Source organism: Nelumbo lutea, chromosome 4, assembly GCF_056320005.1.
Source record: "Nelumbo lutea isolate HS-2025 chromosome 4, American lotus-T2T, whole genome shotgun sequence".
Taxonomy (NCBI): Eukaryota; Viridiplantae; Streptophyta; class Magnoliopsida; order Proteales; family Nelumbonaceae; genus Nelumbo; species Nelumbo lutea.
Window position 1 is genome coordinate 66,393,895 of NC_142687.1, and position 121,896 is coordinate 66,515,790.

Here is a 121,896-nt window from a genome sequence, read left to right on the forward strand (position 1 = left end):
TTTTGATTCTGCCGTCAAAATGTTTGACTTTGAGCAGAATCCGGATGAGCCCTGTGTTTACAAGAAGTCTAGTGGGGATAAGATTACTTTTTTAGTATTGTACGTGGACGATATCCTAATCATTGGGAATGATGTAGGAATGTTGACTTCGGTCAATGTATGGATGTCACAGCGGTTCTCCATGAAAGATCTTGGAGAATCTTCATACATACTGGGTCTTCGACTCTATAGAGATAGATTGAAGTGGATAATTGGATTATCCCAGGCTGCTTACATTGACAAAATTATCAAAAGGTACAGCAAGGAAAACTCCAAGAAAGGAAATGTTCCTTTCAGACATGGAGTAACTCTCTCCAAGAAGATGTCTCCCAAGACTTCTGAGGAGATTAAGGGCATGAGAGACGTTCCCTATGCCTCAGCCGTAGGGAGCATCATGTATGCCATGCTGTGCACTCGCCCGGACATAGCTCAGGCGGTGAGTGTGGTAAGCAGATTCTTGGCTAACCCAAGGCAGGAGCATTGGACTACTATGAAGAACATACTTAAATACCTTCGAAGGACAAAAGAGTTTTGTCTGGTATTCGATGGTAGTTCACTACAAGTTCTGGGGTATACCGATGCCGATTTCCAATCGGATCCAGATGATAGAAAGTCTACATCTGGGTATGTTTTCAGGATAGGATCATGTGTTGTTTGCTGGAAGAGCAGCAAACAGGGGTCCACTGCAGACTCCATAACCGAGGCCGAGTACATTGCCGCAAATGAAGCTGCCAAGGAAGCCATGTGGATGAAGAAATTCATACACGAATTGGGAGTGATTCCATCCAGCACATCACCCATCCCGTTGTTGTGTGACAACAATGGATCGATCGCCCAGGCTAAAGAGCCTCGGGCCCACTCGAAGTCAAAGCACATCGAGAGGAAGGTAGCATCAGTGGATAATGTGGCAGACCCATTGACTAAGCCACTGACACAGAAGGTGTTTGAGAAACACGTGGAAAGTATGGGACTCCGGCTTGTACCAGATTGGACCTAAGAGCAAGTGGGAGCTGTTAGACAGTCTTGTATGCCCTTAGCTTCAATCGGATTTAATGTACTTTTGTTATTTAGTGGAAATAAATTAAAGTGCATGTTTGATTCATGTTGTTTGGTATAATTCTGTGTAAAACCCTAAAACTAGACACTTATAGAAACTTGTGTTAGTTTTAAATGTTCACAGCCATTGGATAAGTCTGGGAAGATTTATCCTGCCAAGGATGATACTGGTGTGCCACCAAGTGTTGGGATGGCTTGTTTCGGCCATCAGGATAAAACCCAAGGAACATGCAGTATGGGATTGTTTGAACCCTTGAACCGAACCAGATTTCCAGTATTGCCGTAGACCTTGGAGACAGATGGGCAAAACTGGAAAATTACACCTGACCCCTAGAATCGATTATGACACATCACTAGGTGTCGGATCGGGCTGTCTTTCATGTGTCAATCAGTGAGATCCTTAGTGAGGGTCAAAACCTGGACATGTTAGGGCAGCCTGAGAATTCATCTGAGTGAGTGGTCATAGTGACAGGATTAGCCCCTTTGTCGGACAATGGTAATAATCGGGAATGCACTCTCTCTGATGGAAACCAAACTGCCGGCAGTTGATTTCTATCGTTGGAATTTTGTTTTGCAAAATAAGATATATGTATATGTATATGTACGGTTTCAAAAGATTTGCAAAAGGTTTTAATTCCCGAGATCCATGTGAGTAGAGAGTGCGACACTGTTCCTTGCAGCCGAGAGAGAGGTCTTCTCTTGTCGGGCAGTGCTTGATCATTAAGGGCTGAGAGGTTAAGTGTTAGACCATTTAGGATAATACTTGATGGGCTAATCTTGCACCTGCCCACAGTCCCTGGGTTTTTATAAGATGGCTTGGCCCAGGGACCACTTAATGTAAGTGTTGGGCCCATAGGGTCCATGTGATGGGCTCAAGGGGGTCACTGAGTCTTTTAGTGAATTCGGCTGGGCCTTGTAATAAAGCCTGGGCCGAACCCATGTGGCTGGTGTGTAGAACAATGCTTGGGTCCCACGCCATACAAAGAAGCCCAACTGGGCAACAGGTTGGAAGCTAGTTAAACACTGAACACTTAATGGGCCAAAAGCCCATTTCGAACTGGGCTGATATGATCACCAGTTCATAGGGCGAATCTGAGATTAGGGTTAGTAAAATGATTGGGTCTTTGACCTTATCCACTCTAAGAGACCAAATTCAAATTAGATTTGAATCTTGTAACCTCCTGATATGATCAGGAGTTAACTAACTTAATATGCAGATAGGATTGAGATTAACCTCTATCCAAATACTGATTTAGATTGGGATAACTCCCAAAATATTGGGAGGTTTCTTAATCAAGAAGAAAGAGGAGAAAACCCTAGCAGAAATATTAGATTTCGAACTAGGGGGTTTGAGTAAGCAAGAAACACATCCTGCAATCTGAGATTTGATCTCTCACAGACTCCAGAGAGAAGAGACAATTCTGCCCTCTTCATCCCTGGACTTCTCCTCCTTCAGCCGCTGCCACTACCTGTTGGAAGATTGGATCTTTGCAGCAACAGGAAGTCAAAAAAGCAGTTCTTGACAATAGTCTTGAAAGAAAGACACTAGGATTCGGTGTTCAATGTTTCCAGAGGGTTCTTGTGAAGAATCCAGTGTGTAGGATGCACCCTATTGGTTCCGTTCCATCCACAGTTGTGTCATCTTCAGCTGTATCGGATCTTGGTTACTTCTTCGGGTGTGAACACCAACTTTGGGAGATATTATTTCTCCGGATCAGGTATAATCCTTCCTGTTTCCTTTTGGTTCAAATCTGGTTTGTTTATGGTTCAAGTTCTTAGACAGTTTTGTATGCCCTTAGCTTCAATCAAATTGATGTACTTTATGAGTTTATTGTAAATGAATAAAACTACATATTTGATTCATGTTCCCTTGGTATGTTTTTGTGTAATACCCTTAAACTGGACACTTAATGAGACTCGTGTTAGTTTAGAATGTTCACAGCTAGTGGGTCGGTCTGGGGAGACCTATCCTGACAAGGCTGACACTGTGGTGCCACCAAGTCGGTTGGGGTGGCTTGTCTCAGCTACCAGGGTGAGACCCTAGGCACATGCAGTGTGGGATTAATTGAATCTTTGAAATGGACCAGATTTCTAGTATTGCCTTGGACCTTGGAGATTGATGGTAAAAACTGGAAAGCTACACCCAACCCCTAGACTCGATTATGATACTGCACTAGGTGTCGGATTGGGCTATCTTTGATATACCAATCAGTCTGAGAATTCAGCGGGGGTCAAAACCTGGGTATGTTGGGACAGTTGAGAATTCATCTGAGTGGGTGATCATAGTGACAGGATCAGCCCCTTTGTCGGACAAAGGTAACGATCGGGGATGCACTCTCACTGATGGAAACCAAGACTGCCAGCAATTGATTTCAATCGTTGAGATTTGTTTTGCAAAATATATTTTATATGAGATATAAAAAGTATATATATATATATATATATATATATATATTATGGTTTTAAAATGTTTGCAAAAGGTTTTAATTCCCGGGATCCATACTTGAGAGAGTGTAACACTGTTCCTTGCAGCCGAGGGAGAGGTCCTCTCTTGTCGGGCAATGTATGATCATTATGGGCTAAGAGGTTAAGTGTAAGGCCATTGAGGATAATACCTGATGGGCTAATCTTGCATCTGCCCACAGTCCCTGGGTGTTACAAGGTGGCTTGGCCCAGGGACCACTTAGGGTAAGTGTTGGGCTCATAGAGCCCATCTGATGGGTTTCAGGGGGTGCATTGTCCATAACAGTGTATTCGGTCAGGCCTTGTAACAAAGGTTGGGCTAAACCCATGTGGCTGATGTGTAGATCAATGTTTGGGTCCCACGCCATACAAGGAAGCCCAACTGGGCAGCGGTTTGGAAGGTTTAATGAATACATAACCCTAAATGGGCCTTAAGCCCATTTCGAACTGGGCTAATTTGATTAGTCTTTAAAGGGCGAATTTTGAGATAAGATCAGCTGATAGGATTGGGCCCACACCCTATCCACTCAGAGAGTCCAAGATCTAAATGAGATTTAGATTTGGAAACTTCGTAATTAGATTAGGAACTGGTTGATCTAATCTGCAGATAAGATAATGTTTATCCCTTATCTTAAAGGGACTTCTAATCTAGATATGATTTGGGTTAGCAACTCCTAATGGGATTAGGAGCTGATCCCTTTAAGTCTATAAAAGGAAGAGGGGGCGGCAGCCTTTAGACACACAATCACCAGCAACAGTCTTGTCTTCAGAGCTGAGATCACAGAGGAGAGAATTCTGCACCCAACAAATTCTCTCTAGCCACCGCCTATATCTGTTCGATCTCCATTGCTTGGGAGAAATCAAGATCAGATCTTGATTCCAATGTTTTGGAGAAAAGATTGGTAGGAGTTGTATTCATTAGCCGCCCAGATGATTCTTGGGAAGAATCAGGTTCTTAGGAAGGACACTGCTGATTCTGCTCCACCCTGCACTGTGCCATGTTCAGTGGGAGCAGATTTTGGTTTCTATCTTGGGCGTGAACACCTCCGTTGAGAAATATTATTTCTCTGTATCAGGTATTATCTCTCTCTCCTCCTTTTGGTTCAGATTTGGTTCAGTTTATGGTTCAAGAATGATCCTTGAAAATATGATTTTCTAAATAGGGAATTCAATTCCCAGTTGAAGGGAAAGAAAAAATTTTTAAATTCGCCCCCCCCCCCTTTATTCCGCAATCTTGGGCGTCCATATGATGGTTTCCTATCCCTTCACAAGTAGGATCCTTGAATAATGTATTCTAAATTTAGGGAATATGATTCTCAGTTGGAAGAAGGTAGGAAATTTTTTTGAAATTCGCCCCATTCCGCACCTTTCTTGGCGTCCATTAGATGGATCCTACCATTCTTTCAGATTTACCTATCGATCTTCCTTTACAGTTCGAGTTTCAGTTTTTTTGCCCTTTCTTAAATCAAACAGAAAGAGAGAAAGGGCGCAATCGAGAGAGATGACTGAGAGAGAGCGAGAGAGAGAGAGAGAGAGAGAGAGAGAGAGAGAGATGATTGAGGGAGAAAGCGAGGGAGCAAGCTGTTGGTAAAACATTTGAAGTTTTGTTGCAAATAGGAGACTTGTTCCTAAAACATTTGAAGTTTTGAAGCGGTTTTAGAGACTTGCAACATATTAGGAGTTGTCTCCATTTTCCTTCATATCTTCAAGCCTTAATTTAAGGAACCAAAAGATGATTTACCTGCTCCATAGCATTTGAAGATAGCAGCCTACCTTTCCTTTTATTTAATAGTCCTAAATTTATGTGTTTTAGTTGGGACCTTGTGTTTAGGCATTGTGCAATTTAATAAGTCATCTTGTAGAAAAACTTGCTTTAATTCTTAAGTTTTTTTTTACCACTTTCAAGTGAATTTAGTGGTATTTAATTAAAAATAAGTCACTCTATATTGGTTGCTGAATCATAGTATTTGCTAATGCTTTAAACCTGAAAATTGTTGGATGCATATTTGTTGGAATACAAACTTTTTTATTTACATCACTTTTATTGAATAAATGGACTAGTGGATTGAATATTTGTTCTATCCACAACATTTAAATGTTCTTTTGATCACCACAAGTTTCTTTTAATGTTACACATATTTGAAAGATTTGATTCTTGGAAGGGTAATGACTAGTCCACTCATACCTTTTTTTCCCCATTTAGTCTCATTAAAAAAAAAAGGAGGGGAAAAGGGAAGGAGCTTTAAACCCTGGACATTTTTTTGGCGGAATGCCATATAAAAGAGGCCCAATGAATTTTCATCTCTTTCACTATTGTTTGAAATGAAAACTTTCTCATTTGATCACTCTGATAATGTGTATGATTCACATTCTTAGATTTTTTAGAATTATGTAATGATCTTTACATCATTAAATTAATAAATGGTCATGTGTCTTTGTGAACCTTTTTTTTTTATTACTACATGACATTATGATCATTTGTTTAGTGATATTCAATTATGCTAAACTGCAATGCAGTCCCTGAATTGTTCAAACATATTATTGTTTAGTCTTTCTTTTCTTCCTGAAATCACTCTTTACCTTCCTAGATCATATGGAAACATTTTTTCTTTCTCCCTAGAATTGCAAAATCAGGAGTAAAAGTAAAGCTGCTAAAAGCTTAAAACACAAAGCAAAACTAAAAGGGAAACTATTATCCATATAAGTTTAGGATGGACAAGGATAGTGGGAGTAAACCTTTCTTTTTGTCTAGTAATAAAGTAGATGCTCATTGTATTTGTGATATAGATGAGAATACCTATTGGGACTCTTGCATATAAAGATGAAATAGAAAGAATGAGGTCTAATAATTGAATGCCCAAAATAGGGATGCATTATTAATTTTGTGAGCCATGTCTTTGCGAAAATTAATTAAACTCCTTTTTTTGGAAAGGAAAGATATCAAAGAATCATTAGCTATTATCCTTTCAGATAAATGTGGCCATTTGAATGTGAAAACACATAGGGAAAGGGAATGTGCTATGGATTCTAGACTTGGACATGTGTACTTGGTTAAGGAAAATCTAATTAGATAAAATGCCCCCAAAAAAAATCCCTTAAGAGAAATAGGGGAGAGTGTATCTCCAACTTGTTCAATGACTTCTATATCAAATCAATAAAGAAGCAAGTTGGATAACAATGAGCATTGAGTGTACCTTTATATACTATTCATATAGTAAAAATGGCAAAGCTTACATATTTGTTAGTTATAAATCTGATGGAATTATTGTTTTAATGGAGAGTAAAAGATGTATCCCTGGAAAGCAAAATTCAGGGAGGGTGGACCATTTTTTTGAAAGTCCTAGTTATGATCTTTTTTTGTACAAATTCTCATAGTACTTAACCTTACACTTTTGAGCCTAATTACTTTACCTCTTCAAAGAAAAGGGTTCCCTTTATCGAGATTAATGGACTATTACATTTAAATAAGCAATCCCTTATGTTGATTTTATTGGCTTTTTTATAATCCTACTATCTGTGTAGATGTTATGGAAAACACATGTATGGTGTGAAACCACAAATAAAATCAAATTTGGGAATTAACTGTTTTTATCAAAACAAAAACCTATAGTGTGTAAATAAATATTGAGGGATCCATAGAAAATTATAAAGCAAGTTTTGTATATCAAAAAGATATACTCAAATAGAAGCATTGATTATGAGGAGGTTTATTCTTAATTCCTTTCTTGGGCTTGCTCTTTGAATAGTGGGAGTATGTTTATTATTCTTCCCTTATGTGTAGAGCACATCCCAATTATTATTAATGATGTGTCCATAATCAATATAATATTTGTTTGAAATCCAATTTGAAAAATGAAAGATGCTTCTCAAAGAGATAAGGGGGGTCAGAACTTTAGATCTTTTAAGAGCATTATTTAGAAAGATTCTAAGATAGTTTATATCAAAGACTGCAATTGGAATGGCACTCAAATCTGCTATATAATATTAAGATATGGCTTCCATAAATGAAGAAATACTGAAGATGAAAAGCATATATTGTGCTTAAATCTATAGGTGGCTTGATGTATGCAATATATTATATAAGACTCAATATATAATGTGTTGTTGGTTTTGTAAGTAGATACTTAAGGAGCCCATTGGAAAGTTATTAAAAGAGTGCTTGGATTTTTAAAGTTGGTAAAACACTTCAAACTCATATTACTTGGAAGTGTTTGATTAGTGTCATGCTATTTTTTTGCAGGTGACCCAAATGATAGAAAAATCACCATTGGGTGTTGATTCCTCTTAGGAGGATCAATTGTCTCATCGATGAGCAAGAAAGCAAAGCTATGTACCTAAATCTGTCATGCATACTGAGTTCATTACTTGCAGATTTGTAGTGAAAATTCTTGATGTATGAGAACTATGAAGATACTCAGTTATGCCACCACGCATGCCTTGAAGTGAAACATATTGATGTCTGGTACCGGTACTTAAATGATGTCTACCAACGGAATAGATCCTAGTAGAAATACATGCCTACAAAATAAATGATTGCCGACCCATTGACTAAATCCATTGCAATTACAAATTATGTAAGGCACATCAAAGCAATGGGATTGGTTGGCACTTATTCATCTCGAGCCTTATTGGACAAGTGGGAGATGTTGGTAGAGTGGACATAGGCCCTTGTTTTGATCCTCAACATGTTGGAATATCCAGTGGCCATGTGACAGGCCACATGTTGATGGAAGACGATTTTTTATGGTTATCTTCATGCAACACTCTCACACACAATCATTCATTTTAAATTATTACTTATTTATTTATTTTCTATAAAACTAAATTTATTTGATTGTTTATTTGAAAATGTTTTTGTGCATGGAGATACCAATATTGTTGCATTATTCTAGATCCAAATTTCAGCTCTTATTGGGTCAATGGATATTCATTTGATCCAGTCTAGACTGGATGACCATGTGGCTAGATCATTGGTCAGTATGAGACGTTTGTATCAATCTGGAGAGGCCTTAACTTGGTCTTCCCTCCAAAACATTTAAGTTAGTTAAGTTCCCTCCTCAAAACAAGGAAGGGAACATTGGGGAAAGACCTATATATATATATATATATGGCTATCATAAAGATAGTAGAGTGTGCAAATGAAGATAACATGGAAGGTCAAGCAACCTCCAAAATTTTGGCCCCATCCAGATTTGGTAGTGCCCTCTTGCATTTTGTTTGAGAGATAATGTCTCAGATCCTATATTGTGCAGCTCTTCTTATTTTCTCTCAGTATGCAGGTTTTGTGCACCGAAGCATCATCCGTCCATCTCTGCATCTACTTGGTTTATACCTATGATTATAACCCTAGCAAGTGCACTAGTTATCAAGTAGTACAAAAATATCGTTCCCACAAGGATTTAACAAAATAAGTATTTTAACTACAGCCTTCCCTAATTATTTGGACAATCAAATTTTAGATTTAAGAGTAAGAACTACTAAAAATAAAAAAAAATAGAAAATAAAAGCAATGGCAATCAATAACCAAATATGTAGTGATCAAATGAAATCGCTAGGACTATTGGTCCACCTAACCATTCTAATGAATATTAATGGATGCGATTAACCGAGATCATTGTCATTCCCATAAGTTGAAGTTTTTCCCAATTTTATTTAATATTCTTTCCCAAGATATATTAAACCTATTTCTATCAAGTAACCCCTCGATCCCTCGACTAGAGTTCTCAATGATAGAAATGCATTAAGTGCAAGAAATTCATATACTCAGATGAATCATGTGTATATATCCCTATATACCATTCAGTTCATACCATGAATTATGTGGTCGAATATATAAATTTCTCTCCCGATTCATTCATATAAACCTAATCAATTAAGAGATGGCCACTCCTAATCGCATTAAGCAAATAACTCATAGACTATATGAAAATCACGATCTTGGATAAATCATAAGGATAAAAATATATTCATTATCATGGTTAGGCTTTCCACAGCCCTAGTTAAAAACAAATCAGTTCATGATAAAGGAAATAAAGCAAACAAGAGGAAAGAAAGAATTCATGAATTCGCCCATGGAGCTGAGATCTCCTCTTCTTCTTGCCGCCACCTCCTTCTTGAAGCTTTCTTGCTTGATAGATTGGTTGCTCCTCTGCTTCTTGATGCCTCTCTAGTCTGCCCTCTATCCCTTTATATAGCTTAAAGGGGAGGGGGTGGTCTCCAACTCCTTCTTGGAGTTCATCTTTCAAAAATCGAAAGTCCAAGTCAAATCCTACTCTTATCTCCTTATGTAATGAATTCAACCTCTTTATCTTTCTAGGATTACATCACAAATTTAAATCTGGTAGGACTCTTCTCAACTTCTTGCATTCGTATTAGGCTTCCTCTACGAATTGGGTTGCTGTAAGGCTTTTCTGCAAGTTAGGCTTTAGCAGCGAATTGGGCCTTCCTATGAATTTTCCCCGACTTCGGGCCCAGATTTGACTTCGATGCAGGCCAAATCTGTAAAATCCCAAAACATGAAAGTTTTATTTTCTCTCTTGTCATTCCAGTGAGCCTTGAATTAGCCCAATCGGATCTCGGATACGAGAGCTAGGCCCAGATTACTGAATGATGCCGAAACTGTGAAAAATCATGTGATTTGCCTTGCTTTTCTCTTGATGCCTTCTTTCATGCCTTGAACCGAAATACAAGAAATATGAGTCTAAATAAGTACTAATTCAGTATAAAAGACTAAATATTTGGGGATAAAAATATGATAAATTTTATTCTCATCAATCACGAGCAAGCGAGCAAGAGAGAGATGACTGAGAGAGAGCGTGCGAGAAAGAGAGAGAGAATCGGATGGGAGAGGAGATGAAAGGGCGGGAAGAAGACAAATCATGAAGAGGGAGAGGCATGGATTGTGTGATTTATATGGGGGCAGTTGATTGATCTTTAACGAAAATTTTAAATGATTGTCACTAAAGATCAATATTTCTAACAGTAGTCTCCAAACAGCCGATTCAAAAACTACCGCTAGAAACATAATTTTTTGTAGTGCATATGGCTCCCATATATTGCAAATAAATACATTGAGCAATTGAATAGGAAAAAACTGCCCAAAAAGGAATGAAAGGATGGAAACGCACAGTCCTATAGAAACGCTAATAACTTTCTTATTTGTTTCTTTTTTGAGTTTCCTAGTCTTAGTAAAGTTCTTATTTGTTTGTTTCTTTTATATTAGTTAGGAAAGGTGTAGGAGTTGTCTCCTTTCCTATTTGTTTCCTTAGGAATTGGTTTCCTAGTTTGAGTAAGTTTGTAGTTCAAGACCTATAAAATGGACCCTAAGCCTTTGTATACAAGTAGCGAATTTCAAAATCAATTTTTTTTCAGAGGGTTTCTTTTATTTTCTAGTGCATTACCAAAGTTTCAACCTAGTGGATTCTAGGTCTTTTCTTATCAATGTGTAGCCTGCACGATATCAAGTTCAACCAGTGTTTCCGTTCTACGTCAACTAGTACCAGAGCAGGTTATCCTGATGGCTGGTCATAGAGAAGACACTCACTCTAACAACGAATGTGGAGTAGAAGCTTTATGGGATGCATTGGAGGCTCTAGAACATCAAACAAATGAAAGATTGGATCGCACAACTGAATTTCTAGAGAAGATACGTGCTACACTTATAGTTCATGGCCTTGGCAACAAAGAACGTAAAGACAGAGGCAATGCCCATGAGAGAAATCAACCTATAGAGAGACATGCTCCTGTTTGTAGGCAACAGCGAGTCTGGGAGGATGATTCTAATGATGAAGGAGATTTTGAAGAGCCCTATGAAGTGGTCAAGCCATGAAAAGTTGAGGAATACAAGATAAGTCGAGATCCCTACTTTCAATGGGAGTCTAGACATTGATGGTTTCCTTGATTGGTTGTATGTGGTAAAGAAATTCTTCAACATCATGACCAGAGAAAATGATCAGAAAGTTCCTCTTGTTGCTTATAGATTAAGAGGAGGGGCGGGAGCTTGGTGGCAGTGCCATCAAGAGAAAAGGGTGTTGCAAGGGAAGCATCCTGTATGAGAGTGGTGCGTGATGAAGATATTGTTGAGAGGAAAATTTCTACTTGCAGATCATGAACAGATTCTATTCCAAAAATTTCAAAATTATGTACAGGACAAGCAAATGGTGGCAGAACAGAGGAGTTTCTGAGGATATTGTTGAGGAATACAAGATAAGTCGAGATCCCTACTTTCAATGGGAGTCTAGACATTGATGGTTTCCTTGATTGGTTGTATGTGGTAGAGAAATTCTTCAACATCATGACCAGAGAAAATGATCAGAAAGTTCCTCTTGTTGCTTATAGATTAAGAGGAGGGGCGGGAGCTTGGTGGCAGTGCCATCAAGAGAAAAGGGTGTTGCAAGGGAAGCATCCTGTATGAGAGTGGTGCGTGATGAAGATATTGTTGAGAGGAAAATTTCTACTTGCAGATCATGAACAGATTCTATTCCAAAAATTTCAAAATTATGTACAGGACAAGCAAATGGTGGCAGAACAGAGGAGTTTCTGATGATGCAAACCCGCTGCAATCTCAAAGAGACAAAAGATCAACAGAATGTTAGATACATCAACGGATTGAGGTACACCATACAAGATAAATTGGGGGTGCAGACTATATGGTCTATTGATGAAGCCCACAATTTGGCACTTAGAGCCAAGAGGTTGCTAGCGTGTCAATTAACAAGCAAAATCGAGAATTATAAGCACACGCAAATAGAGTCCTAGAAGTCTTCTACTCCCATGGATAAGCAGCCCCAGGTTGCTAATCAGACCCGATCATCTGGAGGAGAACCTAGAAAAACTCAAGCATGATGGCTCGAAACCCCAAGTTGGAGCTTCTACTAGCAAGACCAACAATAACCCTTATGCCAAGCCAGTGCCTAATGGTCCTTGCTATAAGTGCAGTGAGTACGGCCATAGATCTAGTGATTGCCCTCTACAAAAGGGTGTTGTTCACACGGTAAATGAATAGGATTGGGAGGAAGACAACCATGATCATGACACAAACCCAGACGAAGGTAAATTCGATGATGTGGTTGATGGAGAGGATGGTGAACCAGTTACTTTTCTGGTGCAGTGATTCCTCTGCACACGAAAGGAGGAGGCGATCTCACAACAGTCGAAGATCTTCTATTCCAAGTGTCCGGTCAACCAAAAGGTCTGTGTCCTAATTTTAGACAATTTTAGCTACGAGAATTGTGTCCAAGGCGTTAGTAGATATGAATGCATGTCATGTGTTGTTGGGGCATCCATGGCAATGTGATGTTGATTCTACACATAGGGGTAGATAAAATATGTATGTGTTTAGATGGGAGAACAAGAGGATTGCTCCTGTACCAAAGGGAGGCTCACCCAAAGCTTCTAAAGTGGAGGGGCAGTCTTTCCTTTCAATATCTTTGTCGAAACTTTAATTTGTTGTAGATACCAAGGAGGCTAAGGAGACATTTGCTTTGGTGATCAAGGGAGAAATAGAATCTAGTCATGAAGTTCTAGAATAGGTGCAGCCTCTGTTAGACAACTTCAAGGCCCTTACTATGAAATAAAACCATCTACCCCCTATGTGTGAAATCCAGCATTAGATTGATTTGATTCCTAGTAACAACCCTACCAAATCTTTCACATCACCGGATAAGCTCAAAGGAAAGTGAGATCCTAAGAGAGAAAGTGGAGTTTCTAAAAAAGGGGCATATTCAAGAGAGCATCAGCCCATGTGTAGTACATGCATTGTTGACACCAAAGAATGATGGAAGCTGGAGGATGTGTGTTGATAGTCATGCCATCAACAAGATCACCATTCGATATAGATTTCCCATCCCTTAGTTAGATGATATGTTGGACCAGTTGGGAGGATCCAAGATGTTCTCCAAAATTGACTTGAAGAGTCAATATCATCAAATCCGTATCAAGCTTGGTGATGAATGGAAAATGGCATTCAAAACTAAGGAGGGCTTATACGAGTGGTTGGTGATGCCCTTCGGACTATCTAATGCTCCTAGCACGTTCATGCAACTAATGAATCAGGTACTCAGACCCTTTATCAAGAAGTTTATAGTGGTCTATTTTGATGATATTTTGATCCATAGCAAATCTGAAGTAGAGCATATACAACATCTATGGGAAATACTAACGGTATTGTAGGAAAATGAGCTCTATGTCAATCTGAAAAAGTGCCACTTCATGACCGACTAATTGATGTTCCTTAGTTATATAGTTAGTGTTGATGGGATACATGTGGATGATCAAAAGATGTTGGCTATTTGGGATTGGCCATCTCCAATGATTGTGATGGAGATACGCAACTTTCATGGTTTGACCACTTTCTATAGAAGATTCATCCAAAATTTCAAAAGCATTGTGGCCCCCATCACCAATTATTTGAAGAAAGGGAAGTTTGAGTGGACAAAAGAGGTTGAAAGAAGCTTTTCTGAAATCAATGAGATGTTATCTTCTGCATCAGTACTAGCTTTACCAAACTATGACAAAGTCTTCGAGTTAGAGTGTGATGCTAGTGGGGTATGAACCGGTGGTGTTCTATCTCATGAAGGTAAACTAGTAGCCTACTTCAGTGAGAAATTAAACGAGGCACGATAGAGTGGTCAACATATGAACATGAGTTGTACACAGTTATTCGAGCTCTTAAGAATTGGAAGAATTATCTGATTCAATGGGAGTTCATGATCTATTCAGACCACCAATCACATAAGTATCTAAATCAGCGGCACCTTAACAAGATGCATGCCAGGTGGGCAACTTTTTTAGAGCAATTTCATTATGTTATCAAGCATAAATCTGGCGCTTTGAACCATGTAGCTGATGCGTTGAGCAAATGCTCCACTCTACTCATCACTGTAAATAATGAAGTTGTTGGGTTTGAGTGCTTGAAGGAGCTTTATGAAACTATGAGGACTTTGGCAACATATGGGAGAAACATACCACCAGATAGCCTATAAGAGAAACTCTCTAAAGAAATTGTATTTGACATTAATTATCTATATACAAGGGCTTATGGTCCCTTTTATAGGCCATGAATTACAAACTTAGTCAAACTAGGAAACCAATTCCTAAGGAAACAAATAGGAAAGGAGATAACTTCTACACCTTTCCTAACTAATCTAAAAGAAAACAAATAAATAAGAACTCTACTAAGACTAGGAAACTCAAAAAAGAAACAAATAAGAAAGTTATGAGTGTTTCTGTAGGACTGTGTGTTTTCATCCTTTCGTTCCTTTTTGGACAACTTCTTCCTATCCAATTGCTCCAGGTATTTATTTGCAAGTTGATCCACATCGCATTCCAAGAAAGTTAGGTAGTGCTAGGTGTGAAGTAATTTTACAATTTTGTCCATTGTAAGATTGCACAAATCTAGTTTTGAAGGCATCCAAGTTATTCTAAGTAGTGCCCCATCCCTAGGTTATTGCAACATTAGAGGTTAAGTGAAATAAAAAGCTTATGATTTTAACACAATACCTGCTACACAAGCTATCCTTTGGAGCAGGTATTTCCACATTTATTTTGCTAGGGTGTCCAAAAAGAACTTCCATGGACCTATGGCTAATTATTATCGGTTGATAGTAGGTAGGGTGGTTTAGTCACCAATATTTTGTAGGAGCTTCCATAAGTAGGAATTGGATGATATGTTAAATCTAGTTGTTATGAAACCAACCATCATGCCATATCTTCACCAGCTAACTTTATCTCCCTAAATGTATTCAAGCATAGTCAAACCCAAAAAGACCATCTACAATTCTGTTTTACTTAAATCTACATACAAGAAATCTCTTCAAATGTTGTACTTATTTCTATTCAAGCAAATTCAAATTCTGCTCTTATTATAATTAGAACCAACATGCATATAACACTAAAGGTCAAGTGATAACTAAAAGCTTTACCCAATTGCTATAGGTGTCTTTAGCTTCACAAGATTAGTGTGACTATTTAAAGAAGAAAGGCTTGGAAGATGCCTTCTTAGCCACTATTTAAAGAAGAAAGGTTTGGAAGATGCCTTCTACAGGGAGGCAAGAGAAGTCAGATTTTCATTCTGCATATTCAAAATATACCACTAAAAATGCTTATCAATGCAGAGAAATGGACAAATAAGAGATGAATCTTTACTAATAACATAACTTAACTCATCCATCCTCATAGAGATGAATCTTTACTGATGAGTCCAAATACTAATATGTAAATGGAGAAAAAAGGAGGAATTAAATACTCTGTTTTCCATTTTGGTTCACTGATATCAGTTGATAATAACCGGCATCAATGTTTTCATACAAAATTATGTGATTACTTGACCAGAATGTATCAATTTTACTTAGGGTTGTCAATGGACTCCAAAAGTCCGAAACATGTACTGAAATCCAACCTAATCATTTTGGATTTGAATAGTAAATTCTGCATCTTTTAACAATCAAATAAGTTGTGCATTTGACACCAAAATCAATTCCAATTATTTTGGATTTGAATATTAAAATCTGCATCAGTTTAATAATCAAATAAGTTGAGGATTTGACACCTGATTTGATTAATATCTGAGTGTGATTAAAATTCATTATGTCTGTGCATGGGTATTGAAGAAGGTTAAGTATTTTATTCATTAAACAAAACAATACCATACAAACACCTCATGTAGACCAAGGGACTATGAAAGAGAATATACACCTTACATTACAAGATTTATGAAATAGTTCCTTTTATCTAAAAATACATCGTATGATGTCCTATTTACTATGCTATGCACACCCACCAAAGAAAATTGTCTCATATTTGTTATCAAAAAGCCTTAAATTCTTTCTACTCCAAATAATCTAAAAAGCTAAAGAAGAACCATCATCAAAAAGAATTTTTCCTTATGCAAAAGATATTTTTAACCTAGATGCAAATTGTATTTGATATCTTGCAATGGATGAAGCATTGGTTTGCACTCTCTAAAGCTTCATTGTACAAAGGGCACATACATGATCAAGCCCCATTCCCCTCTTAATCAGATTTTCCTTGGTTAGGTAGGTGTTTAGAGATATTATTGGCATTAGGTAACAACCTCTTGAAGTGAATTTATTAAAATCTTCTTACCAAAAAGAATCTTCTTCAACTAAAGGAGTTTGAAACTGAAACCATTGTAAGACCATTGAGATCCAAATTACGAGGATGTGAGTTGTTTAAGTTAAAAGCTCAAATGCTTCAATATTGAGACACATTAGAATAATGTAATATTAAAGAATTGCTAAAATGTACATTTATTTACGGGTTGAAGCTATGGCTATGACTGCAATTATTAAGGAACGAATCCTCATTTATTATCATCAGCCCATGCTAAGAGTTTTCTAGTTAGTGAGTTAAGCGTTTTATATTGTTTAAATCCTTATTAGCCAAACAAAGATCTTTCATCCTCACTTGTGTTTGGATTATTTTAGAATTTTGGCTAGTAATTACTGATAAAAAATCTTCCTCTATATGTTGACAAGGGGTTTCTTATTTTCCAATATAGAATTTGCTTCTTTAGCTTATTCATTATTTAGTTTAGGAGCTTTTCTAGATTCATCCGTCACATTAAGGTTTGCCCTATTGTGTTGACCACTTCTAAAAGGCTCTAATCATTGTTGGTTGAGGGAGATTTTGCAAAAAGTATAATTTTATATTTTTTACACCTTGATCATTAATATAATTATATTTTTATTTTACAATCAACCAAAAAAAGTAGTCCTCAAAGGCCATTATAAAAATGATGGTCTAGTTATATGAGGGGTCAGTGGTGGAGTCGGGAATATTTTCTCTTGAAGAGGGGGGGGGGGGGGCAAGAAAATGAGGTGGGAGTAGAAGAGGTAGGCTGTAATAGGGAAATGGGGTGGGAAGGTTTGGGTCTGTATATAAATGAGCTGCAACCTGGGTTTCTTGGGTTTCAATTTGTTAAATTTTTAATGGCCTAGCCCTGAGCCTGATGTACTTTAAAATCTTCAACTTGGGTGCCCGATATGGACCTAACCTCCAGCATTGTGTATGAAGTGACCTTTCTCAGATTTGAATCCATGTTCTCATACTTGTCGGGCCATGATTATTGACATTAGTTAATAACCTCTTGAAGTGGATTTATTAAAATCTTCTTACCAAAAAGAACCTTCTTCAACTAAGAAAGGAGTCTGAAACTGGAAGCATCCTAAGACCACTATGATCCAAATTACAAGGTTGTGAGTTGTTTAAGTTAAAACCTCAAATGTTTCAATATTGAGACTCGTTAGAATAATAGAATATTAAAGAGTTGCTGAAATTTAATTTTATTTACAAATTGAAACTATGGGCTATGAGTGCATTGTTACTGTTTTAAATAAAAAGTTTGGGTCATGTCTTTTCTCTTTTTACAAGTTACCGAGGAGTTACTGTAGGAGCTGTTTGTCCAAGCAAGCAGGTCCCATTGGTAGGTTCCAGCTTTCCATTATTATAATGTCCACTTGTTTTAGAGATTGTATGTAACATCATGAACACATGGTGATATACTATTGTGTTGACGTTCTCATTAAAAGAATTTTTCCTTCTATACTGAGATCCTGCATTTTCCAACCCCGAATAAATCCTTCCATTGTTCCAGGTTTACAACATACTGCCCCAAAGATATTTTTAACCCAGCTCCAAACGAAACCAGCTACTGATTTTTTTAGTATTTTTATTATATATCTATAATTATGGTTTTCAAAATCGGACTGGATCGGAAAAATCAAGAACCGGTCATTCTGTTTTTCCTCAAACCCATTTTTTCCCTAAAATCATTGATTTTGGTCAGCAAAACGGGCCAACCATTCGAGTTGAATGGTCAGACCACTCGAACTGGTAACCAAATCTCTGACCAATTCGGTCACCGGTTCGGTTTTAAAAATCATGTCTATAATCATATTGGAGGAAAAGAAAAACAATCCAGTGGTTATAATTGCAAACCAAACCACATTAACTCCCCTACTAGTCGAGATTTGGATTTAATATAATCAGATTGGATCTGGTCTGAATTTGACTTGATTATAGCTTTAATTTTACCAAAAACCTTGACATCTAACTTTATCTCCTTAAGTGCATTTTAAATTTGTTTGGGTTTTTAGAGAATTAACATGTTTTATTCATGATAATCTTTTATCTTTCTTTTCCCCAGATAATATATGCATCCTACACAAGCATCAAAGTAAGTTGATAAAATTATTTTGTACTAAATACTTTTTCCCAAATTGTTTTGTATTAAGTGTAGCTATGTAAGCTCACCAAAACACTACCAACCATATATGCTGAAATTGTATACTCTTAGATTTTTTCACCAACCATAAATTAAGACTTTCCCTTCCAATAAATAAATAAACTGCATTTTTTTTCAGACAACAAGAACATGCATGACTAAATAAAAGCTTAAACGTACCAGGTAAGGTAATGTATGAAGCCAATGAGTTTACTTCGTCCTACCCATGAAGGGATGAGAGATCCATCCCATGAACGCCCAAAGATTGCGGAATAAGGGGCAAATTTCAAAAAAATTCTCTCCCTTCAACTGTGAATCACATTCCCTATTTAGAAAATCATATTTTCAATGATCATTTTTTAACCTTAAGGAATGATCCAAAGACTGCTCCCACTGAAGATGGCGCAGTGCAGGATGGAGCAGAATCAGCAGTGTTCTTCCCCAAAAACTCTGTCCTTCGCAAGAATCAGTAGAATGGTACGTGAGCACAGCTTTCTTTCAATCCTTTCTCAATGAACTGATGTCAAGATCCAATCTTGACTTCTCTCACAACTGGAGATTGAACTGGAAAACAGGGCGGCAAGAACAGGGAGGCGGCAAGAGAGTATTCGCAGGGTGCAGAATTCTCTCTTCTTGATTTCAGCACTAAAGAGGATCTGATGTATGTCTCCTAAAGGCTGTCGCCCCCTCCTTCTTTTTGTTAACTTAAAAGATCAGCTCCTAATCCCATTAGGAGCTGCTTATCCAAATCATATTTGGATCAGCCTTCTCTTCTAATGATAAGGATAAACCCTTATCTTATCTGCAGATTAGATTAGCTTTCTCCTAATCCCATTAAGAGGTTTCTAGATCTGAATCACATTCAGATCTGGACTCTCTGAGTGGATAGGATTAAGACCCTATCCTATCTACTAATCCATCTCAGAATTCGCCCCTTTAATTAACTAAATAAATAGCCCAGTTCGAAATGGGCATTAGGCCCATTAAGCTTAGGTGCTCACTTAACCTTCCTAACTACTGCCCAGTTGGGCTTCCTTGTATGGCGTGGGACCCAAGCATTGATCTACACATCAGCCACATGGGTTCGGCCCAGCCTTTGTTACAAGGCCTGGTCGAATACACTGTTAAAGACAGTGCACCCCCTGAAACCCATCGAATGGGCTCTATGGGCCCAACACTTACCCAAAGTGGTCCCTGGGCCAAGCCACCTTGTAACACCCAGGGACTGTGGGCAGATGCAAGATTAGCCCATCAGGTATTATCCTCAATGGTCTTACACTTAACCTCTCAGCCCTTAATGATCATACACTGCCCGACAAGAGAGGACCTCTCCCTCGGCTGCAAGGAACAGTGTTGCACTCTCTACTTATATGGATCCCGGGAATTAAAACCTTTTTGCAAATATTTTAGAAACCATAATATATATACTTTTATATCTCATATAAAATATACTTTGCAAAACAAATCTCAACGGTTGAAATCGGTTGTCGGCAGTCTTGGTTTCCAACAGTGAGAGTGCATCCCCGAGCATTACCTTTGTCCGACAAAGGGGCTGATCCTGTCACTATGATCACCCACTCAGATGAATTCTCGGATTGTCCCAACATACCTAGGTTTTGACCCCCGCTAAGGATCTCATTGATTGGTACATCAAAGACAGCCCAATCCGACACCTAGTGAAGTATCATAATCGAGTCTAGGGGTCGGGTGTAACTTTCCAGTTTTGCCCATCAATCTCCAAGGTCCAAGGCAATACTGGAAATCTGGTCCAGTTCAAAGATTCAATTAATCCCACACTGTATGTGCCTAGGGTCTCACCCCGGTAGCTAAGACAAGCCACCCCAACCGACTTGGTGGCACCACAGTGTCAGCCTTGTCAGGATAGGTCTCCCTAGACCGACCCACTGGCTGTGAACATTCTAAACTAACACGAGTCTCATTAAGTGTCCAGTTTAAGGGTATTACACAGAAACATACCAAGGGAACATGAATCAAATATGCACTTTTATTCATTTACAATAAACTCATAAAGTACATCAATTTGATTGAAGCTAAGGGCATACAAAATTGTCTAACAACCCAACCAATAGTTATTGAATTGTGCTCTATCACCAACCCCAAATTAACACATTCCCTTCCAATAAATAAATAAATAAGTAATATTTCACATTATAGTTGTCGAACAATGAGGTAAATGGATTACATTAAACTAAGGGGAGCAAATGGACCAGATCGTAACCCGAATCTGATCTTATTTGGTCGAATTCGGATCACCCTGTTTGGATTGGATTCGTATCACCCCTATTCGATTTGATATATATTATATGTTTATAAATATAATATAATATATATATATATATATGTTATTTATTTATTTATAAATATATTTTATATTATATTTTTATAAATTTGTTATGTTATTTATTTTTTATAAAAACATGTATATATATTTTATTTAAATTGGTATATTTTATTTTTTAATAATTTATTAATTTGGATCAAATTCGAAGATCTGACTTATCGGTAGAATTTGAATATATCCTGATTCGAATCCAATCCAATCTATTTGCATCTCTAATTATACTGAATTTTTTATTAAAAAGAAAAAGAAAAACATGTGAACTTACCAAGTAATGCATGAAGCCAATAGGTTTGCTTCGTCCTACTCAACCAACAATCGTTGCACTGTATCCTAACAATGTTAATGGCGCTTAATTATTGTTAACCCACCGAGTAATGGTTGAAGCCAAGTCAATGGGTTTGAATTGTCCTTTCCAAGCAACAAATGTTAACTAAGATTTAACAATCTCAATGGTGTTTGATTTGTCTTAATAGACCAGCAATCATTGAAATGTACTCTCCAACGAAGAGGAACATGAAGAAGAAGTGAGAGAGAATAAGGGTTTTTTTATAGAAAACCAAATTTATTTGACTACTCCGGACATTGCTCGTCCTCTTTCTGTCATCAAACCCAAATCAGAGAACACTTTGCACTTCATCTCTCCCAAATGTTGAAAAAATGAAAAGATTTTTCTGTTGGTCCAATTTAGCTCTTCTGCTATACTCGAGTGTTTGGGGGAATAACAAACGGCAACTGATAGGACATGTGAAGGGCGTTTTCAAAAGGGCAATCCTAGAAATATAAAATTAGGATATCTTGACGATTTTAGCCATTTTAAGAGGATAATCCTAGAAATTTGAAATCAGAGTGTTTGAAGATTCATCCATTTCTCATAAATGGATAAGATATTTATAGTGACAAGGAAACTAGGGATGGCAATTTTCCTCATCCTCAATGAGTATTCGACTTCCTGACCCAATGAATCAGGGATGGGGATTTGATGGTGTGTGATCTAGATACTCCTACCTGGAAGATGAGATCCGAACTCCAGTTGTGTGGCGAGTTGGACTAAGCTGCAAAATAATAGATCAGAGAACCCAGGGTGGGTAACCCGGCGAGGTCACTCCGATGCTTAAATCAGTTCTATACTGTGGATACGAGTTGAATACTTGAATGCTTGAATGCTAGTGATTAAATAATCACGTGTACCTTTGCCTTGGGGTTTGATGTCATTATATAGTGGAGTAGTCGTGGGTCTTATGAAAGAGCTACTGGATCTCCGGGCTATGCGGATAAGATCTGTTCCATTTTCAAAGGAGAGCAATGCATTAGTTGATAAGGATTATCGTTTTCCACCGATTCAAGCAAAGCTAGGATGAGTCTCGTCGTGATCCCGAGAAATTCGGAGTCCGTTGGGAAGGCCTTTGGAGTCGATTACATGGTATTTTGGTGTTTTAGCTCCAAACTGGTACTTCAGTTCTTTAGTCCTGAACTGGATTGGGTGTTGAGGTGTCTCTACGCCGAGGTGGTTTTTGGGCCGAGGTGACTGAATACCCGAGCTTCGAATGTTGCGAACTAGGCTTGTTTGGATGAATTGTCACCCCTCGAATAGATTGCGTCTACGTGACCCCTTCTTACTAGGTCGTGCCAAAACGCCCTTCATCAATTGCCCTCACTCCTCGTGTCAAGGGTCCTAACCCGATGCAGGGAGCTCATGATGAGTCCAAGTGGATTTGGCACGAAGTCTAGGCGACTTGGAGGGCGAACTATTGGTCGGACTTGTTCAATCATCTGGCTCAACCATGAAATGACCCAGATTGCGTCTTGGTCACGTGCGGACATCACATTGTTTATAAATTTCGCAGATGCCAAAGGGCGTGGTCAACCGATTTTGTCCTCGGGTAGCGTGTAACCGGTTTTCATGGGAGCTGTTGGATTGCACAGATCTCAACCGCCGATTGCTTGATGTGGAGGACTATAAATGGGGGGGTGAAGGGCCCATTATCCTCACCATAAATCATGTAACTGAGCTTTCTTGAGGTTGCGTCGGAGTCCTTCAACTCGCCATTCTCTCCCTTGTGTCTGAGGTCGTTATCGCCTTCTTTGGTGAGTTTGTCTTCTTTCACTAGTTGTTCCCTTTTCTTTTTCCTGTCCAATATGTCTAGTGCCATCATAGATAGGTTACTTAGTGATTCTAGCGAGCCCGGGGGTGCCGAGGCGCGGTCCTCAACTCCTGTCGGTGAGGCCAGCTCTTTGCTAGAGACCTCCTCTTTAAACCATTTAGGAGAAATACCTTTACTTGACATCGGGCCATCTCAACTTGAGGGACCCAAACCTTAGGTAGAGCGGCCAACCTCCGGAGAGGGGGTCTTGTCTTCTACTCAAGGTCAGGATCCAGACAACTTTGGCCCTTCCACAATGACCCCGAACGGGTTGTTGTCCTTGATAACTCGTTACCATCTCCTTGGCACTCTTGTCTTCATCATTCCTTTGGGTCAGTACCCTTGGGTTCACAACCATTACAAACTCGCAGTTTTTTAGGAGCAGCTCGTAGCTGGGCTACGCTTCCCGCTTCACCCCTTCATCATAGAAATCATTAAGTTTTTTAACGTCACTATTGATTAGCTACACACGAACTCCATTCGTACCATTGTTGGTACGATCTCACTCTTCCACAAGTATAACCGACCTCTTACCCTAGACATCTTTAGCTCAACTTGTTCCATTAAGAAGAATTCTTCTTGCCTGCACGGGGACACCCGGCAGAGCTAGTATATCTTACCTCGCCCCGGGTTCAAGGTCATGTCGGTAACCCGAACAAGGTATTGGCCTAGAAGAGGACGTAGTTCTTTGTTCAAAACCCTAAATGATGGCCATTCCTGACTCACTAGCAAGTGGCCATTAAGGACACCGGGGTGAGGCTAGATGTAGAGACCAGGGTGGTCATCCATTCTTAGAGGGACTTCGGCCTTGAGATGGAAGATTTCCTAGCCAAGGAGAAGCTTGTACGAGCTGGGCTGAGTCCTCTTGGTAGGCATCCACCTTGGCACACACATTACTTCTCTTTTTTCCTTTTTGCACTTACTTCAGTTCGCAGCTAACATTTTATTCTTCTCTTTTGCAAAAGCTATGATGGGTGCCGACGCCGCTAACCTTTTAAAGAGTGTTTAGAAGGGGAAGAAGAGAAAGGCCTCGAAGAGGTCCTGTCGAGAGGAGGCCACCTCTTTGGTTCTTATCGAGGAGGCGATTGAGAGTCATTACGCCTATGCCGAGGAGGCGGCTAGGACTTATCTACCTATGCCGAAGAGGGACTAGGACTTGTCTGCCTATGTCGAAGAGGTGACTAAGACTTATTGTAGTGCCGAGGTCTTTTTGTCAGCTCGGCACTGTAGCCCTTAGGCTTCTGGGAGTGACTCACAGTCCTCTCTTCAGTCGGTTGTCTTTTTTTACTAGTTCGGTGGTCATATAGACTTGGGGAAATTTTGCCTTGGAGTCATAGGCTCATAAGTAGTACCTTCTTAGGTTATCAATGTTCCATGCTCGAGGTACCTACTTTCTTTCCAAAGTCTCGAGCTCATATATGCCTTCCCCGAATACCCGCTTTACACGGTACAGACCTTCCCAATTCGGTCTGAGCTTACCTACACCGGGCTCAGGTACCATAACTTTCGAAGAACAAAGTCACCGACATGGAACTATCATTTTTTGACTTGGGCATTATAGTACCAAGCTACTCTCTACTGGTAGGCCGTGGTCCAAATGTAGGCCAGGTCTCACACCTCCTCTACCAGGTCTAGGTTGGCACGAAGCTCGTCATCATTTGTTTCCTCATCATAAGCCTCCAATCGTAATGTAGGTACATCGATCTCTATAGGGATCACTGCCTTCATGCGATCTAGATTGGCATGGAGCTCGTCATCGTTTGTTTCCTCATCATAAGCCTCAAATCGTAATATGGGTACCTCGATCTCTATCGGGATCATTGCCTCTGTGCCATACATAAGGTTGAAGGGGGTCTCACCCGTCACAGCCTTGATAGTAGTTTGGTAGGCCCAAAGGACACTAGGAAGTGCGTCTACCCACAATCTCTTGATAAGTGAGCTTTCAATCCGTGAAGTATCACCCTATTAGTTACTTCTGCTTGTCTGTTCGCTTAGGGGTGTGCCACTAAGGTAAAGTTTTGTTGAATCCCTATCTCAACACACCAGTTTTGAAACTTAACATCTTCGAACTGCTTCCCATTATCGAATATCAGCACCTGGGGTAGTCCGAAGCGGCATACTATGCTTTTCCAGAAGAAATTCAGTATGTTATGGGTTGTGATCGTTATCAGGGGTTTGACTTCCACCCACTTTGTAAAAGAATCTACTGCTACAACCAAGAACCTCCTCTGCCCTGTTGCTAGCAGGAAAGGACCAAGGATGTCGATTCTCCATTGCGTGAAGGGCCACGAGTTGGTAAGGTATTTCAAACCAGCAGTAGGTTGGTGGTGGATGTTGGCATGCCTCTAACACTTGTCACACTTTTTGACGACCTCAAATGCATCTGCCTTCATTGTGGGCCAATAATAGCCTAGCCTTAACACTTTTTGTGCAAGGGCTCTGCCCCCCAAGTGTCCACCACACAAGCCTTCATGGGTGTCATGAAGTACGAACTTAGCTTCTGAGGGTCGTAGGCAACATAGATAAGGGAGTGTGAAAGATCTTCTATACAACTATCCGTCTATGAGAATATACTTGGCTAATTAACGCTCTACCCTCCGAGGCACATTGTGTTCTGCAGGTAGGGTCCTGTGCAGCAGATAACCAACAAGTGGGTTGATCCAGCTCGATTCCACTTGTGACACGAGAGTGACCTCTTCTCCCCCCCCCCCCCCGAGAATGCTAGGTTGAGGTAAGTCCTCTATGTACACAGTTCGCATAGTGTTTGTGCTTGTGCTCACTAGACATGACAAAGCAACGGCCTCAGCATTCTTGGAACTCAGAATTTGCCTGACAAAGCAAGAGATGAAGCTATGCAGGATCTCTCTGACTTTGGCCAAGTAAGTTGCCATAGTTGGGTCACGGGCTTTGTACTTGTCAGTGACTTGGTTGACCACTAGTTGTGAGTTGTTGCATACGATGAGGAGCTTTGCTTTCATTTCCCTTGCTAACGTTAGACCAGCGATCAACGTTTCATATTATGCTTCGTTGTTCGATGTCTCGAATCTGAACCGAAGAACATACTCCAGCTTCACCTCACTTGGGCCATACAATATCAGTCCTGCACCACTTCCCTACTAGTTGGATGAGCCATCGACGTGGAGGATCCAAGGGTCCTCGTCCCAAGTCGGTTCCACTCTGACTAGGGCTAGTGTCGTACTAGTTGATGCTCCCGTCGTGTGAAAGAGCTCGGTCAACTCGGGGGTTGTTGCGCTGAACGTGCACTCTACTACGAAGTCTGCCAAGACCTGGGCTTTGATTGCTAGTCGTGGCTCATACTGGATATCATATTCTCTCAGCTCGATGGACTACTTCGTTAATCTTCTAGATACCTCAAGCTTGAGTAGAATCTGCCTCAAGGGTTTGTTGGTGAGAACAACGATAATGTGGGACTAGAAGTATGGGCAAAGTTTCTGGGCTGCTATGACCAACGCATATGCTAGTTTCTCGATCTCCGGATATCTAGTCTCTGCATCATTCAAAACTTTACTAACATAGTAGATGAGTCATTGAACCCGATCCACTTCTTTGATTAGTACTGAACTAACCACTTCATCACTCGCAAAGAGGTATAGCTTTAACACATCCCCTTCTTCGAGTTGAGTTAAAACTGGGGTGGAACTTAAGTACCTTTTCAGGTTGTCAAAAGCAAGTTCGCACTCTTCAGTCCATTCGAAGTTCTTGCTCTTTTCTATAGCTTTAAAAAAGGGTAGGCACCGGTCTGCCAATTTAGACATGAAGCAGCTCAGGGCGGCTATCCAGCCAGTCAACCTCTAGACTTTTTTTTATTTTTCGGGGTGGTCTCATATCTAGGATCACCTTTATTTTGTCTATGCTGGCCTCGATGCCACATCGGTTGACTATATAGCCTAAGAATTTATCCAAAGTGACTCCAAAGATGCATTTATCCAGATTTAATTTCATGTTATATCTTCGTAAAATTTGAAAAGCATCTTTTAAATCATCCAATAAAGAATTTGAAAATTGGGTCTTCACGACCATGTCATCAACATAACATTCTACTTTATTGCCGATCAATGGCTCAAAAACTTTGTTTACAAGGCACTAGAATGTTGCCCCAGCATTTTTCAATCTGAAGGGCATGACATTGTAACAATATAACCCGAGCTCAGTTATGAAAGCGGTTTGTCTTCATCAGCGGGATCCATCCTAATCTGGTTGTAACCAAAATAGGCATCCAGAAAGCTCAGCAACTCATGCCCTGAGGTTGCATCCACTAGGCGGTCGATTTTGGACAATGGGAAGTAGTCTTTAGGGCAGGTTCTATTCTGGTCGGTGTAGTCGACGCACATGCGCCACTTGCCATTGGCCTTTTTCACCAGAATTGGGTTGGCCACCCAGCTTGGGTAATGGACTTCCCTAATGAAGTCTACCACGAGGAGCTTCCCGACTTCTTCATCAACTACCCTCCAACGTTCTAGGGCAAGGTTGCATTTTTTTATCTTACTGGCCTGAATAAAGGGTCAGTATTAAGTTTGTGAGTTATAATTTTTGGATCAATCACGAGCATCTCTACCGCAAACCAAGCAAAAATATCTAAATTTTCAAGTAAGAAACTTACTAGCTGAGTTTGAAGTGGTTCACTGATCAAGGCACCGGTCTAAAGAATTTTGGTTGGTTTGATGGTAGAGACTGGTATGTGGATCGTTTCTTCTTTCAAGGAAGCTCGTTCATCGGTATACTCCATTGGTTGCTCAAGCTCGACGTCCTCTACCAGTTTTGCTTTTCCTTTTAAGGTAGCCATATAGCACTTGAGGGATTCCAACTGGTCACCTCGACGACTCCCACCCAGTAATCAGTTGGGAATTTCATTGCTAAGTAGTAAGTGGAAATTATTGCACGTAAAACATGTGTGATAGGCCGACCTACTATCGTGTTGTAGGGGGAGGGAGTTATGACTACCAAGAACGTGTGCTCAAATTGCACAATGTTTGGCCACGTGCCAGCTTCCACAGGTACTGTAATTCGACCAAGAGGTCTGACCTCCTCGCCACTAAACCCTATCAAAGGCGTACCTACCGGTTTTAGGTCGCTCTACTATAGTTGTAATTTGTCAAAGATCTCCTTGAAGAGTATGTCTAGTGAGATGCTTAAGTCTACTAACATGTGTTTCACCTCAAAGTCATTGATCCATAACTTTACTACTAAAGCATCATCATAAGGGTACTGGATCCCGCGTGCATCGTCCTCTGTGAAGTAGATCGGTTCTTTGAGTCGATGTCGCTTTGGCGGGTTTTTGCCTTCGTCCTCCAATTTGCGAACCGAGGTCTTCCTAGCAGCCGATGTACATCCGACAATGATGGACCCACCAGTGATCATATTGATCACCCCGCGGATTGGTCTTTTCTCTGACAGCTATCAAGGTGGTTGCTCATTTTGCTTGATAGCCTTGGGGCTATTCCTTCTTTGGTCCCCCTGTCGATCTACCTTTCGGTCTGCTTGCCCCCTTTCCTCTCGCAATATGTAATTCTTCAAGTACCCATGGCGGATGAGTTCCTTGATCTCGCCGTGGAGATTCCTGAAATTCTCCGTGTTGTGTCCATGATCTCGGGGGAAATGGCAGTAGACATTCGGGTTTCTTGTTGTCGGGTCTCCCCTTAACGTGGAAGGCCATTTGATGAAGGAGGAATCCTTAATAGCCATTAAGATCTCTCCTCGCTTAGCACTCAAAGGCGTGTAGCTTGTTCTCTCCACGAGCGAGGTCCTAGAGCGCCAACATGGCTTGTGCCCGCGCAAAGGGGAGCGACTTCTTGACTTGCTTCTTCCCCTGCTCGGGGACTTGCTCTTCTTTCTTTTCTACCCACCATTGCTCGTCCCTTCATTCTCTCTCTTCCTCTTTTCCGGTGGTGGATTGTCAATCTTTTGTTTGATCTCCTCCTTGGTACCGATGAACTAATCTGCCAACTTAAGGAACTCGGTCATATCTTTCGGTTTGTTAGCTACCACGTGCCACTTGAACTCCTTATAGGTGATTCCTTTCTTTACTGCAATGAGTCACACCGCTGGATCGAGGTCCAGTATCTATAAGCAAGTATTGTTGAAACATTTTATGTAGCTTCTGATTGATTCTCCTTCTCTCTGAACCACATTCAGAAGGCTTTCTTGCGATTTTGGGCACTTCTTGCCGATAATGAAATGCGTAGTAAACATGTTGGCAAATTGGGACCAGCTTTCGAGGGATCCTGGCGTGAGGTTCTGATACCAAGTTCAGACTACCCCCCTAAACGTAGTGGAGAATGCCATACACATGCAAGATTTGTCAACCCCAGCTAGGTGCATCTGAGACTAAAAGGAATCCACATGATCGTGGGGGTCAAACGATCCATCATACTTATCTAATGGGAAAACCTTGAAGTCTTTCAACATCGGAGTTGCTAGGAGCTCAGGAGACAGAGGAGATAACCGACAAAGCAATGGAGGAGCAGTTTTCGTCGCCACCGAGCTCACTTCTTCCTTTTCTTTAGCTTGCTCTACTTGCTCGCTTGACTTCACTGGAAGACTGTTTATTGCCGAGGAGCAACGTGTCTTGCGATGTCGTCACTGCTTCTTCTTCACCGGCTCAACGTTGGTGTTGCTAATTTCGGTCTGATCTGGTATCTCGGCATCACTACGGACATTATCGCGAGGTGGATCCTGGTTCCTTCTTGTCGGGTTCTCTTGGTTGTGGAGTTCACACCGGCTATCACGAGGGACAGAGAGATCCTACCTCAAGTTCGCACCTCGAACTCTGGGCTGGTTGTTATCTCCTCGTGAGCCATTATTTTTCTGCTGGGAGTGTCGTCAAGCTGGATTGGCCTTGTTAAGCCTTTTTCTAAAATTTCCTTACGAGACTAGAGGAGTGTGCTGACCATCTCTCCTCCCATGGGGTGAAACCTGACCCTTGGGAGGAACCAGCACCTACGAGGTCCCCTCACCCCGATGAGGGGATTGGTTGACGTTCTAGCTAGTTTCAGGCCGATTCAGCTTCTAGCCTTGACACAACCCTGGGTGCCAGGGTGGAATTGGCTGTTGGTTCAGCTATAGTGATGGGAACTACTGTTGATACTACTGGTACAGATAGTACTGTTGATATTGTTGGAACTGCTGGACTTGCTGCATCTGGATCTATATTGTCTGGACGCACTGAACGAGGTCATAGAATTGGGAGTGCTTGATTCCATGAGGAACCACAGATGGCTCGGAGAAAGTTACGCCCACTAGGGCAAGCAGGACGCTCACTTGCGTAGTGCCCTGCGGTACGGATAGTAATGGGACTCCTAAAGTTGTAAGAGGAATAGTAAACTAGCCAATGCATACCATAGGACCTTGGGGGAAGGTTGATTGCTGATCTTGCCCCCCGATGACGTTCATATCAATGCTTTTTCCGGTGTTGCCGAAAGAATCCATTGGGATAAATCGAAGCTAAAACTGCAACTAAAATTGGGATCACCTTTCGATCAAATTCCCACAAACGATGCCAATTGATGGTGTGCGATCTAGATACTCCTATTTGGAAGATAATTCGAACTCCAGTTGCGCGGCGAGTTGGACCAAGCTACAAAATAATAGATCAGAGAACCCGGGGTGGCTAACCTGACGAGGTCACTCCAATGCTTGAGTCAGTTTTATACTATGGATGCGAGCTGAATACTTGAATGCTTGAATGCTAGTGAGTTAATAATCACACGTACCTTTGCCTTGGGGTTTGATGTCCTTATATAGTGGAGTAGTCGTGGGCCTTACGAAAGAGCTTCGGGATCTATGCACTGTGCGGATAAGATCTATTCCATTTTTTAAGGAGAGCAGTGTATTAGTTGATAAGGTTTATCGTTTTCTGCCAATTTAGGCGGAGCTAGGATGAGTCTCATCGTGATCCCAAGAAATTTGGGGTCCGTTGGGGAGGCCTTTGGAGTCGATTACATGGTGTTTCGGTTTTTTAGCTTTGAACTGGTACTTCAGTTCTTTAGTCCTGAACTGGATTGGGTGTCGAGGTGTCTCTACGCCAAGGTGGTTTTTGGGCCAAGGTGACTAAATACCCGAGCTCCGAATGTTGTAAACTGGGTTCGTTTGGTTGAGTTGTCACCCCTCGAGCAGATCGCGTCTACATAACCTCTTCTTACTAGGTTGTGCCAAATCACCCTTTATTAGGATTGTTTTGGCTGAGCGGGGACAGGGACTGGAATTAATAGGGTTGGGATCAAGGATGGGAAATGAGGTCCCTTCCCCACCCCAATCTGATCCCGATTATATATATATGATATTATTTATTTTGAGGATCTAGGATCTTGCAAAAGAACCCGTTCTTGTCAAGAATCAAGTATGGAAGACAACTTTTATCCAAACGGAGATTTATTCAACGTTTATACTTTTATTTGCTTGTAAAACCGAGAAAAATAATAATTACAACTGTTTATGACAATTGATGCCATTAGCCACCACATGAGCATAACAATGAAAAACACCTAAGCATTGGGGAAAGCTTTAAAAAGTAACTTTCTCAAACGGTATACATACACATAAATCGAAATCACCTTTTATCATTTTCTATGCGTACAAAAGAATAAGAGGAAAAAACGCCCACGCACACACGCGTAACTAATCCAGCATGTGTGTTTGTTAAAACTTAAAAGCATTTGATCGGTTGGTTTGATTAACAAACGAAGGGAAAGAAAAGAAGAAAATGGCTAACCCACTAACCCTAAGACTAGGAGTTGGTTGCTTGGTTGGGCCGGCGGGTCAGTTTTTGAGGACCGGTCGCTAAAATCGAGGGAAAATGTCCATGCGCATACAGCGCATGTTAGTTAGATAAGAGTAAGCCCACTTCCAGTTCTACCTAATTCCCTATTGGGGTCCTACTCCTACCCTTTATCCTTTTTTCCGTAGTCTGCAATCCACCTTCCAGTTCCACTATGGCCTCCGCACTCTCCTTGGAAATGGCGTCTCGTCCTGTCTTGCACCCTAAGGTTTGCCCCTCTCGCTGCTTCTTCTTCTTCTTCTTTTTGAAGCATCCTCGGTATCGGTGTATTACAATCATTCCAGCTTGTAATTTTTTTAGCACAACAGGTTTAGGTCTTCCTTAATTCCTGCTTACCTTTTTCCAGAAAAAAAATAAAAATAAAAAAACTGCCAGTGCATGATTGTAATCTTATAGCTTGTATTCTCTATCTCTAGTGCATAATTGGGAATACTTTATCGCAGGGAGGCTTTAGCCGTGAAATTTCCAAAGTGTGTAAGCTACAAATGATTTCTCTGCTTCCAACTTCTCTGCCCAAGTGCTCTAAACACCCAATAGTAAGCTGTCCTGTAAGAGGATTGTCATCGCATTCTCTGTATGCATCACCCCTTCCAATTAAACAGAGTTCCAAGGTACCTTCAGTTGGATATCAGAGAATGGTGTGCACAAACTCCGCGGCAAAAGTAAGTGCTCTCTTTTTGGCCCTTAGTTGGAATACAAACTATTTCTCTAGGCAAGAGAACAGATAAGATCAGTAGTTAGTGGCGTCTCATTTTAGGATTTGTGTTGTTTATCTTCAGTCTGTTGTAATTAAGGCAAAAAGCAAGATATGTGTCGTCTATACAAAAGTGGCTTCTCAAGATGATATTGATTCTCTGTTTTCTCAAAATATTGGATAAGTAAAACTGAATACAGAATGATTTGATTTTGGCAATCGTTTCCCAAAAATGCACATCAACTTCAAAGTATCCAGTTATCATTTCTTACCTCAAGGTGGAAATTATTAACCTCCAAAATCCAATTAAGTCTTGCTTTCCTTAATGTTTGATCCATTTGGCAGTTGTCTTATTGAAATCAAAATATGTTTAGATGGATTTGACACCCACTTATTGGTCAGTATCAGAGAAACTAAGTCGCAAACTCCATACTAGGCTTTATATGGCAATTCCAATCTTTAGACATCGGCTAATTGTTAATTGACCTTTAGCTTCTAGGCAATCTTTAAAGGTGCACGGCAATTGTTTCATGATGATGGCATAAATGTCTAATTCTAAGAATCGTTCAATACCAAGGAAACAACCCACATCTATCATTAAAATCCTGTCTTCAAATGGATCTTATATGTTATTGTTCAACACAAACATAACATATGTGGGTAACTGCCTCAAAAATGTTCCAATGGTCTAAAAACATGGAAGTTAAGAAGAATAACAATTGATGGTGGAAAAAACTGTTACTCTCTTTTTAGCTTTTGCATTATTTTTCTATTTTACAGCTATAATGTTGCATTTTTTCTTGGTTAGAATGTTGCACTCTTTGTGCATTTTAGGTTTTTTTATTTCCCATGGGAATTTATTTTAGAGTTGGATAGTATATCTCAAGTGTTTTTTCGGGCACATTATATTACCAAACAATATATGGCATATTCTGCCCATCTGAAGTACTACAAGGCATGTAACTATTTTTCTCTTTTATCGCAATGCAATCAATCTTGATGACTTTTATTCTGAGTGGTGATTTGAGCACATCCTGTTTTTGATAAATTGGGCATACCGACTAAGGGCCATTGCTAAATGGTAGCCCATGCTATGGTCTTGGGAGGGGTGCACTCAATGTGGACCTAACTTCCAACATTTTTTTTTTGGGGGGTTCATCCACTTTTGGACTCAAATCTACATTGTCATTTTACTATTGTGCAAAGCAACAACCAGTAAGTAAGACATTACTATCAGCCAAATTCAAAAGATAAAGTACACATACATTATTCTTTATCATACAAATAATGCTACCTTTTGTTTTTTTCCACTGTTTTAGGGTCTAGAGCTGCAAGCGAAAGTAACAACGAAATGCTTCTTTGATGTAGAAATTGGTGGTGAGCCAGTGGGCAGGATTGTAATGGGACTCTTTGGGGAGGTTGTTCCAAAAACTGTTGAAAACTTCCGTGCCTTGTGCACAGGCAAGCCTTGTCCCTTTTTTCAGAATAAATATTTTTGCTTTGTGTTCAGGTAGTGGATATTCTAGTGGATTTACTTTCAGCATTTTTTTCTTGCAGGGGAGAAAGGATATGGCTATAAAGGATGCTCTTTCCACCGCATTATTAAAGATTTCATGATCCAGGGAGGGGACTTTACTGCAGGAAATGTTAGTTTTTCTTCTTCTTCCCATACTGGAAATGGATGGAAGCTTTACTGTTTGTTGTGAAAACCTAAGATGATAATACCAATCATAGAAAAAGGGATTTTGCCTCCTAAGAATAATGTTGTGGTTTTGAATGGTTACAGGGAACTGGAGGAATGAGTATATATGGTTCTAACTTTGAAGATGAAAACTTCACCTGTAAGTCCTAACCTTGCACTATCACTCAGCTTGCTAGGAACACCTAGACCTTGAGAAGTAGTCAATTTTCTGGGTTGATTTACGGAGGTCTTAGTCCAATGCATTATAAAATATGTCTTCCACAATGTTGTTATATTTCCTTTCTATTTAATGGCACCTTTTGCTGGAAAGTACTCTAAATCATCTGTATGATTAGTATGGGATGAAGTTTCTGATTTCCTTGTTTTTACATACCTTTTTGCAGTAATCCACATTGGACCTGGAGTATTAAGCATGGCTAATGCTGGTCCTGATACAAATGGGAGCCAATTCTTCATTTGTACAGTAAAGGTAGCTGCAAACCTCTTTTCCCCTTTCTTGGGTGCTAAAAAATATTGCAACATCCCTTTTTTGGTTAATAATTAAACATTAGTAAGTTTTTCTTTTCTTATCTGTTATATTAACATTAGACAAAACTCTGCTCTTCATGTTGAATTGTTCAGAGATGAAACCTATTTCAACACTAGGTAACCAATTATTTGCAGGGGAGCCTGCTCAAAAAACTGTAGTTTGCCTTAGGGTGGGATCATGTTAATCTCTGATGATTGCAACACCCTAAGTACATATGAAAGTACCTTGTGATAGGATGGTCAAGATACAGTTGAATTTATGTCCTTGTTCTCTAGTTGTAAAAGATTGATAGACAGCTACTAGTTACCTATGCAAGAAAGTTGGAAATTCTATTTGACAAGTCTCATCTAGATCTTTTGTGCTGCTAAGTCAAACCTTTTCTGGACTTGCTACTTAGTGAATATGTTAAATTCAGAAAATGTGCATAAGTATGATTCTAAAGCCGGATCTAGTTTTGGGTAGGCACCCAAGAAATGGTCTATTGGTCCAGGTCCCATACATGAAAAACTTGTTCATAGCCTTAGTAATGGATGATATGTATGGTTCATATAATGGAAATTTTTATTAATTGGGATTAATAATATTGATTTGCATTTTGTAGACTCCATGGTTGGACAAACGGCATGTGGTGTTTGGACATGTTGTTGAGGGTATGGAAGTTGTGCGGAAGCTTGAATCCCAAGAAACAAGCAGATCAGATGTTCCACGGTTTCCCTGTAGGATTGTCAACTGTGGAGAGCTGCCTGTTGATGGTTGATTTGTAGTTGGTTCACTCTTCATCTATGACCTCAGAGTAGAATTTTGTGTTCAACCTATTTTGGATTTATTTGATTTGTTCAAGTGTCCATTAATGTTCAACATATGAGCACTATATTATCAAAATCTTGGGTGAAGGTGCATAATATGCAGATTGCCAGATACCATATACAAATCCAGTTATATTTGAAGCACTCCACAGAACTACAATGCTTATGTATCTCTATTGAAGTAATTAATTCATACCAGCTTGAATCAATCTTTTTGAGACAATGAAACTTTGTTTCGCTTAGAAAATAAGAGAAAAATAAGTTGAGGGGAAGTTCTTAAAAGTCCCTCCACTTTTTTTCCTCTTATTTTGTACCAGTGTTTTGAAAACCGGATCGGACCAGAAAAACTGGTTACCCGACTGGTTCTGTTTCACCCGAAAACCGGTTTTTAGCTAAAAATCGTTAATTTAGTCATTGAACTGCTAACCTGAGTGGTCGAACCATCAATCCAGATAATGGTTTTTGGCCTTTTATGTTTTTTTTTTTTTTTTGTCAGAGTGGGTCATCCGTTTAGATGGGATGGTCAGACTGTTTGACCTGGGAATCGGACCCAGAGGATAACTTATGAGTTGTGGACTGGATTATTCTACGGTTCTACCAAATCAAACAGCCTAGAATTGTGGACTGGATTATTCTCTTCCGTTATTTTTCGACCGGAGGTGCTTTTTTAGGAAACGTGCATTCGGAGTAACTAGTGAATGGTCTCCTAAAGGCCTTAGAGATGGAGAGTGTAATGCTGTAGTCAGGTACTTGGGGCCAGTAGAAGATAACTTATGAGAACCAAGATCCTTTCCCTCTTGTAGGGCTGAAACTTGTATTTACTTTGGGTTGGAATAGGACTACTGTAGAAGGGTACGACTATAAGGTGGTGATTGGCTGTATGACTGTATAAGGGGACTATAGGGTAGTAATTTGTTCTGGATCCTAAGATCAGTCAATTACCTTGCTAATTAATTCTCTAGAAGAGTATATAGGACTTATCTTGAATGGGGTGTAGCGGGTTCTGGGATGCAGCACAGAGGCTAAGGGCTCATGTGTATTGATTGATCATATATAGTGAGTATTTCTCCCCACGAAACATTCTCATTTCTCAAGTGGAGAGCTCTTTTCTTTCTTTTATGTACTGGATATCCTTGATTTAAGTTATTCTTTATTCTCTGGTATAGGAACAAAACGTTCGTACAGCTTGGGATCAAAATGTTTCATGAGTCAGGGGAGTGCTGCACTAGAAAGCATTCTATGGTAATAAAATACGTCCATAGTCCATTTGACCTCTGAAAATCATTGAATACCAAATTTCTAACCTCAGGCTCAGAGCGGAAGTTGCTGGGTTTTAGTGTGTTTGTTTAATCAGAAATAGCACAAGGCAAAAGCTTCCTGAAATGGAATAGCTAATGAGGAATTTGGAGTTCGTTTCGTTTGAAATGGCAAGGTTGTCATGTCTGCACGGATTCATTGAAACCTCTCCTTGCTAGTTGCTATGCATTCATTCAACAATAGCTAAAATCTCTTTGGTAACAATCTAACAGGTGGAGAGTTATAGCGTCTGTGGATTGAGAGCACATACATGAGCAATGTAGAGACCCCCCAATCTGATGGGTGCTCTGGATTGATCACATAAATCCATGTCGCAGAATGGGATTGGTCATCTACATGGGCAATCCAGAGGTCCCCCAATGTTTTTAATTATAATTATCAGGATTTGATAAAAAGGAAAGCTTTGGAAACTAAGTAACTGACAGAGGTTTCACTTCAGACTAGGAATATTCTCCATTCCTTGTGAAATTAGGATATATTTGCATATGAGGTATTAGTACACATATAGAGACTAGGATTAAGTGAGTAATTTAAGCAAGGACAACAGTTTCAACAGCAGTAGGTTGAAGGACTTGCTCCAGCTGGTCTCCTTCACCTTCCCATATCTCAGGCAATGCTTCTCTGATGTTGTGGATGCTGTTCAAAGCAAGGTCTGCTCCTGAAACCAATACTAATCTACCAACCTGTATTAAAGGCTCTTATACATCAGAATATTTATATATATTAAATCAAAAGGCCTAAATGTTTCTTTATTAACAAATTCAGGATAGAGAGTCTCGATTTGTAAATTGTAACATACACCTGTGTCTGTGTGTAGTACCACAGCTTAAAAGAAAGTTTGGGTTTGCATTGGGTTAGAAAATTTTCCAATTGATTTCAACCCCTATTTAAATTTTAAAATGGCTTGGTTCATCAGCATGGATAATGCCCAGGCCAAGCATTACCACAATTTGAACCAGGTTGGGATCTCAAGGTGTCATTATTGTTTAAGAGGCCCCTTTTCTCTGATAATTTGAATACTGGTTTTCATGATTCCATCCTTGTTTTGCAAAAGATCATATTAGTTTTCTGAAGATTGAGATAAAATTTTGTTCTTTGATACATATAAATCAATAATTCATGATTACTATCTTACAATAACTGTATGCAGTCCTGCCGCCTTTCCACTCGCAATATTTCGGGCACTATCATCAAAGAAAATCTGCCAATATAATTAAGGCATATTTCCTACCATCAGTTCCACATTGATAAAGAAAGCCAATCTCAATATTTTTTACCTACCAAAAAAATAAGTGCCAATATTTTTCAACTGAAGATTATTTTATGATGTACTTACGGTTTTCTTTGGATCAATTTTTGCAATCCGAATGGCAGCTTCCATGGCTTCCAGAGAAGGTTTACAGAGAATGCGTGACTTAGAACCTGAACCATTGCTATTGATATGACCAACAACTTCAGTATCGGATTCACTTTCTGTGGAGAATGCATGTTCATCTGCATCATCCGAGCAATTATCAGGTTCTAAAGGTGGATTAAGAGTTTCGAAGCATATAATGCCATCAAAACAATCTTCCACACCCAACCTTTTAAGAACCTGAGTTGCATGAGCTTTGTCTGCATTGGTAAAGATCTGCAAAAACCAATAGATATCAATACACTCAAACCTTGTATCTATTCCCAATCTCTAAATTTGATGATAAACACATCTTGTTTCTTTTTATATTACACACAACATACAATTTTACGTTGTGGAATGGAATGTAGAAGGTTCCTCAAAACTGGATCAGGCTTTAGGGTCTCATATGGCAATCTTCCATGAACACAAGCATGAAATTCATCATTGTCAAATTCATAGCCGAGGGCCTGCAAGAGCCAAAAATTTATCAAGATAGAAATATCACCATTACAATAAAGAGGAAAGGAACCTATTGCATCGACACTATGCTTGAAGCCACGTTTTGTGCTACCTTGAGACCAGCCATTGTTGTTCCATACTCCTGGTACAGTTCCCAACACATTCTAGGCACTTCAGATTCTTCAATTTTCAAGTGTTGCAACATATACTCTGCAATTGAAATTACTCAAAATCAGCAATGGCGGCACTTGATATCCTCATTACCTGATTACCATCATCATTATCATTGTAAGTTTTACCTTCAATGTTCTTCCGGCATTTTAAGTTGAGACCACTACTCAAGGGATACAAGGTATCATCCATATCTGTAAACCAATCATGGAAACAACCATGAATTACAAAACAAATTTATATAAACTTCTAATTCAACGAAGAGTTGCTCGAATATGATTCAAAGGAAAACCCTAGTACAGAATGAATCTTCAAACAATAATCAAAGTCTGCATTTGTGTTTCTAAGATCATCTGCTAGGATACAGGGAACCTACCAAACAGCAAGCACTCATACTTGGCTCCACTTGCCCTGCCGGAAGCATCCATTTTCGAGAAGAAAACCTGTAAAATTGTGGCTTCAAACTCTAAGTTCTGCTGCTTAGGCTTCCAATTTCTGAATAAATAGAACGTTTAAAAGAACACACACAGAAGATCTCCTAGTAGATTTCCGATGTTAATATTCTCACTTTGAAAATCGGGGGTGTATTACATACAGTAGTAAAGAAATTAAAGAGAGACAAGCTTTATGATGAGATCATTGGAGAAACATTTGAAAGAAGAAAATTAGGAAGAAAGAAGAGGCACAAGAATAAGACCATGTAAACCCATAAAGAAATACAAAGGAAATGCTTCCAATAACTACATAGACAGATATGAAATTCCTTCCATTATCCAATTCTCAGATGAAAATTATTAGTGAAACGAATCGGAAAATCTCATTAATTATAAGAACAATTCAAACTTCCAACACATCAAAAGCAAAACAAAACAAAAAAAAAAAAAAAAACCATTAAATGAAATAAAAAATAAAATAAAACATGGAGCTTGAAATAAAGAACATACCTTCACAAGACCTCCAAACGTAAACGTAAAACCAGATCTGGATGCACAATCCCATTGTTTGTGAGGAGAGCTATTTATAGGAAGCAGAAGACCCAAATGAAGAATGTTGGGGAGTGACACTTGGATAATCTGAGGTGTTGAGCATATTGTAATTGCCTTTGTTGTAGGATTGTAGGATCATGTATTCCCATTTCGAAATTATTTAAAGTGATATTACCTTTCTGTTACTAGTCGTTTTCTGCGATCATCGATATATTTAATCTTTCTTAAAGATCCCCAAGGCATCCACGGAGTTGGATTCTGTGTTGAAGCTTGAAAACTAAAGGTGTTTGTTCAATGACCACATGCGTGTTTGCCACCTCCATAAACTGTAATCGACTTTTCTTAATTTGGAACATTCGAGTCGAGTGGGACTCACTGAACAAAGTTGTTTCTTCACCTGGGTTTCCACTTTCCACAGTTTAGCTGGGTCCTTGGGTGGATAAAAATAAAATTCGTCTGCATTTTTCCCGGGAATCATTCTAAGCATTTTTTTTTCCTTTCTTTACGTCGAAATCCATGTTCTGTTATAAGTGATTAAGTGGGGAATTTGCAAAGATGAGGTTTATTTATGGTTGATGCTTTTTTTTGAATGGCATGTGGAGTGGAATGGAATAAGGCACGCAGGATGGAATAATAAACACATATCTCTCCATGGTCCACGCATGCAGCAGTATCTCCCTTTATGAATTTAGGGTTTAGGAATTACAATCTAATGGGAAGCAATTTTAGGTGCAACAAGTAGATTAAAAAAGTTCGAATCATATCTTCTTCCACTTGTCAAAAAAGAAAAAGCATTTTTGCCAAACTAGTGTTAATAGGCCTTTTTGTAGACAAAATGGGCATCAATTGTTACGTGATTTAGGAGAATTTGTCCCTAAAAACTAGCTGTTAAGAGGGAGGGAATCCAGACACGTATACACTCATACAGGCTGCCTTTGCATTAGTCCCCCTAGTCCTAACCCAATACTGTAATACCGACGTCATCACCTGTGCCGCATGATTGCAACCGGAAGGTATAGTATAGGCTCTGATACCATTTGTTACGTGACTTAAGAAAACTCACCCCTAAAAACTAATTGTTAGAGGGAGGAAACTCAGACACATATACACCCCACAACGGCATCCCATACTACCGATGTGGGACTTGGGAGAACTCTAAATGTTTGTATTTATGCTCCTTTCAAACTGAGACGGTATTCCTGCTGCTGCTGCTCTTTTTTTTCTCATTTTCTGTTTACAATGTCCGAAGGGCTTGCTGTCAACTGTGGTGAGTAATGGCAGCACCTCGAATCTTGATAGCTTTCCTTTTCATTGACCCACCAACACACCAGTCATGAAGGAAACAAGCAACTCAACAAACAATAAAGATGGCTGCTCACCGATTGACCGACTGACTTTGATCGCTAAACTCGGAATGCTTTGCGCTAAAGCAATGAGAACTGAGAAGTGAAAGAACGTTATTCAAAGATCAAACCATTGACACTTGAATTCCATATGTCAGAAACCGGCGAGCCAGCCTCAGCCATCACGTTGAAATTGAATTGAATGACGGATGATCCATTCACAGTCGTACTGGTATATTCTATTTCTTCCAGCCAGCTGCGAGGATGGTGGATTAACCGTTACCAGTTACAAGTTTACAACCAAGCTTCAACATTTTCAACTTCAGAAAGAAACCACACAGATGGGCGTCAACGGGTCGGGTCCCAATCGAAACACCTTAGAATAGAACTGACCCAATTTTTTCGGATCTTACCTGATAAGACGGCATTATAAGTTTATAACTAGACCGGGTTTTAATGCTTACACCACTTAATAAAATGCTCCAACTCACCAATATATGGGCGACCCTGAAACAAGGTTCAAAGTATTGATACGTAATGGTTAATATCCATTAGCCCATGTCAGCTGATACATATCGTGGCAGTGGCTTCCTGATACGCCCCTACAAGGACTGTATCAGGTCAGCCACTGGTTCAGAAGGTAGTTGGACATTAAACTGGCCCCTCTGAACCAATTTCAAAAGGAAAAGTAAAATTAAAAAAAAAAACAACAATATAGGCCAATATGCCCTACCGGCGTATCAGCCAGTATCGATACTTTGAACCTTGGTATCAACAACCTACTACACTTTTTTCAGTTTGTTATTTGAAATTGGGTTTATTAGGATGAACACGACACAATATTTCCGGTGACAGTGATGAGTGACCTTTGATTCCAATACGATACAAACGGTGCAATGCAAATACATATCGATGGTTTGGAATGAACCATTTAAGGTTCATCTCTGATATCAAGAATTGAAAGTCAATAACTTGATTTTCAAAACATCATTGAACCTGGCAGTTGAATCGTTCCGCCCAAAACCCGGCCATGCTTCTGGTTTGATTTCAGGCTCAGCTTGCTATTTTGGTAAAATCCATGATTTTTAAAAACGAACTGGTGACCAAACCGATCAAGGGTCCAATTATTGGATCAAACGGTTCAACCGTTCGAACGGTCAACCAGCCGATTCAGTAGTTTGCTGACCAAAATTAACGGTTTTGAAGAAAAAAAAGGTTAGAAAAAAATGGAATCGGTCAATCCAGTTTTTCCGATCCGACCATTCAATCCAGTCCGGTTTTGAAAAAAATAGTAAAATCTATTGATTGGGTCAAAGAACTAATGACCCAAATGATTAGACAATTGACCTATTCAACGTTGACAACGGTTTGTGGACACCCGAATGACAGTGTGATAAGAGCAGAGCTATGGGGTGTGGTATGAGGATGCAAAAAAGATTAAAAAAAAAAAACGGTAAAAGGAGGCTGAGGGGTTTTGTGAGCTTATAATGACACGACTGCCTCACTGGGCAATGATGTGACGAGTTCAAATGCTTACATCTCTAAACCGGTTGGTTTAGAAGTTAAAAATCGATGCAAATGAAAAACGGGATTATCGATGTAAATGCTCATCTTTTTTTTATCAATGTTGAAGTTTACATCAATGTAAAACTCATTTTGAGTGGAGCAATTTTTATATCTCAAACAAACATAGGCTAAAGTAATGATACGCTATAATCGACTTTCAAACCACAAGACAACAAAGACCAAGTGGTCTCCGCTAACAGCCGGAAGACTTAAATTTAAATTTGATGGTTGCTGGATTGGAAATCTAGGAATCAGTTGGGGGGGGGGGGGGGGGGGGGGGTGAGGTGTGTGTGTGTAGACTGTAGCGAGATAAAAATGGTAATACCTTATGTCTTTCGGGCTCAATCAAGGTTCAAAATGTCTACAACCAATACGTCAATAGGGGCACATCGAGGTTAAAACCCCAATACACCCTCTGTAGGGGCGCATCAGGGTGTTCTCGATACTATACATATGGACCGATACATATCAATACTTTAAAGTGGATAAGAGTTATCATTTTATCCTTATCTGTTGATCCATACCCAAATTCATTCATATTTAATTAATCCAATTAACCTAGTTCGAAATAGGCTTTAAACACATTAAATTTTTAAGCTCATTTCATTTTAATGCTAGCTAGTTTAGCTCTCTTTGTATGGCGTGAGACCCTATCATTGATCTACACATTAGTCACATTTACATTAAATGGTCCTTAGGTCCAATTATCTTACGAAGGTTCAAGGACTGTAGTCAAATGCAACATTAGACCATCATGTATAACCCTCAATGGCCTTACACTAAACCTCTCAATCCTTATGCCCAGGCCCAAGGACTGTAGACATCTCCCTTAACTGCAAGGTATAGTGCTATACTCTATTCACATGGATCCCGAGAATTATAACATTTTGCAAATAATTTGTGAAAATATAATATATAAGTATATCTCTATATAAATATATTTTGCAAAACCAAATTTCAAACACATTTAAAATCCACTACCGATAATTTAGATTTCCATTAGAGTGCATTCTCCAATCATTCACTTTGTCTAACAAAAGGGTTGGTACTATCATTATGATTATCCATTCAGGTGAATTCTCGGACTGTCCCAACATACACACGTTTTGACCCTCGCTAAAGATTTCACTGATTGGTATATCAAAGATAGTCCAATCCGACACCTAGTGTAGTACCATAATTGAGTTTAGGGGTCATGTGTAACATTTCACTTTCGCCAATGTCTCCAAGGTCCAGAACAATATTAGAATTTGGTCTAATTCAGAGTTTTAAAAAAACATACACTGCATGTACCCCAGGTCTCACCCTAGTAATTGAGACAAATCACCCCAACCAACTTAACGATACATCAATGTCAGCCTTGACAAGATAAATCTCCCTAAATCTATCCAATGGGTATGAAGATTCTAAACTAACACGAGTCTAATTAATGTTTAATTTAAGGGTATTACATAGAAACACACAATAATAACACGAATTAACTATATACTTTATTCATTTACAATAAATAACAATAAATACATCAATCTGATTGGAACTAAGGGCATACACTATCTAACAACATATTGTTTCTAGAACTCCCCGATATAGGGGTGTATCAAGGTTCTAATCGATTCAGGGGGTGGAGGTTTAAACCAACTCCCTTGAACCGATTTTGAAAAAATTAAAAAGAAAGTAGCAATATAACCTGATACACCCCTATCGATATTTTGAACCTTGCAACAAACTAATATAAGCCAAAAATTAGTTCTTCAAAAACGGAAAAAGCAAATTCACCTTTCACGTTAGAGCATGGTTATCTAGACAAACATTACCAAATAAACAAACAAATATATATATATATATATATATATATATATATATATATATATAAAACTTATCAAAATATATTAAACAAATATAACCTAACTTTCTCACTCTACGAAAAATAAAAAACTAGGCATTTCTAATAACAGAAATGAAAATTAAGTGCAACGCTTTCACTATACACCATACAAATATGTGAAAATTTGAAATTAGACATTTAACTGGAACAAAAGAGGTTGGACTGCCGACATGGAATCAACGGGAACATTTTAACTATAGTAGCCAACGAAACAAAACCATCGTTACAAAACACTAACCTTAATGTTTCAAATACACAATAAAACTACTTCTTTTTGCCACCACCTGCCTTCGATTTCTTGTTTGTATTTTCCTTTGTCACTGTTTGTGGTGTTTCCTGGCATGATATAACAAGAGAATAACATAAAGCACAAAAAAAGTTGCAATAAACACAAAAATACATCCCTGGGATGTTGAAGCAAAATACAAACAGGAAAATGTAAAGGAAAAGGCAAGGAATATGAAATGGCCAGCCCTAATTACTGACTTACTCTTTCCATACTCTAAACAAATATCAACAGCTTTCTTAACATCTTTTTTATAACAAACTTTATTGTTATAAAGTCTACCCTGGAAGTGCTCGTGCAATATTGGTATCATCATCATATCATCATCATATCATCAAAGCCTTGTCCCAGCTAAGGTACATAGTATCGATACATATCGCACGGTGTCATGCATATTGAATTGGAACCAAAGGTCACAAAAACACGAAATACTAGAGTTGGGGGATATTTATCCTAACAAGCCTATCTGTAAATATCAATCTGATTTTTTATTTTTAATAAGAGTATCCAATGTTCAAAATGCATGATATGCAATTTTTGTGTAATGTACGTATAGATATTTTAAATCTTGGTCCCAACTATATGAGGTCGGCTAAACTCACAGAAATGCCCTTGGGCCAAAAACAAAATAAATGAATATAATACAATGCAATTGTAGTAATAATATTATTACAGGATAACTGTCTAATTGCCCCTTTCAGCTTTCATACTACCCATCAAAATGATGTGGTAAGTTGGTAAAAACATCAGTTTGTCAACTATGTAGTCATGGCAAGCCCAGGTAAATACATCAATGATTTGGGCAAAAGAAACTGAGGAAGACTGATAGCACTTTAAAGAATAACATAACCAATAAAGTGGCAATCAACCTCCATGTATTTGTTGCACTTGTGGAATATTAAATTTGAAGCAGTGAGAATAACATTCATTTTATCAGCATAAGGTCGGAGACCGAAACTTAAAATCTAAGTCCTGAAAAAGACCACACAACCATTCTCATAAAAAGCCAATGGCTATTCAGCTTCAAAAACAAAAAAGACTTGGGCATGATTCTTGTAATGTACTTCAAAAAGGTGAGGGAGACACTGAGATACACCATCTTCTAAGAGAGCATTAACTAGCCGAGAACAGTGATTTAAGAGGTGTGCCTAGGCACACAATCTAGGCGCATTTCAAGTTTTGCACCTTGCCTAGGCCCAAGTGCAGTCCCTTTGGAAAGGCATACACCTAGTGCACCTGGTGCAGCTTGCACCTTAGCTTAGGCATGTGCCTCAGTTAAATTTTGTGATCTTTGAAGCATTGTGACTAGGCATGGTGCTCAGGCATGTGCCTCACTCGCTCACCTAAGCTTTGGGAACCCCCTGTTTTCTAATGTTGTTTCTTCATTCTTCTTAGCACAAAACAATTTTTAGAAGTGTTTAGATGGTTCAGTCAATTCCAGTTCAGAGAAAAGGGAAAGAAAGAAAAGAAGAGAAAACCATCAAACTGAGAAGAAAAATCTCTCCCAGCCGACCACAAATATATACACTTATCTATTCAGATTACAATGTCCAATATGCCCCATAATATGCCCCTACTTAAGTATGGGACATGTAACTTAAAACAAAACTAAACTGACAAAGCACGACTCAAGATATGAGAAAAAGACAGAACTACCCCTACTCAGCGGACTCTAACAACAAGGAACTATAATTAAAATTATAAAACCATTATCTTCTTACAGATTAAGAATTTAAGACTCTAACGTGGCTTGTAGAATTAGGAATGAAAGATGTTTAATATCACATTAGCTATTTGAAATAATGTGTTTGGGAAAGAAATAAAGAGATTGGAAATTTGACAATGCTTGAATTGCTGAGTGCTTGAATATGTTTTATATGTTATGTTTGGTTTTATTTTTTGCATTTCCACTTTGAATATGTTTTATATGTTATGTTTATGAATTTTAATTTGAAATAATAAGATTTTTAAAACATTAGTTTAAAATTAAATTTTACAGTTTTAATTAATACTATTTTTTAATATTTTCTTGATTTATTTTGAATTTTTAATATTTTTGAATTATTTTGCATTTTTTATTTTTTTTTTAATTTGCACCTTGCACCTCGAGTACAAAAAAGCCCGTTGTGCTTAAAACACCGGAAAAGAAAGATTAACCATCTCTCACTAGTGCCCTATAGATAATATGTAAATCCACTAACAAGGTAAGAGGTGGCATTGAAATTTGTCTCACTGCTTTATACAACATAATAATATCAAGGCATGCCGCATTGAGATAAAGATAGACAACTCTAGCCTTCTCTAAAGCATTCCCTTACAACTGAGCCCAAAACAATTGATCCCTATTAACCCCTCATTTGGCCAAAGCATCACCTATATTATTTTCTGATTTGGAACCCATTGAAACTTAACTAATGCTTCTAATGGTGAACTTAAACTTCTTGATCTCGTTTATGTATGTCCAAAGGACCCTCTCCTTGTTCAGTATCCAAGCAATTACCACCTTAGAATCCCCCTCTATAATTAACTTGTTGAGCTGCATTTCATTTGCCTTCTGTACACCCTGCAACACCACCAACAACTCGGCCCTTAATGCGTCACTTCCAATTGGTCACAAAAACAAAGTCGTTACATGACCCCCCCTTCATCTCTATAGACTCCACCTACCCTGAAGGCCCAGGGTTCCTAACACTGCTACAATCAAAGTTTTGCCTTACAAATCCCTTCTCTGAGGTGTCCATGATTTGTAAATCTTGTTTTTAGTGGTAGAAGTTGCAACAACTGCTCCCCACTTTTGGATGATATCCTCAATTGTGAAAAATGAGAAGCTATCTAATGATATCCTCACTTCCAACACAGTCCAAAAAACTACAAAAGAGCAAAGGGGAGAGATATGCTCTCTTAATCTCCCACAGAAATTACTCAAAATTACAACAAAGCCCAAAAACATTGATCTTACCGCCCCCTTTTAGCTAATACATCAGCAAAGACTCAGCACTTCTTTTTACTCATTGCAGTCAGTCTTCCATTTGGAGATAAGGACCAATTTGGTCTTCTCTTTTGAAGCAAATCACAAGTATTATCTTCCCTCCCATGAAAAGCCTAGCAAAAATATCCCACTTTGGGGGGACCAAGTTTATTCAAAATCTCTTACATTGGAAACAGCTGCAAGGTGGAGAAATGAGACAAAACCTGAGGCACAAGATAGCGTACCCAAAGGATTGGGTGTCCATATACACCGATCAGTTTTAAGGGGGTCAAGGAAAATCTCTTAAAGAATTCAACAGATCAATAACCAAAGGGAATTCTGAATCATAAATGCCTATTTTGAAGCCAAAATCACAAACAAACCTGGAAGCAGAGAAGGAAGGAGCTATGAATGGGGATGACAATTTCCACCCTACCCGGCAGGTACCCATCCCTACCATCCCTGATGGGGCGGGTTTTTTTGGTTGAAGAATGGGTTTTGGGGTGGGGACATGTTTTTTTATTTTACAACCCATACGGGTAGGGTAGGGTAGGTTACAGTATTAGGCTAAACCCAACCCTCCTCAACCCGCACATTGCAATTACTAAAATATCCCTAATGCTTAAAATTAAATTACTGTTGTGAGGCACTCAAACTTTGTATAAATTAATATTGCTTTGAATGTTATGTTAAGGATAACCAATAACTTATGTTTCAATCAAATAATTGGAAATTTTGATATTTGTTAATGTTACTTTGCTACTTTATTACTTACATATAACAGGAAATAACAGAAAATTAGATGTCGGTTTTAGACCCAACCACCCCACCCTCAAATGTGGGGAGGGTAGGGTCGGGGAGTGTTTTTGCATTTTTTATGTGTGGGGAGGGTTTGGATTTTGAAAATCCAACCCACTGCAGGTTTGGGGAGGATATGAATTGTGATGCTTGGGGATGTGGGGAGGGTCTAGAATTTACAAAACCCTCCCTAAACCCGCCTTGTTTCCACCCCTAGAAACAGCTAGAAATAGGCTTCAATATGAAAGAGGACAAAGAGTACAGGGAAGGGGACCTTCCAAAACTTAGTTTTGTTGCCAGAGCAAAGATCATACCTTATACACTAACTGAAGATAGAGAGAATGTCATGCATTGCCTTCCAAGGAGCAGCCCCAAGTCACCCTACAAAATAAGCCAACATCCCATGATCCCAACCATTGTCCTTCAGCCCATGAACTCTAACCAACACACTACGCCATGTTTCTCCTCAAGAGGTGATATCCATAACCATTATCCTAAAAGTCCCTTATTTCTTTTACCCACATCTCCTGCCCAACCCACCCTCATCCTTGACATACATTTTGCCAACAGGGCTTGACTGCTTCTAGAGATAGAAAAGAGAGTGAAAGAAGAGAAGAGGGAGAGAAACAAATGAGAGAAAAGGAGAGAGTAGAATTGATCTCCTCCAGTTGGCCAGATCTATTTATATACTTACCTAATCTACATACAAAGACAATACTGCCCCTAACTAAATGCTGCAACAGTAACTTAAACTTGGACAGACCTGTAAATACATAATTAAAAATAAAACAAAGCAAACATACCAAAATATCCCTAATTAGTTGACCAATACAGCTACAACAATCTTTACTGCAGTTTTTTTTAATAGAAACGAATGTATTGTCATAAAACCTACAAGGGAAACATGTTCAAGTATGGCCTCATAGCGTTCAGGCCCGTAGAGTTAGGCACTAGCCACACTACACAGCAAACAATCCTATATAATAGGGATTTATCCTCAAAAAATAGACAAAACCTACACTACACATGCTTACTACCATCAACCAATGCACCTTTGGGTAGACGAACCAAATCAAGACCTGCATTTCAGTATCTACTACTTCTTTTCCAGGGTTTCCTAATAAATGCCACATTGACAAATTGGTGCTAAGATCAGTGCTTGTAAAAGTTTTAGGACTAGTTTGAGTGCCATGAGCAGCATGATAAAATATAATTCAACCATATAGATATGAAGATGAACAAAGGTTAGTGTTCTCAACAACAAACACTTCTGGAAATTAACATGTTAAAGAGGAAGTTTCCTTCTTTCTCATGCCTATGCTTTATAAAGATACCTGCACCATTAGAATCTAATTTCAGATTGAGTAAGCTTTAATAAGCATGTTTTCCTGAATGCCCTTTCCATTTGTATTCTATGATACAAACAAGATTCTGTGGTCTCAAAAAATTGTAAAGTGATCATACACCTGATGAGATCAAAGGAACAGTTTTCATGTATGTCCACCAAAAAAAAAAAAGCAAAGCACCTTTTATATCAATACATGTATTGAGATGGAAACAGATATTGGTTTAAGAAGAAGGTTCACCAAGGTTCTCAGCATAAGAAGCTGAAGCAGACACATCTGGAGAATGGCCCCGGTTGCTTAGAAACCAGATCCAGAGTCAGCAGGTTCATGCCGCGAATGACTTTGGGGCTCAAGTGGGCATGAACTTGGAGAGAGAACATCTTAGGCTTGAGTATTGGTCTAGGAGTTCCAAGCATGCATTTGTTTTCCTGTCAATGTACCAAAAATCAACTACATCTTTTTCCCAAAAGACCTGAATAAGATTTCAACTGCAGATTCTTTCCAATGTTTTAACACAGGACGAGATCCTATACTGCCTTAGTCCAACCATGGAGCTGATTAAGTTAAAAAAACCAGATAGCAAACCACGTGAAACATCTAGTTTGTCCATGATTCACCTATAAATACTTTTTCTTAGTTTTTCATTTATTTTAGCAGTCCACATAATTGATGTGATATAAGAAGGACTGCATGGTTGAACAGATACCATTCTTAATTAATTCTCCAACTCTAATTTTGTTATATTGCTCTTACTACCCTGTATTTGAAAGATAGGTATTCTATAATGGAATAGATATAGATACATTATCCTGAAATGATTTTTCCTTGGTTTTTCACCTATATCATGCCCCACACCAACGATATGCTGTAGAAAGGATTGCATGATTGAACAGGTCTCAGTTTTGGTTCATTGGCCAACTCTAGTACCAATTCTTTGCTCTTCCACCCCTTTAATTGAAAGATAAATAATGTATAACAGAACCAAATTCACACAAAGTGAATGAGGGAAGAGACTCTAAAAAGCAACACCACAAAAAACACAAGGAAAAAAAAACCGAAACAAGCACCCTCACAGAACACACAACACCCTCCAACAAAGAAGGCAAAAATTTACCAGTGAGGGGAATGACCACATCCAATCAGTGCAAGATCCACAATCTGGAGGAGTTCGTGATTTAAAAGGTGTGCCTCACAGGCGAGGCACATTTTAGGGTTTGTGCCTCGCTTAGGTCCTAGGCACAGCATTTTCAAAAGGCACACCTGGTGCGCCTAGGTGTGCGCCTTTTAAAATTTTTACGCTTTTTTTTGTTTTTTTTAACCTAGTGGCTGGGTCGGGGGCTCCACCCCTAGACACCCTATTTGTTAATGTTGTTCATTCTTTCATCCTAATAAAATATCTTCTTAAAAGGCAAATAAAATTATATAATTTTATTTTTTGTGTGAGTATTAAGAACTTAAGACCCTAACATAGACTTGTTTAGGCTTGCCTTGAGGAGCATGGTAGAAAGGCCGCTCATAGAATCGAGAATGCAATATGTTTTACATCACATTAGCTACTTGAAGTAATGCATTTGAGGAAAGCATGCAAAATATATTGAAAGGAGGTGGTTGATTCATCTACAAATAAGAATGTCATCTGTCCCCAATCGTCTCCACCGAAAGAGGGTTCATTAAACTTAGGGCCCGTTTGGCACATCTTTTTGAGAAGATCTTCTAGTAGCTCTGACAGTCAAAAGACATATTGAGCTTTTGCATGAAGACCTGAGCAGCCCGAAACACGTACTTCCATGTGTCTTTCCGTGTCTTTCCGCACGAGAATAAAATGCGAAAGACACAAAAAGCTTCATTTGGAACTTCCCAAAATCTGCCCAAAATGGGCTTTTCACGCCTTTTCAGTGCTCCAGCTTTTGGCAGCTAGATCTTCCGCGAGCCAAACAGAAATAGACCGAAAATCAGTCTGCCCGGATTGTAAACAGCCGAAAGACCACACGGAAAGACGCACCAAATGGGCCCTTAATTTTGATTTAAGCAGCTTGGGAAATCCCGAAATTTTAGAAATTGAAGGGGTGTGTATGGATGATGAGGACAAATTGGTTACATTATATGCAGGCTCAATTGGTGTAGGGGATTCTTTAAGGGCTGAAGTTATGACAATGCTCGAGGGAGTACAAAAGGCAAGAAATTTGAACATTAGGAAACTAATCACTAAAAGAGACTCCAAGGTGGTTGTGGGTTGGTTACAAAGTAAAGAGGCAAAGTTGTGGAATTACAAGAATGAAAAAAGAAATTCAGATGCCTGACAAAAAAACATGGAAGTGAGGCTGCATTGGATCAGAAGAAGTGCTAACTCCTTGGCCATTGCTTTAGCCAAACAAGGGGTGAAGAGAGATCAACTTTTTTAGGACATAGTTGTAAGCAAAAAGAAAGAATTCGTGGGGGAGAGACATGACAGTTTATCTCTATATGACTGTATTCTCAAATTGTACGTACTTGATTCATTTTTCTATTAATGAAATTCACTGTTACTGATAAAAAATGTTAAAAGTATGACGCATTACAGGTTCAAAACTTGTTCAAAATTCAAATTAGTACTGATGGATGGATAAAGATATATAGATATAAACAATACCTTCCGCTTGAGGGGTACAGATGTGCTCACAACTGGCTTAAAGAAGGATTCTAATCTGCAAAAGAAAACAATAACAACTAGGAATGGGCTCAAAAAGGAGAATTTCTGTGCAATAATTTTTTTGTTTCTAATTTCCATGCATAATTTTCACTCAATCAAGAATACTTACCGGCCCTGGGATGACTTGTTCTTGGCAGCTTTTATTTTCTCTATTGCCTATTCAAAATATAAACAAATGTAAATGATGGATCATTTGTTTTTGATCTACAATAGGACCTGACAGAAAATATAGTTAAGAAACTTGTAACCAATGAAGAGCTTACCTTCGTGACTCGATCATTATTGAACCCATTTTCATTCACCAGAAAGTTTATGAGCCCCTAAAGATGGTAAAAAATGATAATCTTCTAAGAATACAAAATGTTGAAAATCATTAAAATCAATAGAAAAAACCCTAGCACTCACCTCTTCATCCGGAGGAGTCCATTTAAGTTCTAATTGCTCACCATCAGCAGATACTAAAGGTTCTTTAAAAAGACGCCGAGCCTCTAGATAAGGCCAATTCTCAGGTATTTGATACCTACATATTCAGGCAAAAGCGACTGGCGTTAGCAAAGAATGAAAGACATGGAAAAGTGAGGAAAAATACAAAACAAAAATATCTAGAGGTAATTTTTTATTTTTTATTTTTCCTTTGCAAAGCATCACCCACACATCAACTAGGCAGCCACCTAGGCATTTTTTAAGCTTACCACTTATGTGGCCAACCAGGGATGCAGATATAAACATCTAAGTTGGGGAAAATAAAGTAATCGTGTCCCGTTTTATAATTGATACGTGTGTGCAATCCATTTGGATCATCGTAAGTGTATGCAGAGCTAGAGATTAGGTTCTTAATCCCTGTGCATCAGGATGCTGTTCAAAGCTTGTCATTTCTTTTGAAGCTAAAATGCAATTTTCCATTAAACCATTTACAAAATTTAGTTTTTGTAGTTAAGTAGATTATAATTGAGGGTGGGCCTCAGCACAACGATTGGGTTCCTCCATTGCGACCTGGGTGACCATGGTTCAAATATTGGAAACAACCTCTCTGTATGTGCAGGGGTAAAGCAGCGTACATCTACCCCTCCCCAGATCCCGCATTGGCGGGAGCCTCATGCACTGAGCTGCCCTTCAGTTAAGTAGTTTATAATTAACATGTATTTACATAATACTTTTCTCATGTTTGGATATGTCTTCAAAACCCAAGAGTTTTTTTAACTCACACAAATTTTCTGCAGACATCCTGAGAACTAGTTCTTAACCTTTAATCAAACCCGTAATTCCTAAATTTCAACCAAAACCTCAGTTACCTTTTTAGCATAGTGCCCTTACTATCCTTCATCTGCAACTCAATCCCTAAACAACTAGCAAATTCTTTAGTTTCCACCTGATTCTTTAACCAATAAGCGAATCATTTAGCCATCCACACCAAGAACTATCCAATTTGTGGGTGTTGATATGGCAAAAGTGTGATTCATGGAAATTTAGGCTGAATTGACCCCACGGTATATTGGTAATTTTATTTGTAGCAAGTAGAGTCTGGCCTAAAGAGTCATGTCACTACAGTCTTAATAATGTTTAAATTTTAATAGCTATTGGATAAGTAGAACAGTAGTTATGGTGTCCTTTTGGCCAAAGGAAACTAATGGTAGAATTGCAATTGTGAGTTTTCCTAGTCCTAACCTACGTTGAAAGACTAGGACCAGACCAAATGGTCGGACCATTCAACCCAGGAACCAGAAGGGATTCCGGTTTTCATTTTTCTGAAAAACCAGAGGAAACCATTGAAAACCAGCTGAGTTTCAACAACCTAGCCGGTTTTCTACAACCTGCCCAGGTCGTCACTAAGTCATTATGAACTTTAAAATGCAAATAGAAAGACTTGAACTAAAGACCTCCTAATTACATGTGTTAGCATGCAACCATTTATCTATCATGTTTTGTGTGCTAATTTATGTATCATTAATGTATATTATTGATTAAATACACACACACATATATAAGGAATAAAAGGCAAGTAATAAGACTTAAACCCTGGTCATTTATATCACAAAGCAATATCATATCCATCTAGCCACCACTTATGCTTACACCATAAATTTCAAAATCTATTAAATATGGTTTTTATGCAACTTGCAGTCAAACCTTTTGACCCATGACCCGGCAAGCATTCCAGTTTTGTGTCCAGTCTGAGTATTAAAACATCGGTCATAAGTCCATGGTCTGGCCAACCTTAAAGCCTAGAGCTATGTTTTTGTAGAGAAGATGGGTCGAATGGCCCATAGGCTGTTTAATCTTTCTTACTGTTTATGTTCTTTTCTGTAATGGGCCTTATTCTGGGCCCATCCTTTCATGTTATGTTCTTTGTAATTTCTTGCCCAACTAAGGGCCTCCTTGTAATTATTCAAATTTATCTTAATAAAATAGTGTTAGGGTGCTGAGAGGGAATAAGGTTCGAAACTCTCACTCTCAAAACCTTCATTGCCGAACTCTCAAGGTCTGTTTTCTTCAGTTTTCTTCATGGTATCAGAGCAGTGCTGAACTTCAGTATTCTAGGGTTGGAAGCTTCAGCTCGTGTTGCCTGATTCTTGGAAGTCATTGGAAGGTGCCCAAGACTCAAATCTCTTGGAGATGTGGTTCAGGGGCCAGGAAGAATCAAAGAAAAAAGGGAAACAGCTTGGTTTCTGATTTGAAGCTTAAATATTGTAAGTTGTGCTCAGATTTTTGGGTTATTTCTCTGTGCTTGGACTACTTTAGTGTCTGAAATTTCTGGGTTGTTTCTTATAGCTATTCGGTTGTCTTTTAATCTGGTTTAACCCAGAGATTTCTGGGTTGTTTTCACTCCTTTTTTGGACTGTCAAAACTGCCGAAACATCCTTGGATTCAGTGCTGCAAATTGTTGCTTCTTTTTGGCTGTGTTTTGGGGGCCTGTACGAACTGTTCTTGAGACTTTTTTCACCTTTGACAGTGGGGTCTTCTCTATTGCCCACACTGTGTTTGTAAAAAGGTCTCTTCATCAATACGAACTGGTAATTACTCTTCTTGGCTACTTTTTGTTGATTACCTTGAAGTCCCTGATAAGAAAAAGAACTTCAATTGAGTGCACAGTGCTTAGAAGTTTTCTGATTACTTCTTGAAGGTCGAACCAAGGTTCTACTTCAATCTTGGTTCTTACAACTTTTGAGTGTAGTTTGGCCTTGTGTATTGCTGTCTTGAGGTTGGTTGAACTCAGTTCTTGCTCATCCTCATTCAGTACACTTGTAGAAGTCATCTGAAATCATATTTGAAGGGTTTACATGATGGATTCCTCAAAATTTGAAAACAAGAATGGTGCTGAATATGGACTGGTTCAGGGGACTCCAGGTGATTCTTTATTGACTGTGACCAAAGTTAAACTAGATGGAACTAATTATCTGGCATGGTCACAATCGGTAAAGATTTATATAAGTAGTAGAGAAAGGTGGGGGTTTATTTCTGGGAGCAAGAAGGCTCCCCCAGAAGATGATCCATCCTACGAGAAGTGAATGCAAGAAAAATTACAGTCATTGGGTGGCTTGTGAACTCAATGCAGCCACAAATTAGCCAACACTACCTATGGATGAATTGAGCAAAGGAAATTTTGGACAGTGTTGCAGAAACCTATTCCCAAAAACTTAATGTGGCTAGACCCTATAAATTGAGAAGTGATGTGAAGAATTTAAGGCAAGGGGAGAAACCATTAGTTGTATACTTCTCAACCCTGAAGTCTCTGTGGCAAGAAATTGCCCTAATAGAAGTTGTAACTTGGGACACCACCAATGATGCAGAGACTTACAGAAAACTGGTTGAAAGGAACAGGGTGTTTGAGTTCTTAACCGGACTAAACCCATAATATGATATCACAAAACAGAATATTCTTTCCAAGGAGAGTGTCTCATTGTCACAAGCTTATGCTTTGGTGAGCAGCGAAGAGAGCAGAAGGGTTGTTCAGGTTCAAGGGGCTGGTATTAGTGATCACTTTGCAAATATAGGGGTTAAACCCAAAGGTGTTGTTGGGACATCTAGTGGCTCAGGAAAGAAAGAAGTTGTATGTGAGTACTGCCGAAGCACACCAAAGACTAGTGCTGGAAATTACATCATGATCTCGTTCCATTTCGGTTTCAGAAAAAACATGATAGTAAAAGGGCAGGAAGTGCAAATGTCTGCTTGTGCACAGTTGGCAGCCATGAAAGCAGAATATGAAAAGTTTGGGAAGATGATCAGTCATCTAGAAGATATGACTTCTTCCAACCCTTCAGGAAATTCAGCTTCTTCTGCATTTGCTCATTCAGGTATAAGCGCTTCTGCCAATCATGCAACCACTTCAGGTAATCTTAAGATCCCTTGGATTATTGACTCAGGTGCTTCTGATCATATGACCAACCTTTCTACCTTGTTTGTTTCATATGACTTGCTTCCTGGACGTGAAAAAATCACTTTAGTTGATGGTTCACTTGCCCCTATTTCTGGGAACGGAACCATCAAGGCTACAGATTCCTTGTTCCTACCTTCTGCACTTCATGTACCTAGACTAAATACAAATTTGTTGTCTGTAAGTAGTTTAACCAAGTCAATAAACTGTTGTGTAACCTTCTTTCCTTCCTACTGTGTTTTTCAAGATCTGGAGTCTCAGAAGGTGATTGGGAGTGGCCATGAGGCGAACGGAATATACCTGTTTGATACTCCGGGACAATGCACTGATCGAATTATGTTGTGTTATCGTCGTTTGGGTCATCTTTCTTTTTCTGCCTTGAGTCATCTATTCCCTGAACTATTTAAGGGAATTAGTTTGTCCAGTCTTCATTATGAGTCTTGTGAGTTATAAAAGCATTGTAGAAACAATTATCCTTTGAGCAATAAAAGATCTTCTTTTCCTTTTAATATTGTGCAATCTGATGTGTGGGGGCCTTACCACTTACCCTCCATGGGTGGCTACAAGTATTTTATATTGTTTATTGATGACTTTTATCGGTTCACTTGGATATTCCTGATGAAATCCCGTGATGAAGTTTCAAGACTTGTAAGACAATTCCATGAATTTGTTCTAACCCAATTTGATACCAGGATTAAAATTTTCAGATCTGACAATGCAAAAGAATATTTTGAGAAGAACATATCTTGCTATCTCTCTGACATGGGGGTTATTCATCAAAGATCATGTGTTAGGACCCCAGAATGGAATGGAGTTGCTGAGAGGAAAAATAGGCATATTGTTGAAGTTGCAAGAAGTATCTTATTTGCCTCACATGTTCCTACAAGGTTTTGGGGTGATGTTCTCACAGCCACCTACCTTATAAACCGTATGCCATCCAAAGTTTTAGGGTTTAAGTCTCCCTTCAATCTCCTTCATCCGGACAAGGATCTTTTTCCTATTCCTCTTCGTGTCTTTGGCAGCACCTGTTATGTACATGTTCCAAGTGTCCAAAGGCATAAATTTGAACCCAAAGCCCACAAGTGTATCTTCCTTGGTTATTCCCCCACACAGAAGGGTTACTGTTGTTTTGATCCAAAGACTGGCACTCGGTATGTCTCAATGGATGTCACCTTTGATGAGCTTTCTCCCTTTTATGGTTCCTCTCCGGATGGACATTGCCCACAGGAGGAGGATTTGTCACAGGTGTTTGCTCTTCCTCTTCCTGTCCCGGTTGAGTCTTTTGATGAGTCTGCTTCTCCTTCAAATGAATCAAGGACGGATCAGTCGTTCCATTCTCCCTGTCCCAGTGTTCTTCCACCTTTACCTCCTCGTCCTATCCTCAATCCCAAGGTGTATCAAAGGAAAAGATCCAAAAAAGAGCAAGTCGTTTCTCCTACAACACATGAGCCTCATACACTTCCAGTCACAGATGAGACAACAGGTATAGTTTCAACACCCTTGGAGTCGTCCTTCCCTGACCTTGGTATTCCCATTGCTGTTAAGAAAGGAAAACGGAAGTGCACTCACTGCATTTCCAAGCACCTTTCGTACAGGTTGCTTTCACCTTCATACTTTGCCTATCTATCTTCTGTTGCTTCTAACCCTATTCCCAAGTCTGTGTCAGAAGCTCTTAATATTCCAGAATGGAGAGATGCTATGAGGTCTGAAATTGATGTCCTACACAAGAATGACACATGGGAAGTGGTTGATTTGCCTGAAGGAAAGGATCCAATCGGTTGCAAGTGGGTCTCTACTATCAAATATTGAGCTGATGGCACCATTGAAAGGTACAAGGCCAGGCTGGTTGCAAAAGGCAATACACAAACATATGAGATTGATTACCTGGAGACCTTTGCACCTGTTGTCAAGATAACATCTATGAGGGTTCTTCTATCTTTAGCTGTTCACTTTGACTGGCCCCTTTATCAATTGGATGTGAATAATGCATTTCTGAATGGTGAATTACATGAGGAGGTTTATATGTCTCTTCCTCCAGGGATGTACGAAACCGATATGAAAGGAAAGGTATGCAGGCTGAAGAAATCCCTTTATGGACTAAAACAGTCCCCTAGAGCATGGCTTGAGAGATTTAGAACAACACTTGTTAACTTTGATTATGTGCAGACACAGTCTGATCATACTCTTTTTGTGAAGAGAAGTGGACCTCTGGCAGTATACCTCATTGTATATGTCGATGATATTATAGTAACTGGTAATGATGTTTCAGGAATTCATGATCTAAAATCTTTCCTCCATACAGAGTTTGAGATTAAAGATTTGGGGGAACTGAGATACTTCATTGGCATAGAAGTTGCTCGATCCAAGGATGGGATTCTTATCTTCCAAAGGAAGTAAGTTCTTGACTTGCTCTCTGAAACTGGAAAGATTGATGCTAGACCAATTGCTACTATTGATACGAGTCATAAACTCTCTACCTCAGATGGGACATTATTAAAAAGACAAAGGAATCTTCCAAAGACTTCTCGGGAAACTTCTGTACCTATGCATGACTCGATCAGATATTGCATATGCGATCAGTTGCATTAGCCAATTCATGCATGCTCCCCAAGACACTCATATGGCAGCAGCAGAGCGAATCCTATGTTATTTGAAGGGCTCCCCATGAAAGGGAATTCTGTTTGCCAAGCATGGTCATATGAAACTTGAAGCCTACACCGATGCTGACAGGGCCGGAAACATTGATGACAGAAGATCTACTTCTGGGTATTGCAGCTTGGTGGTTGGTAATGTTGTTTCTTGGAGAAGCAAGAAACAATCGGTTGTTGTTCGGTCTTCAGTTGAAGCAGAATACAGGGCCATGGCACATGGAGTTTCTGAACTATTATGGCTAAAATCATTGATGAAGGAACTTGGGGTTAAGAATGCAAGCCAATGATGTTGTACTGTGATAATCAGGCTGCCATCAACATTGCTCACAATCGAGTACAACATGATAGAACTAAGCATATTGAAGTTGATCGACACTTCATTAGAGAAAGGGTCTCTTCGGGTGAAGTATGTCTTCCTTTCATCACATCTGAAGGACAATTGGCAGATTTTTTCACCAAAGGCATTCCCAAGGCAAAACTTCAGCATGATACTAACAAGCTTGGCATGATTGACATTTATGCTCAACTTGAGGGTGAGTGTATAGAAGATGGGCCAAATGGCCCATAGGCTGTTTATTCTTTCTTACTGTTTATGTTCTTTTCTATAATGGGCCTTATTCTGGGCCCATCCTTTCATGTTATGTTCTTTGTAATTTCTTGCCCAACTAAGGGCCTCCTTGTAATTATTCAAATTTATCTTAATAAAATAGTGTTAGGGTGCTGAGAGGGAGTAAGGTTCGAAACTCTCACTCTCAAAATCCTCATTGCCGAACTCTCAAGGTCTGTTTTCTTCAGTTTTTAATAACAGAAAGGGAGTATGATGTTTTTAGTAAAACCTATGCTTGTGTTTGTGGTGAGATATTCCTATAAACTATAGAGCGATTCTAGGTTCCTGTGTTTAAATGCTTGTCAACCTAATAAATTTTTGTCAGCAAAGAGAAGTTACTTATCTTTCTTAACCAAAGAAAATAACTTAGCTCAATATTTAATATTTAACCATTGCATGGAGAAATGGCCCCTTCTGAAAAAGTACATGTGCTATACAAGAAAATGAAAAGATGACAAGAAACCAATTACAAAACGACCCCTTTGTAACACCCAACCATCAAAAGCGCATCCATCATAGTTCTCAAAACTTGAGCATCCGTACATACACCAAACAATAAATCTCAAAGATTAGAATATTTCAAACTAAACCATAAGAAATACATGTAGAATATTTTAAACAAATAAATTTTAAATTGAAGGATGAGAAGCACCTCTCTTTGTTAATGTTCTCTATTATATTCTCTATAGAACCATGTTGACGAATGAGCTTCAAAGCAGTCTGTCCCCCGATACCTGGTTGATGTACAGGTTTAACAAAAATGTGATATTTCATAAACAAAGTAAATTGCAATAACTTCAGATGAACCATTTGTATATGGTAGAAGGAAATTGAAGTACCAGAGAGATAGCTCATGTCTTTATGATGGAAATGTTGTAACACAACCAAACAATTGAAAATTCTAACAAGTAATCAGATAACTAGATTATTAAAACTTGCTAGTAGGATGTGAAAAATGCATAATCTACAATTATTATCCCTATCGAAGTTTATTTCTTTTTTATGCATTTTGTCATGCAACCTCTGTTCCATTTTTTGTCAATAATCTGCAATTACACAGATTTTTTTGGGTACAATACATGGTAAAACAAGTAAAATGTTGATAAACTAAAATAGTGTAAGTAATCTGCAGACAACATTACAAAGTAAATTTGACCATCTACATGTCAGAAAGCATGTATCCATGTTTGCATTTGTATAATTGGACATATTTTTATCAGAAACAACACTGAGAACCATATTGGTTAAGAAGCTTGAAGGCCTGTTCTTTTACACTGTAAAACGGAGGGGGAAGTTGGTCAATGGAGAAGTTGACCAAGCTCCCCACGTTTTTTTGCTGGGAACTGTAGGGCCCACAGAAATTTTCCCTCGGGTAAATTTTTGGGCCCATTTGACCAAAACAGTTGAATCGCTGGCCTGCAACACAGATGGAAAAACAGTTGTCTCCAGATTGGTTTTTAAAACATTGGATCAATGGGCCTTCAACTCTTGTTAAGATGCAGCCAACCACCACTTGTTTATCCCCCTTCATGAGCAACCCTTTCCAAGCCAAGGCATTTGCCAGCTTTAAGTCTCGGACTAATGCAATATGCAAGAAGTGGTACCTTCACTGATGCTTTTTTTGCCTGCAGTGCTCATAAAACCAAGTACAGTGTCACCAAAGAGGTCCCTAAAACTCCACCTACACATAACAGACCTTGATTTCCGAGACAGCGTCCATCAAAAGTATTATATTTTTGGTGTCCATTGCAGCCTATGCCACAACTGCCAGCAATTGCCCAGGAGCAAAATCTGACAAGTCCGAAGCCCTTTCCCGAAAAACTAGGTCTTCCGTCTCCAAAAAACTAAGTACAATGTCACCAAAGTGGTCCCTAAAACTCCACCTACACATAGCAGACCTAGAATTTTTTTGATAAAACATAAGAACTTTTTTATAATGGGAAGATCTTCCAGGGATGTAACAAGAGACTCAAAAGAGTTTTTTTTTTTTTTTTTTTTAGAAGAAAGACTCAAAGAGAATGCATTAGCTTAATTTATGTCCTATTGGATTTAGCTATTGAGTTTGTGCAGATATGAAGGCCATACTTCAGGGCCCCATATTGATGGTTTCCATTGGATCATAGCTGGTGAAGGTGGGGTGGGAATTCTTTTATTTAATCAATAACAGTAAATTTTCATTAAAAATAAATAAAAGATACAAGAGAACACAAAGGTGAGGTAAACTCTCTTAACTCTCTCCGAGATGACAACTGATTAAACTAATTACAATACAGCCCAGAAAGGTTTCTCTCTTCCCACCCCTTTTTTTGCCAAAAGCATCAGCAAAGGAATTAGCACCTCTTTTCTTCTATCATTAACATGGTTCCACCAACCAATCTCCTCCTTTTGCAGCCAGCCCACTACCAACTTTGAATCACCTTCATTGATCAGCCTCCTGATATCCAATTCCTTTGCTCTTTGGATAGTCCATGGTCTAAAGATGGCAAACAAGAACCTTGGCACTTTTGCATCATGCTCAAGGCAAAGGCCCTAGCTTCCAAAGTGAAGGTCTCATTTAGATGGATTTCAAGACCAACCAACACTTTGGCAGAGAACTTGTGTAGCAGCCACTTCAGCCTACCATGCCCAAGCCCAAGAGCCCACAACAATCCAGGCACGAAGCCACCCATTTCGCAACAGTTCGTTAGAAGACAGAGGGGACCAGCAGCCACGGCAGCAGATCTAATCCCAGAGTTAGTTACCTCTGCACATGGGAATATCTGATTCTCACATCGATCCACCTGAGCCAGTATAAAAGGCTCCCAATTTTGTAATAAAAACATGAATAGAAACCTTTCTTCTTCCTCCATGTTCTTTGCTCTCAGGAGGCAAGTCTCCCTCGAAGAGGCTACCGTGGTAGGCGGTTCCTACCAGTTGGTATCAGAGGCAGGCTACCGCTTCCAATGCCACCGACATGATCTACTGTAGACAACGAGAGGGTCAATCAGATTGAATTGGATTTGCACCAGGTGGTCACTGAGCTGAAGGAACTTCAGGACCCCCATGTCCGCCATGGCCTCCCAACAACAGAGAGGGAGTCCAGTCATTGAGATGGTGAGATGGAAGACTGGAACTACCACGAGGGGAGGGGCGGCGCACCACTTCCAGGCAAGGTAACCCAAATGGATTTTCCAAAATATTTAGGCGGAGATCCCATCCCCATGGATCTTCAAGGCCAATTAGTATTTTGAATACCGCAAAATCCCTTCACACCAGCGAGTGTCACTCACTTCCATCCATTTAAACGGTGATGTGATCCTCTAGTTTCAATGGTATCGCCACTCCCTGAAGGGATGGGAGATCCATCATATGGATGGTCGAACCATGCAGGGTGGCTGGGCGAAATTTCAAAAATTTCTTTCTCCCATCTGGGTCCCTAATTTAGAAAAACTGCATTTTTCAAGGTTCATTCTTGAATCAAACCGGACCAGATCTGAAACCAAAGGAGGGAAATGGGTATACCTGATACGAAATCAACGTAAGCAACTCCCAATGTAGGTGTTCACGCCCAAAGAAGTCACCAAAACCGACCTGCACTAAAGATGACACAGCTTATGGTGAGGTAGGATCAGCAAGGAGGTTCTTCAGCAAGAACCCCAATTCTTCAACAAGAATCACGTAGGGTGTGAGCACGACTTCATAATGTTTCTTCTAGCAAGAAATAATATCAAGATCCAACCTTGATCAATTCCAAGAATGGAGATCGAACTGGGTAGGGGCGGCAAGAGCTAAGGGAGAAAACTACAGAATGCTGAATTTGCTTAAACTGAGGAATTCGCCCACTTATTTATAACCTTCTTTGGATCAACTTCCTAATCCAATTAAGAAGAAGTTTCTTAATCCAAATCTGATATTTGGATCTGGACTCCTAAGTGGATAAGACATATCTTATCCGCTTGTTGATCCTAATCAGATTATAAACCTAATTCGCCCCATTTAATTAAATCACTTAAACCCAGTTCAAAATGGGCTTTAGGCCCATTAAGTCAAATGTCTCACTTTCCCTTTTAAATGTTGGCTAGTTTGGCTCTCTTTGAATGGCGTGGGACCCTAGCATTGATCTCCACAAAAGCCATTGGGTTCATCCTAGCCTTCGTTACAAGGCCTGGCCGAATTCACTGTTGAAGACAGTGAACCCCTGAGCCCATCAGTATGGGCTCTTACCAGGCCCAACATTACACTAAATGGTCCCTGAGTCCAGCCACCTTATGAAGGCCCAAGGTCTATGGACTTATGTGAAATTAGCCCATCAAGTAAAAAACCTAAATGGTCTTACACTTAACCTCTCAACCCATAATTATCAAATATTGCCCGACAAGAAAGGACCTCTCCCTCGGCTACAAGGTACAATGTTGAACTCTCTACTCACATGGATCCCGAGAATTAAAACCTTTTGCAAACATTTTGTGAAACCATAATATATATGTATATCTCTATATAAATATATTTTGCATAAACAAATCTCAACAAGTTTGAAATCAACTAAGGGTAGTTTAGGTTTCCATCAGAGAGAGTGCATTCCCCAACCATTCACTTTGTCTGACAAAGGGGCTGATTCTGTCACTATGATCACACACTCAGGTGAATTCTCAGACTGCCCCAACATACCCAGGTTTTGACCCCTGCTAAGGATCTCACAAATTGGCATATTAAAGACAGTCCAATCCAACACCTAGTGTAATACCATAATCGAGTCTAGGGGTTAGGTGTAACTTTCCAGTTTTGTCCATCTGTCTCCAAGGCCCAGGGCATAAGTGGAAAATGGTTCGGTTCAGAGTTTCAATTAAACCCACACTACATGCACTTCAGGTCTCACCCTAGCAGTTGAAACAAGCCACCCCAACCTTCTTGGCAGCACTTTAGTGTCAGCCTCGGCAGGATAAACCTCCCCAGGTCTATCCAACGACTATGAAGATTCTAAACTAACACGAGTCTCATTAGTGTCTAATTTAAGGGTATTACACAAAAACACACCATAATAACATGAATTAATTATGTACTTCATTCATTTACAAAAAATGTCAATAAGTACATCAATCTGATTGAAGCTAAGGGCATAACTGTCTAACACTCCCAACTGCAGGTGGGTCAGATTTCATTGAAACCCTACTGCATTTGTGAACTATAACGAGCAACTTACCAGGCTGAAAAAACTGGAACAGTGATGGAGTATCAGCTAGAATTTGAATGTCTATCTTCTCCTGTTTTCGGGTGGCTAGAAACAGTAATGGTGGGCCATTTCATTAGGGGATTAAGAGATGATATACGCTTGGAGGTTAAGGCATTACAACTGGTGACAGTCATGGCAGCGGTGGACATGGCCAAACTACAAGAACGGTTAGACCAAATGAGGAGGATTGACTACTCCCTCAGCTCGATCTTGAAAAACCCTCCTAAGGCTGAACTGGTGGTCCCTAAGCCTGTGTTTGAGCCCACAAGGCCCGCTTACCTTGTCCCATTGTACCTTTTAAGAGCCTTTCATGGGTCGAAGCCTGATGCGGAAAAGGTCTATGCTACAATTGCAATGACAAGTTTGGGTTGGGCCACAAGTGCAAGGCCCAATACCACTTGCAACTAGATGATGAAACCCCTGATGTGGACCCCTTCATACCCACAGATGGGGAAGTCAATCCGGTGGGCCCTAACCAAGAAGTTGATATCTCCCTTCATGCTCTGATAGGCCCAGGTTCTATGCAAGCCATGCGAGTCATAGGCAATTTGCTAGGAAGGCCCATAGCTATTCTCATTGAGAGTGGGTCAACATTGAACTTCATCACCTGCCTCATGGCCAAAGAACTTGGTATGATACTCCAACCCACTTCCTCTTTTTTAGTTCATGTGGCCAATGGACAAAAAATAACATGTGCCAGTATCTACAAGAACGATGCCTCTCCATCCAAGGACAAAAATTCTAGGTAGACTTGCACCCTTTGGAATGCCCACAGCTATTCTCATTGAGAGTAGGTCAACATTAAACTTCATCACCTGCCTCTTGGCCAATAAACTTGGTATGATACTCCAACCCACTTTCTCTTTTTCAGTTCATGTGGCCAATGGACATGAAATAGCATGTGATAGTATCTGCAAGAAGGAACCCCTGACAGAAATTCTAGGTAGACTTTCACCCCTTGGAATTCTATGGTCTTGATGTCATCTTAGGGTCAAGTTCTAAATATTGACACGCTTGATACGCCGGTAGGGGCGTAATGGGCAATATTGGTACTTTTTTTAACTTTTATTTCAAATCCGGTTCAGGGGGCGGTTTAAGGTTCCTCCACCCCCTAAACCGGTCAAAACCCCGATACACCCTCTATAGGGGCATATCAAGGTGCTCCCAATACGATACGTATCGGCCGATACGTGTCGACTTTTTTAACCTTGCTTAGGTGTGCAATGGCTATGTAGCCTTGGTCTGGTGCTATGTGATTGGAATAATATGACCATGGATTTCACCAACAATGAGGTACCTTGCCACTTACAGGTCTGCAGCCGGCACCCCTAAACACCCTAGCTTAGGCCTCTAAATCCTCATGCCAACCCCTATTTATGTACTTGGGCTTATAACCCACTTCCCCCACTCTTGATAACCTCAATGAAGCCTTCGCCCACTTCACCCACCAACAGGCTCTCTAAGATTTGCTGACCCAATTCAAGGACATTTTTGGAGAGTGCACCGCACTACCCCCTACCCAAGCCCAAGACCACCAAATTCCCCTCACAACTAATGCCTAACACTATAGATACGCCTACTTTCAAAAAATGGAAATTGAGAAGGCTGTTACTGAACCCCTGCACAAGGGCTACATTCAAACCAGCACCAATCCCTTCTCCTCTCCCGTCCTATTAGTCAAAAAGAAGGATGAACGAGTATCCCATCCCCATTATTGCTGAACTCTTGGACGAGTTGGGGTCTGCAAGAGTGTATTCCAAACAGGACTTAAATTCAGGGTATCATCAGATATGGTTGTACCCAGAGGACATACCCAAAACTGCTTTTCAAACCCATGATGGCCACTGTGAATTCTTGGTCATGCCACTTAGGCTTATGAATGCCCCCTCCACCTTCCAATTTATCATGAATAACCTGTTTAGACCATACTTGAGACGGTTTGTGCTGGCATTTTTCGATGACATCCACATCTATAGCCCAGATTGGCAAGCCCACACCCACCTAGAGCACTTGCAACAGGTATTATCGGTTCCGCGAGGAAACCATCTGTATGCAAAGCTCTCTAAGTGCTCTTTTGGCCAGAGCAAAATCCACTATTTGGGGCACAAAGTACATGAGGGGAGGGTCACAACTGACCAAGAGAAAGTGGTGGTCATCCAAGATTGGCCAAGGCCCACTTCGGTGATGGCCTTGAGAGGCTTTCCAGGACTCACGAGCTACTATAGGCGGTACACTCAAGGTTACAGGCTCATAGCCACACCCCTTACCAACCTCTTAAAGAAAGATTCATTCATGTGGGATGAGGAAGCTTAGAAGGCTTTTGGTGCACTCAAGGCTACGATCACTACACCACCTGTTTTGACCCTCCCAAACTTCTCCCAACCTTTTGAACTTGAATTTGACGCCTCTGGTATGGGTGTGGGGGCAGTACTAATATGGCAAGGAAGGCCCTTGGCCTATTTCAGTGAAGCCTTATCTTCTACTCACCAAACCCAATCTACATATGTGAAGGAGCTGGTGACCATTGCGTTAGTCGTCCAAAAGTGGAGGGCCTATTTGCTAACCTGGCAATTTGTCATCAAAACTGACCAAAGGAGCCTCAAATACCTCGTAGAGCAATGGGTTCACACTCCGAAGCAGCGGAAGTGGCTCAGCAAGTTAATGGGCTTTGATTATCAAATTGAGTACAAACCAAGCATCACTATCCAATTGGCCAATGCTCTCTCCCGGTTGAAAGAACTGGCCCAACTCACTTGCTCAGAACCAACCTACCCTTTGTTTGAAGCCATCCGGCAAAGAGTCAAGGCAAGATCCCATACTCCAGTTGATTAGAAACCAGGTTCAAGAAAAAACGGCCAAGATAAGTGCGTACACTGCTATTGGGCCAAACTTGTTATTCAAGGGGTGTTTCGTGATTTCCTCCAATTCAGCCCATATCCCCGATCTGATGAAGCTTTTTCATGATTCCAGTCTGGGGGACACTCAAGAGTTTTGCGCACTCTTAAGCGCTTAGGAAGCCATTATTAGTTTATTACTGGCCAGGTATGTGTTGGGATGTCCAACAGCATATTGCTGAATGTGAGGTATGCCAACAGTAGAAATACCAAGCCCAATCGCCTGTTAGGATTTTGCAACCGCTCAGAATTCCAGATTTGGTATGGGAAGAAATCTCCATGGACTTCATTACATGTCTACCTCGTTCAGCTGGCAAATTAGTGATTCTGGTGGTGGTTGACCGGATAATGAAGTATGAACACTTTTCAACTCTGCCTCACCCATACACTGCTGCCATGGTGGTTGAAGTATTTGTAAAGGACATGGCCAAGCTGCATGGGACCCCCAAGTCCATTGTTTCTAATTGAGACCCATCCTTCCACAACCACTTTTGGAGGGAATATTTCCGGGTGCATGGTACTAAGTTGTTCCATCCACCAATTATCTGTTGGATGGTTTTTGTATGCCCTTAGCTTCAATCAGTTTTGATTTACTTTTGACATTTAATGTAAATAAATGAAGTACATGTTTGATTCATGTTGTGTGGTATACTTTTGTGTGTAAGACCCTGAAACTGGACACTTAATGAGACTTGTGTTGGTTTTAAATGTTCACAGTCGTTGGATAAGTCTAGGGAGATTTATCCTACAAAGGCTGACATTGGTTTGTTGCCAACTGTTGGGGTGGCTTGTCTCAGCCGCCAGGGTGAGACCCAAGGCACAGGCAGTGTAGGATTACTTGAACCCTTGAACCGGACAAGATTTCCAACATTGCTCTGGACCTTGGAGATTGATGGGCAAAACTGGAAAGTTACACCTGACCCCTAAACCCAATTATAATACTGCACTAGGTGTCAGATTGGGCTATCTTTGATATGCCAATCAGTGAGATCCTTAGCGGGGCTCAAAACCTGGGTATGTTGGGACAATCTGAGAATTCATCTAAGTGGGTGATCATAGTGACGGAATCAGCCCCTTTGTCGGACAAAGGTAATGATCGGACATGCACTCTCTCAAATGAAAACCAAACTGCTGGCAGTTGATTTCAATCATTGGAATTTTGTTTTGCAAAATTTATATATATGATATATATTTAAGTATGGTTTCAAAATATTTGCAAATGGTTAATTCCCGGGATCCATATAAGTAGAGAGTGCAACATTGTTCATTGCAGCCGAGGGAGAGGTCCTCTCTTGTCGGGCAGTGCTTGATCATTATGGGCTGAGAGGTTAAGTGTAAGACCATTTGGGATAACACCTGATGGGCTAATCTTGCACATGCCCACAGTCCTTGGGTTTTTATAAGATGGCTTGGCCCAGGGACCACTTAGTGTTGGGCCCATAGGGTCCATATGATGGGCTCAGGGGGTTCACTAGGCTCTCCAGTGAATTCGGCTAGGCCTTGTAACAGAGGCTGGGCCGAACCCATATGGCTGGTGTGTAGATCAATGCTTGGGTCCCACGCCATACAAAGAAGCCCAACTGGACAGTAGTTTGGAAGACATTTGAGCACATAACCTTATTGGGCCTAAAGCCCATTTCGAACTGGGTTGATTTGACCAGTCATTAACGAGGGGCGAATCTTAGATTAGGATGAGCCCAAAAGCTTATCTAATCTGCAGATAGGATTAAGAAGAGCCCTAATCCAAATACAGATTTGGATAAGGGCAACTCCTGATATGATCAGGAGATCTTTTCTTAATCATTGAGCAACTAGAGGAAACCCTATTCGACTTACAAGAATTCGAACCCTAGGGGATTAACTCATAACACACCCTGTAGTTTTGTGAGATAGGATCTTAGTAACCCTAGAGAAGAAAAAGCAGTCCGCCATCTTCTTCTCCAACTCCCTCCTGTTGTAGCCGCCACTATCTATTGCAGTTCGTTTTCTCAGATCAAGAAAGGTTCTTGATATCAGTCTTTGTTGAAAGGCTGATTCGGTTTGGTGCCCATTGTCATCCAGTGGATTCTTGTGAAAGATTCAGTGTGTACGACGCACACTGCTGGTTTTGTTCCACAGTTGTCGTGTCATCTTCAGCAGGAGTAGATCTTGGTGCCTTCTTTGGGCGTGAACACCAACTTTGGGAGATATTACTTCTCTGGATCAGGTATAATTACTCCCTTCACTTTTGGTTCAGATCTGGTTCGGTTCTGGTTCAAGTAGGATCATTGAATCTTGATTCTAAAATTAGGGAATGTGATTCCCAGTTGAAAGGTAGGTAGAAAATTTTTGAAATTCACCCACCCATTCCGCAACTGATTTGGCGTCCATACGATGGATTCAACCATCCCTTTCATTATCACCCGCAAACTGATGGGTAGACAGAGGTTCTCAAATGTCCGGAAGCTTATTTGCATTGCCTTGCAGGGGAACAGCCCAAGTAGTGGGCTCACCGGCTCCCATGGGCTGAGCATTGGTGCAACACGACCAATCAGTCAACCGCCAGCATGACTCCATTCAAAGCATTGTATGGACATGATCCACCCCCTATACTCCCCTATGAGTTGGGAACCACTAAAGCTGCTGAAATAGAAGCCACACTAACAGCCCAAGATGAGATCCAGAAAATTCTCAAGGCCAATCTATCTAGGCCCAGTCAAGGATGAAGGGCCATTATGATACTCATCACCAACACATGGGAGTTTTTTTGAAGAATAAAAGAAAAAAAAATTATTGATAAAATAAAAAGTAGATTACAGCACTAACAAAAAGAAATACTGAGAACCCCCCCCCCTCATACAGCAATGCTTTCAAAGACACAAAACTAACAAAAAGAAAGATTGAGAACCCCCTGCCTCATACATTGGTTAGTCTTCAGGATCAAATGACTCGTCCTACTACCCGCCATCTTCCTCATCCCAAACTTTTTCTTCTTTTCACCACAACATCTTCTTCAATTTCTCTTCCCTTGTACTCATTTCAAATTTTTCTAAAGCTCTTCTAGTGAACTCTTCACCTCCCCAAAAGAATAGCCTTAAACTCCTGCCAACTCTAACCTCAATGTCCACCATGGTCTTAATCTCCACTTTCTCCCCATCCTTATCAACTTGTTGAGACAAAGTAAGGCTACTCTCATCAACTTGACCTCCCCCCTCCTTCTTATCCCCTGACCCCGGTCTAACCTCTGGCCCTTCTTTTGTCAGGGTCGACTTTATCTCCCCTACGACAACTTGAAGCCCCCCCCCCCGACTTAACCTCTTCCTTTTGTACACTCTCTTATAATTGTTGGAAGTACCTGCCCCAATCAAATCGTCTTTTAGCCTCGAGAAAACCTTAGACACATGGACAAGGCGACACTTGCTTGTCTCTCTGGCTTTTTTTGCTCCTTCAATAGGTCCTACAGCACCTTCCTTGTTCACAACTCTTCTCCACCCTAGATGTACTCCAATCCTACCAACTGAAATTTCAAACTTTTGGTAATACTCGCAGTCTAGAGATAAGTTAGTTTTTTCATTCTTGTCCAAAGCCTCTCACGCAACCTCATCGCCATGTTCAATAGTCACTCTTAGCGTTGTCCTCTCCACAGCCAGACCTACCTAACATTGCTTCCTTGTCCTCCCTTTCCCACCTCACTAACTCCTTCGCTACTTCCCTAGAAACCACCTCCCTTCCTTCCTTCTCACCTTCTGAACCTTCTGAACAAACAACCACTTGGACCTCATCCAGATTCCAATGTCTGTGCCAACGAAATCACCAAAAGAAATAAACTTCCCAGCTTGCTGATTAGGACTTGTCTTCTCCTTTTTCCTTTCATCGCAGCGTTCTCTTAGATTAAGAAGTTCAATGAATCTTCCACATTGATTACTCTTCTGAAATACTTCACGAGCAATCTCAGCTCTCAAACTCCAAAGCCCCTTCCCAAAGCTTTCAAACTGAAATGTGCACCTAAAACTTTGAGATTGCTTGAATTTTCTCTTGTTTGAAGCCCTTAATTTGAAATGATGCTTCATAGAGAATTCTCCAGCATTATTGATGAACTTTGTCTTCGAAGCTTGGCCCACAATCTGAGTCAATAGTTGACATCATTTATATCTAAGGTGACCAACAATATACCATAGATGTTGACAATAACTACCTTTATATCGTTAAAAACATTGATTTTTTTTCCTCTTTCCATTTTCTAGATCAGTAACCATTAAAATGGTTTATTAGAATGTTTACAAAGAATTCATTACCATAAATGTATGCCTAATACTGCTCTTTTTCCATTAGCCTTAGCCCTTCATACAATTTAAACGACCCTTTCCTAGGGTACTAACCCAGCACAACCGGCTTCTTGTTACTCCCTATTTAGCCAACACATAAGCCAAGAAATTGGCAGATCTCAAAATCCACTTATAAACAATCAAACTTTACCGTTTTACAAAAAAAAAAACCCACTTATAAACAAAACGCAGCTCTTCTACCAGTTCATTGATTTTTCTCATAATACTCCTATATTTCCAAGAATCTATCCAATCTCTTGTGAGCTGCCACACAATTACAATCAAGTCTCCTTCCACCATGAAATTAATATAGCTAGATAGCCAGTCTTGGCCCATGACTAACTGCGAAAAGTTCAGCTCAAATTGAGCCATCATGACCTTATAGGTCCTGAAAATAGGGCTAGCATGTCGCCTAATAGCATCTTTGAATGAACCACCTAATCCTAAAGTTCTCATATTTTCTAAACTAGCATCTCTCAAAATATAATTTGGAATTGCACCTATTAAAATTTAGTGTAAATAACAAACACCCACCCTGTACTTAAAGGGTTGTGAGATTTAGCCCCCCAAACTTTGTTTTGCAACAAAGAGCCCCCCCCCGATACTTCTAGAATCCCACACTTTGCCCCTTATAATTTGGAATTGCACCTATTAAAATTTAGTGTAAATAACAAACACCCACCCTGTACTTAAAGGGTTGTGAGATTTTGCCCCCCAAACTTTGTTTTGCAACAAAGAGCCCCCCCCCCCGATACTTCTAGAATCCCACACTTTGCCCCTGATCAGTTAATGGGATTAACAATGAAACTGCAATCATCAAATTGCGCATTGGCCAAAAGTAACAATAAAGAAAATTACAAAACTACCCACTGTAAAGAACAAAGTTTAATGATCAAATGCTCATTCAAGAGATTAAAGATGAACTGCTTGTTCATCAGAACTTCCATGAAAGGCATGAGTTACCACCAAGGCCCCGTTCGCTTTTTGGTAAGTTACTTACCTGGGTAAATGCAATTACTTGGGTAAGTTTTTCCTGGGAAACACTTACCTGGGTAAGTGCATTTACCCATGTTTTTTTATTTCTCATGTAAATAAGACAATGACCATTTTAGCCATAAAAATCTATTATTAAATAGGGCATTTTTGTCCCATTCAAGTGTTGGCAACTTCCCCCCTAGGTGGGAAAGTTATTTACCCACCTAGGAGATGGGTATCACTTACCCGGATAAGTGATACCTAGGAAAATAAACTTTCCCTGGTCCCCACATAAATCTGAAAAAAGAACATGGGATTATTGGTCAATGGGAACCAAAATCCCATAGACCAACTTTCCCCCCTCTCTCAAAATCCGAAAAAACACCCCCCGAGTACCAGCCTTTGTTGAGAGAAGCATGTAAACATTAATGTTTTAGAAAAATTAAGTTAAAATGGCAAAAGAGTCTTAAAAAATAAAATCAAGGCAGTTTGGGGTTTTAAAAATGTATAAACCTCTACATGACAGTCACATGGGTCCATGTATATAACAGAGAATGGTAATGGCAGGGGGCTAAGTACTGAAACCCAAAAGTACAGGAGGCCTTTGTTGCAAAACAAGTAAACAAGTGCAGGGAGTAGTCTCACAACCCCCTAGAAAAAGAGTAGGTGTCTATCCAGTTTTTACCTCAATTTATTTTCATGGATTTAAGGGCTGGGCGCAACCAAGGGATAGTAGTGATGTTCGCTCTTGTGGATAAGGATGTCACCAACTACCACTACCTGATAATATTGTCAATATAAAAAAAAAAAAAAAAAAAAAGTCGTTGAAGCACTCCAATTGTTGTTCCCTCTTTCCTTAATAGTGAAATTTAATTTCATTTTCAATGAATTTTTTTCACTGATTGATCACACATAAAAAGTCCATCACACATCAATTATTGTCACAGTAATGATACATGAACTCGTGATAACCATAAACAGAACCATAGAGGTGAAAACCTGAAAACTAGCATCCCTTCGCCAACTGATATACTGAGGTAAGAGGAGTAGAGATCCTACAAATTCCAGATCTGGCGGTGGGCTTTGTGGGTTAAGGGGTAAGGGGGGCTTTGGTAGATTAAGGATGAAGAAAATAGATGAAAGAACAAGTAGACAGCTTGCTGTCTAAGAATAAGCAAGAAATTATAAGAAAGAGAAGAACTATTGTTGTTATGGTAAATACTAAATAGCAAAGAGATAGATCAATTGAAAGAAGTGCTAGAGAGAGAGAGGGAAAAAAAGAGAATTTCCTAGCAACAACCAAAATTATAATGACTCTATCTATACACTCGACTTAGACTACAATTTAGGTGGTGTTTGACAACATGGTTGCTTTTGTTTTTGAAAACAAACAACTGCCATACCAGTAAAAATAATATAATTTTGCTTATGTGGCAGTTGTTATTGTTTTCAAAAACAAAACAAACCATGTTGCCAAACAACCCATTTGATTACGAAACTGACCCAAATCAACCTCTACTTGCTTCAGAACTAAGACAAACCCACTGGTGACCTATAGGGACACTTAAACAAAGACACTAACTCCTGAAGGACCTAAACAACTCTAATAATACTTGCCTAATCCTAGTAAAACTGGTTTAATGTAAAGACACCAGAATTTACTAAAAATAGTAAATCACGAGTTTACTAAGCATAGTAATTATGAGAATTGCTATGAACAGTAAGTCCAAAAGTTACCATAAATAGTAATTTCGAATAACAGTAAATTTATGGAAAACTTAAAACCCTATTCTTAAAGACACAAGCAACTAGAAAATAAATACAAAAAAAAAACAAACAATACCAATACCAACCGAAAATCCTGAAATTAGTGTAGGAATTTTTATGATCAGTAAATTAGTGTAGGAATTGGAAAACTGATTTATTTCCTATTGGTTCTTTCCTTTTTTTAGTATATGCATCATATGCATAAACTCAATTACTGTCAGAGTAATAACCATACATGCACCCTTGATAACCACAAACAGAACCATGAGGTGATAAACAGAAAATTAGCATCATTTTACCAACTTATAAGCATAAGAATCGCACCATACCTCGAATACTGTCACAATAATCACACCCACAAAGAATGCACAAATCAATAAATTGATCCATAGAGAGGTTTAGCTCCTCCAAAATCTGAAACAAAAGCAGAACAAGAGGCAATCAATTTAAATTTTAACCAATCAGTGATTATTTTCTATGTTGTATGCACCTTTGAAACCTCAAATTCCATCACAGGTGTTTTTCTTGAGCTTGGATCCATTAAATGACGAAGAAACCTGGGAGCTCCAAAAGTTAGGGAATCCATATCTTCAGAAGCCACAGCATAGACCTAAAACATCAAAAGATCTAACATAAACTCCTACTATATTAAATACCATAATTAATCCAAAATTGTGATAATCATATAGAATGCATGCCTTCCCATTTTTGCAAAGTGCAGCACACTCAGCCTCTGCTTCCGATGGTGCCTAGAGAACACAAAAAGAAATGAAGCATTATGTTAAGGAGCAAACATGAATGCTCAACATATATAATTAAAAACAAAAATGAATTAAAAAAAGAAAACTCATCAACAAGAAGGAACATTTTTGCATACAAGCACCACTGACAAACCCAACAAGGGCAATTAGGTAATGTGGTGATGATTGATGGCTAAGCACAATAGTTCTTGGGACAACATGGAAAGATAGGAGTAGCAAAATTCTTAATGGCAATACACATTCTAAAAAACAAGCAATCATTGAAAGCATCTCAATGAAAGTGCTACATTCTTTATCCATTTTCTCAGGATGACATCCTTAGAAATTGCTAATGGGAAGCCTCCTCGCCAATAGCATGACATCCAAATCCACAATCTCTTTGCACTGCAATGATGCCTCCTAAATCCTAATCAAACCAAATTATATTTTGATGGTTGCAGCATGAGCAATCAAGGACACTAAGGAATAGGAGGGGCTTTCAAAAGTTTCCAGGGATCTAACTTAGCAATTTACTCAGGACCCATAGGCTATGGGAACTCTACAATACAAGAGCTGAGATACTAGTAGTGTTACAAGTACTCTGGCTGGGAAGATCACTGAAAGTAGGAGAAGATAGAATGGTAGTGGGTCAGTTAAAGAACGACAGTCAAGGATCACAACAATATAGGTGCACTGTGAGGGAGATAAGAGCTATGGCAAGAGAAATAGAAAGTAACTTCTCTTGGGTTCATACATAAGCAATCAATTTGGCTGATGCTAACCCAAAAGTAGTAAAATTTGTCTCATCTATTTTAGAGATTATTGGAGAATGAACGTTAAATTGTAAATAGACAAAAAGAGAAGGGTTAGGTGGTAGATACTAGAGTAAAAATTTGGGATGCTTGGCATGATTTACATAAACCATTCTTCATTTTTATCTAAGAAAAAAGCTAACAGTTACCAATAAAAAGGGGCAATGAGTTAATTAAGTACATCACCTCAATTACGGGTACACCCATGAGTCTTAGGAGTTTCTTGCAGTCCTCATTGTGCTGCTTTGTTACCTGCAGAAAACAAACACCAGAAGCTCTCATCTGCACAAGTAACCATTTCATTTTTCTCAAATCTATTCAGATCCTTTGTAAAGTTTGTATTGTTCAGACATGCTAACCAAGGAAGGGCACACAGGACCAACATGCATTGGGGGAGAAGGGGGTAACTAAATGGAGACCTTGCCAACTATAATCTTAGCATAAGGGTATATTTGGGTTGGTAGCAAGGGCTACCAGGGATCTTTGGTATACTTACATTCTTTTTTCTAGAACTAATAAAATTTAACAGTTAACAATCAAAAAATTTGTATTGCTCTCTATCATTATAAGAGAAAAATATCAAATTTGCAGTAGCCACCATGCCTACACGATCATATGAATAGCTGTTGCTTTTCATGGAATGTAGAGTAATTCTTCTCACTAACCAATCAAAATCCTGAAATGCAGAAGCAATATCCCCAAAATGGTTACTGCAATAGTCTTAAACATGTGGATGGAAGCAGAATCAGGTGAAGATGGTAAAATTGAGGGGAGGTTAAAACATATAAAAGGAAAAAATATATCCCATTAGAGGAGAATAGAGAGGAGGGGATGGAAGTGGAATCAGGGGAGGAAACTGAGTCTGAACTGATGATTGATGAGACCCATATAGTAGAAAAGACTTGGGACATCAAGAAAGCAGTGAATATGGGAGTGAAAGTCAGCAAAACTCTGGATCTATTTTTCCTAGGAGGGGAAGAACTTCCAAAGGAAACATTCAGGTCTGTGGAGGATACAATCAGGAAGAACGAAAATACAGGGCAATACTGGAATTCTGGCCCAGTTCAGGGTTTCAAGAAAACCCACACTGCATGTACCTCAGGTCTCACCCTGGCAGCTGAGACAAGCCACCCCAACCAACTTGGCGGCACATCAGTGTCAGCCTTGGCAAGAAAAATCTCCCCAGATCTATCCAACAGCTGTGAAGATTCTAAACTAACACGAGTCTCATATGTGTCCAGTTTAAGGGTATTACACAGAAACACACCATAATAACATGAATCAAATATGTACTTTATTCATTTACATTAAATGTCAAAATGTATATCATTCTGATTGGAGCTAAGGGCATACACTGTCAAACAAGCCTCCAACATAACTCCACCCAGAGCACTGACAATTTTCCTTAGGATCTGTTCGTTCCAAAGGTTGAAAGGAAGTCCCAGAAGTTTGCTAGGACACTTTTCAACAGAGTGATCTTAGCTCCCTTAGACAAATACCTGGACTTCCAAACCCCCAACTTCATCTCTGTCCTTTCAATCACCAGGTCCCAAATAGACTTGGAGTGACATTTTGCTCCAACCGGAAGACCCAGGAACCTGAAAGGGAGTTTTCCCACTTTACACCCAAGCTCCGCAACAAGATCCTGGATGTTGTTGACCTCCCCAACTGGAAAATTTTCACTTTTCTGGAAATTTACCAATAATCCAGGGATCACCTTGAACCATATCAGAATCATCCGAAGATTACTTAACTGCTCCTTTCTGCCTGAACAAAGAATAAAGTATCATCTGCATACTGTAGTAAAGGGACCACAGTTCCTTCCTCTGCCACTCTAAAACCTTCCACACAGCCTTCAGCCGCAGCTCTTTTAGTTAATCTAGCTAAAGCCTCCACCACACAGATAAACAGCAAGGGAGAGAGGGGGTCTCCCTGTCGAAGACCCCTCGAACTTCTAAACAAACCAGAAGACGGCCCATTCACAAGTATAGATAACTTAGCAGTAGATATGCATACTCTGACCCAATTCCCCCATTTCTGGACAAAGTTCATTTTCTGCAGCACCAAGTCGAGAAACTTCCAGTTTACATGATCGTATGCCTTTTCTAAATCAATTTTGCATACCACCCCATTGCTGCCACTCCTTAACTTCGAGTCTACCAGTTCATTAGCAATAAGAACACCTAATAATAGCCGACTGGGCAAGAAAGCCCCCTGCACCCCTGAAATGATCTCAGGAAGTACCTTCCTCATTCTATTAGCAAGGGTTTTCACCAGATTCAATGTCTCTACTGAATTCAGTGGACTTTTGGGGGTGGTGGTTCAGATTCAAGAGTGTGGGCCCTTAAGTATTCAGGGGTTTTTTCTTGCAAGTCCTTTCTGAATTCTCTTGTAGCCACCTCCCCCTCTCCTTCTTTCCCTGTTAAGGAGATCTGGTATCAGCCCATCCCTCCTAAAGTTAGTGTTTTTTTTAAGAGTAAGAATAAAATGTTATTAAAACAGAAACAAGGTACAATTAGATCAGGTGTCTAGGTGACACCCCGAGCAAAATACAACATTACAATTTTGAATTTCTAACACTTCTCAGAAGTTATCAGCAAAATCTGAAAATCTGATATATTCAAATTCTGGTAAAGTGATGACCCAGCTTGTGACAAGTTTGCCCACTAAAGCCACAACCTCTTCAGTCCTTTCTTTTCCTTCAAACAGCCTCCTATTTCTTTCCCCCCACAACAACCAACAAACTGCAAAGAGGATACAGCTCCAGACAATCTTAGCTCTCAAACTTCCTCTAAACTTCGGCCATGAAGAGAAAATCTCTGTTGAAGTAGATGGATGGAATATAGGCATCCCAAAAAGAAAACAGAAGAAACTCCAGATGCAGTTTGCTAGGTGGCATCAGTAGAATAAGGGTTGTACAGTTTCCTCATCTGATTTAAACATGTAGCAGTAGTTTGCCAAACAAAACCCCCTACTTTTCAGATGATCTATTGTGAGGATGATTTCCATTGCATCCAGCCACGCAAAGGCTTCAATTCTTGGAGGAATTGGGTTGCCCCAAATTCCATGCACCTGATCATTTGTTATACTATCTTCAATGAGTTTCAGATAGAAAGACTTCACTGTGAATCTTCCATCCCTACCCTCCTTCCACCATAGGCCATCTGCACAATCGATGGACACCCAAATCTGCTCCAGCCTTTCCAGCAGTAGAACACATTCCTCCAACTCTTGGTATCTTAAGGGTCTTCTAAACTTAGGACTCCAAACCACCTTGTCGCCACTTTACTTCCAGTGATTTAAAAGGCACACCTCAGGCGCACAGGCGAGGCACATTTTGGGGTATGCGCCTCACCCAGGTCCTAGGCACACCCCTTTCAAAAGGCACACGACTGATGCGCCTAGTGCCTCAGCCCAGTCGTGCGCCTTTTTAAAATTTTGCACTTTTTGCATTTTTTTGAGTCTAACGGCTGGTTCAAACCCTAACATAGACTTGTTCAGGCTTGCCTCGAGGGGTGCAGTACAAAGGCGACTCAGAGAATCAAGAATGCAATATATTTTACATTGCATTAGATACTTGAAGCAATGCAATTAAGGAAAAAAAGAGATTGTGGGTTTTACATGCTTGAAAATGCTTTATATGTTTGCTTTTATTTTTAAATTTTCATTTGAATACACTTTACATGTTATGTTTATGTATTTTAATTTTAGATAATTGGTTCTTTAAAACATTTGTTGTAAAATTTATGTTTATATATTTTATTAGCATTATGTTTAATATCTTTTGAATTTTTGCATTTTTTAAAATTTTTTGGCATTTTTTTTAATTTCCTGACTTTTTTTATTTTTTAGCTTTTTTTGTAGTTTTGCGCCTTTCTTAAAAAGGCGCATGCGTTGCCGCCTCAAGCGCAAATTGGCCCTTGCGCCTTGCACTTTTAAAACACTGCTTACTTCATAGCATTGAGCTATAGAGACCTGATGTTCTGTCAGTCTGTATAACATTGGGCATATCTCACAAAATTTCCCAACCCCACTCCAATCATCCTCCCAAAATCTCACGTTGGGAAGTGTTTCATGACACCAATAACACCTTTGATTTTCTTAAGAGGAAAAGACCAACTTGGTGCTGGTCCCCAAGTTGGTGCTTCTTATGTATGTTATATGGTGAGACTGCCTTTCATCTTTTAATTTCCTATCCTTTTGCTAACTCTATTTGGGAGTGGTTTGAATCTCTTTTTGACTGTAGATGGCTTCCCCCTGATAGTCTGGAAGTATTTTTAGCTCTCACATTTTCAAGTGCTCCAAAAGAAGAGGGATAATGGGGAGATGCACTAGAGCAATAGTGGCCTGGACAATTTGGAAAGAAAGGAACCAAAGAATCTTTGAAGACATGGAAAGGAGTAAGGAAGCTTTAAATGAGGTTATAACCTTAAAGGATGACTAGTTTGGGCTTCGAGAACCCCCTAATTGGTAATGTTGTTCATTCATTCATCTTAATAAAATATCTTCTTAAAAACCAATAAAAACTATAAAGTCATTATCTTTTATGTGAGAACTAAGAATTTAAGACCTAAAGTTGACTTGTTTGGGCTTGCCTCGAGGGGCGTCGCAGTGGTACAAAGGCGGCTTGTAGAATCAGGAATGTAATATGTTTTACATCACATTAGCTATTTGAAGTAATGCAATTGAGAAAAAAAAAAAAAGAGAGAGATTGTGGGTTTTATATGCTTGAAAATGTTTTATATACTTGATTTTATTTTTAAATTCTCATTTGAATATGCTTTACATGTTATCTTTATGTATTCTAATATTAGACAATAGGTTTTTTAAAACATTTATTTTAAAATTTAAGTTTATATTTTTATTAATATTACATTTAATAATTTTTTTATTTTTTGAATTTTTGGTTTTTTTTTTTTTATTTGACATTTTTTTAGCTTTTTTATTTTTTGTGCCTTGCTTAAAAAGGCGTGTGCCTCACCTTGCGTCTTGCTCTTTTATAACATTGGGTGGCACAATGGGTGAAAACCTTAAAGCTTTATGCTGACTTTAAGGTAGAAGATTTCTTCAGCTCATGGGGAATAATTGCTGGCTCTTTCTCTAGAAAACAAATAGTACATGAGGTCTGGTCTCCTCAATGTGCTTGGTGGAAGAAACAGAACTTTGATAGTAGTTGTATGGGAAACCCTGGCCTTTCGGATATTGGTGGGGTCATAAGGGAAGAAGATGGAAACATTCTAGCCATGAATTCAGGTCCTGTTCAGCATGGAGATTTGATGAGATCAGAACTGATGGCAGCAGTGTATGGAGTAGAGAAAACTAAAGAAATGGGGTCTGATAGGCTGATTATTGAAGGTGATTCAAAAATAGTTGTGGGATGGCTGAAGAGGGAGGAAGGAGTAATATGGAAGCTAAGGAATGAGTTCAGGCACTTCGAGCAGATATCTGAAGACATAATGATCCAAATAAAGTGGATTAGGAGATCCACAAACAGTATGGCTGATGGTTTAGCAAAACAAGGAATTCAAGACAACCCATGCTCTCGGCTGTTTTGTAAATAGTAGGATAGTTCTTCATGGGCTTCTTGTTTCTGCCCACAACTCCTTGTTGTATATGTTCTTTTTAATCTAATGAATCAAATTTTGTGATGCTGATAAAAAAATTGAAAAAAAAAAAAACTCTTAGCTCTTTATGGACTTGGATTTGCAAGAGAAAGGGAGTGGAAATGACCAATTGTTGGACACTGTCAAGTCATGATTAATCAGTTTCTATTGAAGATTGAAGGACCTTGGTGTTTTAATACGTCAAACCAGAGAAGCTTTGTCATTATCTACCAATCTGAACTAGTAGGATATCTGGGTTTGATAATAGCTTCAAAGATAGCCTAGCTAGATAAGGTGTCAACAAGAGTGTAACGGATTGGAGGAAGCTGGGTTCAAGAGTATCATTTGTAATTTTTTTCATTCGAAACAGTTAGCCTTCATTAAAACAACAGTTAAAACATACAATGTCAACCACTCAAAGCATGAGTGTTGACCCCATACTTTATTTCAAGGTTTACAACACAGCCCAAAAGATAATCTCCTTAAGGGTCCCCTGCTTTTCCAAAGTATCAGCCAAACCATTGGCTGACCTCCTTATCCATTTGAAAAGTACGCCAGCTTCCCTTGCTAAGCAAAAATTCTCCCTCATTTGCTGTCTAAAAGTCCAAATCCCCAAGATTTGTCTGCAGCCATCCTATTAACAATTTAGAGTCTCCCTCCACCTCAAAATTGTGAAGCCCCATTGCTTCGTCAGCCTCAGACCTTGAAATAAGGCCATAACCTCAGCTCTTAATGGATCACCCACAACTACTGGGACAGAGTATAGTGCAATCAGCCTGCCCTCCCTGTCTCTGAATGCTCCCTCAACTCCAGAGGGGTCCAGGTTGCCCAGAGAACTCCCACAAAAATTCGTCATTTGTAATTTATTTGCTAGTTGATCAACTAAGATTTTGTCAGCCTATGGCTGTTGAGGTCCTGAGTTATGGATCACCCACAACTATTGGGACAGAGTATAGTGCAAATCGACCTGCCTTCCCTGTCTCTGAATGCTCCCCCAACTCCAGAGGGATTCAGGTTGCCCAGAGAAGTCCCATAAAAATTCATCATTTGTAAATTATTTGCTGGTTTATCAACTAATGTTTTGTCAGCCTATGGCTGCTGAGGTCCTGAGTTACCTACATAACTCTCTGGAGAGTAGGATATCAGCATATTCTCCTTCTACAATGCAATAAAATAATAGCTAACGATTAAAAAAGACAACAATGAAAGGTTTGCACAAACTTACTCAGTTGGACTAAAGGGAACATACAAACTCAAATAAAGGAACTCTGCACATGAACATCCCATTTTGCATTTAGAATCCCAATCTTAACAATGTAGCAACCTCCAGAAACCCATATCCAGATAAAAAAACAATCCAGGGTAATCAAATTAAGCAAAAAATTGTGAGCATTTAAAATCTTATTTATTTTACCCCCGTCAGGATATTTCAGCCAACATGGGCAAGTCTGCAAAGCCCGATCAGAGACTAAAAAGGACACAAGAAAACAAATTAGGAAGTAACACAAGCCACAAGAGCAGATTTCTGTATAAAAAGCTAAATAACTCAAAGGTTCCATATGTCTTTAGAAGTTCAGATTGCAAACTTGTCAAACACAAGAACTTCAAGTGAAAAACCAAACTTTAAAGTCCAATGAAAATCCTAGAAGTTGTCACATTCCAATCACATTGCATTTGAGTAAAAGTAACTTCAACAGCTGACTCAAATATGTTGTATATTCCAAGCATCCAGTTTTCTGGAATAATAAATTGTTGTAATGTACTACAGATGAAAAGGGAAACCTTCACTGTCCGCTTACTGAACTTCTCAATATCCTCCTTGTCTCCAGTCTGCATTATTAAACAAAAAAAGTAAAAACATTAAAAAAACATGGAAAATTTATACAACACGGATACTTCTACATACTGAACACCCATGTCGGGTGCGATACAGACCCCATAAGAAACAGGGCATTGCACAGGCAGCCCTAGCATATACTGATATACTTTATAGCATTGTTTACGAGTGCAAGTACTTCATAGCATTAACACAGCTGAAATACATAAAATGCAACATGTTGAATTTTAACAGATCTATTACTAAAGAAATCTGTACATGTTGTACATGCAAATAAATTTGGAAAGATACGACTATATGAGTATTGAGAAACTTAACCTACAAAGTCCCAGGAGAGAGAGAGAGAGAGAGAAATAGAAGCAACATTATATGTTATACTCATACAAATGTTGAGTGGTATCTAACCCCTAACTAACATGATTGATGAAAGGGAAGTTGGTTTTTGATTTAGAATATCAGTCTATTTGAACTTTCCACCATCAAACATGGAGGACAGACAGACATGGAACCATGATCCTGAAGAAAAATAGTTCAATCTCTTCTCAATCCCTTGTTGAGAAATAATAAAGCACCTTCCCAATCAATTTCCATGAGAAGTTATTTCTCCCAACAAATAGATTTTCTTTTCCAAGTGGATGGAAATTCTAATAAAATTTTGATCATGTAATCGTTCCTAACTCCACATCACAAGTCTACAAGCAGAATGTAGAGAGACTGGGCCAAATGGGCCCTAGCCCATTAGTGTCTTTCTTATTAATTCTTTCATGTTAAATTTTCTTATTGGGCCTTTAGTTCATTTTATGTTTTTCTAAGTTTACTGCTGATGTGGATGCCTACTTAAGGGCCTCCTTGTAATTTATGTAACTTAAGTATGTTTTATAAAAGATAAGAGTAGGGAAAAGATGAGACATTCGAACTCCTCCTTTCTTTCTTCCTTCTTCTGGATGTCTCCTTCTTCTTCTCTGATTTCTTTTACTTTATTCAGAAATATTCTACTGATTTTATTAGTTTTGAATCACACCTTGGTTCTCTCTTCCCTTTCCTTTTTTTTCTTTTTTTTCCCATACATCTTTTTTCTAATTGAAAGGTGTATGGAGAGATAAATTGCTGATTATTCCGAGATCTTGTTCAATTAGTTGGTAGAGGGTTTGGAGAGTTAGAATCTGGCCGAAAATTGCCAAGAAAGTGGGACTACAATTTTTTTTCCCAAAACCCTAACCAACTAGAAAATTTCCAATTACGAGTTGAAGAGGCTATTTGGATGTGGCGCTCAAGGCTTGGAGGGTTCCTTTTTATCTCCAAAAGTGGGCGACTGCAATTGGAAGTCGTTTGGATAGCTCTGGTTTGAGCGGCTACCTCTTCTCTCTTTCTCCCCAGAGGCCAGGTACAGTAAAACCCTAGTTTTGGGGCTTTTGAGTGCTCGACTGACCTTAGTTAGGTTTATAAAGGTTAAAAACATCAATTTCTTAATTTTCGTTTGATTGACGGAGCAATCTGGAAGTGAGGTGAAGCAAATCCCGATGATGGGGGTCGGTCCCGTAGATTCCTTTTTTACAAGAGTGACTACAATTAAACTTGATGGAACAAATTACCTTGCGTGGGCACAATCCATTAAGATCCATGTCTGTAGTAAAGGTAAACTAGGGTTTCTAATGGGTAGTAAGGCGATGCCGAATGAGTCTAACCCTACATATGAGAAATGGATGGAGGATAACTAAATGGTTATTGGGAGGTTGGTAAATTCTATGCAGCCCCATATAGGTCAACACTATCTGTGGATGACTACAGCCAAGGAGATTTGGGATATTGTGACAGAGACATATTCTCAGAAATTAAATGTTGCAAGGGCCTACAAACTAAAGAGTGGTGTGAAGAATTTAAGACAGGGGGAGAAGAGTGTGATTGTCTATTATTCGATGTTGAAGTCATTATGGCAAGAGATAGATGTTATGGAAGCATTTGTATAGGAAAGCACCAAAGATGCAGAAACTTTCAGAAAATTTGTTGAAAGAAACAAGGTTCTTAGGGTCCTTACAAGACTCAATCTTGAATTTGATATTACAAGGCAGAATATCCTAGCCAAGGATGAAGTGTCACTTGCTTAGGCATACTCTATGCTGAGCAGTGAAAAGAGCAGGTGACAGGTACAACTACAAACCCCACCTCCTCCATAACATTTTGCACATGCTGGAATAAAACCAAAGGGCCTAAACGAAAAAAAGGAGGTGTGATATGTGAATATTGCAAAAAGTCGAAACATGCTAAGGATTCTTGTTAGAAGTTTCATCCAGATCTTCTTCCTAAGAGGTTTCAGAACAACAACTTTAAGAAGGGTGGTCAGTCTAGAAAGCCCAAGAATGCAAATGTTGCTACAGTATCTGAATGTGAAGAAAAATCTGTGTGGAACAGCTGACAGCAGTGAAGGCAGGATTTGAGAGATATGAGAAGTTGATAAACCACTTGGAGTCTTTTATTGCATCTTCCTCCTCAGGCACCCCCTCTACATCTGTTTTTGCCCATTCAGGTATTCGTACTTCTGCAAATCATGTCGCAGCCTCAGGTAATCATAGAATTCCTTGGATCATAGATTCTAGTACATCAGACCATATGATTAACATACCCAACCTTTTTTGTTCATACCAGCTCCTCATGGGTAGAGAGAAGATTTCTCTTGCCGATGTGTCTTTTGCTCCCATCTCTGGCAAGGGGAATATTAAAGCCTTTGACTCACTTGTATTATCTCCTATCCTTCATGTTCTCAAACTTAGCACTAACATTTTATCTGTTAGTAGTTTAACAAAATCAATAACTGCAACATAACCTTCTTTCCTACTTATTGTGTTTTTCAGGACCTGAAGTCTCAGAGGACAATTGGGAGTGGCCATGAGGCGAATGGGATATACTTGTTGGATGTCTCTGATCAAAGTCCTGGGTTACCTAGTGGAGTTGTTTTGGAGTCTATTTTATCAGTCAGTTAATAGAGTCATGACATGTCATTTCAGATTTGGTCATTTGTCTTTTTCAGCTTTGAGTAATTTGTTTCCAAAAATGTTTAAGGGAATATCCCTATCGAGTCTTCATTGTGAATCATGTGAACTTGCAAAACATTGTAGACAATCTTTTTCAGTGAGTAATAAAAGATCTGTTTTTCCTTTCTATATTGTGCACTCTGATGTGTGGGGTCCATACCATTTACTTGCTATGGGGGGTTACAAATATTTCATTCTTTTCATTGATGATTTTTCTTGTTACACATGGATTTACTTTATGAAATCCCGGGATGAAGTACCAAATATTGTACAAAAATTTCATGAACTTATATTTACCCAATTCAACACTCGGATCAAAATATTCCAATTTGATAATGCAAGGGAATATTTTGAGAAGAGTCTTTCCTCATATTTTGAAACCTTCGGAGTTACTCATCAGAGTTCCTGTTCCTACACTCCTCAACAAAATGGAGTGGCGGAAAGGAAGAACAGACATGTGGTTGAGGTTGCGAGGAGCCTCTTTTTTGCTTCCCATGTTCCTATTAAGTTTTGGGGTGATGCTGTCCTTACAACTACATACTTGATAAATTGAATGCCTTCTTGGGTTCTAGGGTTTAAAACTCCCTTTAGCTTGCTTTTCCCAAACGATGATCTCTTCTCTCTTCCTCTTAGGGTGTTTGGGTGCACTTGCTATGTGCATGTTCGCAGTCATCAAAGACATAAGTTTGAGCCTAAAGCAAACAAGTGTGTCCTTTTGGGATATGCCTCAACACAAAAGGGGTACTGCTGTTTTGATTCGGTTCGAGCACTCGTTTTGTTTCTAGAGATGTTACATTTGCAGAGCATGTTCCTTTCTTTGGTACTTCTCTTGAGGGGGAGCATTCAGAGGAGTTGTTTGCATTGTCACCATCTATTCCTCTTCTAATTCCCATTGAATCTTCCATAGAGTCTACTCCAATTGAGTCATCTATCCCTACTCCCCCTCCTCATAATCATCCCCCTTCTTTTCTTTCCCATCCTATTATCCAGAGGTGGTACCAGAGACAAAGACGTAGACACAAGCAAATTGTTTCCACGCCTTCAGATGTGCCTCTTGTTCCTCCCATCACTACTGAGATAACAGGTCAGCCCTCTTCTACCACTTCAGATACTTTCCCTAACCCTAATCTCCCTATTGCCCTTCACAAAGGCAAATGGAAATGCACAGCTCATTGTATTTCGAAACACCTGTCCTACAGCCTCCTTTCCCCTTCCTACTATTCCTTCATTGCCTTTGTTTCCACACATGTAACTCCCCGGTCTGTCCCAGATGCCTTATCCAAACCAGAATGGAGAGATGCTATGATGACTGAACTATATGCTTTGCATAAGAACAATACTTGGAAAATTGTGGATTTGCCTAAGGGAAAGGAACCGGTTGGTTGTAAGTGGGTGTTTACTGTTAAGCATCATTCTGATGGTAATGTTGAGAGATATAAGGTCGTTTGGTTGCTAAAGGGTATAATCAGATGTATGGTATTGACTATTTAGAAACTTTAGCTCCTGCTTTTGACTGGCCACTTCATCAGTTTGATGTGAAGAATGCCTTTTTGAATGGAGACCTAAATGAAGAAGTCTATATGTCTTTACCTCCAAGGGTGAATGGGAAAGAGATGCAAGGAAATGTTTGTAAACTGAAGAAATCTCTTTATGGCCTTAAGCAGTCAGTCTCCTAGAGCCTAGTTTGACAGATTTCGGGCTGCTCTTGTTGCTTTTGGATACACACAAATTCAGTCGGACCATACTTTGTTTGTTAAGAGGAGAGATTCTTTAGTGACCCTCCTAATTGTCTATGTTGATGATATTGTGGTTACATGAAATGACACTCGGGAAGTCGTTCATCTCAAGAGTCTCCTATGGAGTTAGTGTAATCAGCCAGTTTATGCATTCTCCCAGAGATAGACATTTAACAGTTGTTGAGAGAGTTCTGTGCCATCTAAAAGGGACTCCAGGGAAAGGTATCATGTTTGCTAAGCATGGACACATGAATCTAGAAGCATACACTGATGTTGACTAGGTCGGATGTATTGATGATAGGTCTACTTCAGGTCACTGCGCTATTGTAGCAGGGAACATTGTATCGTGGAGGAGAAAGAAGCAGTCTGTAGTGGCAAGATCTTTAGCTAAAATGGAATACAGAGCAATGACACAGAGAGTTTCTGAACTTCTGCGGTTGATATCACTTTTAGATGAATTGGGTATAGACTGTGATAAGCCAATGATGTTATATTATGACAACCAGGATGCTATCAACATTGCACACAATCCTGTTCAACATGACAGAACTAAACACATTGAGGTTGACAAGCATTTTATATGAGAGAGAGTTGCCATAGGAGAAGTCTGTCTACCATTTATTGCTTCTGAAGAACAGTTGGCTGATGTTTTGACAAAAGGTGTTCCTAAAGAAAAGCTGATTTATTATATAAGCAAGCTGGGCATGATGGATATCTATGCTCAGCTTGAGGGGGAGTGTAGAGAGACTGAGCCGAATGGGCCCTAGCCCATTAGTGTCTTTCTTATTAATTCTTTCATGTTAAGTTTTCTTATTGGGCCTTTTCTTTATGGGCCTTTAATTCTTTTTATGTTTTTCTAAGTTTAGTGCTGATGTGGACGCTTACTTAAGGGCCTCCTTGTAATTTATGTAACTTAAGTATGTTTTATAAAAGATAAGAGTAGGGAAAAGATGAGGCATTCGAACTCCTCCTTTCTTTCTCCCTTCTTATGGATGTCTCATTCTTCTTCTCTGATTTCTTTTACTTTATTCTGAAATATTCTACTGATTTTATTAGTTTTGAATCACATCTCAGAATATGGCAACTTGCACAAACCAAGCCTAAGCCTGATTTTGAGCTCATTCGTCTAAGCAAATGGAGCCAAGTTTGGGCGGTTTTGGCTCAGCTAAATCTTGGCTAACTTAGATAGTATAATATATATATATGATGTATAATAAAAATATTGCATAGAATAGATATCATTGTTATAACTTTTGTTAATTCTATTTCCTTTTAATGTCTAATTTTTAAAGCCTCAAAACATGAGCTCTAAATTTGGGCTGCAATGGTCCCAGTATCAAAACATTACCTAAAATAGTCAAACCTGAGCTCAAGTATTAGTTCACAAGCTTGAGCAGAGCTGGGCAAGGCTCAGCACAGCTCATCCCAACTCAACTTGTTTACACCCCTAGGCACCATTAGTTTCAAACCTATTGTTTATATCATTCAAAAGTCAATGCAGATTTCTTTTTAAATTATTATCATCTCCTATATGTTGGAGTATACAAAAAAAAATGGACAAAAGAGAGCATTTTTAAGACAAAGCTAACAGAATCAAAGATTTTTCATTTAATAGAGCCACAAATAAAGGTCATTGCAACTATAAGTTATTATCAAGTTTTGAAGTTTTAACTTTGATCCCCCTTAGTAGTTTAGACTGCATAGCTAAGTCTTTATCCGAGGGAAAAGGTATTATCGAAGAAAATTGTGTTTGAGGTTTAGATGTTTCTATAACATGATAAAATTTAACTTTATTTATAAATAAACCAAAAAACTGGCTACAAGAAATGTGTAATTACCTCTATTGCCGTTGCTAAATCCTCGGTGGCATCTGCCCTTCTAGAGTAACTGTGGCATAAGTTCAAAATACAAAAATATTAGAGAAAATGATACCGGAATAACAACCATACATTTGATCAAGTGCAGCCCCTCAGTGGCATCTGCCCTTCTAGAGTAACTGTGGCATAAGTTCAAAATACAAATATATTAAAGAAAATGATACAGGAATAACAACCATACATTTGATCAAGTGCAGCCTTTGCTTTTAAATCTTAGTCGATTTATGTGATTTCTGTATCTTAAGGGGTACATTACTTGCTCAAAACTTATTCCTTTAAAGAGTCATGTAACTTCAAGCATGGTTTAAAGTTTTGGCTTCATTGGTCATTTCAAATCTGCAAAATCTATAAAACAAAAAAATTAAAAAAAAAAATTATTAAGAAAACCTTTTATCCATGAAACTCTAAGAGATATGGCAATGCAGGCAGGACCTAAAAAAACAACAAAAGGACTGTCTACATAAAACAAATTGATAGGAGGTTAAAAATCTTAAATAGGCATCAATGAGAACATCCATTTTTATCATTAAAAGTAAGTGTCCATAAAAAACAAGTAAATCTCTTATCCCGACTCTTTCCCTTTGAGGTTCTTTAAAATCATCTCTATCTTGAATTATGCAGCCAAGGTAGAAGCACAGTTGTCAAGGCATCGCCTAGGTGCTAGATGCCCTTGGCTGGGTGCCTTGCCCAAACACCTTGACTTAGGCCATGTTTGGGAGTGCTTATGTTAAAAATAAGTGCTTATTTGAATGCTTGAAAACAAGTGCTTATTCGAATAAGCACTTATTTGCATTTGGCACCCAACTTTTTCAAGTGCTTATTTAAAAAAATAAACACTTATTTCATATTGGGTGTTTGGTAGTCTTTTCTCCAATAAGCACTTAAATAAGCATTTATGACTATTTTGTCCTTCACTTTCTTTCAAATTTTCAAAACATACCATTATGAAATTACGTGTATAAAAACACTTATGAAAAGTAACTTTACATGAAAGCACTTTTATAAAAGTACTTTTACGAAAGTACTTTTATGAAATAACTTTTTACGAAAGCACTTTTAAAACAGTACTTTTACGGAAGTACTTTTATAAAAGTGCTTTAATGAAAGCACTTTTATAAAATTCAACTAGGGATAATTTTATAAGTGGTATTTTAAAATTCAACTAGGGATAATTTTGGAAGAAAAAAAATTGAATAAGTGCTTATTGTATAAGCACTTAAAAAAGCTGGAAATTTTGGCTTAAAAAATAAGCCCTTATTTTTAAAATAAGCACTTAATTCAGGTTTAATTCTCAAACATCAAAAAGGGCTTAGTAGTGTGGTTCCGGCCCAAATAAGCACTTATTTTTAAGCACTCCCAATTCCCAAACATGACAGGCACCTTATTATAATATCATTTATATTGTTGGGTCTTATAAATATGTGTGTTAATACATCCTATTATATACTATATATCATTTATACTTTGTTTTAATGTTTTACTATTGAAGTATAGAGAGGTTTCTTTTTCTTCTACTCTCTCTCTCTCTTTACTTTCTATCTTGAATTTTATCATATAAAGTTAATAACCTTCTTTATGTTGAAACACAAATAAAGGGAATACAAGTGTACAAGAAAAGGCCACACCAGCCTTTAAAGAATGTAACTAACAGCCAACCACTAGAACAAACTAATAACTAACAACCAACCTCTCTCTCTCTCTCTCTCTCTCTCTCTCTCTCTCTCTCTCTCTCTCTCTCTCTCTCTCTCTCAGGAGGCAGGCTCCCTCGAAAGAGTACCTGAGTTAGGCAGTTCCTAACAAGTTGGTATCAGAGCCAAGATGCCAAGCACAAGGTCATCCGCAATGGAGAACAGAGTCGACAACATGGAAGGAGAAATGCAAAGAATATCGGCTAACGTCAAAGAAATCAAAGAAAGCTTTGCATCCTTGCTTGAACAACTGGCACAGGCACCACCTTGCGCCGAATCAAGAAGAGCGCAGTGAAACCAGTCATCGAAGCGGATCAAGAACAGCAAGAATCGAGTTTCCCATCTTCGTAGGGGGAGATCCCACATCTTGGGTTCTGCGAACAGAAAGATATTTCGATTACCATAATACACAAGGACCTGATTGTGTTCCATTAGCTTCTACACACCTGGAAGGAGAGGCGATCGTCTGGTACTAGTGGTACCGGCGATGGCACCCAAGAGCCACATGGGCAAACTCCACCGACGCCTTAACCATGCGATTTGGAGTCTCGGCTTTTGAGAACTATGATGAAAGCCTCGCTAAGCTACGACAGACCAACTCTGTCCAAGATTATCAAATGACGTTCGAAAGATTAGCTGTGCGCGTGCAAGGCTGGCCAGAAAACGCGCTTGTCGGCAGTTTTGTTGGTGGACTCGGGGAAGAATTGCGGCTGGAGGTAAAATCCATGCAGCCCACCACCGTTCTTGAAGCAGTAGAATTAGCTCGACTACATGAAAACAAACTGAATCGGGCAAGAAGGATTAATCGACCTCTGGGAGATGCGATCAAACCAGGTATACCGGACCCAGAACCAGGTATCTTGGGTAAACCGGAGCCCAAATCAGGAGTAGGAATCACAGGCAAGGACGCCAACTCTGGTTCAGGCCCCGGCTCAGCCAAGAGGTTAACTTGGGCTAAGATGCAAGCCCGATGGAAAAAAAGCCTTTGTTATGCATGTGGAGACAAATTCGAGCCGGGCCATCGCTGTAAGATCCCTAAAGTTTTCTTCCTTCAACCTGAAACCGAATATGTCGAGCAATCAACAGACATTGAAGAGCCAATGGACAACCAAGAATGGGGGCAATAGGCAAAGGAATACCCGGAAGTATTCCTGCAAGCCTTGATCAGTCTTGCTTCTTCTCAAACTATGAGAGTAACCGAACTGGTACAAGGGCACCATGTGTCGGTTCTGATAAACGGTGGCAGCACCCTCAATTTCATTCCACTGGAAAGGCATGCGAAATTCGGTCCAAAAATTCATAGCCAAATGCGCCATTTGCCAGAAAAATAAGGCGGATACCCAGTCTCCAGCAGGACTGCTACAACCACTCCCAATTCCTACACAAGTGAGGGCAGATATACCCATGAACTTTATAACGAGGCTCCCCCTTTCCTATGGCAAGTCCGTCATTCTCGTAGTAGTTGATAGATTCACCAAATGTTGCCATTTTCTCCCTCTGTCCCACCCTTTACTAAGGAGGTGGCATGACTGCATGGTACCCCTAACTCTATTGTCTCAGACCACGACCCTATTTTTATGAGTCGTTTCTAGGCAGAACTTTTTCGACTACAGGGAGTGAAACTCTTCAAATCTACCAGCTACCACCCTCAAACAGATGGGCAAACTGAAGTAGTCAACTGGAGTTTGGAAACCTATCTAAGGTGCTATGCAGGGGATAGGCCACGTCAGTGGCTCAAGTGGCTTCATTGGGCAGAATGGTGGTACAATACCACATATCATAGTGCAGCAGGAATGACTCCCTTTCGGGCTCTATATGGACGAGACCCACCTCCCCTACTCCCATATGAGAAAGGGTCTACAACAGTAGCATCAGTAGAAAAGGGACTGTTGAGACACAAATAAAGGGAATACAAGTGTACAAGAAAAGGCCACGCCAGCCTTTAAAGAATGTAACTAACAGCCAACCACTAGAACAAACTAAATAACAAACTAGACAAGTGAACTGGACAAGTGGAGAGGCTGGTATAACAGAATTGTAACAGCAGCATATAAATAAGGAAAGGAAGTTAGGAGGGGATTATCGATTTAGGAATACAATCTCTCTCTCTCTCTCTCTCTCTCTCTCTCTCTCTCTCTCTCTCTCTCTCAGGAGGCATGCTCCCTCGAAAGAGTCCCTGAGTTAGGTAGTTCCTAACACTTTAGTTGCTAATTGATATGAAGCTTCTGTTATAACAGCAGCATATAAATAAGGAAAGGAAGTTAGGAGGGGATTATCGATTTAGGAATACAATCTCTCTCTCTCTCTCTCTCTCTCTCTCTCTCTCTCTCTCTCTCTCTCTCTCTCTCTCTCTCTCTCTCTCAGGAGGCAGGCTCCCTTGAAAGAGTCCCTGAGTTAGGTAGTTCCTAACACTTTAGTTGCTAATTGATATGAAGCTGCTCTATTAAATGTAGGGGGAACTAGCCAAAAGTTAGTTCTTTACATTACAAAATTCTTGTCACCTAGGCACCCTGACTAGGCAACTAGGAGACCGAGTGTTGCCTAGACGCCATGACAACTATGGGTATAAGACAGGAAATATTAATTATTATTACCCTAAGTAATAATCAAATTATTACTAATTAATTATTTAACTAAGCTTTTAAGAATTTTTATATATTCTGAAAAAAAAAATCCAGTCGGAGTTGTTGATTCAAAAGTCTAGAATCATTAAATCCAAAATACTTTGTCTTAACTTTATGCCAAAAGAAAGTTCAAACAATTTTTACACCTTATGATTGTTTCAAATTGCTTCTGGAAAATCTAATTAAATTTCTGCAGTATTTTGTCTAAGTTGGATCTTTTACACAATAAAATGAAGCTTTCACAGATATATCAAAAAAACTCTGAAATCTCTGAGAAATATTTGATTATTCACAGATCAAATTAAAGTATTTGGAATATTTTTATTCCAGGAGGTTTCTATTTCATCCCATGGGGGAAATGGAGAAACTTCAGGGAAACTTCAAGAAAATTTCAAGAAATTGTTGGTTTTAAATAAAATCATGTGAACTTTATGGTTATTTTCGTTTAGTAAATTATTGGGTGATGTTTTGGTGGTTCAAATTAAAAGAAACAAGCAGTTAGGTATTGGAAGTGTGCTGCAATTTTGGGGTGTGAGATCAAGCAATTGCTGATAAAGACCTACCACATGAGAGTAACCCTTGAGATGTTTCCTTTTGGGAGGGGGTAGTTGAAAGATTTTCCAGAAAAATGGACAATTGGTAAAAGAATTACATTTCAAAAGGTGGAAGGTTGACCTTAATTAAATCCACCATGTCCAACCTCCCCATCTATTACTCGTCAGTTTTTAAAGCTCCATCAAGAATTGTGCAGGGAATAGAAAAAATAATTAGGGACTTTGGGACCCAGAAAGTGATAAGAAAGACCATCTCATGAATTGGGGGGAAGGTGTGTAAGCCTAAAGAGGGGGTAGTTTAGGTATTGGGAGGGTGAAGGAGAAGAATTTGGCTTCATTGGGTAAATGCTTGTCGAGATTCTCTAAGGAAGAGGATGTTTTTCTTTTTGATTATTGCTAATGAAGAAGATACATTGTGGCATTTGGTAATTAAAAGAATCTATGCATTGCACCCTAATGGGTGGGCTGCAGGAGCTGAAGAGTCAAAATTGGAATTTTATGAAATTTTATGTATTTTTGGACAGTAGGGGTATTTTTTGTCATTTTGCAATTTCCTGTGGGGTCCAATGATAGGGTTTAATTTGTCTAGTTATAGTTTATTTATATTTAAAATTTCAGAGTCATTGCATAAGTAGGATTAGAGTTATTGAGCCTTCTTTGAATTGAAATAGAATATGAAGGTTTAGTTTGAGTCCTACGAGGATTATTGAGTCTAACAGTTTGACTCCTAAGATTATTATGAGCTTAAAGTCTATAAATATGTATGAACATTTTACACAAAGGCAATGAAGTTTATTGAGTTTTATTCAGTTTATGCTAACTATGGTGAACTGGTGAGTGATTCCCATGCCCTAGAGTGATTCCAGGCCCCATGTGAGTGATTCCAGGTTTTTTTTTCTGATGAATGAATATAATTTATTAAATCAGAAATATGAGGCAATACAGGAGACCCAAGAGGAGGCACGATTTGTTACCTCTTCTAACAAGTATTACATCAAACTAAAACAGAATTGACCAGAAATAACCAGAACTAAAATTACAAAGAGCCCAAAATAAATGTTCCCTTGAAGCCCCTTGCTTAGCTAACCCATCCACTAAGGAATCTGCTGATCTTCCCACCAAAGAAAGGTAACAGTCATGTTTCTTGTGATCCAGTTGACTTTCCTTAACATATCTCTGTCGCCACATAGCTGAATCTGGTTCTGTCAGCCATCCCACAACAATCTCAGAGTCCCCTTCAACTACCAAGTGCTGAACTCCTAATTGTTCTGCAATCTGAATACCTTGTACCACCACTAACATCTCAGCTCTATTGGAGTCTCCAGTGATTCCAGGTATTTTCTTTCTTCTTTTCCTCCATATTTTATTATTTCCTCTCTTATTCCTCCAAGAAGCCATTACAGCCATCAACAACCATAAAATTCTGATCAAAGAAGATATTCAACATTCTCTACGGACTAGAACTGAGCTGGTCCTACATCAGTGGGACTCGAATCTCGCTAAAAGCTCTACTTTGAAGAGCCCTTGGAAAACAGTTTTGCAACACATAAGATATCAGACCCTTTCTAGCTCCATAGTCAAGCTCTAAGAAGACACTTGGTGTGCAAATTTTGCCTTCCTCCAGACCTTTCCTAGAAGTTAAAACCTGTCAAACTCTAAAAATAAACATATTGCTGAGTTGGTATCTTTTGATGGGAATGGGTTATTTTGGAACTTGGGTTTGAGGAGAGCTTTGAAGGTCCAAGAAATGAGTGAGACAACATCCTTGCTGAATATACTTCAAGAGGTGAAACTATGTATTTCTGGGTTGGATGAGAGTGTGGGCACCAAATGTCAATGAAATTTTTACCTGTGCATCCCTTTTTCAAACACACTACCAACCAGTTGAAAAAAACCTGTTCCCACTTAAAGAAGTTAGGGGTGGTCCTAACCCTCCAAAGGTTTTTTTTTCTGTTGGGAAACTGTCAATAAAGTCACTAATACCCTGGATAGGCTCCAAAGGAAGTGGAAAAATGGTATCTCTCGCTCCATATCTGTGTTCTTTGTTTGAAGAGTTAGGAAAGCACCAACCATCTTCTTCTGCATTGTGCTTATGCCTCTCAGGTGTGGGAACATTTTTCTCTCTTTGAGAGGATGTGTTTGGGTGGCACCAACAGAAGTCAAAGATCTATGCAGCATAAGCAGGTTGATATGCACTACAATTTACAAGGCGAAAATTTTTATGGCAATGCATATGGGGTGCCGTTCTATGGGGGCTGTAAATGAAAGAAATGCTAGAGCCTTTGGGCATGAAGTATATAAGATTAATTGAGTACACTATGATAAGAGTTTCTCATTGGGCTTGCTGTGATGAGTTCAAAGGAATAACCCTACATGATTTGCTAGGAGGGTGGAAAGTTGTTGCTGACTATCAAGCTACAAAACGGTAAAACCAGAAAGGACTGTGGGGAGAATTGCACCAGCATTGGGCAAAATCTAATTCAACTTTGATGGATGCAGCCTTGGGAATCCGGGTGAGTCAATTGGGGGAGTACCAAAGTAGTTAGGGATCACTAGGGGTGGACATGAGCCAAGCTTTTCACGAGCTATTCGATCTCAGGTCAGTTCATTCTAAATCGAGCTTCGAGTCAAGCTCGAGCCTGATATATAGGCTCATTTGCTAACTGAGCCGAGCTCGAGCCCAATAAAGCTCGACTCATGAGTCTCACGAGCCTAATCAAGCTTTTACACATATATACATATATTATACTTACAAAAATTAATAAATATAAAAATATTATATGTATAATATTTTTATTTTTTATATATATAATAATAACTAATTTTTATAATTCTTGATTTTTTATATGTCAAATAAAAAATAAATTTTTATATGCATATTTTTATTTTTATAAAATGTTTGGCTCACTATCGAGTTCGAGCTGAGCTGAGCTCAAACTTATGAGCTTTTAACTCAAGTATCTAGCTCTAATCGAGCTCGAGCCTAATGGTTTATTGAAAAGCCAGGCTCAAATAGCTAGACATTCGGCTCGAGTCCACCCCTATGGACCACAATGGACAAATTCTCCTAAGTTTAATTGGCCCTATTGGGTAGGGTAACTCCTTAAAAGCTGTCTTCTATAATGGGGTTGTCCAAGGCTTCGGAGCACTCTGTAACAGATTGCACTTGTTTCCCTTTATCTTGTATTACTCTATTTCTGTTGTTCTGTCTATGACTCTTTGTCATGAGCAATCTGGGGTTTTTTCATGAATCTTTACTGTTGCTTATCAAAGCAAAATTCAAAAAAAAAAGTGCTTTTACTTTCTATTAGTTTGATACAAAGAGTTGACTTCCAATCACTATAAGGGAGTCAAGTATTATTTGTACTAGTAAAGAAGTTGTTCTTATGTGCAACTGAACCCTAGAGAACCAGGAAAACTGATTTTAGATTTGATCTTCATCCTTTCCTCTGTCTAACTTTGATTTGCTTGCCAGTTTCTTCCTACAGGTGTGTAACTGCAACTAGAGTATTCACTATTAAGTAACAATAGCCCAAGATAAACCATGAATCCTAACTATCCGTATAATCAAATCAAATAAGTAACAAAGTGCCATTGAAATGGAAAACATACCGCTTTGTCAGCTCCTGCTTCTTCAAATCAGGTGGTGCCCCATCAAAGACATAACTAATACAAAAGCTAAGAAATTCAGCTAACTGTTGCATTGCTACATGATATGAGTGACTGGAACTGTCTATTACTATTATATGGAAATACTGAGGAAAAGGAAACAGTGACAACTTACACAGGCTTCATTCCAGCTTCAAGAAGCCTAATAGTCCGAGTAAACATTCCTTGCAAATGACTATAATGCATAACAAAGGAAAACATAATGTACCAAGTTTTAAAAGCTGAAGTCAATGAGAGACGAAATATAATATTAGAGAACAGGAGTTAAATTAATTCAACCTTTTTTTCCTTCCTGCAATTGACGTTCACTTAAAAGGAAACTCTAATTCCTACCTCGTTACTTCGCCAGCCTCATTTGTGAGCATTTCGGTCCCACTCCTCCCAACGACAATCTGGATTATCAGCATATTTTTACTTTTAGAAAGCACTTGAATTTTTTCTTTTCCCCCTTGGAATTGGGGAGTGGTAAGACGACTTTAGTAATGCTTTAAAAGACAATTGAAAATATTTTGCAATTTGGGTTGGAAGTTACGGACGAGGAACTGATAGATGCTCATACTGGCATCAACGGCGATCTTACGGCCAAAATAGCTCTCGAACTTCTGCTCTTTCATGCACTTGGGAGCATTGTCCGCAAGAAGCTTCGTTAAACCCTAGCATCGAATACAGTGAACAAAAGAGACATGGAGTTCTAGGTTGATTGAATCTAAAGCAAACATTGAAGCACGAAGTGATAAAACGAGGGGAAAAAACGAATGCAGATAAGCGGACAATTATGAACTTAAGAGGGGTGGGTGATAGGAGAAGAAAAAGCACCTTTATACCCATCGAGGTGTATCAGTGCAGTTTATACTCTCGTTCTCCTTAAAGGATATATTCCTTTCCTGTAAAAACGGCAGTTGACAAAATGGTTGACGGTACAAAGGATATTCAGAACGCTAAATGTTCTTCTTAAAGAGTTTGAACTTCTGTTGTTGGAATCAGCAAGCCATGGATGGATTAGACAGATGATGAAGAGAAGGGTTGGCTAACTATGGTTACTCCTTGCCTTGCCAAGAAGCTAGACGAAAGAGAAGGGTTTTCCCGCTTTCTTTTTCGTCCAGGTGCAGGGAGAGCCACTCCAACGCGCACTACGAGCCGTTTGACAACAACAGGCCGATAGGGTTGAAGAAATGGTGACGGACCGGGCCGGGACGGATTCTGTACCTGTAAATACTAAATAACATATATCCACAGTTGTGGGGACCTGTTTGATGCATTGTGTAGAAAGAGGTATTGGGGATTATTAAAAAATTGGTAAATTTTTTAAATTATCCTTGTGGTTTGGCTAACCGACTAATTATACGCCTATTGTTCCATTAAATTAATATTGTCATTAAATATTGATGGAATGATTGAAATATCCATTTTATCCTTAAGTCAAATTACTTTATTGACCTTCGTTATGGATTCCATCAATATGTTACGAAACGTTTCCTTTCGGTTCTTCCCCCCGAAATGGGGTTTTCTCGAGTGCCCACCAATGGATGACAAATCCGTTCCCCTCTCATGACCTCGGGCGGTACGTACTCTTCTGTGCCCCCAAACGAGTTGGATTGTTCTCCATTAGAGAAGCTTGGTTTTTGGTGGCACACGGATAAAACACGGGCTTAACTTGGCTTTCTTCAACCCTTTCTCCGTAATTATAAACACAAGGCAAATCAAATTCTGTCGATGTTTGTTGGTTTTGACTTGATGGGATTTAGCATAAGAGATTTTGGAAGGATTATAATCCATCGTATGGATAGCTAAACCATGCTAAATAGTTTGACAAATTTTTAAAATTTTTCAAATCTTTTTGGGAATTGAATTCTTTGTGTTTTGAAAAACTATACTTTTTATGATCAACTTTGTACTAAATTGAATCAAATTTGAAACCAAACAAGTAGGGAGATTTATAACTAATACAAATACCACAAACGCAAATCTCAAAGTAGAAACTCACACCCAAAAACAATCATAAAACCAGTCTCCACTGAAGCTGGTGCAATGTATGAGTGAAGCTAATTCAGCAATACAATTTTCATCAAAACTGCAAGCCAACTGCTTGGATCGAACTATGGAATATAAGCCTGAAATTCTTGTGAATTTTTCTTGAAAAAAAATAGAAGAAAACTGATATCTAATACTCCTTGATAGCTGATGTCGAGTTAGGAAAAAACTTGGAGACAAAATGGTGCAGAGATAACTACAAACTACAAAAATAAGAAATTATCTTAGACTGGTCTACCCCCTCCTATTTTATAATCTCTTATGGAATTATCTCATAATCTAATTACGAGATAATCTAAATATAAATAAAATATGGACTTTAATTAGAGGTATACTTTATCTTCTTATAAGATTACGTTCTTCATACCAAGATCCAAACCCAAATTCACCCCATGTCACATGACAACTTATATTGTCACGTGACAAATTAATCTTCTTATAAGATTAGGTTTTCCATACTCTGATCCAAACCCAAATTCACCCTATGTCTCGTGACAACTTAAACTGTCTTGTGACAGCTTATTTAATCATATTAATTATGGCCTTAGGCCCATTTCCTTCAAAGGTTCATGAACCAAGATATTGTATGGCTAATTTATGTCTGATTTGTATGGCGTAAGACCCCACAATGACCTCACATAAGTCCACACGGGTTTAACCCAACCTCTATGAAAAAGCTTAGCCAAATTTACTGTTGAATGTAGTGAACCCCTAAGCATACCACCATGGGCCCAATATTTACACATAAATGATCATTAAATTCAGTCATCCTATGAAAATCCATGGATAATGGACTTAAGTAAGATATATCCCACCAGGTAATCGGTCCTTAATGGTTTTTTATACTTAACCTCTCAACCCATAGTGATCAAACACTACCCAACAAGGAATGACTCCCTCTTGGCTGCAAGGTGTAGTGTCACACTCTCTACTTAGATGAATTTCGGTAATTAAAACATTTTGCAAATATTTTTCATAAAACATTAATATATGTATATCATATAAATATATTTTACAAAGCTAAATTTCAAATACAATTGAAATCCACTGCTAACAGTTTAGGTTTTCATCAAAGAGAGTGTAAGCCCAATCATTCACTTTGTCCGACAAAGAGGTCGATCCTATCAATATAATCACCCACTTAAGTGAATTATCAAGATGTTCCAAGATACCCAAGTTTTGACCCTTAATGGATCTCACTGATCGATCTGGTGGTAGCGGAGCACATTGAGGCCACTACTGGGACAATAAGGGATTGCCCACGCTAATAACTCGCTGAATGGGAAAGAATTGAAACCTCCCAACTGGAATATCGATCAACATCGAATTTGTAGTTGAAGCTGCATTTCTCCAGACATGGAGCGCAAAAGGGTAGTTGCGTAGACATTAAGCAATGACCTCATCAGGGTTGATACTCTTGTAGAGCTCTTTCTCGTTAAAAAGTCCTGCAACAGTTGTTGGACCTTGGGGATCCTAGTAAACTTGTCGACAAGGACAACATTGTGAACGCTGCAAGATCATAAAATGGGGATGCTTTCTGTCATCATCTTCATCTTCCTTAGCATAGAATTACATGTTCAAGAGTCATAAAAACCCTTGAAATCAAAGGAGAAAATCATGTTTAAGCCCCAACTCAAGATCCTCTACTATCTAGCTCAAGATCCTCTATCATTCAAGGACTAGACAACACTTGAAGTAGATGGTGTCGTTGGCCAAAATCATTGACAAGGAGCAAATCATTGGAAACTTCCACAATCCATATCTGTTCTTTCACTGGTTAAGGTGGGACTTACTAATGGAGGTGTCACGGCCACTATTTATGGCATTAATGGAGGAAGAAGACTTAGAACCGGAGCCAATGCTGACGATCACACTATTCTCCTTCATCCCCAAATCACTACCTTGTATAGAACCCATAACAATTTCTTTAATTTAAATATAGATCTCCAGACCACTGAATCTTCTACGAAGAGATAGATCTAAACCCTCTTCTCCTTCGTCTCCAAAGCACTACCCTAGTATAGAACCCAAAACAACTTCTTTTAATTTAAATCTAGGTCTCCATAAACAAATTCCACCAATTGATAGGGCCCTTGTTTTTTCTCTTCTCTGGCTTATAGTTTCTTATATTGAAGGTCAAATCTCTTCAGAGGGTTCTGTTATAGGATGGATTTCTACATCAGGGTTGTCTCAGTGAGATTAATGTATTTGATGGATTTTAGGGGGAGCGGAGATGGAGGTGATGAAACAAGGAAGAGAAAGAGAAGGAAGGAGAAGAAGGAAAGAGAAGGGAGAGGGACAAAAGGGTAAAATTGGGTTTTAAAAAATTTATACATCATGTGTGTACAAGTTTTGACGGAATGCTAACGAATGCTAACAATAAGGATAGAGCTAGTCAATTGTTAGAAACAATAGGGGTAGCATTAGACAATAGTCAAATAATAGGGGTTTATTTAGTCAATTAGCTAAACCATAAGGATAGTTTAAGAAATTTACCCTTGAAAAATTCAATGAAAGAACAAGCTGAAATAAAAAAAAACTAAAGATATTATGGGAAGAACAAAATCTAGGGTAAACTATTGAAATCTTCCCTTAAGTTTTTTACCATTATTGAAACTTCCCCCAAAGTTAAGTAATTTCAATGACCTCCCTTGAGCTTTATAATGACTAGGTTGTAAATTGATCCCTCCTATTACAATCCATTAATAAGATGCACAAAAATATCCAAGATGTCCATGTAATTACTAATAAAGCGTGTTTCTACAAAAAAAAAATAATAATACAAATTTATAAACAACACAAAAAGAATTAATTTAATGTTACAGCTTTACCTTTGAGTAATTGATGACAGGAAAATTTGAACAATAAATCAACTAAAAAGAGATTAAAAGTGTTTGGGCTAGACAAAATCTGGAAAACAAACATTTTGATAAAAAATAAGTAAATGGATATTTTGGACACTTTCATTCCTCTTTTAAAGAATTCAAACAAAGGGGGTCAACTTGCAACTATGTCATACAATTTATAGGAGAGGTGATTGCAACTATCAAACTTTAAGGTGTTGTAACACCAACTGCCCTCGGATTTTGCCCACTGGGCTGGCTACATTGTGGGCAAGTTGTTGGCCCAATGTGGGATGAAGGAGAAATTAACAGGCTGATGTTTAGGAATGAAACCCAAGGCATCTGCTATTGTGTTAAAAAACGATGGAACTTTGCTGCCTTAGGGTTTTTTATTAGTTCTATCGCCAACTTGGAGTTTGATTCGATGATGCTTCCACCGTAGCAAAATCCTTAACATCTAACACTCCGAGCCTGATAACTCTCAATTCCGTGTCCAAGGCTGAAAGAGTTCATAGCTTTCTACACTCTATCCTGGAGAAAGCTATAGTAGTTGTGCCCGACCTCGCACAAAAGGCTGCATCACAGTTAACCATTATGCAATTTTCAGGGGTGCTGATGGTGGTGGTGTGAGTGTTGGCCAAGGGTTATATAGAAGAAGTTCAACACAAGCATTAGAAGGGGCACAAAGAGAAACAAAGGTTAGGACTAGAGAGACATCTAAGAGGGGTAGATTGTTATCCCAAAGGGGTGGATCTCCTTTTCAGAGATGTAGAGCACTAGTTCTAAGGGATGGAGCTACATCTTAGATAGGGAGGAACAAACTAGTGTTGCAACTACCACCACCCTAGTGCCAAATGCAAGAATTGAGGATTATTCTTAGGTGGAATATTTGCTTTTATATATGTTATTTTATGTAATGTATTATCTTAATCAACTAATAGAATTTTTGAATATTCTATACAAGAGAGCTATACCATGGAAGGTGGACATATGTTGTGACTCTACAACATCCAATTTCTAACATAAATTTATATTCATGCATTATTTGTCATATGGCATACATAGAACATCAATGCTTGGTAGAAGTGCAACCCCCTCATTTTATCAAAATTATGAGAAGCATGAAGGGCCCATTGCTTGGTGTCAACCCACTCTCTCTCATAAAAGGCACGACCTACTGACAAAAACGCTATGAGAAATAAATAGAACAAGAAAAGAAAAATACAAAAATGTTCACAAAATTTACATATTACAAATGGTACCATCTAGACAAGCAGTCCCTTGTTAACGATCTTTGCATCCTATTTTTGCCTATATTTAAGATTGCTACTATTTTGGTATGTGCATTGTATGAGGTTAGAAGCTTAAGTCACTAAGAATATCCTTTCCATAAGTCATTTTTCTTTGATAAATGGTATTAATAATTGAGGATGCCAATAAACCAATACCATAGTTATTCATGATCTTATTCATGTTTGTAGAATTAGTCAATTATTCCATAATTATTCATGACTTATGTGGGCTTTAGGTTTGGGAGGAATAAAGCGCCAGGTGGCTTCAGCATGGTAAATTTGAACTATAATCTCGAAAAAGCCTAATTTAAATGGGCAACAACATTGATTTTCATTGGGAGCTGACTTTGATTGATGTTAATCATGATATGAAGTTGTTGATTGTGATATGAAACATTAAAAATCTAAATTATTGGCATTAACCTTAAATTTGGGTTCTAATATTTGATATAAATTGATTGGTGCAAGAGTTCTAAATATGTTAATGGAATCACTCACAACGTGAGAATTCAACATTTGGACTTCATAGATCATAACTTTTTAGAGATTAATTACTAGAGTTTGATATATTTCCTTTTTCTTGAATTTATTTCCATGTAAATCCATTAAACTTTGAATTTTTTATTGAATGGATATAGGGCACTTTGATGAAGATGGATATAGGAGATTTTATAACAATTAGGTATATGTAGGGGTGTACAATCAGTCAGTTCGATTAGAACTGAGAACCTAGTTGATTATTTGGTTTGATCATATTCCCCAACAAAACCAAACCGAAATGGAGTTTCAAATTGAACTGAACCGAACCAAATTTATTTCGGTTTTTGTCACTAGGAGCATTAAAAAATTTTGATATAGTTGCTAGGGGTAATTAATTTAAGGGAATGGTTATTCCCTCCCCCTCTCTTGGGAATGAAATCCCCATTTCAACTTATTTCAATTCATGTTTAAACCAAACAAACTATGGTAATAAATCATTCCAATTTCGATTTTGAAGGATTTTGATTCTAGTTCCAATTGTGAACTGAACTGACCCTAAGAACATGATAATGTGGAACTTCAAAAGTTGTTTAATTATTATATTTTGGGTGCAATTGGTTTTTTGTTAAAAACAATTAAATGGTTGATTTTTTTGTGACAGTTATATTGAGAGTTTATTGACAATTAGTTTTTTTTGTAACATTTAAGTTATTATGTCATTTGAATTTGGTTTTTTGTATCATCTTAAACAGGTGTATAGATGAGTTATTGTATCATTTGAGTTTTCTTTTTTCTTTTTGTCATTTTAATCAAGTGAGTTATTGTATTGGTCATTCAAAATTAATTTGGTTTCTAGTAGGTGTTATCCAATTCCTTGCAAGGTCCTATGGAAAGTAAACAATAAATACATTTATTTGTATTATGAGGAATTGATGGCATCCCTCAAGGAAGTTGACTTGGACATTATTCCTTCAACTTGACTATTGGGATATGAATCACTTACAAAAGAAGGTACCATAATTAGTTTAATGAGTATTATTCTCTAAATGATCCCACCCATTTTTCATGCAAAGGAATGATGCGAGAAATCTAAAGTGTCCATAAGGGCTATGTAGATTGTCTATATGGTCACTCCTTAGTCCAAACAACATAGCACATCTTGTATTGAAGTTTTCTCCAAGTGATTCCAATTGTACGCAATTGAAATTCTTAATTTAATAAGTGCCTAGCAATATAAAGTAGGTCATCCGTTTTGTATTCAGTTGGCTAATTGAATTCCCTCTCTCTCTCTCGTGCGAATAAGGGTTTTGGCTTCTGGAATTTTCATTGGACAGTTTTAAACCTATATCTTTAGGTCTTTGGAGGGCTTATATGTAACTATAATTTGATAAAATGTTGCACATTAATAGACACAATGAAAGAACACTACTAGAAAAATTACTTACAAAGCCAATAAAAAAAATGTCTCTAAACATAGAAAAAATGCCTGTAGGAAAGAATTAGAGGCACTTAGGTGATTGCCTCTAAAGTTATAGAAGCACTTGTCATATAATTAGAGGCATATCTTATAAGTGCCTCTAAAGATGAGATATTGAGGCACATAATCTTGCCTCTAAAGCATTGATGCTAAAAGCATTTTATATAAGCATATATTAATGCCACTAAATATACATTTTTAGGGGCATTTTAATTAAATTTGGGGCAAATATAATTACATCTAAAAATAATTTTAAGAATACTTTTTAATCTTTATAGCAACACTTAAAATTGCCACTTAAGTAATTGGTTTTATTTAGAGACACTTATGGCTGCCTCTAAAGCTTATGTAAATCTATATACAAACATTTAATTTGCTATTTAAAGCAATTCATTCAAATATCTATTAAAAGATGGCCATTGCTTTTAAATATTGTTTCATATTAATTGATACAAATTCCAAGAGAAAAGAGCAATCCATCTACAAAAACATATAGAATAAAAAATACAAAAAACAATTCACTTTTTACTCTAAGAAAAGAAAAAAAAAAGTATTTCATCTTGACACCATCTTCATTCTCTTTTTCCTACAATCTGCAAGAAAAAAATAATACAACAAAAAGCAAAAAAAAAAGTCAAATTAGTAACTAAGGGTAAGAAGCAGAAGAGAGACAAAGCATTGGATGCATGTCACTTCTGCAAGAAAACTGGCCACTGGAAAAGGAATTGCCCTACCTATCTGGAATCCAAGAAAAAGATAATTTCGAAACTTGTATTATAGAAACCAATCTGTTGGTAGATTCTGCATCCTGGTGTATTGACTGTGGGCTTCAGCTCATGCGTGTAACTCACTGTATGGGTTCAAAGTAAATAGAAGACTGAGTGAATGAGAAGTCACACTCTACTTGGGGACTAATGCAATTGTTGCAGCCGCGGCCATAGAAACCGTGGAGTTATTTTTTAGAAAATGAACAATTGTACTAAAAAATTGTCTTTATGTACAAAATTTAAGAATAAATTTGATTTCTGTCTCGAAACTGTGTGCAGATGGTTATTCTGTCTTCTTTATTAATACGATTACTATTAAAAGAAACAACAGATTCATCGCATACGGGAAACTAGAGAACGGTCTCTATGTTCTACACCCTTCTGTAAAACTAACATAACCGAAACTACGTCGGCCGAAATCCCCAAGAAGAGAGCCCGTGATACAGTTAATCCCACGTGTCTGTGGCATTACCGACTTGGCCACATTGGTGTTGACCAAATCACAAGGTTGGTAAAGGATGATTCTTTGGATTTTCTAACTGCAGAAGATCTTTCCACCTGTGAGCCTTGCTTACAAGGCAAGATGACAAAATGACCATTTAACGGTAAGCCTAAAAGATGTACAGACACACTTGACCACATACATACTGATGTATGTTGTCCCCTGAGTGTTATGACACAGAATCAACACGTGTATTTCATCACCTTCACAGATGATTTTTCATGATATGGTTACGTGTACCTAATGAGACATAAGTTTGAATCATTTGAAAAGTTCAAAGAATTCAGACAAGAGGTCGAGAAACAATTAGGGAGAGAAATTAAAGCCTTACGATTAGATCGAGGTGGCGAATATCTCTCTGACGAATTCAGAGATTACTTAAAGGAAAATGGGATAGTATCACAATTAGCTCCTCCTGCTACACCACAACTTAACGGTGTTTCAGAGAAGAGGAATATGACCTTATTGGATATGGTCCGATCGCTTCTCATACACTTAGAGTTACCCACATCCTCTTGGGGTTACGCATTAGAGACTGTGATTTACGTGCTGAATCGGGTTCCAACCAAGTCGGTTCCGAATACTCCATATGAACTTTGGACCAGAAAGAAACCAAGTGTTAGACACTTAAAGATTTGGGGTTGTCCAACACACGTTAAAAGAACGAGTGCAGACAAGTTGGAATCCAAGACCAGTCGTTGCCTATTTGTAGGTTACCAAAAGGCTCTGTAGGTTACCTATTCTATGACCCAAGTGAGCAGAAAGTGTTCTGCTGTCGAAATGCACAATTCTTGGAAACCGATTACATCCTGGACACCCATCGTCAGGAAGTTGTTCTTGATGAAGAGAGCTCAGGAGCAATGGGAGATGCCCCACAAGTTCCAGGTAGTGACCAACCTAGAAGATCCACTCGGGTATCCAAGCCACAGTCTGTTATGGTTATGATTAGAATAGTTACCTGGTGAAAACCTTGACTAGTGAGGAGGATCCCGTGACTTACGTGGAAGTTATGTTGGACATAGATTCCCAAAAGTGGTTGGAGGCCATAAGAGTAGAGATGGACTCAATGGAGACCAATGGAGTCTGGACTCTAGTAGATCCACCATCCTAGGTAAAAGCAAACGGTTGCAAATGGATTTACAAGAAGAAGAAGGGCCCCGATGGTAGGGTTGAGACCTTCAAAGCCCGTTTGATAGCAAAAGGGTACACTCAGAAATAAGGCATCGATTATGATGAAACATTTTCGCTAGTGGCCATGCTTAAATCTATTAGGACCTTGCTAGCTATAGCAGCATACCATGATTATGAGATTTGGCAGATGGATGTCAAGATTGCATTCCTGAATGGAGATCTTATTGAACATATCTATATGCAGTAACCGCAAGGCTTCATTGCTGTAGGTCAGGAAAACATGGTATAAATACTTAATAAATCCATTTATGGACTTAAGCAAACTTGTAGAAGTTGGAACATCCATTTTGACTCTACTGTCAAATCATTTGACTTCGAACAGAATCTGGATGAACCCTGTGTTTACAGGAAGACCAGTGGTGACAATTTTACGTTTTTGGTTCTGTATGTAGATGACATTCTACTCATTGGGAATGATGTAGGAATGTTAACTACGTCGAAAGTATGGCTTTCACAGCAATTCTCCATGAAAGATCTTGGAGAAAGCTCCTATATACTGGGTCTTCGACTCTATTGAAATAGATCGAAGCGGATAATAGAATTATCCCAATCTGCTTACATTGACAAAATAGTCAAAAGATACAACATGGAGAACTCCAAGAAAGGAAATGTTCCTTTCAGGCACGGAGTCACTCACTCCAAGAAAATGTCTCCCAAGACCTCTAAGGAGATTGATGGCATGAAAGATGTTCCTTATGCCTCTGCCATAGGGAGCATCATGTATGCTATGCTGTGCACTTGTCCTGACATTGCTCAGGCAGTGAGTGTAGTATTTGATGGTAACTCATTGCTGTGAAAAACATACTTAAGTACCTTTGAATGACAAAAGAGTTTTGTCTAGTATTTGATGGTAGCTCACTACAGATCCAAGGGTATACAGATGCCGATTTCCAATCGGATCCAGATGATAGAAAGTCTACATCTGGATATGTTTTCACGATAGGATCGTGTGCTGTTTGCTAGAAAAGCAGCAAACAGGGGTCCACTTTAGACTCCACGATCAAGGCCGAGAACATTGCCGCAAGTGAGGCTGCCAAAGAAGTCGTGTGGATGAAGATGTTCGTTCACGAGTTGGGAGTAGTTCCGTTCAACACATCACCCATCCCATTGTTGTGTGACAACAATGGAGCCATTGCTCAGGCTAAGGAGCCACGAACCCACTCGAAGTCGAAGCACATCGAGAGGAAGTACCACTTTCTATGGGAGATTGTTGGTAGAGGGGACACCTTGATATGCAATCAAAGAAACTCTTTTTTTCAGAGCTGAAATCACAAGAAGAGAGAATTCTGCACCCTACGAATACTCTCTTGCCGCCTCCTTCCTATAGTCGCCACCTCCAGTAGTTCGATCTCTTGCTCTCTACAGGAGCAATCAAGATTTGATCTTGATACCAATCTTTTGGGGAAAAGATTGATTGGAGCTGTATTCACAAGCCATCCTGTTGATTTTTGCGAAGAGTCAAGTTCTTTTGGAAGAACATTGTTGATTCTACTCCATCTTGTATTGCGCCATATTCAGTGAGAGCAGATTTTGGATCATTCTTTGGGTGTAAACACCTCCATTGGGAGATACTAATTCTCCATATCAGGCACATCCTCCATTCTACTCCTTTTGGTTCTGATTTGGTTTGGTTAATGGTTCAAGATTGATAATTGAAAAATAGGTTTTTCTTAAAATAGGGAATTCGATTCCTTACAAAGATGGGAGAATTTTTTGAAATTCACCTTGTTCATTCCGCAAGATTTGGGCGTCCATGTGATGGATATCATATCCCTTCAGAGTCAACAAAAAATGCCCCTAAAAAAATGCATCTGAAAAGAATTAGAGGCACTCTGGTGATTGCTTTTAAATGTCTAGCATCTAAATGTTATAGAGGCACTTAGGCGATTACCGCTGAAAAGCATTATATAGAAGCATGTATAAATGCCACTAAATGTGCATTTTAATTAAATTTGAGGCATATAATTTGCCTCTAAAAGTAATTTTAAGAATTATAGTTATGCTTTTTAGTAGCACTTGTAATTGCCACTAAAAGTATTGGTTACTTTTATTTAGAGGCACTTGTGTCGGGCTCTAAAGATCAATTATTTTTATTTTAAAAACTATTTGTCATATGTAAAGCTTATGTAAATCTATATAAAAACATTTAATTTGATATTTACAATAATTCATTCACATATATATTGAAAGATAACCATTTTTTTGTATATTGTTTTATATTATTTAATACAAATTCAAAGAGAAAGAGAAATCCATCTATAAAAATGTAGGCATTTTATATTAATTAATACAAATGCATATGAGAATTTGTTCTTTTTCTTTTCTTAGAGTAGGAAGCGAATTGTTTTCAACTTCATAAGAATGGGAGAATATTGTAATAGATGGAATGTCAAGATGAACTTTGTTTTTTTTCTTTTCTTAGAGTAGGAAGTGAATTGTTTTTATAGATGGATTTCTCTTTTTCTTTGAATTTGTTTCATAGGAATGCATATGAGAATTTGTATTAATTCTTATTTTAGAAGTATTGGAAACTCTTTTCTTTTCTTAGAGTAGGAAGTGAATGATTCTTATATTAATTAATACAATTTATCAATTCAGGTAATAAATGTAGGCATGTTATTTCAAATCCTTGTAAAGGTAAAAAATAATAAATGCTACTTAAATAAAAATTTGATTGTAATTTGAAAATTCCCTTGGATGTAGCATGACATGATACATGAGGAAAAATAACTCATAACGTATCACACTCTTGTGTTATGGATGTGAATTCTTGAATTGAGAGAATGGATAGACATGAGACATAGAAATCACACAAAACAACAAGACAAACAATTCATATAATATAAAAAATTGTAGTGTAGTCATTCTTCTTTCGTTGTACATTAGCTTTGAGCGAGGGAGCGGTCTTCAACTTCTTTTCTCGGAAGAAGTTTCTAGATGACCAGAACATGAAGGGACCTATCATGAGGAACATGAATGGTCAAGTTTTTGGATGACCAAAACAGGCTTATCAGGAGGAACATGAAGGGACCTATCAAGGAGGGTGATATCCTCACCTTGCTCGAGTTTGAAAGGGAAGCCAGGAGATTGCGCTGAGGGCCTTTTACATTTTCAAAGGTTTCTTTTGTTAGGTTTTTATCTTTTTTATGTTTTAATGGGAATCCTCTATTGAAGTCATACAACTAATACCTAGTTTGAAAATAGATTGGGTTTTGATGAATTCCTAAATTTTGCTTGTGTTTGTGGTCTAGAAACAAGGATTTGTTTAGGAAGGTTATTATCTTATCTAAAAAAATAGTAGTGGAATCACTGGATTCCAAGCCAGAAAGATTTAAGATAGTTTAGTTTGAAATCCTATAGGATAAAGTTTTTATTTTTCAGATCTTCCAATTTGATAAGCATCAAGTGCCACTCTTATAATTTAATTTCCTTATCCATAGCCTTTACCTCCTAATAAATGCCTTAATTATTTTTATATACTCTGTAGTTTGCGCTTTCTCACACAAGAAAATGAAGATAATAACAATAAGTAATTGCAGAATTGCATGCTCCCACTCTTCTGCTACTTCATCAATCTCCTTAGAATTGTCATTTGTTGAAATTGGCATATAAATGAGTTAATATGTAAATCTCAAATTAAAGTCAAAAAGTATAGATATTAAAAATAAAATAATAAATAAAAGTATATAAGCACCAACAGAAACAAGAAACTTAACTTGCTAATCTGATTTACAATGGAGCCATATGGTTGGAATAGCTAGGTTAGGTTGAAATGATGCATTTTTTTGGACATGTTGATCCAAGATAAGTGGCATACAAGTTATAGTTTCAGCCATACCATCTTGACATGTAAATACCATATTATAGTTCATTTTGACAAAAATAAATAGATCCATTATGACTAGAGCAAAATGGAGATATGTTGAGACAACCAAAAAAATAAAATAAAACTTAACAACTATATAAAGAAGGAATTATGCTACAGGGTATTGAGAAGATAAATAAAGTTCCTTGCAAAGATCCTCATTGGTAGCCTTGAGCCAAGAATCCTTTCCTTGAGAGCCTACATAGTTAGATCATATAGTTGTTCCTTGCAAATTCCCTATTCCAGATCATATGGTATATTGGATAAAGATCAGTAATTGCAGATCATAACACTTAATGTCATCCGCTAAAATCATTTGGAATAGATAAGGACATTTGGAGGAGAAGATTAGAATGATTGGTTCATTTATTATTTAACAAATTAGAAAAAAACCAAAATTGAAGTAAATTAGATTGACTCATCTACTATTCAATAGAAATAATGCTAAAATCATAAAGCCCTAACTATATCAATAAAATAGTTGTTGTTCTTCTTGTCCATTAGAGCTATTGTCTTCTTTTGATGAAATCTCAAAAATGTTAGTCAAATCCATGGTTCTTTACTCCTATACCGTACAGGAAGAAATATAATTAGAAACAAACTACTCTGTTTTGCATAGAAGTAGAACGAGAATACGAAGATGAATATACTCTGTTTTGCACAGAATTAAAACAATAAGGGAAAGTTGAAGCTCTTTGTTTTGCATAGAAATAGAATGAGAAGACAAAGTTGGAGTTCTTTGTTTTGCGCAAAAATAGAATGAGTAGACGAATTAAAGCTCTATTGCACTTGGGCATGAAAATGATGGGAAAAATGGGTGACCCTTGTCATTTGGTAAATTATATTTAATAATATCAAAAAACACCCTTAAATTAATTGAGGCATAAAAATAAAACACTAGAGGCATCCACAAAGTGCAGCAATATTTGGACATCTATTGAGGTACTTTTTATCAAATGTCTCTGACCTATGCCTCTAATAATATATTTTTCAATAGTGAACGGTGTAACACACCAGGAGAATTGTGTTTCAGAAACTGATACTATATCTGAGTTATTAAGATCATAAATAAGAAATGATTTATCCAGTATATTTGACTTCTACAACTTTTTTCTCTTTGAAAACAATAATTCATTAAGTTGACATTGAATGCTTTCACTTTTCTCATAATTGATGAAAAGAAAATGAGCTTATATTATAAGACAACACCACATTAGTCAAAACTTTTCTTTTAAGTTTATAAAATCGAGAATGAAGCAATTTATAAGCATTTTATACTCACCATCATTTGCATTCCTTTTATTCAACAATCTATAAGAAAAAAATAATACAAAAAGGAGTCAAATTAAATTAGTATTTACAACTTTTTAGAAGAGAAAAAAAATCTAACCATATAATTAAATTTAGTTATAAATGTCAAAGTAAAAATCACTAAATGTTATATTACCAAAAATGTGGCCAAGCAATGGTTGCTCAAACAGCTGTACTAATTGTTTTAAGACGTGCATGTCGTCTTATCAAAGGCTTTTCACACAATATTAGTACCTCCATATATATACCATCCAAAATTCTTCCCCTAATTCTACATTACCCACTTTTTTCGATATATCTTTGATAACAATAGTTGCGTTATCCACAAATACTTGTTTTTTCAAATTTCTTAAGAAAACTTTTGTTACATCTTATTATGAAATCCTATTGTTAGTAAAACAATACCCAAAAAATAAATTTAAAGTAAAAAATCAAATTAGTTTTTTTAAATTACTTGAGCCTATAATTATAAGTATTCTTCCCTTTTTTATAGTTATTTTATATTCACTTATTCCACAACTTCAATGTAGGGCTACCAATCTTGACCCCAACCCGTTTGACCCACCCAATCTATTGGTGGGTTAATATGGGTCGAGCAACCCTTTAAGGTCAGTGGAAAAGGGTTAGGGTGGGTTGGGTCGAGGGTATCCATTAGGGTTAAGATGGATTGAGTCAAAGTCAACTCTATTTATATTCACCAAATCACAAAACTTAGAAGTTGTAGTGATTCAAACTCAAGTCTCCTAGTGTGCCAACATTTCATTATACTTCCAAACCACTATGCCACATTTGATTTTGACAATAAAAGTGAAATAAAATGGATTTTATTAATTTTCGTGTTCGCATACAATTTTATACAAAAACACTTTTACAAAAGCAATTTTATAAATGACTTTTATAAAAGCACTTTTACATGAAAGCACTTTTATTAAAGTACTCTTACGAAAACACTTATGAAAGCATAAAACTACTTTTACATTAAAGCACTTTTACTAAAGTACTCTTACGAAAACACTTATGAAAGCATAAAACTACTTTTACATTAAAGCACTTTTACTAAAGTACTCTTACGAAAATACTTATGAAAGCATAAAACTACTTTTACGAAAGTACTTTTACATTAAATCACTTTTATTAAAGTATTTTTATGAAAGCATACAAGTACTTTTATAAAAGTACTTTTAAGAAAGCACTTTTATAGAAGTACTTTCATAAAAGTACTTTTGCGAAAGCACTTTTATAAAAGTTATGCATTTTTTTGTATTTATTCAATTTTCCTGTTATTTTCTGCAATTTTTGTATTTTTGCAATTTTTGTTTTTTCTATATTTTCTGAATTTTTGGTAATTTTCTGTCTTTTCCACAATTTTGGTGTTTTTTTGCATAATGTTTTGCATTTTTTTGTGTTTTTCATCTATTTCCTATATTTTTCTGGTATTTTTTCGCATATTTTCTGATTTTTCTGCAAAAGTTATGAATTTTCTATATTTTTTTGTATTTTTCATAATTTTTGGTGTTTTTTATTTTTTACAATTTTCTGCATTTATCTACAATTTTTGCACTTTCAAGTATACAGGTTTACCTGACTCATTTTTGTCATGTGGTAGTTTTGAGAGAGATTATTCTCTAAAAATTTATTATTTTGAGTATATGAGTCGTCTCGACCCCTTTTTTGTATTTATAAGTGAGGGTAAGTGGGTTAGTATGGGTGATGGTGGTTAAAAGTCAATATGAATGGGTCAAGTGGGTCAATATGGGTGGATCAGGGTTGGTTATGGCCCTTTAACTATGATTGATTATGGGTCATGGTGGGTTGGTGGGTCAATATGGGTGAGTTGATATTCAACTGTTACTCAACCTAACCCAACCCACCCATTTGCTACCCCTCCTTCAATAATTCATTCTTTTGTGCATTGTTGCCAAAGCAACTTGAGACGGATGAATGATGACTTGAAGATACCTATCAATTAATAATGTTATCAATGATGTTATATAACTTATAACTAAATAAGTTTTCAAGAGACTTTATACAATTAATGAGTTAGTTAATGATCATTATACCTGGGGTTTTAAAGCTATATGGCCTGCTGAAGAGGAAACCTTATTTTGACTGCTAAATACTTTATGTACATTATCATTCTTAGGATCCTATAAGCATAAATATCAAATGTTGACATCAAAAAGATTTTTTCAATAAATTCTAATAGGACTAAATGCAACTATCAAACATGATATTACCTATGTGACATCTAAATGATTAAATGTTTCATCAACTACTTGATCACAATGGTTATGGCCTTGTGATAAGGTAGATATGAATTTACTCAAAACATCTTTCAATCGTGTTACAGTAGATTGTAAACTTTTCACCTTCCGCATGTGTTGCATTTCTTCATCAGTTTTCTTTTTTACAGTGGATGCCATTTTTAAAGACTCTACTTTGATAGGTGTTATACCCCATATGTCCAAAGGAAAAATGCCCAATCCAGACATGCGCACGTGACCATTATGTTTTCTCATAATTTGAGAAAAAACATAATTTCTTATATTTTCATTTTTTGAGCTCTCTATTTGTTGAATTGCATGCTTATTAAGGTATAACTATGACATGGTAAGTATTCACTTCATTAGTATAAATGAAGAAAAATAAAAAAAAGTAAAGAGTAAGAAAGAAAAACAAACAATTATTTGTGTTGAAGCTTCACCAATAGTTATTTCATCATTTTTTTGTATGAGTCAATATAAACAACTCCGCTCGAGTTGGCTCATTTTCATCTGACATTTTTGCTTTTTATTCTCAAGAAAAAAAAACAATCAAGATAATATCAAATCGCAAAAAAAAAATCATTAAGATTGTCTATATTAATGATATGATTTACTCCTTCCTCTAATATTCTTGCAAACCTTTTTGTTGTAGTAGCGTGAACAATTTTTTGTCATGAACGATTTCTTAGTTCTATTGCTTTGAGCCTATTCATTAAATAGCAAAATTGTAATTGATAAAAACACAAAAAACATTAATTTTTAAATGAATAAACTAAACAAAAGAATAACAAGTAACTAATACCTGTCATTTCTCATATTTCTAAAATTCATTAAGTTCATTTCATTGACTAGGAAGGACCCGATTATCACATTTAGAGAATTACGTATTTTCACAACTTAAAATAATATTTTCTTTTCAATCTACATTTTCAATCCTTTCATTTTTTCTCAATGGACTTTAGGACCCAACTTTTATCGTTTGCATCAAGTTTAAATGTTCTCTACATCATACAAAGAAATCATGCATTCATATAATGAAATAAAATAAAATATATATTATATAAATTAAGAATTTTATTTGTTATCGTAGTTTCTTCCCACATGTCATTTTTAAATTCTTGTGGCATTGCCTTCCAATTATCAAAAAAAAAAATGGGGGCCATATTCCCTATTGTTGCAAGTGTATCAAGAAAACAATTTATATTAATACAAATTTATTGGTTTTCTGACATGGCCCATGTGTTAAGACATTATATAGCGCCTCGAGTTCTTTTGCACATATCATCTAAGTTTATTAGAGGAAAAAACACTTCAATAATAACTATATAAATTTATATTTTTAATTCTATGTAAATCACAAGTATATTAGAAGTTTCACCTGATGATAGGGCTGATTTTGAATTTCAAATTTGATTGCCCATAACGAGGTTGAGTGTTAATTGGTTATGATTGTTGTGGTTGTTGGTAATACTACTTTTTCTCATGACTTTTAAAATGAGATCATGCACATATAAATATAAAAAAAATGCAAATAGTCAATTGTTGATCTCTTTATAAAAAAAAAATCAGTTTTGTTAAAAAGAAAACAAACTTTATATTCTTCATAATTGAGAAGGGGAAAAAGATAATTGAAAAAAAAAATCTTTATAATTCTTTGTCATATACAAAATGAAGTAATAATTTCAAAACTCATTATTTGAATTGATCATTTTCATTTTTTCTTTTTTTCCTCAACAATAGCTGTTCTACCATTTATACATGTTCTTCACAACAACATGCCAATCAATATTGATGGGATCTTTCACATAAAACATTTGTTCTACTTGAGATGCAAAAGCAAATAGTTCAACATATGGGTGTTAACCACTATGACAGAACCGTGGAAAGTTGACTAGTGTGAATCCAAATTCGTCATTTTAAATTACTCTACCATGGTTATACAACATCAACCTAATCACACTTGAACAAGCAAATCTTGTGGTTTTCATGGTATTTTAATTCAATGACATCTATCAATGCACCACAATAATCCACATCTTCAATAACAGGTTTTATTATTGACACTTGCATAGCTTATTGTCTTTGCAATCACAACAACTCTACTATTTTGAGTTTTTTTTCTATTATCCCTATCTTTGTTATGGAATTTAGTCTTATTTATCATAAATCCATCATACCTTTTAGCAATATCATTAGGATCAAGAGCAACCATCTAAAATCATCTGAGACCAACTAAGGCCTTCTTTATTACATCTCCATAACCTACTAAATAAATTAGAATTAATTCAGACATATAAGATTGATCAACGAAAATAAACATGCAAATATAACATGTTGTAATAGCAACTACTTACCTGATTGTCAAACCATTTGAGAAAGTTTTCGATATGTTGTAATAACAATCTTCTAAGATTGTTTATATGCTCGCTACATAATAATTAATTTAATAATAAAAATAAGAATAGTAAAATATTGAATCTTATTCTTGAAAGGGGATGAATTCATCACAATTGAAGAGAACATATCGGTGTACTTGTATATTTGAGTTTTGGTTAAGAGCAAATGGTTCACATTTTCCAAAGAGACGTTTATTTGTTGGAAAATAGATGATCATTTTTCCATTGCAAAATTACCATAATTCCCTAAAAAAAGAGCTTATTTTGATTAAAGTTGATGCCACATTATTGGGTAATGCTCTTCGTATGGCCAATGGAAGCAATTGTTGCATCATAATATGACAGTCATGGCTCTTGAATCTTAAAACTTTTTTGCTCATTTAAAATGTACATGTCTTGAGATGCTAGATGCATAATCATCTAGAACTTTTACTTGCTTTAAGACTTCAAAGAAAACTTTTTTCTCCTTCGTATTCATTGTAAAACATACTGAAGGCAAACACATTTTGTTCGGCCCAACTTACACTGGGTGAAGTGTTCACCTTATAGTCATTTATTGCAAATCAAGACAAAACTTTAGATTACCTATACTTTTTCTTTCAATATTCAATAATGTCTCAATTACATTATTGCATATGTTTTTCTCAATGTGCATGACATCAAAATTATTGTGCAATAAATTGTCCTTCCAATTTAGCTATTATAAAACAAACTCGTTTTTTTTTCAATTAAATGGAAGAGTTTGGTTAAAACTATTTTTCCCAAATGTGACATTAATCTCTTGCATTTCTATGTTTTTGTTCACCATCAAACGATTTTCTATCACTTCTGAATTTATGATCATATCTCTAAAATTGACAATGGCCCATGCAATAGATTTTTTACTAAGATTCAAGTATTTAGACCAAGTAACCTTTAATGTTCCATCCAAACAAATCAACATATACAGGAAAGTCACTAATAGTTCATAATAAAGTTGCATACATTTGAAATATATATTTTCTTGAAGCATCGTAAGTGTATACATCATTTTCCATAATTTCTTCAAGTCCTTTGTTGGAGGTTGTAAATAGACATCAATGTTGTTGATAGGTGTAGAAAGACAAGGAATAAACAATGACAACATGAAATAAGGCTGTTTCATATACATCCATGGTGGTAAATTGTATGCCATTAGAATAACAGGCCATGTGTTGTAGGTAAGATTCATTTTTTTGAATTGATTCAAGCAATTTGCTGCTAATCCAAGTCTAACATTACGACTCTCAAAAGAAAAAGTGGGATGTAGAAAATCGAAAGTTTTCCAAGCTAGTGAATCTACGGGATGCCTCAACTTTCCAACTTTAGGGTGTTCTTTAACATGCTAACTCATAAAAAAAGCCGTTTTTGTTGAAATGAATAACCTTTAAAGCCTTGGTATCAAGGAAAAATAACACAATATCTTAGCTGGGACTTTTTCCCTTTTGTAGATGATGTTGTGTTCCACCTA

General features: G+C 38.2%; 3 protein-coding genes across 5 annotated transcripts; 1 reads left to right on the plus strand and 2 right to left on the minus strand.

The window, feature by feature from the left end:
- Positions 1–32,007: 32,007 nt before the first annotated feature.
- On the plus strand, positions 32,008–36,039 carry LOC148860920 (peptidyl-prolyl cis-trans isomerase A1-like). Its single transcript, XM_088982787.1, has 7 exons — positions 32,008–32,307; positions 32,543–32,761; positions 34,113–34,254; positions 34,351–34,439; positions 34,580–34,634; positions 34,879–34,964; positions 35,626–36,039. Exons 1-7 carry the CDS (start codon positions 32,254–32,256, stop codon positions 35,779–35,781), a joined length of 801 nt encoding a protein of 266 aa, XP_088838913.1. The 5' UTR covers positions 32,008–32,253; the 3' UTR covers positions 35,782–36,039.
- A 1,536-nt stretch (positions 36,040–37,575) lies between these two features.
- On the minus strand, positions 37,576–40,635 carry LOC148860921 (Haloacid dehalogenase-like hydrolase (HAD) superfamily protein). 2 transcript variants are annotated; one of them, XM_088983693.1, is made up of 9 exons: positions 40,335–40,635; positions 40,118–40,246; positions 39,550–39,616; positions 39,302–39,367; positions 39,115–39,212; positions 38,885–39,010; positions 38,484–38,777; positions 38,283–38,348; positions 37,576–37,830 (listed from the first exon to the last, which is right to left on the minus strand). In XM_088983693.1, exons 3-9 carry the CDS (start codon positions 39,599–39,601, stop codon positions 37,678–37,680), a joined length of 855 nt encoding a protein of 284 aa, XP_088839819.1. In that variant the 5' UTR covers positions 39,602–39,616; positions 40,118–40,246; positions 40,335–40,635; the 3' UTR covers positions 37,576–37,677. The 2 variants fall into 2 exon arrangements, with proteins under 2 accessions (XP_088839819.1, XP_088839820.1); XM_088983694.1 differs by lacking the exon at positions 40,335–40,635 and having other exon boundaries at positions 40,118–40,291.
- A 4,375-nt stretch (positions 40,636–45,010) lies between these two features.
- Positions 45,011–101,336, minus strand: LOC148860922 (5'-3' exonuclease family protein). Of its 2 annotated transcripts, XM_088984204.1 has the most exons (18): positions 100,805–101,336; positions 100,525–100,641; positions 100,322–100,380; positions 100,104–100,163; positions 99,932–99,985; positions 91,415–91,463; positions 84,757–84,804; positions 77,558–77,623; positions 76,518–76,568; positions 76,310–76,429; positions 76,149–76,233; positions 61,323–61,404; positions 53,446–53,560; positions 53,304–53,360; positions 53,150–53,196; positions 52,981–53,035; positions 50,592–50,779; positions 45,011–45,289 (listed from the first exon to the last, which is right to left on the minus strand). In XM_088984204.1, the coding sequence occupies exons 1-17, from the start codon at positions 100,814–100,816 to the stop codon at positions 50,600–50,602; spliced, it is 1,257 nt and encodes a 418-aa protein (XP_088840330.1). In that variant the 5' UTR covers positions 100,817–101,336; the 3' UTR covers positions 45,011–45,289; positions 50,592–50,599. The 2 variants fall into 2 exon arrangements, with proteins under 2 accessions (XP_088840330.1, XP_088840331.1); XM_088984205.1 differs by lacking the exon at positions 50,592–50,779.
- Positions 101,337–121,896: the final 20,560 nt, after the last annotated feature.

Excerpts from the sequence above, each read along its gene's own strand:
- LOC148860921 (XM_088983693.1), bottom strand. The coding sequence starts at position 39,601 with ATGGATGCTTCCGGCAGGGCAAGTGGAGCCAAGTATGAGTGCTTGCTG. Across the intron at positions 38,778-38,884 it reads CCATTCCACAACGTAAAATT|ATCTTTACCAATGCAGACAA; the intron begins GTATGTTGTGTG and ends TGGTTTTTGCAG. Across the intron at positions 38,349-38,483 it reads AAATTGATCCAAAGAAAACC|ATTTTCTTTGATGATAGTGC; the intron begins GTAAGTACATCA and ends TTATATTGGCAG.
- LOC148860920 (XM_088982787.1), top strand. The coding sequence starts at position 32,254 with ATGGCCTCCGCACTCTCCTTGGAAATGGCGTCTCGTCCTGTCTTGCAC. Across the intron at positions 32,762-34,112 it reads GCACAAACTCCGCGGCAAAA|GGTCTAGAGCTGCAAGCGAA; the intron begins GTAAGTGCTCTC and ends CCACTGTTTTAG. Across the intron at positions 34,255-34,350 it reads CTTCCGTGCCTTGTGCACAG|GGGAGAAAGGATATGGCTAT; the intron begins GCAAGCCTTGTC and ends TTTTTCTTGCAG.
- LOC148860922 (XM_088984204.1), bottom strand. Across the intron at positions 76,430-76,517 it reads CACTTTGCAAAAATGGGAAG|GTCTATGCTGTGGCTTCTGA; the intron begins GCATGCATTCTA and ends TTGATGTTTTAG. Across the intron at positions 53,036-53,149 it reads AACAAGTCATCCCAGGGCCG|ATTAGAATCCTTCTTTAAGC; the intron begins GTAAGTATTCTT and ends TTTCTTTTGCAG.